This window comes from Spea bombifrons, chromosome 3, assembly GCF_027358695.1.
Source record: "Spea bombifrons isolate aSpeBom1 chromosome 3, aSpeBom1.2.pri, whole genome shotgun sequence".
Taxonomy (NCBI): domain Eukaryota; kingdom Metazoa; phylum Chordata; class Amphibia; order Anura; family Pelobatidae; genus Spea; species Spea bombifrons.
In genome coordinates, this window is record NC_071089.1 from 77,185,118 (window position 1) to 77,329,296 (window position 144,179).

General features: G+C 38.9%; 2 protein-coding genes across 2 annotated transcripts; both read right to left on the reverse strand.

The window, feature by feature from the left end:
- Nucleotides 1-10,336: 10,336 nt before the first annotated feature.
- Nucleotides 10,337-68,136, reverse strand: LRRC1 (leucine rich repeat containing 1). Its single transcript, XM_053458813.1, has 14 exons — nt 67,790-68,136; nt 43,824-43,941; nt 41,232-41,310; nt 39,557-39,646; nt 31,183-31,239; nt 30,250-30,313; nt 27,559-27,633; nt 24,065-24,209; nt 21,860-21,978; nt 19,782-19,865; nt 17,389-17,504; nt 15,801-15,973; nt 14,158-14,291; nt 10,337-11,903 (listed from the first exon to the last, which is right to left on the reverse strand). The coding sequence occupies exons 1-14, from the start codon at nt 67,946-67,948 to the stop codon at nt 11,745-11,747; spliced, it is 1,572 nt and encodes a 523-aa protein (XP_053314788.1). The 5' UTR covers nt 67,949-68,136; the 3' UTR covers nt 10,337-11,744.
- A 54,216-nt stretch (nt 68,137-122,352) lies between these two features.
- LOC128484266 (elongin-A-like) lies at nt 122,353-141,370 on the reverse strand. The gene is made up of 11 exons (XM_053460597.1): nt 141,287-141,370; nt 134,358-134,414; nt 133,103-133,221; nt 131,875-132,544; nt 130,629-130,731; nt 129,468-129,635; nt 128,755-128,852; nt 128,462-128,642; nt 126,077-126,200; nt 123,197-123,327; nt 122,353-122,563 (listed from the first exon to the last, which is right to left on the reverse strand). Exons 1-11 carry the CDS (start codon nt 141,359-141,361, stop codon nt 122,502-122,504), a joined length of 1,788 nt encoding a protein of 595 aa, XP_053316572.1. The 5' UTR covers nt 141,362-141,370; the 3' UTR covers nt 122,353-122,501.
- Nucleotides 141,371-144,179: the final 2,809 nt, after the last annotated feature.

Sequence of the window (144,179 nt, forward strand, 5' to 3'; positions counted from 1 at the left end):
GAGATAATTAATGAGTTTGTGAGAATGCATTAATGAATGTGTAAATTTATGTGAATGAGAGACAGAATAAATGATTGTGTGAATTATGTGAATGAAAGTGTGAATTAGTGAGTGACTGTTAAAGTGTTTGTGTGTATGATAGATGTATAATTGATGTAGAGCAGGATGTTTGAGACTTGAGGACAAACAGGCAGGGTGTTTATGGGACAAAGATGGCACAGGCCAGGCTGTTTGGGGACAAAGATGGTAAATCCTATGTGTGTAATCTGGGGTCAGGTTCTGTGTGGGCAGTGTGGATGCCAGAACTGGCTTTGGGTTGTGCAACCTATCATCTATGCCTGTAGTTTTATCTCTTGCTATGTTTCCATACATTATTATTGTATACCTGCAAATACGGGATTTGTATGTCTGATTCTATGCCTCTAGTGCTGAGATCACATGTGAACAATAATAATAACATTATATATATATATATGTATATATATATATACATATTGTGACAAAAGGTCTGGTAAGGTGGTAGATGGCAGGTATATTAGACCAGCCTTGGTCAATAGTAGCCTGCTTTAAAATATGTCCCAGGGAGATATGTTGTTTGTTTACAAACTGCACTACTGGCAGTTTGCAAAACATGGTAAGGGTCCCTGGGGCGGAGCACCTGGAAGAGCAGGGTGGGCCAGTGCTCCAACAGCACTAATTGCTGTTTTGATCCAGTCCAGAGCCTGCATTCTGGACAGGAGCTCCACAGGTGTGGGCTAAGTAACAGCTCACCTGTGGCTGATTAATTAGCAGGCAAAAGGTTAAAGGGTTTGAGCCTGATTCAGAGAGGAAGCCACTGTTATGCCAGCTAGGAGAGCTGATAAACTGAGGGGTGGTTTCTCTCTGCAAAGCCATATTGATGGTAAATTGTGACCTGTTTTGTTCTAAGCGAAGACTGTTATTCTGCTTACAACTGCTGCTGTTTGTTCCTTGAAAATAAACATTGAAGCTGAGCTGGATGTGTCCTGGACTTCATTTACCCTAGAAGACTGTGGTTACAGCCAAGATCCTTGACAAAAGTCCCAAGGAAAAGGGAGGCTTGTCACATATGGTGGAGAATGCGGGCATCCACGTAAGTCTGTGGGTAGAAGTCAGTTACAGCTCAACATGGAGGATATTATCAAGGCGTTGATCCAATCCACCACTGTGCAACAGGAGGCTAACAGGAGAGCTACAGAAAACAGTGCAGTTCTGCAGCAATTGGTACTGACCCAGGCGGAGAATGCTAAACTCCTGGCCAAAGCACAAATAGAAAGCACTGAATCCTTAGTGCAACAGATTGCAGTGGCACAACTTGAGGCATTTAAAGTAACCCGTGAAGAGCAGCAAAATGCTACCCGTGTGCTACAGCAGGAGATCCAAGCTATTTCTGAAAAGCTGGACTTGGACCCTGAGGCGAGATCCCCAGGACCAAAGGTGATTCGGGCAAGCCACTACCTCCAAAAGATGACTGCATCAGATGATGTTGAGGCCTACCTTCTGGCATTTGAACGCACAGCAGAGAGAGAGAAATGGCCGGCTACCGAGTGGGCAAGCATACTGGCACCGTTCCTGAGTGGAGAGCCGCAGAAGGCGTACTATGACCTAGAGCCTGCAGAAGCAAGCGACTACAGAAAATTGAAAGCTGAGATCCTGGCACGTCTAGGGGTAACCTCTGCGGTACGTGCCCAAAGATTCCACTCATGGGCATTTTCCCAGGACAAAGCTGCAAGATCCCAAATGTTTGACCTCATACATCTGGCCCGGAAATGGTTACAACCTGAAGTCAATTCACCTAGCCACATTGTGGAAATCCTAGTGATGGATTGATTTTTGCGTGGTTTACCAGCAGCCCTGCGTCGGTGGGTCAGCCAGAGTGATCCACATACAGCAGACCAGCTAATTGCCTTGGTGGAAAGATATGTGGCTGCAGGAGAACTGTTGAGCCCTACTTCACCAGATAAACCCCGCAGTTCTAAGCTCAAGGATTCTGCAAGACTTGGTAAGACTGTTCTGGGTTTAAGGGGGGCTGAAGAACCACAACTATATTCACAGCACACCAGGGACAATACTCCAGGACTCAGAGGGTTAATCAGACGTAATAGGCCTGGGAGAGGAACTAATTGGGGGTCAGACTATGTTGTGAAGTGCTTTAGATGCAATGAGGCTGGTCATATGGCTAAGGAATGCCCCTTGAAGGATGAACCTATGGAGTGCAATATGGGTGAAAATGGGGGAATGCATTCATTTTTGTTTAATTGTGTTGCGTCTATTAACAATGACTATGATAATAACCCTTATTGGTGCTATGTGAATGTGAATGGAAAAATGTCTAAAGCATTACTTGATTCAGGAAGTATGGTCACATTAATAGCAGAATCTGTAATACCCTATGTGAAGTCTGATCATGTACAAAAGGTGGGAATTATCTGTGTTCATGGGGATAAGAGAGAGTATCCCACAGCAGAAGTAAATATTGGAACCCCGTATGGTTCTCTAAAATACAGAGTGGGTGTAGTACCCAGACTATCCCAGCAGGTGGTAATAGGTAGAGATTTTCCCCATTTTCTAGAATTATGGGCCTCTGCAGAAAAGAAAGGCCAAAGCTCATCGGAATTTAACCAAGCTGATGAGGATTATGTGTTTCCTTTTGCCAATACCGAATTGGATTTTGACCAACGGGAGAGACACCAGGGCAAACCTTACTACCCTAAACCAGTACTAGTGGGGGATAACCCAGTACAAACTAGTGAGGAGCCGGCTAATACTGCAGAGAATGATGAATTATTAGACATAGGGATCAGTCCTGGTAACTTTAAAAGCGCCCAGTGGGAAGATCCCACTTTAGTTGCAGCCCGAAACAATATAAGGGTTGTAAATGGGGTTGCTGCTCAGCCAGGAGAAGCACTGTCATTCCCTTATTTTGAAACGTTAAATGACCTAATCTACCGTGTAGAAAAGAAAGCTGCAGATACTATTAAGCAGCTGTTGGTTCCACAGGCTTTCCGTAATATAGTATTGAAGTTGGCTCACAGCCACATACTAGGAGGACACCTTGGAGTTGAGAAAACCAGAGAGAGAGTCCTTAAACGTTTTTACTGGCCTGGAGTGCTTGCTGCTATAGCAAACTATTGCTCTTCATGCCCTGAATGCCAGCACAGGGCCCCGTTCAAGGCTTTTCGTAGTCCACTAGTTCCCCTACCTATCATAGATGTGCCCTTTGAAAGGATCGCTATGGACTTAGTAGGGCCACTGATAAAATCCGCTAGAGGGCATCAGTATATACTAGTCGTTCTGGACTATGCAACGCGATACCCTGAAGCCATACCCTTACGTAATTCTTCTGCAAAGTCAATAGCAAAGGAGCTAATGCTGATGTTTAGCAGAGTGGGTATCCCCAAAGAAATCCTGACGGACCAGGGGACCCCTTTTATGTCCAGGGTCACCAAAGAGCTATGCAGATTCCTGCAGGTTAAACACCTTAAGACCTCAGTTTATCACCCACAGACTGATGGTTTAGTAGAAAGGTTTAATAAAACCCTTAAGCGTATGTTACGTAAAGTAATTGACACTGACGGGAAAAACTGGGACTTTTTATTGCCATATCTAATGTTCTCCATTAGGGAAGTTCCGCAGGCCTCTCCTTTTGAATTGTTGTATGGGAGGCATCCCCGTGGAATGCTGGATATAGCTAAAGAGACCTGGGAGCAGGAGAGCACACCCCACCGGAGTGTAATTGAGCACATAGCTCAAATGCAGGATAGAATGGCTACTATTCTACCTATTGTCAGGGAACACATGCAGAAAGCTCAGCAGGCTCAGAAAAACAGTTATAATCGTAATGCTCGAATCAGAGTGTTTCAGCCTGGAGACTGGGTAAAGCACGGTATCTGACAACTCTAGACCTGACAAAAGGTTACTGGCAAGTCCCTCTCACGGACCGGGCCAAAGAAATAACAGCCTTTTCAACACCCAGTGGCCTGTTTCAGTACACTGTATTGCCATTTGGGTTACATGGTGCGCCTGCCACATTCCAACGAATGATGGACAGAATTCTTAAACCTCATACTCGCTATGCCGCTGCTTATTTGGATGATGTTGTCATCCACAGTACAGACTGGGAATCCCATCTTCCCAAAGTTCAAGCAGTGCTTGATTCTATCCGCTCGGCAGGTTTAACTGCCAATCCTTCCAAATGTACTATTGGTTTAGAAGAGGCTAAGTACTTAGGATATTCAATTGGGAGGGGATTGGTTAAACCGCAAACTGCAAAAGTGGAAGCCATACAAAAATGGCCACAGCCACTTACGAAAAAACAAGTAAGGGCATTTTTGGGTTTGACTGGTTACTATAGGAGGTTTATTCCAGATTTTGCTACCATTGCTGCTCCTCTAACTGACCTTACTAAGGCGAGGTACCCAGTTATGGTTAAGTGGAGCCCTGAAGCAGACAAAGCTTTTAAAAGACTGAAGGAGGCTATCTGTGCCCAGCCAGTCTTAGTAACTCCGGACTTCTCCAGAAGCTTCATAGTTCAGACAGATGCATCTGATGTGGGCTTAGGAGCTGTCCTTTCCCAGGAATATCAGGGTGAAGAACATCCTGTGTTCTTTTTGAGCAGGAAACTAAATCCACAAGAGAAAAACTACTCTCTTGTAGAAAAGGAGTGTCTCGCTATTAAATGGGCATTAGAGTCACTTAAATACTACCTGCTAGGTCGGAAATTCCGGTTGATAACAGATCACGCACCTTTGACTTGGATGTGTCAAAACAAAGAGAAAAACTCCAGAATTACCAGATGGTTTTTAAGTTTGCAATCCTTTAATTTCACAGTGGAACACAGGGCAGGCCTCAAACAGGGAAATGCTGATGGCCTTTCCAGGGTACATGCTCTGATGTCCATGGTCGCTCAACCCCTTAGGTCTGAGCTGGGGGGGAGGATATGTGACAAAAGGTCTGGTAAGGTGGTAGATGGCAGGTATATTAGACCAGCCTTGGTCAATAGTAGCCTGCTTTAAAATATGTCCCAGGGAAATATGTTGTTTGTTTACAAACTGCACTACTGGCAGTTTGCAAAACATGGTAAGGGTCCCTGGGGCGGAGCACCTGGAAGAGCAGGGTGGGCCAGTGCTCCAACAGCACTAATTGCTGTTTTGATCCAGTCCAGAGCCTGCATTCTGGACAGGAGCTCCACAGGTGTGGGCTAAGTAACAGCTCACCTGTGGCTGATTAATTAGCAGGCAAAAGGTTAAAGGGTTTGAGCCTGATTCAGAGAGGAAGCCACTGTTATGCCAGCTAGGAGAGCTGATAAACTGAGGGGTGGTTTCTCTCTGCAAAGCCATATTGATGGTAAATTGTGACCTGTTTTGTTCTAAGCGAAGACTGTTATTCTGCTTACAACTGCTGCTGTTTGTTCCTTGAAAATAAACATTGAAGCTGAGCTGGATGTGTCCTGGACTTCATTTACCCTAGAAGACTGTGGTTACAGCCAAGATCCTTGACAAAAGTCCCAAGGAAAAGGGAGGCTTGTCACAATATATATATACATATATATATATATATATAATTGCTAACAGCAATCATACTCCTATCATGCCAAGTCAGCTAGTACATGTTGGACTCTGCGTATGCCTGGGATCTGGGCATGATAGGAGTGTGATTGCTGTTAACAATCATATATATATTTATATATATATATTATATTAATATTGCTATTGAATTTTTGTTGTCCTATTTTGCTGAGTTACTTACTTTAAATAAAAGTGTGGGATTTTTTTTACGGTGGGGGGGGTCATATTTGGTTTCGGACAGGTAAATGCTGGATCTTCGGTTTCAGTCCAGAATTTTCGTTTCGTTGCATCCCTAAGCCAGACAATGAAGTGGTAGGCCTACACCACATCAATGTTTGGGTGATAGGAGTTATGCTGCACTATTATCAGTGTCTGGGTCAATGTATAGTGATAGGGATTACGCTGTACCACAGTCAATGTCTGCCTCAGTATAAAGTGTTAGGTGTTATGCTGTACCCCCGTCAATGTCGGCATCAGTATATAGTGATAGGTGTTATGCTGTACCACCATCAATGTCCGCCTCGGTATATAGTGATAGGTGTAATGCTGTACCACCGTCAATGTCCGCCTCAGTATGTAACGATAGAAGCTATGCAGTTTTAAAGTGTGTGGGGGGGGTGCCACATACAGGATCCGCCCCAGGTGCAAAATACTCTAGGTACGCCCCTGCCTTCATTAATTCTACCACTAGACTTTGTGGTATTTTTAAAACTTCCCCATTTCTGATTACCTCTCTCTTTTCACATTATTTACTAGAAATAAACCATCTCCACGTTGTCTCCCCCCACCCTCCCTAGCATGCAATTACTCCTTTCATTCCAACACTACAACAAAAAACACAAAATTTCCTCCTTCTGACACTCGCAGGGCAGGGGAGGGGGACAATACTACGCTACTTGCATAGCAAATGAATGGTGCAGGTCCAGCGAGTGACCCAAAAAGGACATTTGAATCATGATCGGGGCTGGCTTTATGTGAACAGGTGTCTTGTGCAGGCCACCCTCATGGTGCCCTCTACCCATCATCGCCCCTAGTCAGTTTGTCTCCTCCTTCACTGCGCCACACCAATTTCCCTTTCTCATATTGGACGCATATGACTTGCCATATTTTTCCCCAAACAACCTGCCTGTGCCATATTTGCACCCTACTTACATATCCACATCCATGCTTTCACACACTTACCCAAACATGCATATTTATTCATTCACCCATTCTCACACTCATATTTATAACAGTAGCTTCCATTATTAAATGTTTTAACTATTTCAAATTGCTTGAGGCTATTTCACTGAGCTCATAGAGTGCCAGCTACATACATCATAAGCAGCAAGCAAAGTAAACCTCCATGACCATCTACATATATTATACATTCCCTGCACTTTCTGCCCTCCCCTTTGTTGCAATAGTTTAATGAAGGCCGCTTTCTTGTTCCAGCATGGCTCTGCCGCCATGCACAAAGCAAAGTACAGAAGACATCGTTTGATAAATTTGGTGTGGAGGAATTTGAGAGGCCTGCACACAGGCCTGACTTCAACAACATTGAAAACTTTTGGATGAATTTTAATACAGATTGTGAGCTATTCTTTTTTTCGTCCCAACATCAGCGCTTGACCTTACAAAATGCTTTTTTGGCTGAATGGGCACCAATTCCCACATACGCATTCTAAAACCTTGTGGATATCCTTTCCAGAAGAGCAGAAGCTGTTACTACTGGGCTTGGCATGGTTTTGGAATGACATTCCATCAAGCTCATATAGGTGTGACGGTCATATAGTGTACCAATGTCTGTAGTTTTGCAATAGTTAACTGTATTTAGGCAATAACCTCATAGAGTGTTATATTTAACCCAGGGAAACCCGACTATTTATTGCCCTACCATATACCACAGCACTGTACAATGGGCAAGGCAAACTGTCTGCCCCAAAGCAATATAAAACTAAATGTAAAAAGTTTTCCTACGTTATTTAGCATACATGGCACATCAATTTTAAAAAAATTGTCTTAAAAGCTTCCAACCTCCCCGATTGTATCCAATCAGCATGGTTGTACATTCATGTTAATTAAAACAGTGCCCATGTAGGTGATAACAATGGCAACAACGTGTCACGGCAGCACACATAAGAAAATGTTGAATTCCATAATTATGCCCAAAAAAAAAGCAACACTTTCTGCACATCTGGTCCACGTGCTTTGAGAACTCCAACCAATTTTGTTGCGTTTAGAATTCGTTTTCTCTTCAAATCTGGACGAATTACGTATATCTTGGGGTTCTTGAGACGATAAGGTTAAACGCTATTGCAATAAATAATCCTTAAATGTTTATGTTGGAAATTCCGTAATTTTAACACTCATTTTTTTTCTTTATAATTGTTGTGATTTGCTGTTCTTTTATATATATTGAATATTCTTGTCTTTTTTGACATGTATTATATGTATGTTGCCAACTCCCCCGTTCCCTGTTTTCCCTCCCCTTTAATTTTGTTTTATTCAGACTAAGCTGTTAAATTCAAATATGCTTTTGTATTTACTATGTATAAGTTCGTATTATGTTCCAAAAATGTTTTTTGAAAAAACTTCAATAAAAATATTTGAAAAGAATTTGTTTTAGCATAAACCAGAAAAGCTGGCGTTTAGGTTTTTTTTGGAGTCTAACCATGCATCCATTTTAACCACGCAATGTGATGCAATGCATACTTTGGTTTATCAATCGTTTACCTTGCCATAATAAACATATGTATTTTATGATGTGTGACTGAAACACACATACACTCACTGGCCACTTTATTAGTTACACCTGTTCAATTGCTTATTACAAATAGCTAATCAGTCACTCACATAGCTGCAACTCGATGCATTTAGGCATGTAGACATGGTCAAGATAACTTGCTGAACCGAGCATCAGAAAGGGGATTTAAGTGACTTTGAACGTGGCATGGTTATTGGTGGTTATTGGTCTGAGTATTTCAGAAACTGCTGATCTACTGGAATTTTCATATGGACCAAAATGGAATGTTTCCAGCACTTTGTAGAAAGTATGCCACGAAGAATGAAGGCAGTTCTCAAGGTAAAAGGTGGTCCAACCCGGTACTAGCAAGGTGTGCCTAAAAAAGTGGCCAGTGAGTGTATACAGTTGTGCTCAAAAGTTTGCATACCAATGAAATGTTGGCACTGATTTTAAAAATATGACTGATCATGCAAATACAGTCTTATTTAAGGACAGTGATCATATGAAGCCACTTATCACATAGTTGTTTGGCTCCTTTTTTAAATCATAACAGATATTCCCCCAAATGGCTCTGATCAAAAGTTTACATACCCTTGAATGCTTGGCCTTGTTACAGACACAAAAGGTGGCACATGTTAAAATGGCAGTTTCCCATATCTGTGCACTGAGAAGGCTAGATACTGAGTCGGCTAGATACCGAGTCATAGGGACCAGAAAAAGATTTGAGCCACAATTCCCTGAATTGTTCATGATAAAAAGAAAAACCCACAGGCAACCTCAGGAGAAATACAGGCTGCTCTAGAAAAAGATGGTGTGGCTGTTTCAAGGAGCAGAATAAGACGATACAAAAATCCCAGTTACAATATGCCCGATAACACCTTGACAACTATAAGCGCTATGTTTGGAGATGAGTCAACAAGGCCTATAGCAAAGGGAATACCATGCCCAATGTGAAGCATGGTGGTGGCTCACCGATGTTTTGGGGGGATTTGAGCTCTAAAGGCACAGAGAATCTTGTGAAAATCGATGGCAAGCTGGCATGTTATCAGAAAATACTGGCAATTTGCATTGTTTGCACGAAAGCTGCGCATGGAATGCTCTTGGACTCCAGCATGACAATGACCCTAAGCGCAAGGCCAAGTTGTTCCTCCAGTGGTTATAGCAGAAAAAGGTGAAGATTCTGGAGTGGCCATCAGTCTCCTGACTTTAATATCATCGAGCCACTCTGGGAACATCTCAAAACATGCAGTTCATGCAAGACAACCAAAGACTTTGCATGACCTGGAGGCATTTTGTTGTGGCGAATGGGCAGCTATACCACCTGCAAGAATTTGGGGCCTCAGACAACCATTACAAAAGACTGCACGCTGTGATTAGTGGTAAAGGGGGCAATATACAGCATTAAGAACTAATTTTATGCAGACTTTTGAACAGGGGTCATTTCATTTTTTTGTTACCATATTTTGTTTAATCATTGTACCATTCTGTTATAACCTACAGTTTAATATGAATTCCATAGCCAATTGTAAAAATGTGTTTTGTCTGCTCACTCATGTTTATATATATTACAAATTCTCCAAGGGTATGCAACTGTATATGTATTTCTTTAGGTATGTTTATAAGGTGGTCATCTACATACAACGGTAGGAAAAAAAAATGAAAACTGGCCTCCAATGATTGGTTACTGTGCCCAAACCACAGCACCCAAAGGGTCAAATCTACTGGACAGTTATGCTGTCAAATCAATAATATGTTATAAAATAGATTATTCACCTATACCCAATGCCAGAGCAAAGCAGTTTGCTAAAGTCATTATTAGCTGCAGCATATGAATAAATATCAGCCCATTCAATAGTGCAAGAGTAGAATAAGTACTGGTTTGCCTCGATATATTTTGTACTGTTGCACTAATCAGGAGTAATAAATGAAAAAAAAAATCTTGTAAGGAATTAAATGTACTTGATTTTAAAGACTTATAATTAAAAAAAAATCCATCAAGTAATCCATACCAACTTTGGAAACAAAACAATGTTGCCTACTGAGGATTTTTATTATTATTTTAGGTCACAAAACCTCCTTTGTTAATCTTTATTTTATGTGAAAGATCAAGTTATTGTGTGAAAATATTTGCTGGGTCCATTTATACACAGTACATTTCACATTACAAAGCAAACAATAGTCATTGAAATCATTATTGCACTAGAGGGTATGTGCTTCCTATTAATTAACAGGAGTTCAAAACAGGCAATGATGATGTTTGGTCTCATAGAGCTAGAACAGAAAAGCATCATAACATTGTTCAACTTCTCAGATCTACCTCTCATCTCATTTACTAGAAAGGCACCAGAAGGTTCCAAAATAAAGAGGCCCAGTTCAGTAAAACTTGACACTGTGCTATGGATAAACATATATAATTACCTCTTCTATGCAAGCGGTGTAACAGGAAGGTCTCATCTCTGGCTAAGCATGATCCTGAATTGTGCTCACACTACAACCTTTGTAGCACAAGCATAATTTTCCTCTACTGAGCAACACATTTGTTATCAAGTGCATAGATCATTTGGTGTCCTATTTATGCAATGTTCTTGCATGACAGTAGTCATTTAAGGCTGTTAAAGATGAAGAAACAAAGCTAAGACAAGGCAAAATATTAATGCCATCACACCAAAATATGTTGCATCATATTACTGAAAATGTTTACATATTTGACAATCCCAGGCTACATTATAAATCAACTCACAACTTGTACAAGAGCAGCATTTAGATGAACAACTAAGATGCGTGAGCCATAGAATTATTCCTTATCAATGGTTCTCCCAAAAAACTCCATTCATGAATTGCCTTGATATGAAGCCCATAAGGCACTACTGAGTGATTTTTTTTTTTTAACAAAAGAAAAACAAAAGTAATTTTGATTTCAACTGAAATTCTCTACTTGACAATTATTAACATATGTACCACATTTTAGATTCCATTTAATGAATCATACCATATTTCAAAGTTCCTATACAATATTTTTTTCAGAAAATGTACACCAGTTAAGCTGCCAAATAAGTAAAAATAAGTAAAATTTTCACATAAAAACTATATCCTTTATCCCCAGTATATTGAAAAATAACCAGTCTTAAAATACCACAGCATTTAAAAAAAGTTCTCCCAACAAAAAGAAAAACAAATACACATTAGTGTGTAAAAAAATAAAAGTAAAAAAAGATTGGTCAAATATAAAATTATCCCATTAATTTAGAGGTAAGGGTGCAAGTATCTGGTTGAAATAAGGCACATTCTTCCAGTGAACAGCACCCGAATAAAAAGCAATACAGGATAGGTGATTTATGTTCTGGTAAAAACAAAAGGCTGGATGTGGTCCTGGAAGCAGGGGAGACATCAACGGTAAGGGAAGACACAGGAGGTAAGATGTGGTGGATGAAACTCTACACAGACGTGGTCACTCTGTCAATGGCATTATTGACCTCGTTTTTGTTAGAATCCAGTCCTTTAGCAGCAATCATATGGGTACGCAAGTTCTCCACAGTCTTTTTCATATTCTTTAACTCTCCAGGGTGAGGAGTTGCCCGTCTCAGAAAGGTTGCCTGAAAAACCAAGATTGAAGACATTGAGACATTGAGAACCAGAGTATTTACAAAATGAACATTGTTTATTACAAACACATTCTCAGGATCACTACCACGGAAGTCCTCTTGCAATTGTTGGATGAACAAGGATGTAAATGATTAACATCTTTTTTGACTTCATATTGAAAAGAACGTTTGAAGGAAGCTAAAAACGTACAGACATAAGAACCAATGGCAGACTAGATGGGTTCTTATTTTCTATTTTGGAAATTACACACTTAAAGGCAATTACATTTTTAACTGAGCAATTTGTTTTTCAATGAGTCTAGGCCATCAGAACGACATGATTTTCAGTTATTTAAAAATACACACACGTACACACATTTAAGGGACAATTAAATGCATGCATTTCTGATAAAAGTCAGCAATGACCGAAAAGTTGAGTTGACTTTGTTTGAATAAAGAAAAGTTGTTAACTTGAAGACCTGGAGTGCTGACCATCCTTTGAGAGTGCTTTGTATGGAAACTGCTGGTTACTAGCGCCAGGCTTGGAATATTTGGAATGGTGTGCAATGGACTTTGTGAGTAAATACACATGATTACTTACCATGGTTCACTAACCGGGTGAGCATAAACAGCCTGCTTAATTACTTTTTGTTAAGACTATTAAGGTTACTGCCCTTGTAAACCACTGTCTTGTTTACACAAGCTATACAAGCAACATGGTATATGCTAGAACCTGGAAGTATCCTTTACTCCCTAGTGTAAAAATAGTTGCCAGCAAAAAATTGAATGTCCATAGCAAACTAAACAAGACATATAAGAAAGGCATTCTGACACGAATACGAACATATGCTTCATATAGGTTGTGATAGGCATATGGAATTTTCATTACTTTATTTGTTGAAACAAATTAACTCCGTAGACATAATTGATTGTTTCTAAGGTCACTGTCATTCAATAGAGTTCAATCTAGTGGTTACAGAGGGAACAGACCAATAGCAGATAACATGACTCAGGGAAAATAACAGAGCTACTCAAAATCAATGTTTAATTGCATATTTTTAAGATAATAGTCGTCTCTATCACTGTCATCCCCTACACACGCCATCACCATGATTTGGACTAACTTATTAACTTACTCTTACAGTCTCTAGCACTGACAAAACTATCACATCTCTACCATCTTTCTTGGTATTTTTGTACATTGCTGTCTACACATTTAAAAACTGACGGATCTGTAGTGTTAAGTTTCATTCCATCTCACTATTAAGTATAATTTAATAATAAGGAGGTTTGCCCTAACAACAAAATATACCCATGCTAGGTTGTTACATTTTTCTCATGGGCTACGGTATCCTTATCACCTCATCTTTTTCCTACAAAATTTCACTCCTTCTGCCCCATACTTCTGGAACCTGCTCCCACCCTCGCTCTCTATACTTCAGAAAACCTCAAAAACCACTTCTTCAATCTTTGCAGCTAGAATTTATCTGCAACTAATACAACTCCCACTTCCACCTATGGCACACTCTATCCCTGTTTCTCTACACCCCATTCCCTCTAGAGCAGTGGTTCTCAACCTGTGGGTCGCGACCCCTTTGGGGTCGCCTAAGACCATCGGAAAACACATATTTCACAATATATAATTGCATAATTTTATGGTTGGGGGGGTCACCACACCATGAGGAACTGTATTAAAGGGTAGCGGCATTAGGAAGACTGAGAACCACCGCTCTAGAGTGTTAGATTCCCACTATTTCTGTTAAATATTCCACACAGGAATTCTAAGCCCCTATCTTGTAAGGCATCTGATTCTGACATAGCAGATTATTCTAGCCAAGGGCAACAAGGCCTAGGGTGGCAGGTCATGGGGGGAAGGGTGGCAGCCGCACAGCAGCAAAACCAGGGGCAGATGAAGACACTGTCCAGTTACGAAGGAGGTCTCTGATCTCAACTGGCCCACTACGGATGGTGCCAAGCCAGCAGAGCCTCCATAGTATGGAGGGCTGTATGCATTTAAAAGATGGTGCACTGGGATATGACATCATATCTCGGCATTCAAAGAAAGGACAACAGCTGTGGAGGGGAAAGTTGCCCAAGGGCTGTTTAACAAAAATACTATAAAATGTACAAGGAAAGTCCTTTGGCAACCAGAAAACATGAAATTAGTGACAAAAGTCCTGATTTACTAAGAAATCTGCCAGCTTATATAATGTACATTAAACAGCAAGAAAAATATAATGGGAATTCCAATAAATAAAATATGTACCGTTTCATCTTCCTCTTCTTTCTCATCATCCAAAAACCGTATGGCACTAATTCTATTCATGGCTTTCTCGTTCCAAGTTTCATCTGACATATCATTAACGAGGCTCTCAAAGGCCCCACACCTTGGTAAATTGTCTGCGGAAAACAAATAACAGTTACACGTTTAAGCAATGAGGAAGCACAGTATTACTAAGCACAATAACACAAGTTATTTAACCTTTGTACAGATGCCGTTCCACACACTTTGCGATTGCTTAACATCATTAGGTACGCCAGTGAAAGATATCACTATATTACTTTTGCACGACCAAACTCTCCCCTCATTTGTATTTCCTTGGGAGCTGTTAAAGTCTAGCCTTAGATCATTTGACGAAAGGACAGGGGTCGCACATTGAAGAATAAAACTATTGCTTCAAGACAAGACTCAAAAAATGAAATGCATATCTTAAAATCATTGGGGTGGAAAAGCTTCTTTAAAAAATATTTGATCTGAACCTTGTATGCTATTGATACAATTTTAAACATAAAAAATCTAATTACATTTGGTTCCTTTCAAACAACAGGTAGCACTGTCACATGCTATTTTATGTTATTTCACGTTAAGAGAGTATAACATTTCTTAGCCTCTGGTGTGACAATACAGGCAGCTGCCTTTTAAAGGGTTTAATTGATATAACTTCCTTAGGGTGTATTTTTCATGTATAACAACTAAGCAAGCATTGATATTGCTGAAGAAGATCGAGCTCCATTATTAACAAGCAATAGGGGTAATAGAAAAACATTGGAAGATGTAATGGGAAACATAACAAAATGATTACAGGAGCAATGCACTTTTAAAAAAGATCGCTCATTTTATGTTATTGGTTCTACAAGTTTTTCTTTTATAAATAAGCGACTAAATAGATAATTAGGGAAAATTTTAAAGTTATGATTTGTCATAACTGGTAAACGTTAATTATCCTAAGTAAACTAATAAATGCACCAGGATCACAGACAGTTTCAGACAAGTAGCATTTTATCTATACATCGTGCTAGGAGAAGCATTAAAAATGTATAGATAAAATGATAGCTTTTACCTAGACAGGTGCCTTTGTTAGCTTTTTTCCTGTGCAAAATGATATCCCCTGCACACTGATCTACCTGGGCATTAATAGACCATTTACCAGAATTTGTTACATGAAGGCTTTGGCTAATGGTACAGTATGCATATTTATTTCCTTAAATGGTTTACATTTTAATCTTTCTGCATACATAAAGTATGACATGGACAATGTAATCCCAGTTAAACTACTAATAGCTAGAACCAATTGCAATTTAGCTTTTAGGGACAACCTGTAAAGAACACAAAATAAGATCAGTGAAGAAACCAGCTGTTAATGATGGTGCCAAGTTTGGGGATTTCTTAAAAACATGACTGATCACTGGTGCATAATGCCATGTAGTTCACATGTGGGTGTTGCTACATGATGCATATTCCTCTAATCCTTTAATAGCTAAATATGTCCCTTAAATCACAGTGCCTCACAAAAATAAACATTCTACGAATCAGCAAACAAATATTATTCATTATAACAGTCATGGCATGACTGCCCCAATACTTTTACTATGGTAAACATACATTTGTGTCACAGAAAATCTACTTACCTTGGCCGCTAGGCTCAGAAGGCATCTGTGGAAGTAATACGCATGTCAAGACCTTCTCGCCACTCTCTGGATCGATGTCTGTCTGGAAGCTAAGCAGAGGCTGTGATTGGTTATCAGACAACCATACTGCCTTTAACTTCAGAGAGGTCAATGATAATGGTAAATGTGACAACCTAAAAAAGAAAAAAAAGAAAGTAACTATGATTAGTGCTGAGTGAAAATAACATAAAAAAAAGGCATGCTGTTTGGTACATTTGAGACATCCCACATTTTTTAACTTTGCTAACATATTCAATTCACCCTGGAGCAGAACAGTTTCGACAAAAGTTGGAAAAAAGAACCTGTATTGCTACTCTCTGGTGTCTAGTTAAATAGTTTCACTATTTATACATAGTTTAACCTCCAGGGTTACTACTGCAGAAATAATCCTGAGTTTTGTTGGTTTTAAACAGGAATAAGGTATAATTCCTAGATTGCTCAGTAGTGCAGCAGGAAGTCAAGTCTTCCAATAATTCTCTGGAAAAAGGCGACAGAACAGATACAGTATTATTGCATATGGTAAGAGTAAGAGCATGTCAGGAGGACAAATCTAATTGTAAATACTCACTGGACTCATTGGTCTTTTTTAAATGAACTACAAACCCACCATCATTACATTCTCACAAACTTTTAGGCAACCTTTTTCGCTCATGTCAAACCATCTGTGTTGATCAGTTAAAGTTATCTGGTACCACATTAATGCCGATTTGAGTCATTATATATACACATACATTTATATACCCATAAATGTGTACACTCCCACAAAAAACACTTTGTTAGAAACCGAGATTAGGTGCTAGATGTTAGATAAAGATACTGTTCTACATTCTGAATCTCGTAGCAAGCCAAAAAAAAAAACAGCCCTAAAGAAATAATAAATAAATAATAAAATAAGTCAACTGTCTATATATATTAACAGGGTGTACTTAGTTTTCCCCTTTAGGGGAACTAACGCATCTTTTCATCACACCTAGTTTTTGCATAACATTATGTTTTCAGGAAACTGGATATTATCAATTTGCATAATCAACTAGACAAACACTTTGACTCCTTATCATACTGCCTGTGGTAAACGATAGAATGCCTCAGCCCTTATAAGCCAGCAGGACATCACGGTTGAAGAAAGTCTACCACGATAAAACATTAGCTCGGTGTGGTGTTTGAACAGGGAAAGTCACCCAAAGTATTACAAAGACTGACAACACTGGCAGCTTCCTGGTCTGCAGACAAAGGACAGTTATTGGAACATAACGTCCATTACTATACATAGCACTGTACTCTATGCTCAAGGACAATAATATTGTTGCCATGGGAATTCCTCTTTAAGAGGCAGAATGACTGACAGAATGCGGGGGAGAGTTTCATACATAGAGTGCAGCACTATCGAAGAAAATGCAAAACCGTAATAACCAAGGAGGAACTGGATTAACCAGGAATAGAGAAATGGAGAAAGCACAGTAATAATTGTACATGCGAGAAAAGATTTTTACAGGTTGCCAAGCTGAAATCCATTTTTGCTTGTTTCGTTGTAAAGGAGGAACAGCATTACCGGTTTCCAGCAACATCAAGAACATGAAGTTCAGTAGCTTGAGCAATTTCTGAGGGAATCCGTGGTAATCGGTTTTCTCGGACGCAAAAAACATTAAGACTGCAGCATCCACCAATCTACGGAAAGTAGGTGGAAAGAAAAACCAAAAAGAAAGAAATAATTTATATTCGTTGAACAGCCTAAACAAATTACATTGAATAAGAAATTTAAATACACATTAAAAGTGATGTACAGGTACATAGAGAAAATATACTTGAGAACAGCCATAAAATTACCTTGAAATTATTAATTTTCAGATCACAAGGATTATTTTAATTTTAACGACAGATCTTTGTGTTATTTTGTTAGTAGGGTGTTTTAAAACATCTGTGTGCCTAATCCTTTATATTTCCTTCTGTTCTGGGCACATATATTGTACCTGAATCAAGCATTTTTTAAAGCTATTTTTAAAAAAAGGACCCATGATGGATTTGCCCTTTAGCACATTTTTGCTGTAGTTATCTTTTATCATTAAAGAATAGCAGGTTCCCATGTTTTGGAATGAAAGTCAATTTCAACGTTCCCCTGGAGGAGGTTCTTCAAAGCTGCTTTGTCTTTTTATGAACAGTTTTCTGACAGATGGCATAATAATGGAAAAGTGGCACTGCCTGCTAACGGCTCAAGAAATTTGTGACACACTTTGTCCGTATGTGATTGCCCTAAATCCCTTCAATCCTAAGGAGTATTGCCAGTGACTACACTTCTGAAAAAGGGGAAAGTAGTAAGCAATTCTGATACTAAGGCTGAGATTTGGCCAAAGTCCACCACCCACACGCCTCAGATGACTGGCTTATTGATGGACGGAGACATGTCAGGTTATGTGCAGCTTCAAGTGATTCCCTTTCTTTGTAGAAACTGTCAATTAGTATTAGCATGGCTTTGTTACTTTGGGAAATGTTAATCCTAGCAAGCAACCCATTACAACATTTAATTTAAAAAAAGAGTGAAAACCAATGTGAAAACAGAGTTGACAATGCGACACCAACATTGATTAATGCTTACATATATTTTAAACGTATGGTTTTCTTTAGAAATAGGACATAAATTAACCAAAGAGTTTTGCATCTTTGTGAAAAAATAAGGAACTTATTTATTTAGTTCACCTATAACATACACAATAGAGCTTATTTCCAGTATGGTTTACCAAATTTTTTGACTTAATAGGATTTTAACTTTTAAGCCCTTTAATAAAACAATCAATATGGTCATATATTAATCGCATGAGACTCTGCCAACTACTTTGTAAATCAATGTATCACATTTGTTGGTACTGACAGAAACCATTAAAATAATTCAGTGCCCTAACAGTACTGAGCATATACATTTCAGCGAAAAAAGCAAAAGCCCCAGTCTAATTTGCTACAGTAAGTTTGGAGAGATCATTTTGCCGGAGACCGGAAAAACAAATGACACAAACCTTGCTGCATGTTTTATTTGCTTGATGTGTTTAGTAATCAAATACGCAATTGTCAGGTCTGAAAAAGGTATTGGGATCAGGTTGTGGTAACTTGTCTTGTCCCCATAAACAAAGGATAAATACCTTTTAATGTAGACGAACCTTTGTGAGATATATTTTTATATTTGGTTTAAACACCACACAGGTGTTAAAGGACAAACACTAAGAACCTCATACCAATGATCAAGAATGGTGGGGGGAGGGTTATGGTTTAGAGATGGGCTGCTGCATCAGGACCTGGACAGGTTGGCATCACTTAAGAAGCATGAGTTTTTTTGGAAATTTTACATGAGAATGTTAGGCCATCAAGCTATCAGCTGTAACTGAAGAAAGACTGGGTTGTATGGTAAGACAATATTCCAGAACACACAAGCAAGCGAGTGGATGAAAAACAAATTCACTAAAAGTTTTGGAATGACCTATTAATTCCATGCATATTAAAATATCTTTTTCTCTCAAGTTGCCCTTTATGTAATATACGTTTTTGATGCTGAGCTCTGGTGCAAAATATATGAAACAATGCAGAAAATCAGACGATAAGCAAACACTTTTTCACGCAACTACAAGAACTGTTTTATGCTATGCTATAATAGAAGTATTTTGCCTGTGCCTTATGCGAACTGCACGCCCACATTATTTACCGTTATAATGAATACTGTCTACAACCAGAGAAGTCATTATTGTGCCTAGTGGGTGTTCGATATTAGTCAGACTGCTGTAAATGGCACCTGTAACCTAACATCCAGTTCTCAGAGCAAACATCACACAAGACAAAACAGAAACATTGAATTGTTTTTAAAACCGTGTGTGTGGCCTCCATGACCCCTTTTTACTTACCTGCTTACCACTGATTTTAGACATGCAGCTAAGGGATTGCGGGGATTTGTTTTTAACTTACCTCTTTTGGCAAAGACATTAACTTGTTCCTATCGACATTCAAATTGCAGAGTTTCTTTAATTTCCCAATGCTTCTTGGTAAAACCTGAAGATGTAAATGAAAATAGTTTGAATATAAATTAGGACCGTATTAAATACCATTCTTTTGACAGAGGCATTTTGGAGATAAACAGGCAGATCATTTAGATGTCTTTTTCTGTGTCTAGAGTCACAGGCACCATTTCGGCTATCTCGAACAGGAGTGGGACGGGGGGGGCAAAATACTTTTCTGCCTGCATCGGATATATATACGATTACACTGGTACTTATAACTTCTAGGGTGTCCTCTATGAATCTACTGTATTACAGTTGTTGAAAAAATTTCCCCATGACTTGCTGTGCTGAGATAGAAGCAGATATGGAAATGTATCAGAGAAAGGACAGGTTTCCGAGATACACAATCCTGCTAATAAAACTTGAATATGGGAACATTTCTACTATTGAGCATCCTTAACAACAATCTCCAAAGCTAATATCAGATTTTTATGGATGCTATAGCTTTACAGGGCTACTAAAAACTTTCAAATTTATTTTTAAAGGTGCACTAGAAATCTTAAGGCAGCACCTTGTACTTTACCCACAGCTTCATCTAGGTGACCACAGTCTTGAGTTGAGACAATGTTCGGATCAGCAACAATCACTAACACATTAAGCAGCGCTGCATGCTTTCACCCAAAAGTCAGTAGAGCAGGATTTAACCCAATCATGTCTACTGGTCTGATGAGCAGAGAGAGAATATCACTTTTGCCGGAACTGCTCTGTCTAGCTAAAAGTTCACCCGCAGCCGGTTAAGTTATAAAAGTGTTACTTTTAATAGGGTAGGTGGGACAGCACCTTTTATACTGTATAGAAATCTGTGAGCTCTGTTGAGAAATGTAGGCAAGTCTTATTAACCAACCTTGACTGAAGACTGTAATTATTTTCTATTAGTAATAAGCCACAGCACATTTAGGACAGCTCAGTAACGGGAATGCCCTTAAAAAACAGTAGCTGGCCTGCTCTCATTTAAAAGTAGGAACAGATTTCTGTCAGTGCAAATTACTCTCTGCTTCCAACAAAAGAGCAGCAACGCCAGATGAAATGGCTTGCAAGTTTAGGCAGCGCTGCAGAAGAAATGTACAGGGCTTTTCCTATCTGACAAACATTTTGGCTTCATTTCTTTATCAATATACCCAACTATTTAATGCTGATGTGCTTTGAAAGGACAAAAAACAAAAGACAAACTGAATGTTTGCTCTTTTTCTGTTGTGATTTAGCTGCGAGTCATGGCCATTTATTCATTAATCAGGTGGCCGTATGTGCATAGTTGCAGGGAGCCCCTTGAATCGTATTAGTTTTTCACCGGAGGTTAGAGAGGAGTACAACAGGATTCTTCTCTCTTGAATTTCATAATCCAGCTCGTGTATAAATTTGGTAGCTAGCGTTGACTTTAGTTACATGGGGGTTTATTCATTTTCTCCTGAATTGTTTCAGTATGATTATAGTCCTATAGGACAACATTTCTTTACACCTATCAATTCTTACTTGAAAGCAGCTTCCTTTTATATGCGTCTCATATTTCCCTACACGCTGGACCTTTCTGCACTCTGGAGCTTTGCTTCAAAGCTACTCCAAAAATCTCCTTACCATTTATTACAATCTTCCAACTAAACCAAAACCCGTATTCAGCGGGGTTTTTTTTGTTGTTGTTTGTTTTTGCTTTCATGTCTTTTTCATAATCTCATATCATAAAAAAAAAAAAAAAAAAAAAAGGTCAACGGTTCTGTTTAATCGACAAGATAGTTTAACTGTGCTGAATTGACAGTTATCTTTCCACAATAACTAGGACAATGAATCAGAGAAGGACTGACCTATTATTCATTAGTGCCCTGAAAGGACAATGTGGGAGTCGAACATTGCTTTTAGCAAGCACTAGATTTCTGTCACAGTAAATTACAGAGCCATCGCAAACGAACACAAGCCAAATGGCCGAGCACACCCTGTATACTACTATGAATACCAACACCAGGAGGGTAGCATTCCAGCACTTGATGTACTTACCAGAAGTTGGTTTTCTGTAAGAATTAGTTCAGTAAGGCTCTCACATTCTCCAATGCACTCAGTCAAATGCACAAGCCGATTCTGATCAACTTTCAGTATAGACAACTTCTTCAGTTTTCCTATGGGGGGAAAAAACAGCATGGGTCAAATGAGTTAACAATTGTATTATTAAAGTGGAAGGTTTTCTTTAGTGGCTTCCTGGGAAAAGAAGGGGAGAATCCTTTGTCTGCTTGCTTTTCCGCTGCAAAGGAGAAATTCTTGATTGGGAGATTAAGGAGGGAGTTTTATATCTACTGCTGGCCGTAAAATAATCTTTGAAACTGAATGACATGTATTTATTTACTTTAATTATTCAAAGATACAGACTAATACAGACTACATTAATTTGAACAAGTATAAACCTCAAAGGCATTCTAGTTTTGGCTTTGACTTCTTGTACTTCTAGTTAGAATACATACATATATACCGTATTTGCTTGATGATAAGACGACGCCCCAAAATCTGAATATTAATTTAGGAAAAAAGAAAAAGCCTGAATATAAGACGACCTTATAGGAAAAAAGTGTTACCAGTAAATGTTAATTCATGTAAACTATGTGAACTATTTTTTTTTTTAAATAAAAGCTATGACTGAGAAAAATATTCTGGTTTTATTTCCTATTTTCCAACCTGCCCCCCAGTTATGCACATCTGCCCCCAGGCTTGCCACTCTGCCCCAGAAATGCATTATACCCCCATATGCCACTGTGCCCATGATATGCCTTTTAACCCTCTAAATACCACTGTGCCCCATGATATGCCTTTTGACCCCCTATGTGCCACTCTGCCTCCAGAAATGCCTTATACCCTATATGCCACTCTGGCATTTAGGGGATTAAAAGGCATATTATGGGGCAGAGTGGCATATAGGGTGGTATAAGGCATTTCAGGAGGCAGAATGGCATATAGAGGGTTAAAAGGCATTTCTGGAGGCAGAGTGGCATTAAGGGGGTTAAAAGGCATTTCATAGAGCACTCTGCCTACAGAAATGCCTTATGCCCCCCATTTAACCCCCCCCCAAACTTACTGGTGCTTCTGATTCCCCGGTGTGTAGTCTGGGTAGCAGGTAGACGTCTACGCGAATTCACGTAGACAACTTCCGCTGCAACCGGAAGGAGGTGTGGTGAGGAGAGTTCCCCGCACCGGCTGTCAGTGAGGAGAGTTCTCCGCACCGGTGCAGGGAATTCTCTCTGACAGACGGGGAAGGTCTGCGCGATGGACGCAGACAACCCCCGCTACTAACCGCACCTCCTTCCGGCTGCAGCGGAAGTTGCCTATGCGAATCGCGTAGAAGTCTACACGCTGCCCCAGCTACACAACGGGGAGTCAGAAGCACCGGTAAGTTGGGGGGGGGCTAAAACAGGAGGCACTTCTAATAAAGATTAGATCATCCAGATTTGAGGTTTTGATCTTGCAATAATAGTGTTCGATTGTCTAAAATCAAAAAGTACAAAAAGGTTTGTGTGCACGCAAGCAATCACATAGTTAAATGCAAACACAAGGTTTGTAAGATCTTTGTCAATCTAATTCCATTCTTCTTTATATTGGGTTATAAAACCCAAATGAAAAGATCATTAGGTGGTTATTATTTACTTACAATGCTCATTATTTAGATAATCAGCCAGCTGGGAAATTCAGTTCATACCCTTGTTCTATTTAAAAATAGTAGGAAATTATGATAATTTCATAAACTTAATTAACTGGCCAGATACCACTTAGCACTTGAATAGATGTATTACAGGAAGGAAACCAACTATTAAAACCATAAAATGCATTCAATAAAAACAATTAGTCACACTTAAAGGTCATTAGAGGAAAAAAAAAAACATGCAGATACTTCTGAACAAATATGCAATTTTTTATACATATTGGTGGAAACTGAAAAATATCAGTACAAGTACGGACACATCTTCCAACCACATAATCGACCAGCCACCTGATATTGTTTTAGTGACATCTCAATATGATGTATGAAACAGAAAATATTGAAATTTTCATAATTCATTGGATCTTCTTTATGTTGAATCAAACATTTTTTTTTACCGACAATGGAATTACTACAAAACAATATATTACAGAAAAGCTTGCGTTTTAAAAGGAAGCTATGTTTATCTTTAAAAGGGGAAATAATGCATTAAAAACAATGTAAATGTAAGTGAACCTCACCAATGCCATCAGGTAAAACTTCAATTAAATTCTGGGATACAAGCAGATCTGTCAACGAAGTCAGTCCGCTGATCTCTTCGGGAAGTCTTTCCATCTTGTTCTCCGACACATCCAAACAGAGCAGGTTTTTCAGGTTTCCAATTTCCTGCACCACAATGAGCAAAACAAAACATGTCTAGACAAGCACATTGGGCATAGATCCACCGTAGACAATACATACTCCAAGACCAATACAGGGCTTTTGAAAAACACAAACCAATAATTAAAAATTACGTTTAAGTACATACAACAGTGGGATCTCAAAAAAAAAAAAAAAAAAAAAAAAAAAAAAAAAAAACGCGGATAGAGGTCATACGGAAACCCTGCGTATGATGCAGCATCCTTACTGTTGGATCAGAATTCATCCAGTGCAAGATAATCATCTTGCACTGGATGAATTCTGATCCAACAGTAAGGATGCTGCATCGTCAACCCCACTTTATTAACTTTAGTGTCGGTACACGTTTCCTCTTGTCTCACAGGATATGAATAACCTATGCTCGTGTGAGGAAATTTGAAATCTACCTATGACCGTTTCTCAGCATGAGCCCTAATGCACAACATTCTTAAGAGTACGTATTCATAAAAGAATTCATGGAATCCTAATAGCATTAGCGACAAGTGGCATGTATTTCCACACAATAACATGCCTGCATAAATACATTTATCTGGTAGAAAGTGAGTCTGCATTTTTTATACAACTTATTATTCTCCTGTTTTTGCCAGTTTCGTTATAACTCAAAGCACAAACATGTCTTCTATACACACACACACACACTTTACTTCAACAGTGATAAATGGTGTCACAAATGGTGTCACAAGTGTTGATTATCTCAACTCATACATACAAACGTACAAGTTCATGGCATATAAGAACCATTCGGCTCATCTTGTCTACCCATCTTAATCAGTCCTGTGTCTGGTCTTAGATTGAGGATAGCTTTATGCCTTCCCCATTTATGTATAAACTCTCTTTCTGTATTAGCACTTCTGATGGGAATCTGTACACTTGCCTCCCAGCCTCTCAGTGGGAAGTAACACGGAGTCTAAGACGAATCTGCCAACTAACTGGCACCACAAACTTTTGTTTAACAACATCAGTACAGCAAACTAAACTGAAAGGTAGGAGTGCCATGTTAATATTGTGTGGGCACAGAATCTCCAGCAAACATTCCATTCATGATGTGTCAGACTCACATTTTCATCCAAGCATGAAAAGGCAATTACAGAAAAATAACAAAACAAAAAAACAAACAAAAGAAAGTGAGAAACAAGAGGTTCCGATTGCCAATCAGAAATCAAAATATACGTTTATGCTTCTTCCAAATGTGACTACAAAGGAATGGATGTGGAAACTGAATACATGGGGACAGTCTCTCAAAAGATGAATTATAGCAGAGAATATACTAGGGCTGTACAACTCTAGGCAACGAGGGCCACAACAGGCCACACTTTTTTTGGTTCCCAGCTTGAGCACAGGCACCTTAATTAAGAAACGATTGAATTGACTTCAATGATTTACAAAACATGTGATCTGTGTGTGTCTCGAGGACTAGAGTTATGCAGCCCTGGAATAGACCAGGCTTAATAATGGTCTTAAACAATGCTAATTTGTATAAATATTTTCTCTGCAAATCCAGTTTCAAGTTTTGTATGGGTCAGTACCTTATGCTCTTGAAAAGGGGGGGGGTGCTGTGTACATATCCCAATACCTGCCTCCTCCCCCTTCTTTAGTTATTTTGCACCCTTGTTCCTTATTTCAGATAAATGTCTATCCTTATTTTATGACTATGACTATTATTATAAGACTAGGAACCAGGTATGCCTCAGTGTTAATCACTTGTGCACAGTAAGTGGAATTATCCACAGGAAGCACTTAAAAACAGCCATTTGGGATTATTCCACCTGTTTTGAGGTTAATCATCACAAATCTACCTAGCTGTTGTGTTTGACCTTTAGCACAGAACTCCAGAATGGAATACATTATAAAGAGACAGCAGTGGCAAAGAGTTTGGTAATTAGATTGTGTGCTACTGGTTTGAAAATAATCAATGAGAGCAGAGTGAATTACGTCCTCCTTTCAATGATATTAGGATGCAGGTTTATGAGAACACAGCCCATCATGATTAGGTGCATCTTATTCTATTTCAAGGTCTGTTATCCATGGAAAGATGAATTACAGCACACGTGAAGAACCACAAAAACAGTAGTGATACAGGAATTACAATGTGTTAGATAAAACACTTTATGCTCTTCAATCCCAGACAAATGCAGAATTGAATCAAGAACAAAATGCTAGAATCTTTATTACATTGCTCACATGGATAACAAAGTGGCCTTTTGAGCAACCTTAAAATGTTTTTTCCCCCCCTAAAGGTTACGCCGATATATAAATTGCCGGAATTGAAAGGTCAGGAACTTTGCAGCTAGCTTCCACAAAACAAACAAAGGCGATATTGAGCTTTTTAATACTAGATTCCCTAGATATAGAAGGAAAATATTTGACAATAATATTTACTCATAGTAAGTAGTATGGATATAATTATTCAAAGTGAATGCTTTTAAAGTCAAATATATAACAGCCAGATGCACAGGTAAATAATGAGATTCAAATTATTTTTATCTTAAAAAATAAAAAATATAAAAAAAAAGCCTGGACAGTTACCATTTTAAAATTAGGGAATATAATGTGGTTTCAGATATCCCCACTTTTGGTTTTACCTAGGGGAGTAATCCTAAAGACTACCAGCACCACGTTGTGTAAACAAAATCACAATCCTTTCCATTCGCACGTACATTTTCTGTATCTTTTTTGTACTCCGCTTTCCTCTTCAAACATACTCTCACTGGCTGGGCATCTGCGATGCGTCATGATTCAGGAAGGATACCAAACACACTGCACAGTATATTGCTGATTCCCCAGACACCTTCTCATAACCTTGCATGGCCTTTTGTTCCTCCTCATTTTTAATGTTATCCCTAACTAACGCTAACGCCCTCTTGTAATGGGAACATGTTTTATCGCCTATTTGCTTTGTAATGCAAGGAAATTTAGATTTTTTGTTCTTTTATTGTTCACACCTACAAAGAAAACAATATCAATGGCCTGGGCATACTCAAGCCCCATATATTAAATGGGTTATAATGTTTATTACCAAATTGTATGATTATGGATTACAAAACTTTAAAACCTTGCTTGTTTAATTATACAAAACCATAAGACAAACGGTCTAGAGAATGCATATGCATATTAATTACATACACACTGCCGATCCTTTGAACATGTTGCTAAATCAATATATTTTCAGAATGCTAGCTAACAAACTGGTGCCCGATGCAAACAGTTTAATTACTCATTATCCTGAAAATAATATTTAAACAACAGAGCAAGATCACGCATCCAATTATCATATCCACAGACACACAGTAAATGCGTTCACAGTGTTGTTACATACCAGAGGTAGATCTGCAAGTTGATTCCCATCTAACCAGAGGTCCTTCAGCTTATGCAATGACCCGACCGATTCTGGCTGTAACAAAAATGAAATTGTTCATGGATACATTTTACAGATGAATAGTTGCACAAACTTTTAGATAGTTGTATCAGAATAACAGCAGGCTGCTGCCATCCCACTGGATTTAGGGGGGAAAAATGAAAGGCTCAGTTCAAGTATTCAAGTTTATCTCCCAGCATTTTCCACAAGGAAATTATTTTGTGAACTTTGTTTCTGTAGAGTACATCTCAACCAAAGGTATCTAGTTTTGTTGTGGGGATAAAAATATATATTTGTTGGAGGTAGCACACACTAAAATAAAGCAATCAAATCATACTGCATGCTTTAAGAAGGGAATTAAAATTACTTATGTATATAACTGAGTGGAGAAGAACTCTTATACTTTATTAGTCATACCTCAATGATGTGCAGGCTCTTTAACAATGCCAGAGGTTTCCATTCTGGTGTGCAAACTTAGTGACCTCTTAGTCAGAAATATTATCTCACCATTGAAAGTCAAAGGCTCTTCCATTGACGCGTCAAACCTGTTAATTTGACTTAGGTTGACGGTAAAAAGGCATGCTTAGTCTTAATAAATATTAAATAAATCTTAAATAATGACATGTATTAGTGCAGTGTCCATTTTCTTACTTTCATTTCATCACAATGGATTATCCCAAACTCTTGCACTTGTTTATATGGGAGGAGGAACATAAGGCATGTGTGAGTTTTGAAGAAGACGCCTACGTTAAAGTAAGCACTTTATACTTTGTATTTTGTTTAAATGTTGTATGAACCTATCCCAGGGTGTGTTGCACAGCAAAGTTAACAAGTATGCTTTTGATAACACCTATGATTCAGGCACCTTCACAAGGAACTTATCAAGTCAGGCCGGTCAATAATAGAATTACAGGTTAACACCCCTAAGCACGAAAGTACGAGCATTAGTAAGCAAGTTATATGTCCTATATGTAGTTTAAAAATCTCTCCAAGTGATACTGCTTAAGGCCTGAATGAGAGCCTTGTAAAAATACTACTGTTTTTTTATCACATTATGACTAGTAAGCTCATAAAGTCATTATTCTGAACTTGGTTCTCCGAGAACCCTATGCACATTGCAAAGTAAAATTATTTCTCCTTTCCGAGTGGATCCCAAACCATCTGTGGTATTGGGCCACAGTTATATCTTGCAGCATAAGGGGTCCACATAATGTAGTTAGTTTTGAATTGATATCCTTGCACTCAGACTCTCTACATTTAAGCGGACTGAGGAGGGGGTAAGGATGAGAGGAATCCCTACTGTTGGAGGCAGGTGTAGAAGCCAAATGTAACTGTGGACCTAACCGCAGCTTGGAAACTGTAGTCACCCTAGGGCTTCTAGAATGTCATTTTATTTGGATCATGTGTTTTGACCGCTATTAACCAGGCCCAAATCTGACAAACTATTGCCCTAGGAAATCAGGCTGGTTTGGGATTATAGGTATTCCACAAAGTAGGTGCAGAGTAAAAATGCTACATAGCTTCATGACCAGGAAGTTAACAAAAAATATTCTCCTTGTAAAAATAAACCTAGCAAGTGTATAGATCATGCAAATAGCTTCCAGATTCCCCAAATAAACTAACAAAGACATTAAACACGGTAAAAGTCACTGGTGTCATTTAAGATATCTTTAGTGGAAACAATATTATAGTTTGGTATGGCTTTGTAAATCTTTGACAAATTGACTTCCAAGGCATTTAAGAATAAATGAACAAAAACATTTAAATGAGATAGATGTATCCTGTTCAGTTTGCGTGGCCATTGCATAATGTGATAAACAGGCTTTGTACTTTAAAAACACATCTGCCTGCATTAAAATTATGCAATAAAACAAGGAGTAGATAGCTAAAAGACATTTTTGAACCGACTACTGAGAGCAAAAACGTTAATCTGTTTAATACGTTCATTTGAGTAGCCTGAAGTATGTTACAAATTAAACTGTACCTGCTAGAAGGAATAAGTACAGTAATTTTTGATAGAAAAAAAAAAAAAAACAATTCAGACAATGAAAAAAAAAGAAAAAATGGTTCAGCACGCAACTCCCAGGAAGCTGAGTGCTAACAGGAAAAAGGGATAGCATAAACCCTCTTGAAGTGTACAAACACAGAAAAGAATCCTAGCTTGACAAAGGCCCTGTTTGGCCGAAACGTTGCTTTTTTTTTTTGTTTTGCTTTCTCTGAATAAAGTAACCTAAGGATTGGAAGCCGTTTGGAGTGCTGGGATTCTTTTCTGTGTTCGTAAACAGCAGATGTAAAACACTGTCGTTAATTTAAAAACAATGTGATGTAACAGCAGGCAATGCCATATTATACTACATAAATCCGATAACACACACAGTCCTTGCAATATCGAGGATGGCAGCAGAGAAATAGATATGTCGCCTAGGCACGTCAGGATATGGAATCTCATTCAATTTCTGTCAAGCCATGCATTTAATTGCAGAATAAATATTAGAGAGCCAAAAAGATACTGTTTGCAGTATTACAGGACTGCTGTAGTCTGAAAGAACAGAGAGCACTTGGCATACAAAAAGTGCTTAGCCTGGTGAGTGCAAGAGAGGTGATCAAGGGCCTTTGTCTCCTTAACTCTCAAGAGAGTTAATGTTTTCTTACCAAGTTATAAATCTCGTTGTTTCCTAAATCAAGCTCTTCTAGCCTATGTAGCTGTGCAAGCGATCTGTCAATCAAGAACAAGGTGTTAGAGTTATGGTCAGTGTCTTACAAGCAGTTGCAAACATCTAGAATGACATTAAAGAGATGTCTGAGAAACGCAGATTTATGCCTTCTTCGTGTGAGAACATCACGGCGCAAACAATTTTCCTTAAGCACGCCATAGTTAAATGCCAGAATCTTTCATTGTAGATAGAGCGTACCCTGTCTTTGATCATATCTCATTTGTACTTTAAGATTTAGGCAGACGGATCAAGCCAACAAAGTTTACAACTTGGACATCTTGGTTATTTTGTTAAAATGCTCTGGTCGTCGTAAAATAAATTAAGCATCTGTAAAACTATCAAAAGAGGTATTTTAAGTTAAATCTTTACTTTAATGGTTCAAAATGCATAGCCAATATCTGTCATAACCCAGTCCGGTATACGTGTGACTAATTTCATCAATCAGTCTAAGTAATCCTCTGAAAACCTGACACACACACAGCTAAACCCATATTAGCTAGTGATGGCACAGAAAGCAGCAGCATTTAAGAGACAATTAGCTGTAATGTATTTTATGGCTTGTACGGACTACACATTGCGCTTAAGGATGCTTCCTACTGCATTAGGAGAGTTGTACTGCTTAGAAGAATTTATCAACTCATAAATCATTTAACAGTGACACGAACACTAACTACTTAATGCATGGTAACACACTTTTTATTAATAAGCCTTGATGGAATGTTAACTGTATTACAGAATAAAGTGACTCTTCCAATTCCCATTAAGGTAACAGCAATTTATTTCAGAAATTCCATCCAGCCATAAGTCTCCTCACCGAGGTTAGAACCAGAAAGCATTTACCCCCCCAACATCTGTACAATCAGTAACTCACTCTGGCAAATACGTCAATAAATTTTCTCGTAACTCCAGGGAAACCAGGTTTGTTAAGCTGAAAAATAAGAAATACAAAAACGGTAAGCAACTTGAGTGTTTTCTACATTTTAGTCAAGGCAAGCAACCTGCGTTAAACAAACGTTTTTAAAACTATAACCAACACTTAATTTAAGCAAAGCCAGTTATTCATTTTGATGTACTACAAAAGCCTGCAAAACAAATTCAGTTTCATGGCTTTTACTTTCTACTTGGTACACTAAAAAATACATTTTCAAAAGCAAATTTCAGAACATGGATTTACCACTGGCATACTCAAATCTATTCATTGTTTCCAAGTTGACTGCCGTCCATGATTTAATTAGGCATTCTGAAGGGCCAACTTAGTCCTTCTTGTGGAGACATAATAGACTTGGCTCTTCATAGTAAATAGCAAATTAACGAGTTAAAATGTATTATCCCATAGAAAAAAAGCATCTTTGTTAATACATATCTCTGCTTGCAAAATGTTCCAGATGTTTGTGAAGTGGGTTGCAAAATGTTTTGTCCTAGTTCAATAAGCTGCCACAGATGAAATGTTTACAACAAATATCCTTTAGTCCTTACGGCGCAGGGTAGGGGACTCCAACACATAGCCATAGATGGTTTTATTGGATGGAACACCTATCCTCTTTACCAGAGAGCTCCTGGGTAGATTGAGGTTGTTTGTGGGGGCGAGCAGATACCCTTGTGTTCCCTATACATGAACAGGACACAGAGATGGAAACAAGCAGGTAGAGGTTTCACAACCTCAGGATATATTCTAGCAGATTAGGCTCAGATTACTTTTCAGTTTAGTTCTTTTTATTTCCTTTCTTTGACTCTGATTTCAAATTTGATTCTTGGTTCTTGTGGAAGGTACTACAATTACAAGCCCTAGACCAGAGCATGCACTGCAATAAAGAAGAAGATTAGAATTTGGAGACACAGAATTATATTCTCCCCTTGAGACTCAACAGGTACAGGTGTAAACATAATGTATTAACTTCATGTAGTTACATAATTGGACATTACTGGGGGACAATAAAGGTCAATTAGCTGAATGCTTGGGATAAAAGAAGAGTTGTATTTTTTTTTCCTTTCTTTCTGTAGATGGGGCCCCTCTGACTCAATGTGGCTGAATATTCCAGAATGAAGGAGCAGCGTGGCAGAATGTGTTTGAGCCTGATCGTGTGCACACTCTGGGGACTGAAAGAAGATAGATGTGTAGATTGAAGGGGGCAAATTGGGATGTAGTGGGATAAAAGCTTTTTTTTTTGGTAACAGAGGCCCTGGTCCTTTAGGGCTTTAAAGGGCTCCTTAGATGAAAGAAGGCAGATTTTGTCACAAAAGAAATATGTTTAAGTGAGAAACCACTGTCAAGCAAAACTTCAAGATCTCACACTTCACTTGATCTGGATAGCTCTGAAGCACAAAGTTTAACGTTGGGTGGGATGGCGATTAATAGGATTAAGTGAGTCTTTTTCCTCTGATCAATGTGAGTTGTCGGTGTTTACCTTTAACCAGCGTGCTTCTATCCATTGTAGATAGATCTGCAAAGCATCTGTTCATTTGAGCTGTTGGAGTCTTAGTTCCAGGTGCGAAGCAAAGAAAGTTGCGTATCATCTGCATAGTAGCGATATCTTAGGCCATGACGACTGATTATGTCCCACATTGGTGGCAAGTACATGGCAAATAGAGTGGGAGATAGAACAGATCCCTGTGGTACTCGACATGTTAGTATTCTGGGAGCTGAAGAGCATATTCCTGACGATACTCTCTGATCTGCGTGTAAGGAATGATTTAATTAGATTACATGAAATCATTCCTTGTTACATAAGAACTGTACCTCCCATACCACATAGGTCTTGAAATCAATCAGTTAGATCAATGGTGTCAAATGCAGCTGATCGATCTAGAATAAGTAGTATTGAGTAATCACCCTCGTCTTTTGCCACCAAGAGATCATTTAGAACACGAACCAGGGCTGTTTCAGTGCTGTGACATTTTCTGAAGCCTGAATGGAAAGTATCAAAGGTGTTAATTCAACTTGAGGCCCATCTCTCAAGAAATAACACACATTATTTTCAATTATTTTCCCAGAAAAGGGAGGCTGGAGACAGGCCTAAAGCTCAATATACAGTCTAAGGAATGCTTTTTTTTTTTTTTTTTTTTTGAAGAGGTCTCACCCACTGCTTCTTTCAAAATTCCAGATTGCAAAGAACACTGGACTATTTTTGTAATGACTGGGCCAGTTGTATCTGTGCATGTTGAAACAAGATGTGTAGGTGCAGGATCTAAGTCACAGGTAGTTGGCTTCAGGCTTTGTGTAATTGAGATGATTTCTTCCATGCCTAAGATGTCAAAACCCGTCCACAACGCAGGGTAATTTAGACACCTGCTCCTGAGTCTTCTTGACTGTCTTCTTATCAGAGAAGACGGCTGCAAAATACTCACATTTAGACTGTGAAAGGTTTGTGGGGGTATGCAACCAAGATGGCTTGCAGAGCCTTTCCACTGTGCGAAGTAGCGGGACCTGTCTGCTGTATGCAAGGTTGATTTCACAAGAGAGGAATGCTGATTTTTTTTCTTAATTATTGTGAGTTGGTAATTGATGATGTGCTTGATTAAGGTAAGTTTGTCATCCAAATTATTAGTTTTTTATGCGATTTTCTTTCAATCTTACCACTAATGGGCAATTACGTTTTATTGTCTCTTATGAAATATATCAGGATGCAAATCTGCCACACAGCTACAGCGGACAAAGACAGCTGTAAGCGCTACTAAATATTTTCAGTACTTTCCTGTTATCTGGAGCCAATACATTTCTTTGAATATGTAATTTTTTTTTTTGACACAGGTACTGTGTCAAAATGGTCTTAAAATGAAGCTCTACTTTGGCTCGAGTATTTTCTTGGATTGTAGAAAGTCTACTTGTTGGAAGAAGGTCAACATCCGCACCGGAAATTAGTTCACACATAGTCGTCTACCCTTTGTGACAGCCATTCGTTTATTCTATTGTTGGGCCAAGTAACTGATGTCAAGTGGTGAGAGGATGAATTGGGCATGAATAAGAACACAACCGTCGACTGGAACAACTACAAGCGAGACATCTGCGCCAACTACCTCATCCAACTACCAAAACAGAAGATTGGAGGGGAAGGATTGTCAAAATAGACGAGAGCTTGTTCACTTTGCGTAAGAAAAATGCTGGCCCAGTGTTTTCTCAGCAGTGGGTATTTGTCGCAAGTGCTTCTTGGTCGAAGCAGCCAATCCCAGTGCAGGGACCATACTTTAATGACAGTAATTCTTTAAAATACTGAAACGGACTATATAATTTACTTTATTATTATTATCTTTTATTTATATAGCGCCAACAATTTACGCAGCACTTTTTGGATAGTTGGTGTGCCAACAAGACTTTATCCATCCACACACTAGCATCCACACGCAGGGATTGGCTAAATGGCGCAACAAAGAACACAGAGGAAGCGCACGTCTTAATTTGGAGTCATATTTGGCCAAATTCATTTGGAGGCAGCACATGGTACAGGAGGATGTATTTGAGTTACTGCTGTAAGAAATGAAAGTTGTTGGGCCTCCGAAATCCCAATTATAATTGTTATAGTGTGTCTATTGTTACATACATAATAGGAAAGTAACAATTTCATGTCTTGCTGTATAAAGATTATACAAAATGTTGGGACTTGTTCTATGCTCTAGACTAGTCACCAATACCTTGCCATAAATTTGAGCATATTTTTTTAAAGATACAACACAATTCCTTCTCTTTCGGCATATAGACAAGTCAAGCATCAACACCATTCCTTTTACTGCAGTTCATTTATTGAAAGACTTCTACAACAAACTACAGTAAGAGGAATTATGTTCCCCATGTATAAAGGCAGCGTGTACTCTGCACACAGCACGACAGAGCAGCAAATCTGCAATGTCTCTCTAAACGCACTAAATTAAGGTCTACCTCCTGCAGTAGGAATGATTAGGCACATATTGCTGCCCTATATCTACCAGTTTATGTTAAACTGAGGTTTATTTGTAGCTTTTCTACTAAGCAGATACACCATTTACTCCATTTTGTATTTATTTTGCACAGCAAAGGACAAAATTGCCAGGCTACAAAGTTTAGCAAGATTCTAGTTGGATGGTGACAACTAGAATCTAATGTTCTGATAATATTATGGGTATAGTAGCCTACATAAGCCTTTATATCATTATATTTAATAGTCATAAGTCATAAGTCATAAGATATACGATTATTAAATATATTTTATATATATATATATTAAAAAGCTTTTTTAAATGCATCCAAAATTAAGGGTGTAGCTTGTAATCAGAGCCAATCTATATCTACACAAATATATAATCAAATGTGTACTTTCCAGATAATTCATTCTAATACCTATATACTTCTTTTTGTTCATGTTACTAGTTTAGAAGACCGTATATTCCAGATTAATGCACCTTAGCTTTATTTCTCAGACCTTTGCCTAAAGTTTTCTGTCCTCTTATTGCATATTTTGACTAGAGATGCCACATTTAATTTGAAATTGAAGTGTTATCCAAAGACATTCCTGATTACCACTCCCCTTCTCATCTCATTCATAATGAATACAGGAATGAAAGGTACCGAAGCATATAGAAAATAGCATTTGATATCATATAAGAACCAGTTGGTCCCTGATGTAAAGACTCCGGTCATAATCAGTCCTTGGTCTGGGGTCTTAGACTCAGGATAGCCATATGTCTATTCCACGAATGTCTAAACCCCCTTGCAGTATTAGCTTCTACCAATTCTGCTAGAGGCTACCCGAGTGTTACGTGCAGCTCAAACCCCCTGCACCCCTGTAGCAAACAGGGAATACCGATGCTTTAAATCCTTCTAAACAACTATTCAACACAAACTATAGCTGCCTTTTTTCTTAATAAATAAACTTTGGAGACATTACATCGCCAGGCAAAAGAAGTATTGCCATGATTTTTTTATCCTTAATTTAAAACTGAAGATAGAAAAAATGTATTACTGTGACAGTCTCCCATGAGAAGATAACATGGCATTTTGCCTAGAATAGCAACACGATGGTGACAGCTACACAATTGACTGTCCAGCCATTACAACACTGTTTGAAGGCTAGGTCAGGTTTTGTGGTTTATATCTCATGTGATATCAGACAGTAATTTGAAAAACATAGCTGTCTGACAAACTGTATTGCAACCATATGGGGTGAATTTAATACAAATAAAATGTATTTGTATGTACAAAATAATGTCATTCTTAATTATCTATTGTATGCTTACGAAAGTTCTACTGAAAAAGTATACCAGTTTGCAATATGAGAAGTACACTTGAATCAAAACTCGTTAAACTAAAAAGTCATCGTGCCCCTTAATCTCTGCAAGAAACACTACCATCATGCCACAAAACCCCTTCCTCGTTTGTGGCATTTGTACCCAGATGATTTCATGTGGGAGAATCGTTATTTATGGCAAATAAGTAGCAGAAGGCATTAGAAGTGGTGGTGATATCCAGTGGCTGATGGTTCCTCAATCCAAAACAAGCATACTTGGTTCACTTCAGTTCACCACTAAAAGTTCAAATCATTTATTAGGAACAGACTCTGACCTACCACAGGGGTCTATACTCCGGTGCTACATACCCAATATAATTTGTCGCTGTATGATAATCCTATAAAATACCTTTTCAAAATATATCATTATAAAAAATAGTGCTATGTAAACTAATGATTTTTCTTTGTCATTAAAGAAAAAAAGGTTAACAATATTCCCATATGTTTTTATGGACCCTAAATAAAATTTCTGCAAGTAAATAACAGCTAGGTAGACATTTCTACAGTGAAGTATTGAGAACATTTGATAACCTTGCATATTTGTGTTTTCAATGACACATCATAAAATGGGAAGTAATAAAATGCAGAATTATAGTAAGATTTTGCATATCGGAATTGCCAACTACAGCATACTAGCTATCAGATGACCGTAAGCCTCTAAGCCTGTCTGTTACTTTGTATGCTAAGCTTTTATCAACGTCACCATAGTAACAGTCAGATTTTACAGGGCTTTATTTATGACTAAATGGAGCACAAAAGAGTCGGACATTATCCCAAAGGTATAATCTGTTTTAATCTTCTGAAACACCACATTTTAGGACAAACTAGAAACACTGTGAATCTATATATTTATATCTATATCTACACACACACCACACACACAGCAGTCCTTTAAAAGGTTAACTTGCCCTTTAAACAGCAATAAAGAACACCGCCAAGCATAAAAGCTGTGTAAATTTAGATTTAACAACATGCCGGCTATATTGAAACTTTATTTCAATTTTTTAACCATTCTTTTTTCCTTGTGGGTGGTAAAGCTGCGTCTGTCAGACTCGAAGGTAATGCAGCATTCTGGCAGATGTCTCTTTTTGCAAAGTCCTTTATATTCTACCACTGAGTGCCTCAATCATCTATCACATGTAAAAAACAATATTTCAAAAATAAATGTTCATTGCTCTTCAGTCTGTTCCAGTGTATATTCTAACTAGTTCATGTGTAGTTATATTATAGTAGCCATTTATCATATTTAATTGGAAAAGTATCCTCTCTCAACTGAAGAACATAATTATGCCACTTAGCTGTACTTGGTAGCCAGGTCAATGGGTGTCAGCCCTCCCTTGACAGCCAACTTGTCACCTTATTCTTCTGTTTAGTATTCCTTTGGATTTTATAAACTGCACTGAGCTTATTCATCAAAATAATGAACCTGGTTAATTAATCAAATTACTTTGTTTAGGGTACGTACTTAATCATCAAATTGCCTACTGGGTATCAGTCATGGTCTTACCACTTACCAAACAATTCTTCTGGCACCAAACAATAAAAAGTAATATGGCAGAGGTAAAACAGCCCCAAAACATTAAGAAATGGAATGAAAACTCCAGCATGGTTTTACATTAGATGTAACAATTATCTTGGGCAGGTTCACAGTACTGTCCAACAATGGCCTGCAGACATGACTTTTTACCAGCAAAACCACTAAAAACAGAGTTTTTAAACATTGTAAGCAAACATACCGTACTCCTCTCCTTTTGACATTTGGTAATTTGATGTTAATTAACCTCTGGCATACAGGTGGGGATCAGTATAAGGCACCTTTGTATCTAGAACCTTCTAAACACAGCACATCTAACTGTGAACATTAGCATATATTCAGTGCTAAGCGGAACATGAGTTACCCTTGTTCAGATTATCAAAGCAAGAAAGTTGGATTGGCTTTAGAAAGTCTTAGTTTTACTCTTGCTTCTAAAAACTGCCATCATATTTCTTTGTAGGACGCAACATTGATTCTACTGCCCACTGGTTTCATTTTGCAAACTCAATGGCTGAACCTTGGAATACAAAACAATCAGCATTAACAGATTTTTCTGCCAGGAGTTCTTACAAGTTCTGGATCCTTTGTTCATTTTTAATTTATAGACCAATAATATGGGATGCATTTAACCCCTTCAGGACCGGCATTCTTGTACTGCGTCTTCACTTGAAGACCGCCGTTTTATTTAAATATTTAAATTCCGTGCTCGTGAGTCACTTCGAAGCGATCACGTGCACGTGACACCCAGCGGTCAATAGCAGCCGCCCCTAGCGATCCCAGCGTCCATAGTGACGTTGGACCGCGCATTATCGATGACGTATCTGGTACGTCCCGGTCTGTGGGCGACAACCAACCAGGAAGTACCAGGTACGTCATCTGATACGGAAGGGGTTAACAAACAACTTCAGCAATTGTGTGTCATCTGCAAATGCTTGATATTGTGCAGCATATTTGTTCTTTTAACTGGGATTTTACAACATCAAGATAGTAGGTACAGATACTAGAATTCACAACCAATAAAAAAAAAGTTACATGTTTACCTAGTAATAACAAGAGTGAAACCTTTTGTGTGAGTCTATGTATATATGGGCACCAAGCACCCAATATTACCGTATTTCCCCATGTATAAGACGCACCTTTTTTTTTTTTGAAGAATTTGGGGACTAAAAACTGGGTGCGTCTTATACAGCGGGTGTAGATTGCATTTATACTGTGGAATCCAAGCCACTCTGTTCCCATGGCTGATTTAACTAAGACAAACTGGACTATATTAGCTTTAGTTTAGCAAAGTTTGCGTTTAAAATAATGTAACGGCATATTACACATAGGAAGCCTACACAATGTACAACGTCTGGGAAAAACTGTTTGTTGTCCATGCGATTTACATCTCAATGTATCAGTCTTCTGCACATATCTGCGATACAAATAGTTATGTGACAGGGGTTTGGCATACTTACTTCCCAATATTTTCAGGGAGCGCTTGGAGTGAGATGTCATTAATGGAAAGGCAAGTGAGACTCTCTAAGTCTGGAAAGCTTTCTGGCAACCTGGAGAAATAAAAAGCATTTGTTTGGTAAGAACAGAATGTTTTATAATAAACAGTAGACAGTAGCTGCCGAGTCCCCATTTTGTCTCAATCAGATGCTGAGCTCCAGATCCAATCTGGACCAGAGTGGCCAGTACAAGCTTTACTTTTTTTATAATTAATTCATACATATCATGCAAACTATCCATGTGTTATATTTTCTTAGCCCTCTAATATGTCTCTAGCATTAAGAGTCAGAAATTAAATCTATCAGGTCCCTGTTAAGCGCTAGTAAGCCTTCTAGTGATCTGTGTATCAATTAATCAATCGTCTCCTTTCAGTTACCCCTTAAAATGTTCCATTTATATTGCATGGAATCTGCAACATAATACAATTTCTAGCTTGGGTGTTATTTCAGGAAATATTATGGTGTGTACTGCTTGTGAAATGGGTGGGTAATGGAAATTATTTGACCAAGTGGAACTTCTCATGTGGAAAAAAAAAAAAGTTTCAATATGTTCTTTTTGAGAGAAAATGAGAAACACAAAACAGTTATACAAGGGCAATCATTTCACAGCCTCGCACTTAAATGCCTATTTTATGTGATATTGACATTTTTCATGTAATAGCATAACTGAACTACTGCAACAAGTTTTCGTGAACATGATGCATTGCAAGTATAAGCTTTGTTGACAGATACCACTTGACAGCATCTAATCGACTAACACAGATTCTACTGTAAGCCTAGCAAAGTACAAGCCTATTAAAGGCTCTGCTACACCGTTTTAATACCGTATACAGTAAGAACGATATAAGAACAGAGATTCTTTGCACATGTCTAAGGCAGATGTGCTAAAATACAGTGCCACTTAATGAAATAAACTAAGACAGCCACGATTAATGATTCTTTTGGCAAATCTAAGTGCACAGTAGTTGATGCACAACTCATTTGTTTCATGGAAACATGTTTACGTGTTCTGTCAGGTTTATATTAAATTTTATTCGGAATGTCTAAACCTACCGTCATTAAGAAGCGAGATGTGACGTGAAGACTAATGCCGACCTCCTAACTACACTCATATAGCATGTCATCAGGCCTCCATAAACTGTCTTTTTTTCTTTTAGGCTCATCTTTTTGTATTTTATTTTACATGCATTGTAATATTATTAGGGTGAGACATAAGGATAGGTTTCATGAACTAGTACTTGGCAGTGGAGAATTTCTTACTTTTTTTTTTTTTTATTTGTTCACATATTGAGCTTGTCATAGTCACTAATTAAATATGTGAATTGTCATTTATCAACTTTGGCTCGTGTGTGATTATTAATACATATGCACATGCTATATTGCTTTGGAGCGCTCCAATTACGTGCATTGGATTGTAGTTTGACATATCTGCTATAAAAGGGACAGATATAGTAGGTAGCATCCATAGTGTTGGCTGTTTATTATAACAAACCTATTGCTAGGTCACTTTGTTTCTGACATTGTCAAGTGGCACAGTGAATGAAGTGACCTTTGGGATACAACACTCTTACCAAACCCACATACAAAAGTTTGAGAACTAGAAAATACTGGACAGCTTTGTATATCTTATAGACACTACCTTGTTAGTGGATTTCCACTGAAGTCAGCAACTTGGAGTGCTTTGCAAAATGAGATGCTTTCTGGAATTTCAGGAATATCTGCAAAAATATAATACAGTGTTGATATACTATCTTTACTCGCAAAAAAATACGAATTGCCCCTTTTTACTATCCAATGTTTTAGTATTGCGATCTAGTCTTGTCCCATTCTACCGATGCATAAGCTAAGGTGGAAAGTTACCTCTAAACTAAGAATATTCAGTCAAAAGACTAGAAAATGCTATTCTGCATTTATATGGATACAATCACACACTGAAAGAGTACTCTGCAAGTAGTCTAATATGCATTATTTAAAAATCAAAATATATATATATTAAAGCTACAGCTACCCTCCTCCACTGTTGTGCATCCAACCAATGGCAGGTTTGTCCCCATTGAAACCAACTGTGGCACTTTCCAAGCGTGCGCATATGGGGTCAGAATAGACCCCTGCCCATAGAATTAATCAAGCCAGCGCTAGAGCTGACTAGCAGTAATTATAGCACGTGCAAGGAGACGGTTGGCTGAACATCTCTTGTACACAGAAAATAGCTGGGGAAGGGGCAAATGCATATGGTGAGGATTCTGCAGAACCCCCCTTGCATTTGCAAAGGGTACATCATGTTATAGTAATATGGTTGTGCAATCAAATGGATAGTATAAAATGTTTTACATTTGTGTTGCAGCCAAATATATATTGAATGAAATATAGGTAAGGTCTCATAAAAAGGAAATGTATGGTATTGTGATGGATAAGTCATTCATTCAGCCTGCTCTAAAGCATGAACTCATGATGTCATTTGTAGCAGAGATCATGCATACTCACATCCCAGGATTAGTTAAAGAAATCTTACTACAACATAATTTTCAATTACATTTAGAACCAACCCATGAACTTTTTGAATGTGTTTTATTTTTATTTTTTTAGATGCTTTTATTATTTTGCAGGAAAACTTACAGATGAGCACTTGTGTAACTATGATTCAATACTGATGTATTTTTCCTGATGGAGGTCAACATTTTTTTTTAATGGCAACTAGAAGGGTTAGTTCATTTTCTATTGCTGACCCTGTACCTTTAATTAAAAATATCTAATACTTAAGGAGAGGAATACAACAATATTTCTTCTGTAAAACCCGCCTCACCCACAAAACAAATGAGCATTCTGGACAATGTCATATTTTGACACACTGCTGTAAGAACAGAAGGAGCTGGTTTTATTTAGCCCAGATGTTCTATGGCATATGCGGTCTAAATATACACACGACCAGAGAGGTAAAACCTAATCCCAACTGCGTCACTATATAAACACAACAAAGGCCAAAAAAAAACACACACAAACATGCCAGGCTAAGCATAATCCCATCTAGAAACAGCAATGATTAGTTTTGTAAACAGTTTCCATATTTTCCTTTCTAAGTTGAGCAATTTTTTTAAAATCATACATAAAAACTTTTTATATACACCCCAAGCTTGACACTTCTCACGTACATTAAATGAAAAAGTACCTTTCATTTTACTCAATATAAAATGACATAGGGGTCGACAAATTAGCTTTGAATCTAGTAGCCAGCCAAAAACGTTAGGAAGCCAGCTTTTTTCTTCTTCTCCAATTATGTTTTTGTTTTCATATATTACCCAACCTGATCCCCGAGGTTTGTCGAGTTTTGCCATACATTAACATACATTTACACACCATAGAGTAACAGACACACGCTAACATCTCACGCTCACAAACGCTAAACATACTGCAATAACACACGCTAACAAGCACACACCATACATAACCTAACATAAAATGCTGACAAATATATCCGTGATAATGCTATACTGTAATATAAACACCATACATGCTAGCACCACGCTCTTATACATGCACTGGCTAACACTATACCTATATAAATATACATACACTAGCACTATGGACACATACACACTGAGTCTGGCACAATACAGAAGAGACACTCACTCTAACACTATACATATAGCACACATACACTGTGATACTACAGTACACATACACACACTCTGACTCCAGCACACTCACACACACTATTCCCCTCTCACCTGCTACGCCACTGCCATCTCGAATACAGCCCACTATGCTTTCCTGCGTGTGCACGGTGACGCGTGTGACATGAGGCACCCAGTGGGTCACGTAGCGTGCATTATGTGACCATGCTCAGCGCTTCACGGCACTGGCTACTTGCAAAACCCAGCGCCAGGAAGTGGTTTCTAGTTGCCATAGCAACCTGGCACCCAGGGTTTGTCAAGCCCTTGGATGCCATATGTGTTTATTTTTATTATCCATGCCTTGAACTTATAAGCGACAGACAAATGGAAACAACACAGTCACAGGTGTGGTGAAATTGGCGAATAAGTGCATGGGTGTATATGGTGATCTGTGTTTTTATCTATGTAATCTGATAGAATTTCTCAGTTGATCAGATTTGTGTCATTAAAGGGAAATCTAGTATTGATTTTTTTTTTTTTAAGTTCAGAAAATAGGTGATTTACAGAGTTATTTTTTTTATGAATATAATTATATATGCATTAAACCTCTGTAGACTCACCATTTCGAGAAACATCAAGTTCTACCAGCTGCATGAAGTTTGCAATTTCTGGGGGGAGCCGTTGAATTTCATTGTCACTAAGACCCAATTTTCTTAACTTCACAAGTTGAAAAAATTGCTGAAAAAAACATAAAAAGTGAAGGTTAACAAATTTATATCTACATAAATATGAAGGATTTTAATACACCCTATTTCACATGGGACAAACTAGTCCCTTCGCCTTAAAATTGTCTGAAACAAATACTCTTGGACTTTTTCTACAAGGTTCAGTAATGATGCATATGAAAAACAATTTGCTTCTATTTAAACTGCTTATTAATATTTATCATGTTTATTAATATTTCAACATGCTGCATGAGGAAAAATATTCCATTATTTTAATACAATAAAATAGCAGAAATAAAAAAAAAAAAAAAAGAAAATCAATACCATACTAGAGACCCCATTTCTACAACACATGACTTCACCAAGAAGTGAATAAGTGAAATATCACTGCAGCAATTAAAAAGTTAATACAGAGAGAGGGTATCAACTTGCACAGTATAGGAATACCTGAACTAGTCTAAGCATAAGAAAAGGACATGGACCACCAAGTATGGCACGAGGCCTAACAGCAAGTACTAAAATGAGCAAATTTCCCGGACCAAGGGGTTCTTATATTGCAAGCTCATGTATAGGAGTAACTAAACTTTGCTGTATAAGTCACCCAAGGTGACTTGACACAGTCGTGAATATAAAAACAAGTAAATCCTGTTTGCAGCATGTTTTGGTCTATTCAGGAACACGCACTGTTTACCCTACACATTCTCTCATTTAATAATGTACCTCAGCCGTATCCTCCCCAGCTCAGTAAATATTTCAGCTATGGAAGGAACAATTGTAGAGATCCATGTATTGGAGATGACATGTAGATTGTAAGCCCGCATGAGCGGATTATGATGGTGCTATATAAATACAAAACAATTATATATGAAGATTCCACTTCTGGTGATGCAAAGTCGTGCTTGGGGTAAATAGGATTTAGGTCTCCAAAATCAAAGGAAATATCTCTCACACAAGGTAATGCATGTGATATGCTCAATTTATTCATCTCATTCAGCCAACTAAAGTTATTTATTTTTAGCAGCTCCCATTCCACAATACTAAAATCGTCACAATTCCAAAAGGTTATATTATCTTTTAATATGTAGTATGGATTTTATTTGAATCAAACATGGGGTTCAGTTATTTCATCGGAAGCCATAAGTGTTACACCAAAAGCAGAAAGTGTAAATGAGTGGTAGACATGCTTCAACCACAGCACTTGCACGTCTGAATGTCGTCGTCTGGTGGTATTGCAGCTCCGGTTTGGTAAGCAGTACCAGGTGAGGAAATTAAGAATAAGAACCAGATCAGTGTCTGCTCCAATTGCTGATCCATCCTAGGTAACAGGCCCCTCATTGTATCTTAAGAACCTCCATCGATATACTATATTTAAAGTCACTTTGGGTGTGGGTAAATGTAACAATCATTTATATTAACCCACCCTCCCAAAAAAAAAAAACTATTGTACAGAAGTTGGGGCTTTAAGTGGTACTCAAAATCATCTTAAGACATGCAGGAAAATATTACCAAAGTCATATGCTGCAGAAGATCAGAACACATGCTCTACCTGAAATTGCAAATTATTTAGAAGGTAGGCTGTAAACATTTTCATTCTGGATCTCGTAATCCAGAATGTATTTAAAACAAAAAAATAGATGACCAATGGCAAGCATGTGTTTTTGAAGAAAAAATTTTGTCCTGACTGTACATGTTTTGCCCAACACCTGATATGTATGGCTTTGATCATACAAGATCAAGGAAAGTACCTCAGGTCCAAGATCTATCATCCGAATTTAAAATGTTATTCTGTTTGGCCTGTTACAAAAAGAATAGTTACAGCAGGGTGTAAGGAACTTAAATTATGTGCACAGGTTAGAAAAGAATAAGCAGGTTGACTATATGGCCCAACAGGGGTGTGCATAAGAGATCCATGGCAGCAAAGATTTTACTGTAGCCATGCAGTACATTATCAGTAAGAATCCACTTTGAGGGCAGAGAGTCTCTCTCGTTCTTGCATGTAGTAATAGTTGAACACAATATTTAAGTGTCGGAAAAGTGCCAGTGCTTTCTGTACAAATCTGCTATGCCACTTGTGTGTGAGAGATTTTATATATATTATAGAAGTCTCTGTTGATGTAATGGTCAGGTGTCCCAATACTTTTGTCAATATAGTGTGTGTGTGCGCGCGATATATATCACACACACACACACATATATTTCCTTTTATTTGCCAACCTGCCCCCAGTTATGCACATTTATATGCCACCCTGCCTCCCTGATATGCCTCATACCCCCCTAAATGCCACTCTGTCTCCCTGATATGCCTTATAACCCCCTATATGCCACTCTGGCATTTAGGGGTTAAGAGGCATATCATGAGACAGAGTGGCATATAAGGGGGTATAAGTGCTTCTGACTCCCTGGTCTCTGGTGGGGGCAACGGGTGTTCTGCCGGAACTTCTATGAGCACCGGACAGTCATGTGTTAGACCTCATTTGAGGTCTGATTAGAAGACGACCTCGGTTATAAGACGAGGGGTATTTTTCAGAGCAAATACGGTATTTGTGAGGTCAGGCACTGATGTTGGAGAAGGCCTGGCTCACAATCTCTGTTCCAGTTCATCCCAAACGAGTTTGATGGGGTTGAGGTCAGGGCTCAGTACGGGTAAGTCAAGTTCTTCCACACTAAAACTCATCCAACCATGTCTTTATGGCTCTTGCTTTGTGTACTGGGGTACAGTCATGCTGAAATAGAAAAGGGACTTCTCCCAAACTGTTCCCACAAAATTGGAAGCATAGCATTGTCAAAAACATCTTGGTATGCTGAAGGGGACATACCAAAACATTTTGGACAACGCTATGCTGTCAACAGTATTAGTAATGTGAACATGTCTGAACACAATGATTTCATGCAGCTGTTTATAGAGAGAACTGTAAAACCACCAGATATAACAAAGCAACAATAATCTCCAGTTTAAAAAAAATGCTACATACATGGAAATTTGTGACTGAAATGGCATGATGGGAGTGGGAGCATTTGTGAGGATGTCCTTGGGTTTGGCATCAGGAGGACACATACAATACAGGTTAACCCCTTAAGGACCGGGCTCATTTTTCGTTTTCTACCCTGTGGGACCGAGGCTGTTTTGACACTTTTGTGGTGCTTGTGTTCAGGTGTAATTTTCTCCTCACCCATTTAGTGTACCCACATAAGTTATATATTGTTTTTTTCAGGACAAGATGGGCTTTCTTCAGATACCATTATTTTGATCGTATCATCTTATTTACTATAAAAAAAATAAAAAAAACATGGTGAAAAATTGAAAAAAAAGACATTTTATGACTTTTATTTGAAAAATCTTTTACTCACCTAAAAAAGCAAGTAAAAAAACTAGCTAAATAGATTCTACTACTTGTCCTGAGTTTAGAGATACCCAATGTTTTTATGTTTTTTTGCTGTTTTTTGTACGTTATAGGGCAATAAGTACAAGCAGCGTTTTATGATTTCCAAATCTTTTTTAACAAATCTGGTCAGTCTGCCTACATCTCCTCTTTGGAACATCTTTGAAGCCGGTTAACTCAATTTAACCCATTAAAACCATATATTTTTGAAAACTAGACACCCCAGGGTATTCCAAATGCTGTTATTTTAACCCTTTCCATGCACCAATTATACAACTACACTTTGTCAAACTTTGTAATAGTAATTTTTTTTATTTTTTTTCCACACAAATTGTACTTTAGTTATAGATATACAGGTTCTGGTATATGTCACTATCAAACAACACCCCAATGTGTGTTCAGGAACATCTCCTGAGTACAGCGATACCCCACATGCATGGGTTTGTCAGATTGTTTGGCTGGTAAAAGGCTACTTTTGGGGCATGCGTAATTCAGGTGGTCATTTGGTCATTCTGCCTCCATCTCCTCTTTGGAATATCTTTGAAGCCGGTTAACTCAATTTAACCCATTCAAACCATATATTTTGGAAAACTAGACACCCCAGGGTATTCAGAATGCTGTTATTTTAACCCTTTCCATGCACCAATTATACAACTACACTTTGTCAAACTTTGTAATAGTAATTTTTTTTTCCACACAAATTGTACTTTAGTTACAGATATACAGGTTCTGGTATATGTCACTGTCAAACAACCCCCCAATATGTGTTCAGGAACATCTCCTGAGTGCAGTGATACCCGACATGCATGGGTTTGTCGGGTTGTTTCAGATTTAAAATGCCACATTTGGGAAGTGCGCTTTTTTTCTCCATTTTGGTCAGTCTGTACCTATGCCCTATCTGTGAGCTAGGCCACTCCAATTTACCCCATCAGCCATTTTTTTATATATTAGACACCCCTTGGGTATTTGAAGTGCTTTTATTTTAACTCTTTGAGATTTTTGAGAAATTTTAGCACTTGCTCAAAATAATAAACTTTATTTTTTAATTTTTTTTATTTTTTTAATACTTTTTTTATATTTTTTTTACACATTTTGCTGGTACTGGATGGTTCATCTAGTGACATCACTGCATAATTATTTTTAAATGTTAGCACATTTTTTTTTTTTTATTTTTTTTTTGAATATTTTACTAATCACATAGTGATTAGAAAGCTGGGCTCCATTGACTTGCATGGTTGAATGCAGTACCTGTATTCAACCAGCAAGTGGAGCCAGTTCTCTAGAGGGTCTGGAGACCATCTAGCAAACTTTTTCTTGTTTGTTTTTTCTACAGAGCGGCGGCCATCTTACTTGATGGCGAAGATCACCGGCAGCTGCGGCTGTGACCGCTCTCCGGAGCGGTCACAGCCCACCTAAAGGTAAGTGTTTGGTGTCGCTGGATGCCTCCTGATCGAGGCATTCCAGCGACACCATTTAAGTTTAGGAGGCGATCGCTGATCGCCTCCTAAACGCTTTTAAAACGGGCGTCCGCCGCCATACAATGTATGGCGGCTGTTGACGCCCCGGGGAGGGGCCAGAGATGGCCCCCGATGCCGATCTCGGCCTTGCTGAATGCCTCGACATCGAGGCATTGCAGCAAGGCCGTTTAAGCGAAGAAAGTGATCCTTGATCACTTTCTAAGCTTATTTAACTTTTTGACGGTTCAGGACCGTCAAAGGTCATTTAGTGACCTTCTCGTCATGACGGTCCTGAACCGGCAAAGGTCGCGAAGGGGTTAAGACAAGCTGCGTTTTCTAATTCACCAAGTGTAATAGGAAACCAGCTACGTCTTGGTGAGATACAAAGCCTCACAAATTTCACTACTTGATAGAGGGAAAGCTGGTAACAATCACTTTATTCACTGAGAAGCAGAATCTATACCCTAGTCTGGTGTACCAGTGATAAAAGTAATCCCTGGGATGCTTGGACATCATTAAACCACACCTGAAACCCCTAATTAGTACTTACAAGTAACATAACTAAATATTTTTACCTCTGATAAGTAATGGTCTGCATAAGAGCACAACTCACTATTTTTTTAGTTTTTTCTCTGTACTTTTGTGAAAGAGGAGGCACATTGATTCTCGGTGCAGCTGGTGATGGGCAAAGCGCAGGTATTTATATACAAAAGGAAAGAGTGGGCCGATTTGTTCTGAACTGCCATTGATTTGTTTCTACATATTCATCAGCATGTACCGTATTTGCTCGATTATAAGATGACCCTGATTATAAGACGACCCCCCAAAATCTGAATATTAACTTAGGAAAAAAAGAAAAAGCCTGAATATAAGACAACCCAAAAGGAAAAAAGTTTTACCAGTAAATGTTAATTCATGTAAACTATTTTTTTTTAATAAAAGCTATGATTGAGAAAAATATTTTTTTTGTTTTTATTTCTTGTATTTTCCAACCTGTCCCCCAGTTACGCACATCTGCCCCCAGGCTTGCCACTCCAATATGGCACTGTGGCCCATGATATGCCTTTTAACCCTCTATATGCCACTGTGCCCCATGGTATGCCTTTTGACCCCCTATGTGCCACTCTGCCTCCAGAAATGCCTTATACCCCTATATCCCATTCTGGCATTTAGGGGGTTAAAATGCATATTATGGGGCAGAGTGGCATATAGGGAGGTATAAGGCATTTCAGGAGGCAGAGTGGCATTAAGGGAGTTAAAAGGCATTGTATCGAGCACTGCCTCCAGAAATGCTTTATACTCCTATATGCCACTCTGGCATTTAGGGGGTTAAAAGGCATATTATGGGGCAGAGTGCCATTATAGGGAGGTATAAGGCATTTCAGGAGGCAGAGTGCTCTATTAAATGCCCCCTTAACGCCACTCCAGAAATGCCCTATGCCCCCATCTAACACACACACACCCTATACCCCCATTTAACTAACACACACACACTCTCTCTCTCTCCCCTCTCTTACCGGTGCTTCCAGCCGGGGCAGCGGGTTGACGTCGCCTTCCGCTGCAGCCAGAAGGAGGTGGAGTTGGCAGCGGGGGTTTGTATGCGTCCGTCGCGTATACTTTCCCCGGCTGACAGTCGGGGAAGGTCTACGCGACGGACGCAGACAACCCCCATGCTAGCCACACCTCCTTCCGGCTGCAGCGGACGTTGTCTACGCGAATCACGTAGACGTCAACCCGCTGCCCCGGCAACACAGCAGGAAGCACCGGTAAGTGTGTGTATGATGGGGGGGGTGAGACAGGAGGATCCAGGTCCCCTGCAGCGGTGCAGGGGATCTGGATCTTAGTCTCCCAATCAGACCTCTATTTGAGGTCTGATTAGAAGACGACCCCGATTAGAAGACGAGGGGTATTTTTCAGAGCATTTGCTCTGAAAAAAACCTTGTCTTATAATCGAGCAAATACGGTATATATCAGTACAAGTTCCAAAATCTGAAACTTAAAGGGCAATATAGTATGCTTTTTGATTTCCAAAGTGAAGTTGTTTTAGGGGTACTTGAGTTTAATATTAGGCATAACTAAAATCAATAAAGCAAAAACTTATTGTGAAAGCATAAATTGTCTGCTGGATTGTATACAAGGTAGTTGTCTAACAGATTGTGTTTGGAGCCTTAAACTGAAGTCAATTCTTTTCATTGGACCAATATACAAAAAAAGTTATACACGCTTTCAGGACCTCAAAGGTAAGGTGGATTTTGAACAAGCGACCACTGATGCCCTGAACACTTATGTAAGGTTACATCTTTTTCCATGTTGGTCCAATGAAAAGGTATCAACTTTATTTAAAGATTTTATTTTCTCTAAGGCTAGTACTACTAAATAATTTTATCTTATCTGAATGTAATAATTATAGACTTGGGCAAATGGGCAATTTTTTTGTTTCATTTTTGGCCCGTTTGTTTCCTAGATAATGAAGATAGCGTTTCACTTTCTTTGCGAATCTGTCTTCATTATTCTGGCCTCCAGGAGTATTTCCACCAAAAGGAGTGGAGTCACAGAGAGCAAGAGCGAAAAAAGTGAGGGTAAAAACCCCAACAAAAACGCAAACAAAATTGCGTATCTCACTGCTTCGTTTACATTTGTTTTGTTGGACATTTGTAAGAATTAAGAAAATTGGAAAATTTTGTTAGACTTGAACATTCAGATTTGTCCAGATTTTAATACACTACATAGATTAATTGAGTGCACTGCACTATAACCTATAATATATAATATAATATATACATAGGACATAGGAGTTGGAAATCTTAAGCAGAAGCTTGTCCTGTGTCTCGTTTACACTATTGTTTTCTCAAGAAGGCATGAGTGTACAAGCATTCTCCCTTTCAGTTCATATTGTTATCTAACTTGTTATCATTATCATAATGGGACCTATTCACTTAATGGGAGGTTTTGCAGACGAGTTGAACATTTTCACTTCCTGATGGCATTATGCATATCAAGGGGAAACCACAGATCTTCTTCTATGGGAAGGGCACTTAAGTGAATAGACCCCAATGGCTGTAATGTTTATACCTTTCACATTATAATGCAAAATTCCTCAATTCATCCGCATCACTTCCCTTAACAGATGAAGAGTGCCCAGCTGTCATGGTTCTATTAGCATAAAGAAATACTACTATACATTATAGTACATTTGTAGTCTGTTAAATTCTATTGCCTTGTCTCTCCAACCAAAATACTAAATTGACTACTATATTTGCCTGTCTGACTGTTACATTATACAAACATATATCAATTCTTACTTTAAAAGAGTTAATGAACCAAGACCTAGCCAGGGAAATGAAAACACTAAAGCTAAGTGCTTCTATACACTCGCTTTTGTGATTCTTGAAAACTAAAAGTTTGATGTCAAGTGCAAATCACACAGAAAATACTTAAAAAAAATGTATTTTTGGCAAAAAAAGCTTAGTGCCATTGAAAATGTATGCAAGCTACCATTCAAACATTTGGGGTCACTTAGCAGTTTTCATAGACAACAAGGACATATCTAATTGTGTAACATAACATAACAAAAAAGTAGTTTCTAATGATTAGCCTTGTAAACTTAAACTTGCACTAGTGAACACAACGTACCATTGGAACACAGGCAGTAGTGTATCTAGCACCAGGTGCCACCATGCCGGCACCCCTCCAGAGAATGACAATAATGTCTAGACCTGAAACAACGAATCGATAAAATCGATAATAATCGATAACGGGAATCGTTGTCGACGATTTCCGTTATCGATTAGTCGGTGTAGCGCTCGGCTTTCACTTACCTCTGCCAGCGTTCCCCCGTTTCTGCTGCAGAGCTCTGTAGTGTCCGTCTGCTTGAAGTTACGTAATGACGGATGTGACGCGCTGTGAACGATGAAGATTTGAATAAAGTTTTGCGGTTGAACGTTGTAAGTGGAACGATAGAGAGAGAGAGAGAGAGAGAGAGAGAGAGAGAGAGAGAGAGAGAGAGAGAGAGAGAGAGAGAGAGAGAGAGAGAGAGAGAGAGAGAGAGAGAGAGAGAGAGAGAGAGAGAGAGAGAGAGAGAGAGAGAGAGAGAGAGAGAGAGAGAGAGAGAGAGAGAGAGAGAGAGAATATGATTGCCGGGTGGGAAGAGTGTGGGTGGGTGCAGGGCATTTCATTAAATTATTAAATATTTTTTTATCCGATTAATCGAAAAAATAATCGGCCGATTAATCGATTATTAAAATAATCGTTAGTTGCAGCCCTAATAATGTCTACTGCGCTCACTGCACCGGAAGGACAGGACACAGAAGAAGAAGAGCCAAGAGGAAGAACGAAAAGGAGGGGGAAAAGGAGCTGTAGCAGGGAAAGTGACAGTGACAGGAAAGATAGGAAGACATTTAGCGAGAGTGAATGTTTGTGAATGAGTGTGTGTGATAGCATGGATGTGTAAGTGTGTGGGGGGACAGCATGGGATAGGGAGGCTGTAAACTCACTTCTACCATGCCCAGGTTCCAGCATGTACTGGCTGCCTGGGCATGATAGGAGTGTGATTGCTGTTAGCAATTAATATATATATATATATATATATATATATATATATATATATATAGGGTTTTTTTCCCCAATTTTGGTTAACCACACCTAATAAAAGTAACACCAGAATCGGACAGAAAAATTAAACAATATTAATAGAAAAATCTTAATGCTTTAGCATACCAAGACATTTTGGACAATGCTATGCTTCAGCACAGAGAGCTGACCTCCACCTCATTGAACACCATTGCGATAATCTGAAAAAGAGATGGCAAGCAACGTCTTCTAGGTAGGCTACTCGGGTACAATTCAATTAAGGCATACCGCTATATCAAGCCCCATATGCCAAACGTGCACAATACACTTAATCACAGGCGTATGGTTAAGCGCACATTATACATGAAACAAGTCAGGGAGTTGGAAGTGCTTTGAAATATTTGGGAATTAAATTCCTCAATGACTCAGCTTTCACATAAATCAAATATTTAAGGAAATTATACATCAAATATACATTTAATTATGATACTGTTTGAGAGGTTCTCAAGGGTGCTTTATAATCAAGGCACAAAGCATTCTATATTTTAAAAAAGTTACCTAGGCTGTCTGCATTGATGTAGTTACCATGGTAACTAAAAGAGAAAAATACTGATAATTGTGAACCAAAGTCACACATCGAATTCTAAAGGAGCACTTTTGCTGAGTGTATGGGTGTTTATCAGTTCTACCAAGCAACATGATAAAAATACAGTACTATGCAATGTAAAAAAAAAAAAAAAAAGCGGACACGACAGGAGATGGGCATCGTCACAATATGCATTTAGGTATTCAAATGAATCCACCAGTTTCCGTATTCCATGACTATCCCAAAACATGCTTCCAATCTCATTTGGTTGAAATGGCTGCACAGTGATAAGAGAATGTTCTTAGAGACCATTTAATGAAAGTAAGCAGAAAGCAATTAACTGACCTAGAGGTTGCAGCAGCTCCACTCCTTCATGGTCTGAAATTCTGTGCCAATGATTGGCTGCTTAAAGCAACCAGTGTCAGAAAATCACTTCTATTGAAATCAATGCGAGTGCTTGTGAAACATGAAAATAAGAGCATCACAACACGCAGGGAGATCTCCTGCACCCAACTAGCTGGGCTAGTAAGTTAATTTTCTGGATAGGGCATTTTTCCCTAGTGAGGGATGAAAAAACAAATGTGAAATGTGTGTCAAGAAATAAAGATGGATGCCCCCACAAGCAGAAATATCTAGAATAAATATATCAGTCTGTAAATACAATTGTATGGGTTTACTTAAATAACTTAACTATAAAGGGTTTGGCAATTAACAGGCGTTTAAATGTAATGTTACCATCGTCACAAATAAGACACCTCGGCTGGACTTTTCAGGATCAAATAATCAGGACATTAGAGCTGCCAATAAGCTATTACACAATATATGATCAATGCACTACGGTAAGGCGAGCGCCTTACTCCTGTGGTCTCTAGGACAGGCAAGAACTATGTACACATTTCGCTTCCACGGCTTCTTGGCCATTAGCCAACTCCTATGACATGCTCCCATTACACTTCAGGTTACAATCCAGACACAGGCTTGGAAAAGAAAGGTCATATAAAACAATTATATTTATTTTCTCTTCAAATGCAACTAGGACTTTGGTTCGGTGGCAAAGCAAGCACAAATGACACAGAACAGCACATTTAATTGAAAGCCATCTAGTTAGCTACAGTACACAGCCATTAGGCTCCGTGACAGCTGGATATAGCATTGTAATAATGTTTAAATGAGCCAAACACCATAAAGGATCATCAGTTCTTCTGCGCAGGAGATGGTAGTTCCTTCCTTATTACTTAAACTAGATGACAAAGCACAAATTAGCATTTTCTATTGTAATGTTGCCTTGTTTACTGCCTCCAGGTGACCGAAAAGATACTCATGCATCTTAATGTTAGACAAATGATCCGTGAATATGTTTATATTGTAAATTGCTACTATGAAAGGTATGTAAAATTTGGATTTATGCCTAGTTTCACATTAGTGAAAGAAAATTAAACTACAAAAAAAGGAATCCAAGCTACACAGACTCTAGATTTAAGAAATAGAGTACATTGGAAAAAAAATAGAATGGGAAGAATAGGAATGGAAAAAGAGGGTGCCATCTTCAATACCTGTGGCTTCCCTAAGCCAAGGCTGCCCAAAAAATCCAGACTAAAAGCAGTCCACTAGGTGGCTCAATTAGAACAAAAGTAATCTGGTCTTCTTGAGCCAGGAGGTTCTAGCAGAGGGTTCCTTCAATCTCAACTCTGGTGCTCTACCACAAATTAATTTTCAAAGAACACTGGTTTGCAGGTTATTGCCCACAAGGAGAGATTTCTATACCATGCAGGGTGTAATAAATAATAAAAAATGGAAAAAAAAAATAAAAAAAAAGTGCGCTAACATTTAAAAATAATTATGCAGTGATGTCACTAGATGAACCATCCAGTACCAGCAAAATGTCTAAAAAAAATATAAAAAAGTATTAAAAAAATAAAATAAAAAAATAAAGTTTATTATTTTGAGCAAGTGCTAAAATTTCTCAAAAATCTTAACAAAGAGTTAAAATAAAAGCACTTCAAATACCCAAGGGGTGTCTAATATATAAAAAAAAAAATGGCTGATGGGGTAAATTGGAGTGGCCGAGCTCAAAGATAGGGCATAGGTACAGACTGACCAAAATGGAGGAAAAAAAGCGCACTTCCCAAATGTGGCATTTTAAATCTGAAACAACACGACAAATCCATGCATGTCGGGTATCACTGCACTCAGGAGATGTTCCTGAACACATATTGGGGTGTTGTTTGACAGTGACATATACCAGAACCTGTATATCTATAACTAAAGTACAATTTGTGTGAAAAAAAAAATAAAAAAAATTACTATTACAAAGTTTGACAAAGTGTAGTTCTATAATTGGTGCATGGAAAGGGTTAAAATAACAGCATTTGGAATACCCTGGGGTGTCTAGTTTTCAAAAATATATGGTTTGAATGGGTTAAATTGAGTTAACCCACTTCAAAGATATTCCAAAGAGGAGATGGAGGCAGAATAACCAAATAACCACCTGGATTACGCATGCCCCAAAAGTAGCCTTTTACCAGCCAAACAATCTGACAAACCCATGCATGTCGGGTATCGCTGTACTCAGGAGATGTTCCTGAACACATATTGGGGTGTTGTTGGACAGTGACATATACCAGGACCTGTATATCTATAACTAAAGTACAATTTGTGTGAAAAAAAAATAAAAAAAATTACTATTACTATAAGGCTAGGTTTCCACTTGGGTTTTTGTCCGGCGTTTTTTTCTTGATGAAAAACGCCAGGAAAACTGCCAAGAAAACTGCCACTGCATTTACCTGCGTTTTGGCGTTTTTTCTGCAGTTTTTTCTGGCGTTTTAGCCTTTCTGTGGAAATTGCTTTTTTTGACCTTATTCAGTTTTTCCAGCCTTTACAAGTTAGAAGTTTCACCCAGCTAAAAGGGATTAGGATAAATGGCAGGTATCTGCCCTCTCCTGATGTCATTTACTTGGTAGACCCTTTTGTCTCTTTTCTGTGGTTTGTAAGGCATGCTTTATTTCGAATGTCTGCTCCTCTGGGAAGATTGGCCCCAAATGATGGTGCAAATTGTTTGCTGTTGCTTTTGGCACGCAGGATCCAGTTGATGCGTCGGGTATGTTTGTTTGTAATGGCATGTTTGTTCCAAATGGTGTAAAATTCAATATGAACCAGTCCAGGACTTTGTTTTGTGTGAAACTGTTTGTTTTCAGCCTATTTCTCGTAGGACACACAGATACTGGGTCCATCCTCTGCATTGTAACTGTGGAAAAAACGCCATAAAAAACGCCAAGGCAATAAACCCACATGGCTTTTTCATGGCGATTTTTCTCTCCCATAGACTTCTATTGGAGAAAAACGCCAAGATTTCTTGCAAAAAACGCCAGAGTGTCAACATGCTGCGATTTTGAAAAACTGCCACAGAGCCCAAAAAAGCAGAAAAACGCCAAAGAGGACTGAAAAAACGCCGAACAGAAAAACGTCAAGTGTAAATGGCATTTTGCGATTTCCTATTGAAGAACAGCTAACATCTGGCTGCAGGCGTTTTTCACTAAAAAAACGCCAGGTGGCGCTATTGGCGTTTTTATGGGCGTTTTTAGCAAAAAAAAACCAAGTGGAAATCTAGCCTAATTGGTGCATGGAAAGGGTTAAAATAACAGCATTTGGAATACCCTGGGGTGTCTAGTTTTCAAAAATATATGGTTTGAATGGGTTAAATTGAGTTAACCGGCTTCAAAGATATTCCAAAGAGGAGATGGAGGCAGACTGACCAGATTTGTTAAAAAAGATTTGGAAATCATAAAACGCTGCTTGTACTTATTGCCCTATAACTTACAAAAAACAGCAAAAAAACATAAAAACATTGGGTATTTCTAAACTCAGGACAAGTAGTAGAATCTATTTAGCTAGTTTTTTTACTTGCTTTTTTAGGTGAGTAAAAGATTTTTCAAATAAAAGTCATAAAATGTGTTTTTTTTTCAATTTTTCACCATTTTTTTTAATTTTTTTTATAGTAAATAAGATGATACGATCAAAATAATGGTATCTGAAGAAAGCCCTGAAAAAAAACAATATATAACTTATGTGGGTACACTAAATGGGTGAGGAGAAAATTACAGCTGAACACAAGCACCACAAAAGTGTCAAAACAGCTTCGGTCCCACAGGGTACAAAACGAAATATGAGCCCGGTCCTTAAGGGGTTAAAGCATATGTAATATGCCGAGGGGTAGCAAAAAAATACAAAATAAAAAAAAGCCCAACCCTGCCGTTGCCCAACAGTAAAACATGTTTATTTTCAAGAGGGAAGAACCAGCAACTGGAAAAGGTAGATAAGTGTTTGGCACTCACATTTAAAAACAAAAAAATAGAACATTTGTGAATCACTATAGCCCATCAAACATCCTGTGTCTATTCTCACTGAAAAATATGCAGTCATTGGGGTCATCATCTAGTGAGCACAGGGATATACAAACACGTCTGTAGATTGTAAGCTTGCGAGCAGGGCCCTCCTTACCTAATGTAAGGCTGATTTTTTATGGAATATCTTCATAGGCATACTAAGGCTCTTCATCAGCAACCATCACTCCTATGTGCTGATCCAGGTTTAAAGAGCTAATTGCTCGTTAGAAACCCCTTTTTTTAAATTATGCTAGCAGTCAGCTGCTTTCATGGAAAATAAAATATCTATGTGACCCAAATCTTAGCTAGTAGTTTATATTCACCCACAAAAACAAACCTCCATAAAAGGACCAGAGAATTTTACTTTTTCCTGTTGCCATGAATCTTTTAGGCCTATTTGGTGTAAATAATTGGCCTATCATCTCAGCTGCATCGTCAGCTATTTTTCTCCTACTCTACACCATTATTCAGCTTGTAATTTTAAAACACTAACGGTTTCCAGAATCTAGAAATTTGCTTTATTTTGCAAAGAATAAGTAAATTGTATGTGGAGCAATCCAGTAATTAAACAATTTTTATGTTAAAATTCAGACTTTTAGCAATTATATGATCAACGAGAGTACAATTATTTGCACTGCAAAAAAAACAGTAAATTCAGTCTAGCATCTGCACCGGCTTTTGACATGCGTTTCCAAATGTATGTCTGCGCCATAACTCACTTTCTTACGAACATACAATATTTATGAACAAACATCAACAAAATACCTGAAAATACCCTTTTCCCCACTATTTAGTTGCAAAAAAAAAAGAAAACGAAACAAAAAAGGCAGGGAGGGCAGGGCAGCATTCTCATACAGATTAAAGGAACAGTCATGTTTCGTTTTGAAGCTCAAGGTACGTGCTTCGTGTGTAAAGAAATCCGAAGGTGTGGTCTTCCGTCAAACACCTGTTCAAAAACATCACGCAGCTCCCAATCGTAAGAGTCTCACCTTAGTGGAGCTTTAATCGATTCCCCCTCTCACTCACAACAGCCAAGTCAGGTGTAGATTTTCCCGACATCACATTTGCGTCTACTAAATCTGTTAGCGAAGTTAAGTGTAAATGTCCCTGTCCAAAAATCTTACTGCCCAAGAACGTTTAAGTCTAATAGAACAGCCAGCCATAGCATACCGGTGACCTAGACAGTTTACCGCCTGCAGGCTGGCCTGTGTTAAAAAGCACGTTTCATATCAAAATGCCATATCAATTTATAAAGTTGCATGGGCTCTTTGGATAGACAGATGGGACTTTTCACTTAAGGGAGTTCAAAAGAGAAACAGTTCTCATTAGGAGTAAAGTGCTTATGATGGCTGAAGTGTGCCTTTAATCATACCCAAGGTCTGCACATCATATTTGCTTAGCTATGTCAGAGAAGACATTAGGGATCCCAAATTCAGACATTAAAAACCTAAGCTGCCAGGAAGACCATGTTAACCACTGGTCTACCAATTAAGGCTTTTGTGGTCACCACTAGTAGCGTTGTACGCTTGGGAGTGGGGCCTCTTTACCTAATGCATGGGTTTGTATCCTTAAAATACATTGGAATCTAAATTCAGTTTTTAGTCATGCCCGTATGGATTCAAGTGGATTCAAGTGAATTTTGTAATGAGATTTTGTGTGTATATATCATACACACACCTAGATGGATACAAAGATTGAGAAGAGATCCGTTAATCTCTGATCACTTCTATTACTTCTATCTACGCTTCACCACAGCAGCGGAGAAGGAAACGTGATTTGATCTATCTAGGGCAGCTAAGCTGTAATCAATTTAACAGAGCTTCCATCCAGGAGCACATCATTCTGATTGAGGGTCATGTATACAAAGATTTTGAGCAATCTTGGGGGTCAAAGTGCATCCACTTCTTCTTGCACAAGCACAACTCTGAAACCCTTGATTAAGTTTAATCAAAGCTACATTTTATACATCAAAGTTTCTGAAATGCGTACACGGGATGACGAGTAAAAGTTTGTTCGGTCTGCCAAGGAGATTTTATTTACATTTTTGAATTTTAGACACAAAAACTTCCTGTTTTCAGCCAGAATGAGCTGGAGTGTTTACTTCAACTCCAAGAAGAAAAAACAAAACAAAAACCCCATCATCTTAAGAGTCACAATGAGCATGACATCACTGACATGCACGGATAGTGTTTTAGCTTCATTAATGCCTGGGGAAGGGAGCCAACAACTTGGTCTTGAAAGCTTGCAATTGAACTCTGTTAGCCAATAAATTGTATCATTTTAATTATACTTTTCTCATGCACGGATAATGACAGTAAAAAAGGACATTGGTTTTACGAGTTGGATGAGACAGCCCTGTCACAGATGTTACAATGATTGGATTTATGGATGTAGTACTGAAACGGTGCGTGTCATCTCCATTATATTACATGCCTGCGTTGGCAGCGGTTTATCTTTAGGCACACAAAATGAACGAGAAGTGGCCACACAGACGAACTGTAAATGCTTACAATTTACCTTTTAGACATCCTTCACTAAAAAGCCAGGGGAATGATGTTTATTGTTTACAGAGGAATAGCATATATAATAGTACAGAAAGGCTGGGGGAGGCAGCTGCCCTTATTTAAAACGCCATGAAGCCATTACATAATTGATTTGAGAAACTGTGCAGCTGCTTCGCAGACAAGTCTGCTCCAAAGTAATGAGCCGACTGTTTAGATTAAATGAAGACTGTCACATTCCCCAGTCCTCATTTTGTTGTTTTCACCTGCGGATTAGTTTAAATCCAACCGTTGTTGTTGTTTCCGGTTTATAGGTGGGAGCTGCCATATCGCATTTTAAGTTGCTGACTCGCCCCAAGATATTCAGATTGGCAACCCAGTTATGAAACATTATACAGTGCTGCAGAATATGAAGACGCTATATAATAATAATAATAATAATAATGCTGATGACGCTCTAGGATTCATGGGGGGCAGCAGTGCATGGAGTTCCACAGCTCTAACATCCACCGGATTGTGAGCCTGCATAACCAAAGTAACCTACGAACAGGACATTAAAGTCAGTGGTTTTTAATGCTGAATACTGTGTTTGTTTGCTTTTTACATCATGACAAATAGGCAGCCTGGTTGGCCCTATATAATTCATAGTGATTTCTCACTGATTGAGACCATGCATTAGGACGATGCATGGGCAGCTCACTTCTTGCACATGATATTTTTCAGGGTTGGTCCTCTTCTTTTACTAAACATAACCCTTCTTTCTTACATTTGGGCACATCAGAGCTGCAGCAACCCTTCCAATGTTTTGTGTAGGAAGCATTCTCACTTTTTGGTCACCTTTTGGGTAACCCACTGTTTCAATATGGTACATTTAGGTTGTCTGCCACAACATATATATACCATAATTAACAGTACAGAAGTACTTCTATAACGAATTATGTCAGTTACCTCTGTTAACATTTCTGCTAATCTTAAATACAGCAGTCAGATTACTCTGAATTCTATTTTCCCTTACAATTTTAATTGCCGTAAGCTACCAGAAATGGCTGATTTAGACGTCCAGAAAAGTTGTGAAGGAAGAACGCACATTTTACTTTCAGAAGCAAACTTTTGGAGCTGCCTGTATGCACTGCTACCGTTATTTGACTAATTTTACCTCTTTCAATAAATCAGAAAGGTCATGTTTCTCTAAGCCTGTCAGCTCCTACAGCGCTGGCTCCTTACAGAAAAAAATAAAACATAATAAGCCTCGCTTTGCTGTAATGAACTGGGAGTATGCTGGATGCACTTCATCTCTGCGGTGCCTTAATAGCTCCAAATGCTTGACACTCTATAACGCAACATGACAGAAGACATAATAGCATCGTTTGTTCTCTTCAGCTGTCAGTTCTATTATCAAATTCAATTAATTTTACTCAAAATTTTTTTTAAAAAAAACATTTGTTTCCTGCGTGGACACGAACACTAAGCAGCATGTTTTTTGGCATTCTAGAATTAACGATTGCGCATCCTCCTCGTTAATTTATATTGAAGTATCAGAGGAATAAAATGTATGTACATATATATATTTTACACGCAACAGTACTAGAGCAAACAAAAGGTAACAGCATCAACAACCAACCTCATGTTCTGTGTAATAGAAGGTTTACAGATCACAGTCAATATATGCGTTTTAAAAAACATCTTTACTTATATAACAGTGGAACAGCCATATTAACTTCCAGTTTCTTTAGATCTGCACAATTATTCCTCCCTAACAAATTATTGATGCCCAGGTATTAAATTGCTGATTGTTGGAAGGAGGGCAAGGAAAAGGGAGGCACTATGCTAGTCTGGCCACGTTATGCCACATATCTCCGATTACTTGAGGTACACCAACTTTGGAGTGTGTAAATATATATAATTTAGTAATGAGAGAAAAAAAAAAAAAAGGAGGGAGAAAGATACGTAAGCTGTGCATTATACACCCACTGTATATTATAAATTACATTACTATGTTTATATAATGCAATGTATACTGTAACACTAAGTGCTTCAAAGATCTTAATAACCAAGACATATCACTGACACTTGCATGTTAAAAATTAAATTTGAACCTACGCATCACATCAACTATCCTGCTACAAAAAAACCCATGGGTAAAACAATGCTACTACAATATCATTTTTTTCCAACTTACTGCCTCCCACAATCCCCTTAACTTGAAAATGTACAATACACAAAAAATACATCAAATAAATATATACATTTAACAACATCACTAGCTTCCTACGAAAAAATTAAAATAATTGTTTTAATGCATTTTGTGTTTGTTTTATTATTAAGGAACAAAAAACAAGAAACTAGTTCTCCATCGTGCTAGGCAAAAAAAAAAAAAAAAAGCCTCAGTAATAATGTTATATTTATGTTTTAACACATAAATAGCAATCATTTTTTTTTTTTTTATTACGAACAGCATTTTGTGCTCACTTGTGTGTCACGTGAACATTAAGCATTCCTGAGAAGACATGTATATGAAAAGGACACAAGGCTGGAGACTACACTGCCACACCACCAACTACCAGTCTCCCTACGCAAGGGACAGCAACGCACTCACATTTTGTAGTATGCGCTTGAATTGTAGCATCATCTGAAAACTGTTTCTACTATTATTACTATATTTCTGATTACGGCACAGAAAACAGATTTTGGGGACTAGACTGTTTGTTTACATTTCAGAGAACGCACCTCTTGTCTAAACACCAATCATGCATATGTGATTTCAATTCCCAGGACCAATGCAATGCATTGACATAACATCAAACTACTACCTAGTGCATAGTAAATTACAGCTTGGCACAATCCTGGAGCCAGTTTTTAAATATTACTAGTGGGGCATTGTGTCTTTGATCATAATGAACAATTCCAAGAATTAAAAGTATCCTATGATTGGATTCCTAGAGAGGGTACATTATCTTCATTAGGAGACCAACCAACCACTCAAGGTTTTAACTTTTTTCTCATACTAGACCAGAGGCCGCTCCAGTGTTTGGGAAGCCATGGCTCATACTACCAAACATTATGTGCATATGTTAGAATACCTTCATGCGCCATAAGACAAAAAAAGTAAGACTAGTCTATGCGTTATTGATGCTACAATAACCACCTAAACGGTTTGGGAGCTTTACTGGTGGGAGCCAGGAAGAACCACATTAGGTTATTTGGCACATTAACAAAGCATGCGACTTACTGAAGGAAGGTATACTTTAAAGTCCATGTACCCTGCATGGAAACAAGTAATTCTAGTCCATTTTGTCTGGAATTAATTACAAACGGAATAGGTACTGTTCTTGTTTTTCCTTTCAAGTCACAGAAGCTACTTGAAATTTTCCATAATTACTTACGTCCCTGTAAAGGAAAGTTTCCAAGAACTGACTGGATCTGTGTAACTAATGAGGAGTGTTCTGCAAAACTATTTACACAGCGTGAAGTGGGTAATCCTTGTGCCACTCAAAAAGAAGAAAAAAACATGTGATTGACAAATCCTAGAAGCCAAGGGTCCCAGATTTTTGAATCATTTTATATTGATCTCTATGGGTAGCTCTTTCAGACTAAAAAAAAAAAAAAAAAAAAAAAAAAAAGCATGACTGTTTTTGGCTCCTACTTCTACTGATCTAAAGGAATGATTTAGGATTATGAATAATTTATTACAATATTATGTACTTTAGGTGTCAGAGATCTTATTCACCATTATAGAATATTGTTGAAGTTATAGCTCAGAGGCTATGGCTCCAGCGAGTCAATGGTTTGTTTTTTTTCCCGTTGGTAAATAATTTATTGTGATCTCTTAATTACTTTCAGCGAACTCTGTAAGCTACATAAAATCTGGTTCTCAGCCGACACAAACAAAGCAAGTTTTGTTCATCAGACTTTCTCAGCCACAAAACGGGTCCTTTAAAATGGATATTCACTAACTTTCCATCACTTAGCTTAATGAAGTATTTCTTTAAGGCTTGTGAACTATATCTGTCTCTTATCACATGGTTTAGTGGTACTGCCCTCAATGCTATATATTGAGTAAACAATAGCGCTGGCCACAAAAAATAGTTAAGCAAAGGTAGTTCCATGCTAGCCGTGGGGGGAAAAATGATAGAACTTACTGGCAGAGTAGCAAACCCCACTGTACAATGTAAACACACCTAATGTTTCCAGGAACATCTGTCAAAAAACAGCCATAAACAACATAACCTGTAAGTCTGTTGGGGTTATAGGTAACTGGGATGGGTCAAGCTTAACGGGAATTAAGCAGTTAGTCAATGCATAGATTACTGCGAAGGCCAGATGTTCTGAACAGCAAGGTTCAAAGAGCTTAACAGACGCATTACTTTTCCAGCAACAGGCATAACTATTAACCCACTCTTAATGCTTACAGAAAGGCATTCACCCCAAGACGTCAGCAGTTTATACTTGCTCCTTGCGCTTTTCACATATCAAAAAGATACCGACATTTGAACATAACTTTGTAATGTTACTCCAAGGTGTCTAAGGAAAATTTGCAGAATCATAGAGCTTAGTGAATTTTCATACACAGAATACAAAAGATGTACAGAGAAAATTAATGGTTTGCCCCCTATTACACAAATAAAAACTGACTATACAGCGTTCGCTATTAAAAAGTTCATCCCATTCAGTTTACTTGGCACAGTGCTTAAAATTGCACAGATCTCCAACGTAACACACAACTGTGCAATCACTAAAACGAGCTGTATGAATTTGGCACTTTTATTACCAATCATAACATTAGAACAGGACCAGAACTTCTGCGGGAGAAGAAGCGCAGTCGTCCCAGGTGCAGGGCACACTTGAGAAGCTCAGAGGCAACGTACGTACCTCCATCTATTTGTGGAAGCCGGTGTAACGCCAGCACGGGGTCGGAACTCTGACCCTGCACTAAGAGCCCTAGTTACAACTCTGCATTAGATGCATCATGCCTAGCATCGTCAAATGTCCAAACCCCTAAACGGTTTTGTGACCCAGATGCAGGCACTGTTAATAAAATGTTCAAAAGGAAAGAATAAGATGACAACAGTGCATGAGCTACCCATGTCCATACCGTGCAGTCCAATCCTCAGCACAGAATAGATAGGCCGAATACTTCTTATCTGCCGTCACTTTCTATGTTTCTATCACTGCGGATCCAATGGCGCTTTATGGACATAGCAAAGTCCAAAGTGAGCACTGGAGGCACGATATGGGGGGGGGGTCCTTTTTGCTGAACTGTTACAAAAAAAGTACTAAACATGTTTACGAGGCCACACCTGTGTAATGCACTACCACAAATAAACCAGGGTGTTATGCATAGATTGCAATAAACACAATTTGATGAGACTGAAAATGTACAACATCCATTTGATCTACCATGTAATTTGAGAAACTAAAACAGCAACCTGAGATTTTCCGAGGGAAAAAAACAGGTAGTTTGAGAACAACTGAATCCTTTAAGCACCAGAGAAAAGAAAGGGGAACTGTGTGAATGTGAGCTGGCAGGAGTGGGGCCTTCTGTACCACTTATTTGGGTTATAATCAGACGCCTAGATTCCTTAAAGCATACCATCCCTTGTAGCACAATGCTGAAAATGTGTTTCATTATAAACAAATTAAAAGCAACGTCAACTTTCCAGGGCTCAGGAATGAACATCCAAAAGTCTGATCAAACTCAACTTTTTTTTCTCTCCCCCACATTCTTTAAGGAAGATAAACAAGACATGCCTTTTAGACACACGCATTTCGATGTAGTGCTGATCTCAAGCTGTTAAAACAAAGTGACATATGACATGTACAAGCACACAAGAGGCAGGGTAACAATTATTTTACACGGAAGGCTTCAAGGTCACAAACAATCGTTATTCATTAAACCGACTTGTGCTACCTGGACTTTAGCAGCAGGCCCTGAGAAACCAAATCGATATATGGGCGAGCTGAAGGACAACAGTCACCAGGAAGGAAACTGTAAATATATATTACAAGAATACCCCTCATTCAGGAACATCACCACAAGACAGGAGACAACACATGCCGAGCTCCAGACTAACACTTCCTTGTTATCTATCAAAGTGAGAAACCTCAGGCTCCATCTATGAAACCCAATGACGTGATGGCACCTGTTTATGTAGGAATTAAGGCTCAGCTTTATTATTTAAACAACAGCTAGGGATTTACCAATAGAGATCTATGTAAAACGACACACATGCCAGCTGATCTTTATCAGACTTTTGGAAAACACCTGAAAATTGCCCCGTCCTGACAATGGAGTCCATAGCAACTTTCACATTAATTTACTACGACGTGGAGCTTTAAGCGAGCGGCATCTCATTACATATAAAGAACCATTTTGGCCCTTGTGACATGGGGAAACATCTTACTGGAATAGATCCCTAATTTTTCCTTTTTTTTTAAAAATCAGTGTTGACTTAAAGAAATCAGATCTTTTAATTGAAGTTATTACCCTCTAAGGGGGAGGATAACAGTCTTGTGGCAGTATCTAAGTAATTTGCAATCTATACAATTCTAATTAAAAATGTAATTACTATTCAGATTTATTTAATATTAATATTGACGGGGAGAGGGTATACTTTTAAAACTTGGGTCTCAAAATAACAAAAGAATACCAAGAAAAAAAAGAATGCTTTGGAGCTGATGGAGAACTTCAGAGTTAAATGGCCGTGTTTACAACACAATGGCTACATTAGCAGTTGGTTTGTGGCCTATAACACAATCTAGCCCTTTCTATTAAGAGGCCAAGACCCAGAGGAATACATTGCATGAAAACTTCTAGGTAATGTGCATGTGGTGATGAAGGAAAGTTATCTGATCCATGCAGTAATTAACACATAATTATGTAATGAGAGACAGCGTCATACATGTAAGCTTTGGATAGCTTGATTGAGAAGTGGCTAAACTCACGGTTTGGGGACCAGCTGTTCCCCCATAGGGTCCCCAATGCTCACCTTAGGCAGCTCCCTCAGTTGGTTAGCATCCAGCAGCAGTTCCTCCAGACTCCGGCTGTACCTGTAGATCTCCTCCGGGACAGCGAGTAAGGAGCAGTGCCTCTTATCCATAAACTCCACATGACGGTTACACCGCCACAGGGGGATGCAATGAAACATCCCCGGAAACAGTGCAAACAGCTTGGACCCCACCGTGGCTGTCGGCAGACCTGCCCCAGGTCACTCCCCAAGCGGGTCACCAGATCCCCGGGAAGTCCAGGAAGCTCCCCTAAGCAGGTAACCGAGTTCTCCCAACTCGTCCCGGACTCTCACATGTGGCACAGGTTCCGGGCTCACCTCGTCCCAGCGGGCTCACCTCGTCCCAGCGGGCTCCCGGCACCTTCCCGTAAGGGTCCCAATGGGGGGAGCGAACAGGTCAGAAAGTGAGCTGAGCACGCAGGGCACAACAGTAACCCAACTCCCCTGGTGGACACAATGGACCCAATACAGCTCACGGTCTAGGTCAAGTGACCCACAAGCGCCCCCTCTACTGCGCGTTCAGTGACCCTCTGACTCCGGGTCACAGCCACTCTTCTGCCGCCCACACAACTAAAAGCCAGACCTCGCCGCCTCGGGGGTGTCACCTACTGTCCCGGGAACATGCATGGAAAGCGCCTCGCACTGGCTCACTTGATCCGCTGGTGTCCCCCCCGCCGCCTGGCCGGTAATTAGAAAGGGGTGAATCGTCACTCAGCGGCTCACGCCTCTCACTGATGTATGACACGCCCCTTTCCCTAGTGTGGCCTGTACACATGTTTCGCTGTGTTTGCCTCCGCCTGCACTCCTCCCCCGCTCCATTATCGCTCCTGTACATCTCCGCGCCCTCTCTCCCTCCTAGTGTGGCTGACGTCGGCTGGCACCTTCCTCCCGGCCCTCCCCGGTATCAGCGCCCCAGGCTCCAACGCCCCCGGTCTCCTGCCGGGCAGTTTAGGACAGGGAGGAGGGAACTTCCAATCACTGCCGCACAGCCTCGGTTACAACACGCACAAGGAGCAGGCCGCAGCAGCAGTAACTTGAGGGCAATGCTACTCACCAACACTTGTTAGCCTACAACTCCCATCACCAGCAGCCAACAGCATCTGACTGAGAGCCGCGAGAGTGGACTTTGCTGATGCGTCAGTTCCAAATCTGACTAACAATTACCAGAATACACAGTGTCCCAGAAACAGGCTATGATGGCAGATAAGAGCCATTCGGACCATCTAGTCTGCCCATTTTTCCTGATGTAAGACTCAGACCTTAATCAGTTCTTGGTCCGGCCTTAGGTTAAGCAGAACCTAGTTATGTATACTGTCCTCTCTGTATTAGCCTCTACCACTTCTGCTGGGAGGGTGTTCCTCATATCTACCACCCTCTCGGTAAAGAAAAACGTCCTTATGTTACATCTAAACTTCTGACCTTCTAGTTTTAAATTGTGACTATCATTTCTCCTCTTTTGAAATAAACTTTTCTCTTGTACTTTTATGTCTACGTGAAAATCCAAGGGCCACCGGCTACTACGGCAGAAAATGACTCCTACTCCATGTAGATGGGTGGCTTGGATTTTGCTATGTTGTAATTTTATTGATATGGTTCCAGATATGCCAGCAGATGTTTGATATAATACAACAAGACAAATACAGGATCTAATCCAGTTTAAGAAGAGACACAGCCCGGGGGTGTTTATTATCTCAGTCCCTGGCCAACGATAATGATCTCAGCCTTTCCGCTAGTGTGTGTGTTTTAATCGAGCTATCCACTAAACCCAACTAAGATTACCTATATAGAAAGATGCGTGTGTGAATAGGCATGTTTTCTAAGAGGCTATATTCTTGGGACGCATGTAAAGTGCTGTGAAAAAGGATTTGCCCCCTTCCTGATTTCTTCTATTTTAGCTTATGTGTTATCTTTAAATGTTTCAGATCACCCAACTAATTTTATTATAAGGTGAAGACAACAGGAGTAAGCACAAAACGAAAAAAAATAATTGCCCCCCCCTAAACCTAATAACTGGCTGTGCCACCCTTGGCAGCAACTACTGCAATCAGTCATTTGCGTTTACCAGCAGTGAGCGTTTTACATCGCTGTGGAGGCATTTTGACCCACTCTTCTTGGAAGAATTGTTTTAATTCAGCCATGTTGGAGAGTTTTTTAACATGAAGTGACTTCTTAAGGCCGTGTCGCATAATCTCAATCTAATTGGAGTTAGGACTTTGACTAGGCCACTCCAAAACCTTCATTTTCTTTTCTCTAGCCATTGAGAGGTGAACTTGCTTGTGTGCCTCGGATGATTGCCCTGCTGCATATCCCAACTGCGCTCGAGATTTAGGTCACAAACTGATAGCCGGACATTCTGTTTCGGGATTTTCTGGTAGAGAGCTGAATTCATGGTTCCATCAATTATGACAAGTCACCCATGACCTGAAGCATAAAGCACCTGCTGAATACCACATTACCACCACCATGTTTGACCGTTGGTAGGATGTTCTTATTGTGGAATGCTGTGTTAGCTTTATGCTGATGTAACAGGACTCAGAATATTATCTCAAAAGTCTTGGTGGTCATCCAGATATATTTTGGCAAATGTGAGACCAGCCTTTGTGTTGTTTTTGGTCAGCATTGGTGTTCACCTTATAAATCTGCAATGGATGACATTTTGCACAGTCTCTTTCTTAGCCAAGGCACTCGAGGCCTGCAATTCTTTACATGTTAGTCTGGGTTCTTTTGTGACCTCCTGGATGAGTATAGTGGAATTGAACCCAATTATCAATAAAATTTGGTTAATTGGTTAATTTAGTAACTAAGTGCACCATTGTGGAGGGTGACAATCCTCTACCCCAATTGGAGGAATGAAAGAGAGGCTCTCCCGGTGGCTCCACCACTTTGCAGAACTAGTCAAAGAGGCCAGAATAATGCAGACAGATTTGCGTTTCTGTACCTTTGTTTCCCCATAAATCTGTCTGCATTATTCTGACCTCTCCCCCGTTCTTCCAAGGCAGAGGTCTCTTATCCCATGGGGAAGGTTTCACTCCAGAAGTGGAAGACTGGGGACAAAGGCATACAATCACCTCCTTGGTGTTTACCAGTGGAAGCAAATCATGATAAAGGCAGAAAAGTAAGACAATTAGAGGGATTCTATTTATATTCAAATGTACATGTTATTATGTAAAGTGTAGATATGTTAGAATATTTTATTGATTTCTTTTAGGTTTAGTCCTTCATGCTTTGCATTTATGTTTACCTATTGTACAGTATACAGGTAAAGTACAAAAGAATGTGTGCATTTCACACTGCATGCGTTGCACGCTATAGAACGCATAATGTATAAATGAATCCATTAACAAATACATGGCATTTGTTGAGACAGATAAATCTAATAAGCACCTACAATTACTATAGATGATTTGCACACAAAATCAATAATGTTTACTTATTATACACACGCTGTTCCACGCGGTCACCCCCTTGCTTCTTGATGTCTAGACTAGAGCACCAGAAATGCTAGGACCAGCCTTACTAAAGAGACGTACTAAATTGGGAGTTATTAAATAACGAGGCATAGGAATAAAGGCATAGCCAGATTAAAGTGCTACTGAACCAAATGCATATGTGCAATTTAATACAAATGAATATTCAATTCCACCCATCTCTTAGATATATTAAAGGGTTAGTCATGCTTATTTTGTTTCATTTTTTGTAAGAAAAGAACTGAACTCCCATATACCAAGTACAACCTTTTATAACTCTACCCTCACACTTTAGCCGTTAGATCAAGTCTCGAAACTGGCTTCTACATAAGCTATTCATTATCTGCCACCCATCCTTACATTACACCTAAGCTTCTTCTCCTTTGAAACAAACTGCCCTCCGGTACTTTGTTAAATCCCTTGTTAGATGAAAGTGTCTATACCCCTTACTCCCTCTCTCTTCTCTCCCTTGACTCCCTTAGTCTTTACTGATCATTTTTATCCTATAATTTATTCACCATTTTAGTTGTCCACTGAAATTTCTCTAAAATGTCTGTATATTTCTGGAGATGGAGTCTCCAAAACTGTGCTCAATACAAATTCAATAGGCAATGTTTTGTTTCTTTTCTGCTGTTAAAGCTGGTTAAAATTGATTACATATTCTCATCTTTTTACGAAAAAAACCCAGATTACCATAGAAAATAATAGAGTTGTAAGTGCTGACTAATTAAATTCACAGCTTTTTTTACCATACCTTGTTTGAATTTACATATTGATTGGAAAAATAAAAAATGCACTTTTAACACAAAATTATAGCCAGAAAACAAATACATAAATACAGATGGGATGCAGTCTGGCTCTGAATGGTTTTCTTCAGCATTAAAGGCAGCATTGAAACATAATTCCAATTGTATGACCATTTGGGATTTTTGTTTCACAAGTTCCTTGAGCGTGTTATAGATTTGTTTTATGTTATAAATAGGAAAGGTTGCCACCTGATTGTGTGGTAGATTTGGAACGTTTGAATATATGCAAATTTATTTTATTGTGCAAACCCTGGTTATTTATTAAACTAAATGTCTGGGAGTTCAGCCAAGTTTAGAGGTTTTTCATAGATATTGAAACACAGTGGGGTCCATTCCAAGCAATTTACGGTATTATAGGAACTATGAATTCAAATCAAATTACATTTAGTTCTTTATTTGTACTTATTTTCTAATTTGTTCAAAATTCCAGTTTCAGCTTTATGTTTGGGGGTTGATGTCTTTATTCACTTTTACCTTGGATTTTTCTGCTACTTTTCTGCTGCATCCTAGCTTGTATGGTTCTAGCTGTGGCATAACCTATTTAAATGATCTTGCTCAATCACACCATAAAGCATGTAGAATCACCACTTATTTTCACCATCTATTTTTCTGGCCGTTGCCTCCTGACTTCAGTGAGGCAACGCCGCCTGTCCTCTCCATGTGCATGCCAAGGAGCATTGGGTGCTGGTGTTCATGTTCTTATACCACTTGCACCATCAAAGTGTAGTTTCTTGCAAAATCTCTTTTATGGTTGATTCCTTAGGAAACTAAGGTTAAGCAACATCCCTGGCCAAAATTATATTTAAATCCCAACGCAAAACAATCAAAGAAAAGCCAAGCTCCCATTTTAGGTGGCTGCAATATTCTTTGTAGTCCTGCTAGTCTTGGCTGAGTAGCCTGAATTCCCACACTTTACTCCCAAAACCATCTAAGCCACACTCTGGAAAAACTTCTCACAGACTCCCTTTCCAGGCTCAGGTGTCCAATGCCTGCCTAACCATTTACAGGACATCGTTTTGCACTGGGAGCACAGAAGGTTCTTTCTCTTTCCTTGTATTGTATTCTTTGATTCCCAAAATCCAAGAATAGATTTGTAAATACTGGCAATGAGATCCAAGTTGTTCCAAAGCAATTTTTTTTCATTATTGGCATTAGAGGTCCATTAAGGTATAAGGTAACAAGACTTACAGCTACATTTCTAGAGGGGTGGTAGGCCACCAGCATGTGCTCAATGTGATACGCCTCCACAAAAATGTAAACAAGACATCTCCGTGAAACCATATCACATTTTGTAGAGAGGAGTCATATTACATCACACTGCAGTTGTTCATCAAAATAAGTAATTTAAAGCTTTTTTAACATATTAGATCCGATTCCCTTATTAAATACCTGGTTTTATGTAGTTAGGGTGTTGTTTAATGTTATGTGCTTTGCTGTCCCTGTTTTTGATGTTAAACCTTGAGCAGATTGTAGTTTTGCAGTTATGATCACAACTATAGGGTGTATCCCTTCGTCAAGCCATAGTAATTATAAATTCTATTATAGATCAAACATTCTTCTGAAGGTATGTTCTGGCTAAATAGCTGCTGTGGTTTGTGGTTTTGTGACCTGGCATAAATACTAAGAACTTAAGCATAATAAATTAAAGTGGTACATCTTTTTTCTGTTATGGTTGTAGGTTTCTTTTCATCATTGTTCTGTATCCTTGCCATATTATATCATTGTTATTATTACAGGTTTATAGAACAGTTCAGCATATGGCAGGTTAGCGGTTTACAAAATCTGTCTCCAGAAGGAATATGCAGCTCTTGGTTTGTTCCAGAATATTGCTTTAATAAAATACAGCCAAATTGACCCAGAAGCCTTGTACGTTATGCAACCCCACCATTTACTATATTAAAGGCAAGTTTGTGAGTACTATTGTACGGTGCTGGCCATTGGTGCACTGCAGACCCAGTTAGGGAAATCAGGAATCTCCCTCTAACCAGCCCAACATTAAGGGAGCGCGTGGTCCGTCATTTCAGACCTTCCATACTCCCTAGCACTATGCGCCATCGGTTGATGCTGGACGCCGGAATATAAAGGGGGGAGAGGGGTGCTGTGAGAGCAAGTGTAAGCCAGTATATTGTGTGTATGAGCAAGTGTTAATGTGTATGTATGTTTAAATATATATATATATATATATATATATATATATACCGTATTTGCTCGATTATAAGACAAGGTTTTTTTCAGAGCAAATGCTCTGAAAAATACCCCTCGTCTTCTAATCGGGGTCGTCTTCTAATCAGACCTTAAATAGAGGTCTGATTAGGAGACTAAGATCCAGATCCCCCGCACCGCTGCAGGGGACCTGGATCCTCCTGTCTCACCCGACACCCCCCCATACACACACTTACCGGTGCTTCCTGCTGTGTTGCCGGGGCAGCGGGTTGACGTCTACGCGATCCGCGTAGACAACGTCCGCTGCAGCTGGAAGGAGGTGTGGCTAGCAGCGGGGGTTGTCTGCGTCCGTCACATAGACCTTCCCCGACTGTCGGAGATCAGAGTTCCCCGCACCGGTGCCGGGAACTCTGATCTCTGACAGCCGGGGAAAGTATACGCGACGGACGCATACAAACCCCCGCTGCTAGCCACACCTCCTTCCGGCTGCAGCAGAAGGCGACGTCAACCCGCTGCCCCAGCTGGTAGCACCGGTAAGAGAGGGGAGTGAGTGAGTGAGTGAGTGTGTGTGTGTGTGTGTTAGTTAAATGGGGGTATAGGGTGTGTGTGTGTGTGTTAAACGGGGGGCATAGGGCATTTCTGGAGTGGCGTTAAGGGGGCATTTAATAGAGCACTCTGCCTCCTGAAATGCCTTATACCTCCCTATATGCCACTCTGCCCCATAATATGCCTTTTAACCCCCTAAATGGCAGAGTGACATATAGGGGTATAAGGCATTTCTGGAGGCAGAGTGCTCTATACAATGCCTTTTAACTCCCTTAATGCCACTCTGCCTCCTGAAATGCCTTATACCTCCCTATATGCCACTCTGCCCCATAATATGCATTTTAACCCCCTAAATGCCAGAATGGGATATAGGGGTATAAGGCATTTCTGGAGGCAGAGTGGCACATAGGGGGTCAAAAGGCATACCATGGGGCACAGTGGCATATAGAGGGTTAAAAGGCATATCATGGGCCACAGTGCCATATTGGAGTGGCAAGCCTGGGGGCAGATGTGCGTAACTGGGGGACAGGTTGGAAAATACAAGAAATAAAAACAAAAAAAATCTTTTTCTCAATCATAGCTTTTATTTAAAAAAATAGTTTACATGAATTAACATTTACTGGTAAAACTTTTTTCCTTTGGGGTCGTCTTATATTCAGTCTTTTTCTTTTTTTCCTAAGTTAATATTCAGATTTTGGGGGGTCGTCTTATAATCAGGGTCGTCTTACAATCGAGCAAATACGGTATATATATATAAATACCGTATTTTCTGGCACATAAGACGACTGGGCGTATAAGACGACCCCCAACTTTTCCAGTTAAAATATAGAGTTTGGGCTATACTCGCCGTATAAGACTACCCCTCTACCCAGTATACAACAACCAGCCAATCACGGCAAGCGATGTACCTTACTGGTGATTGGCTGGTTGTTGTATACAAAGCCTGCTTGGATTGGGTGGGTCAGCTCTCCCTAACATATGCCTGTCCACACACACATGTATAGACATACACTGCCCTCACACAACCCTTCCTTTACACACATATACACGTACACACCAGCTTACAAACACACAAATACACATACACTGTCCATACACAGACCTGTCCATACACATACACTGCCCATACAGACATATACATACATACACTGCCTTTACACACACACACACATATATATATATATATCTACAGATACTATCATACGCCTGTCCATACATACACATTTATACACTGCCCTCACCACACACCCCTGCCTTTACACACACTGCCACTTTGTGTGTCCCCCTCAAGATATGCTGCCACTCTGTGTCCCCCCCCGAGATATGCTGCCACTCTGTGTCCCCCCCGAGATATGCTGCCACTCTATGTCCCCCCCGAGATGTGCCCCCCTCCCCTAGACTTACCAGTGCAGACTCCCGAAGTCCCGGGTGTCTTGCGGGGTCGACAGGGGACATCTATTCTACGCAGAACGGTATACGGTTCCGTTCTGCACTGGTAAGGAGGATTGCTAAAGCTTACCGCGCAGACGTTCACCGGCGAGCGTAAACAACCTCCGCTGCCGGCACGTCTGCACGTCTTCCCCCCGTGGGAATTCCCGGCAAGGGAGATTGTTAAAGCACACCGAGCACACGTGCCGGCAGCGAGGGTTTACGCGCATCGGTGCTGCCGGTGGGGAGGCTGTCTTTGCGTATCGGAGAGTAGGATGCAGGTCCCCTGCACCGCTGCGGGGATCTATATCCTAACCCTGCCAGAGCTCCCTAATGTTGGGCTAGTTAGAGGGAGATCAGGGCTGATCAGGTCTAGTTGGGGAGATCACGATCTTGCACCTACCTCGGCACGACCCTGAAGACCAGCCCAGGGGAGGCGGCTTCTCCGCTCGCCCCTCCCCTAGAGATTTGTGATTCTCCAGTCCGGCTCGGTAAGTCTCAGTACCCGGCGTATAAGACGACCCCCGACTTTTGATTAGATTTTCACGGGTTAAAAAGTCGTCTTATACGCCGGAAAATACGCTATATATATACATATATATATATATATATATATATATATATATATATATATATATGAACTGTAAATGTGTGTGTGTAAGGTCAGTGTATATGTGTGTATGGGCAGGTGTGTGTAAGGGCAGTGCATATGTATCAAGACCGGCCATCTGAATGTACGTGCGGCTGCACCATGGGCGCCATAAAATAGATCTGTGCATATGTTACTCAGTTGATCTCTATGTTTCTATGTGGTTCTCATTTGATCTATACACACAATGCAGGTTTTTCACGTGTTAAAATAATTATTGGTTAACAAATGTTTTGCACATGTTTACCTATAAAGAATAATTTTCACTGTTTTGCAGACTGTTTAGCAAATTATTTTGCACATTTTTAGCTAGTTTTTTTAGTTCATGTGCCTGTTTATCATCTACTGTAAAGAGGATTTTTGTGTTATAAAGAACTTTATTTTTCAGTAATTTAGTTAAGTAAACTAGAAAATGCTTTATTTCCTACTTAAAACTGTGTTTTATATGCCTTTTTATGACTAATTTGTTCTTCAAATATACTTTATAAATGCATGGTTCCTTCCTATTCTGAACAAAAGAAAATTTGGTCCAGCACCCCACACATGTGCTGTATGCCCAATAATGGCATCATGAAATATGGGTCTGGTATTCATTTATTTCCAGGGCTGGTTTTTATTCCCTGTCCGGGCCTGTGGCATATGGTAAACAACAGAATGGCTCAGTCTTAATTTCCCAGTGGGACACCTTCACTATGGAAGTCTATAGAGGAATTAACTTCATTAACAGTGTTATACTAATTAAGTATGGTGGCTGAGCAGAGAAATTCAACCAAATTATCAACTGACAACAATGGCAGCCTCTAGGTCTGCAAATAAATTAAGTTTATTGAAAACAATTAAATAAACCAGATTTTTGTCTGTTAGCCTACATTACTTTACACTGTTTTTTATAATCTAGGAGAAAAATATTTTTTCACATAGGACTTCCCTTTTAAATGGTCTCACATGTCCTCTTTTTCATTGTAATCACTACATAGATTACTATAACTGCCTAAAAATATTTTAAATCAGGGACAAGTCCAATGCAAGGATCAGCCTAGAAGAACCCATTTCTAGCCCAGATTAGAAGATTAACATTAACGACTAAGCAACATTAGAAAATAACAAACATTGCATAAGTATTATACTTTTTTGTTTGAGACCATTTTAGATTAATAGAAAAATGGTTTTCTCAAATTGAATGGCAACAACTGCCTACTTGTCTGCTCTGATGTTTCTTATACCCAGCAACGGGATTGTCACATGTTTAGAAGTCACAATTAAGGCAACCCGAATGAAAAGCATACTTACATGTCTAGGACTTAAACTTGCTCCGTTCCTCAACACATTTGTCCCTGCAGCACAGAACAACTGTTTTAGATGAAGCTGGGCTAGTAGGTTTACATAAATAGGCTTTGTGTTCGACAGGGAGATTTGTTTTTTAAGTTTTCAATATTCAGTCATGGCTGTGTGTTCAACATCATTGAGTGATGATCTAGCATCTTCATCATTGCTATTCAGTTTTATTGATAAAAGCAAATTTGCGAGGTGTTGCCTCCAACACTAGCCCTTTTGTTTAATGTTCAGTTTAATATTACTAGTTATTGTGGAATGAGATGTACTTCTGGCAGTGACATTACCTCCATTGTTAACACAACTGTGCCACTGAAGGCAACAAGGTGCAGCAAAGACACAACAACAGCTATCGTCCAAATGTTATCCTTATTAGAACCGTTAATTGTTGGAGCAGCTGTAGCAGCATCCACAGTAGGACCAGGTAAAGACTGTTGTCATCATAACCAACAACTATAACTACAGCACTAGTGGTAGACGTAGACAGAGAATTAATAGGAGGAGTGTGAAGGATAGCTTGAGCACTCGTGGAACACCTGCTACGGCTGGGAGTTGCTGAGTCCACTTTTTCTTTCTAATGGAATACAGATATTCCAAGTGGCTTAAACCTGGGTGACTACACCAGCATCTAGAAGTTTAAGGTTTTTGAAATGTGTGTCTAAGACAGCTGATGCTACCAAATAATTTAATATAATATTTATCATGTTCTGCCAACAATATTTATACAACAGTAAGAGGAAAAACACTTTCAGAGGTGCAAGGTTACTTGATTCAGTTTGAATAGCTCAGATTAGCTCTTTGACCAGGTATGCCACTGTGCATACTGTGACATATTTTTTCATAATTTGAATAGACTGTGTCACATACAACAGAGTCCACTAATGAGAGTGAAGATCTTTATCCTCTTGTTACATCAGTATTTATCGGTCATCTCTGCTTCAGCAACCTCTGAATCACAAATAATGTATTTTGATAGCACTGTGGGTAAATCTGGAACCTTGTAAAAACTGGCAAAAGAGAGGAATTAAAGGAGGGAGTTAAAACACTGGAAAGAAGAGAAAGTATATATTGTACTAGTAATTTGTCTTGTAACTCCTGTGGCAGCATGTTGAGAAATGCCACTCTGTGTGCATATTCTACCTGCATGTTCTAGAGCAGATGCCCCAGGGGCCATGTTTTTGTGACAAGTGTAAGCAAGTTGCCTGCTTGGAATTTAAGATGCTGGATGCAAGGGGATAGCTGGCAACTTACATGTATTGACAACATGGAGAGGAGCTTAACAATTAATGAGAAGGCACTCACTAAGGTAGCTGTCGATGAGAGTAGAACTAGGGTGAAGGAGGTATCTAGAATGTCACCGGAAGCCCTGCCATTTTTCCCTAAGGTAAACTTTGCGGCAATTTGGGTGGTTTCCTCTCCCCATTGCAGGATTGGGCGAGAGGACATCACAAGACGTGTCGCCATTTTGTCGGAAGTTCACGCCAGGTTATGTCCATAGAGATTCAGACGGCGCTAGATAAAAGAAGATAAACAAGAAGATGCGGAAGTGGTCGGCAGAGAATAGGGAAACATTTAGAGAGCTTAAAAGACAGTGAACAAGAATGAGAGTGTGAGTGAAAGGACAGACAAACTGTATAAGTCCCCACAGACTTGCATAGAGATCAATATCTGTGATCTCTATGCATAGAGAGCAGTGTCAGTGATCTGTGCCTCATCAGAGCGATCGGATATCCCAGCAGGGTCTGCCGCTGCAAGAAGGTCAGGACTTACCGGTACATCCATAGGGGTTTTCTTTAGATGCGTTTTATGGACGTGCCGGTCTATAGGGGACTGAAGGAGTTAAAATATAAAATTCATAATAGGTTAGTGACAATCAGGAGAACGCAGAAGTATCAATCATTTTCTCTCTGTTTGTAGCAATGAACAGGCAGACCAGATAGGAATATTTATGACATACAACATAAAGCCATCAAAAGGGGGCTATATAGAATAGGGGTCCCATGATAGGATTACAGTGGACATAGTCTACACTATACACACCCCTGTTAAATTACCAGTTTCTTGTGATGTTAAAGAATGAGACAAAGATAAATCGTGTTAGAACTTTTTTCACCTTTAATGTGACCTATAACATGAACAATTCAATTCCTATCCAGTAACATATATTGGGGTCCATGCAAAACAGACACCAACAGATATTGAAACAAAAAAATAAAATTTTGGGGACTAGACTGTTTATTTAAAGGGACACATCAGTCATCGTATGTCTTTTAATGTATATGATAGCTCAGTGTCCACTTTAAATCATCAATCATTAGCGGGACCTTAGAGGACACTAGTGTATCCCTTTGGGAGAGCACTTCCCAGTTTCGCTTACGCTTAGAATATTTTTATTTAACAATCACGCATCCATATCAAATAATTCCACATGGTAATAATGAGAGAATAATGTCTGATTTATTGTGACCACACTTTAAACCTGGGCTTACATTATTTACATTAAACTATTGAGCAGACAACTTTATTGCCAATATTTCATCTCTGTGGTATGCAATGGATCATCCTGAAAGTGAATACACCAAGAACACAAGCCTCTAAAAATGGAAATCCAATCTCTCTACAAAGATTGATTGCTTTGATAACTCATTCCCTTGATCGTGAAAAATGAATCTAGTGAAGGAATATCTCTTGATGTGATTGAAGATGTTTTGATAGGCTTACCCCCTTTACTCACAATTCAACCCCATCCTGCCTTGTTAACATAATAATTGTATTTATTGGCAGGGTGTTTTTTTGTGATCCATTACATAATGTCATGTGCTAACAATATCTCACATAATAACATTATTTTAAAAATGATCCTGCTCTGAATAAAAAAAGGCGCCCATTTACTTTTTGCATATGCATCCTTCTTTATACAGGGTTGAGATTGCATGACCCTGAGAAGTCTACCTGCGTAACTATCTACATACTTATATACAGTTGTTTTGATCTTGTTAGATCTCCACTTTATAGGACAGGAACATCTCTGACCCGTGTATGTGAATATGAGAATGTCAGCAAGCGAAAAAATAAAATACTCCTAGTAGACGTAAGTCTACTGACTAAATACATAAGACCACACGCTACACTCTTACACTTGCACGGAGTACATCTGTGTGTCTGAAACATGCAGACATACATTAACCCCTTAATGACAAAATACATTGTTTTCAATGGGTTTAGGGACCGCCCATTGTCCTTAAGGGGTTAACATACCAGATCTGCCGTGCAAGCACAGCAAAGGGAAGAGATCCGCACCATCCACACCGGGCATTCGCCAAGTTTGCCAGATGGCCAGTCTGGTAGGAAAATTAATATACAATTAAGTGGAAGTATCCAAAAACAATCCTGTACCGAATTCACAAACGTTTCCAAAGCACTCCAGGAATTCTAGGTGGACACATGCTGATAAAGACACAGGTCAGAGGAGTAACACGAAATCCCATTCCCTCCTAAAGCTGTGTTGTGGGGCCCCTCCTCGTGTATATATCCTGTTTTGGATGAAAATGCCTGCATATTGAGACATATTATTAAACATGTGAAATTAGTGCTCACTTATGTGCACTAAAATTATGGAGAAAATACATGCCATATTCCTGAAAAATAAGCCAGTAGTATGTTAACAAGTACCTTGTGAATTTTTAGTAATAAAATAAAAAAAAGAGTCGGTTCGGGACAGTTTCAAATGGCCTGGTACTGCATTAAGAAGTCTTAAGCCCCCGCCGTAAAATATGTAGGCTCCTGTGCCCTTGCAGAAGGTATATAACCTTTTGATTACTTAGCCATATTTGTCAAAAACGAAATATGAGTTTTTTATTTATAGTTACACAACATAGTACCTAAGGTTGAGAAATGTCAATTAACTCACCAGGTTCAGCCTTTTACCAATCCACCTATGTTTTAGCCGATTTCCCACGCTATATACGTGTTGACTGACAGGTGATGAAAGCTCTTAGTATGAGCTAGCTATGACCACAAATGTATCCATTTTTTCTCCTGTTCAATGTATCATGGATCATTTTACATTGTTAGGATACTTAGTGAATGGCTGAATGCTTATTCACCTGCATTATAGTTTCTTATTTAAGTATCTATAATTCATAGACACTGCAGATTTACAAGGATTATTTTTGCACAAATATCTGCAGATTCTGAAGATATTTGGCACACAAAAGGATTATTAACATTAAAGGTATTTTACATCTCTGGATTTAATATCACATTTTGTCTGAAACATACTGTATATAATATACTAGACTTGTCCAAGGTCCAAAATCATAATTTTTCATTAAGTTTTGTACTAATTTGTTTTCGGGCAACTAATTTCATTTCCTGACCAAATTCAGGACAACATTCTGGGGCTTTCTTAAATTGTGAAATTAAATTCTTGGGACAAAAACATGTCTCTCTCTGTCCGCCAGTCCTGTCCGTACCCCCCCCCCCCACACACACACACACACACCTGCTCACTTGCCTTCTCCAGCTTTCTTATGTCCTTTTTTGTTTCTTATCACTACTTATTTCTTGGAGATGCAACATGCAGAGACCATACTCACAGGGGGGTGTCAGTATGTGAGACAGTGTCCTGCAGCTTGGAAAAAAATTTAGTGCACATACACATTGCCTGCAATAGATGCTGCTCTAAATTATAATATAATTCTTGCTCGTCTGTAGAGGAAAATTAATGTAATTATGCTCCTCTTGAGATTTTTACTTTTATTTAATGTAATAAAGTTTTACTTAATAAGGAAGACTTACTTTAATGAGAACGTGATGGATATTTGGAACAGCATCCCAGCAGAAGAACCTTAAAGTCAACAGGACCTCTGAGATTTGTACTTATATTTAACGTAATGAAGACTTAATGTACGGAAGATGTACTTGTCTGTGGGGATGGCAGTCACCCCAGTAAACGCCCCTAAGGGTGTAGAAGTTGGTCTGGTACGTGAATGGTGCAACTGAAGTGTCCACATGTGTGGGGGACGCGAACAATAGATGTGTGTCTACACTGGTATGGAGTGTGTGGGAGCAACAAAAGGCTTCCTACCGACCTGCCCTGATTATTAGTATGTATTAAACCTGTCTTTCCTTCAGGAAACCTTTAGACCAGGGGTGTCCAAGTTTTTTCTGCAGTGGGCCACTTCATCAGAATTGTATACGTGCGCGGGCCGCACTCATTTGTCACTGTGAGAAAATATGGCCTTTAATAAAATATGCAGATTAAAATAAAGTAAATGACGCAAAACCTTTACCCTCACTGATTTCTGGGCCTAGAAAGTGCTGTGACTACAAATTAAGGATAATTAAAAATGAAATAGTTCTATTTATTCTAGGGATGCACCAAAATGAAACTTCTGGACCAAAACATTCACTTAGCCAAAACCGAAAATGACCCCCCACCTTTAAAAATAATAAAAAAAACTCACATTTTTAATAAAAGTAGGTAACACACCACAATTGGACAAAAAAAATTAACAAATGACTTGGCATGATAGGAGTGTGATTGTTAACAGCAATCACACTCCTATCATACCCAGGCAACGAGAAAGTGCTGGTACCTAAGCATTATGGGACTGTGCTTGCTGTTAGCAATCACACTCCTATCATGCCAAGTCAGCCAGTACATGCTGGTACAGGGTGGCTGTAAGTGATGTGCAGACCCCATACTGCTGGCAGAATCAATACACAAGGGGGCAGCTAGCTAGGTTTCAGCATGTACTTTCTGACTTGGCATGATAGGAGTGTGATTGCTAACAGCAATCACAGTCCCATCATGCCTAGGTTCCAGCACTTACACATCCATGCTATCACACACACTCATTCATTCATATACTCATTCATTCACAGATTCATTCCCTCAATCATACTGATTCAAACACCCTCCCCACCCCCTTACCTGCACTGCAGCTCCTCGATGCCGCTCACAGACTTCAGCAGGGGGCGAGGCCTCCCTCTGCGTTCTCTGGTACTGCACAGAGGAAGCAGGACTGAAGCAGAGTCATGTGATGTCACATGAACTCTGCTGGTTTCCGCTTCCTCTTTGCAGTACAAAAGACCCTCCCACTGGTAAGTAGCAGGGCTCTTGTTGTAGCAGGGCTCGAGGTACGGCCCGCGTAAGATCGGTTACCCTGGCTGCCGATCTTACGCGGGCCGCACCTCGAGGTCTCGTGGGCCGCATTTGGCCCGCGGGCCGCATGTTGGACGCCCCTGCTTTAGACGTTGTCTGCCAGCACCCTACACCAAATCTAACCGCTAATAAGACATTATCTGAGCCCTGGTGCTGCTCTGTGGGGTTTCTCTGTTGCGTGTTTGCACCTGATTAGTGTCTCTGCTGGTGCACTGCGGGGGTCTCTAACAACTGGTGCAAGTTGGTGGTAATTGTCCAAGTCTTTAAGCCTGTATGACCCCAGATAAAGCAACATTTTGTAACTACTGGCAACTCCCAGAAAATGTGAGAGGGAGAGATGACTCATCTATCGCAGGCAAACAAATGAACAAATTTAACAAGATTTTGTCGGAGGATTGCCTTCATTTTTGGAGATTCATATGAATGTACGAAACAGTCAATTTGCATTGAAAAAAAGATCTTTGTATTAATTAGAATGCACAATTATATTATATAGAGTGCTTTAAGGATACCAATAATCTGTTTTAAAAGGATATTACAGTACTGTGTTTTCCTCAATAGAACCTATCCAATGGCCTCTTTGAAACCTTATATTTGTATGTATATCTTTTATTAAATAGATACTCCATCCATCATGGGTACAATTTACATGTGATCTCAATTGCAAATGCAATCTGAAGAATCCCCCATAAGCATTTGCCCACCCACACTATTATGATTGCAGGAGAGTGCTGCCGAGCACGTCTACTATTATGTGCTGATACTCGCCACTGATACTGATACTGCAAGGGTCCAGAGGGTGGGGGTCTAATGAGCAGAAAGTGGACCTATTTATTTACTTTATTGAAGTACTTTAATATGCATTTTTTGTTCGAGATGCTGCCTGGGACAATGGAGTGTCCCTTTAGTAATATTAGTGAACTGTAGAAAAGTAAGCAGACGGCGTTAAAAGAACAGTCCCTGACACACTATGTCAGACGCACTTGCAAAATGGACCTCACAAAAATATAATACAAAAAAGTTCAAAAGAAAATGTATGAAATTCCCCGTAAACACCAAAAATGTATACATTTTTAAGTGGCAATGCTAATGCTATGTACATTATTTGTGTTCAGTAGCACACATAAATGCCGGTGGAGGTGACTGTGATTGGTACAAGAGAGCATTGGTATGTTATCTGCCTAGGCACTGGCAGTCAAGTGCAGAAAAAAAGTTTGTACTCTCCAAATACAGAATAGCAGATAGTGTTAAATGATTTAAGGCTTGGCTGTAATCCAGCATTCAGCAAACCCATAAGGATTTTTCCTGTGCTGCCTTATCTTCAATTCAAGAGGAAATTCAATCAGAAATTGAGAGTAACCATTAAAGTTTGATTATTGAGGCTTCAGATAAAAAAGGGGATATATACAATATATATATATATATATATTTAAAAAATAGAAATGAATTAAGCTAGGCGATTGTGTATGTATGTTTAAATGTATGCTGTTTGAGTTTGGGTGTAGTGTTAGAATGTGTTAGTGTATGGTGTGAGTGTATGTTACGGTTTGCCATTGCAGTGTGCATGTGTTAGTGTATGGTATTTGAAAATATGTGAGTGTATGGTTTTAGCATGTGTGTAAATGTTACTGCATGGTGTGTTATTGTATGGCGTTAGCATTAGTGTTTGTTAATATTTCATGTCAGTGGATGTTAGTGTATGGTGTTAGCATTAGTGTGTGTCAGCATATGGTGCTGTATGTATGTGTACTTACACATAAATGCAAACACTATCCCTTTTTCTCCTCTGTCTCAGACCACTAACCCTAGACTCACCCCTGCCGGCGTAACATCATACGCTAACATCTGGTAAGTTTGCGTGTATTTTAGTTAAGAGAGGGTGCCAAATACTGTACCCAGTCACCACAAACCCTAGGCTCAGCCCAGGTAACGGCAGTTCATTGATAAACTGATATGACAGATATGACATGTAGTAGGGCTGCAACTAACGATTATTTTAATAATCGATTAGTTGGCCGATTATTTTTTCGATTAATCGATTAATCGGATAAAAAAAATGAATGTAAATTTTTCATTTATTTAAAATAATTTACTAAACAAATGATGTTAAATACAAACAGCAGAATAAAAAAACTTTGATAATACATTTCTTGTCTTTATTTCCCAACCAGCCCCCCAATAAATGCACATTTGAGCCCAGGCTTGCTACGCTGCCTCCCAGACATGCCATGCTGCCCCCCCACATATGCCACGCTGCCTCCCACAGCACTCCACGCTGCCTCCCACATATACCATTCCACGCTGCCTCCCACATCTGCCACTCCACGCTGCCTCCCACATCTGCCACTCCACGCTGCCTCCCACATCTGCCACGCCACGCTGCCTCCCACATCTGCCACGCCACGCTGCCTCCCACATCTGCCACGCCACGCTGCCTCCCACATCTGCCACTCCACTCTACCCCCCACATGCCACTGTGCCTGATACGCCTTATACCCCCTGAAACACCACTCCATCCTCCCCAGACATGCCACCCTGCCCTCCCCACATATGCCACGCCATGCTGCCTCCCACATCTGCCACGCTGCCTCCCACATCTGCCACTCCACGCTGCCTCCCACATCTGCCACTGTGCCTGATACGCCTTATATCCCCTGATACCCCACTCCATCCTCCCCAGACATGCCACCCTGCCTCCCAGACATGCCACTTCTCTACCCCCAGATATGCCACTCTACCCCCAGATATGCCTTATACACCCTGATACACCACTCCGTCCTCCCCAGACATGCCACACTGCCCTCCCCACATATGCCTTATATACTGTATATGCCTTATACCCCCAGGATTTAGATTCCCCTAAATTAACCCTAAACTCCCCATTAACCATAACTGCCCCTAAATTAACCCTTAACACCCCCTTAACCACAGCATCCCCTAAATTAACCCTAAAGACCCCATCAACCACAGCATCCCCTAAATTAACCCTAAACACACCATTAACCACAACTGCCTCAAATTAACCCCAAACACCCCATTAACCACAGCTGCTCCTAAATTAACCCTAAACACCCTATTAACATAACTGCCCCTAAATGAACCCTAAACACCCAATTAACCATAACTGCCCCTAAATTAACCCTAAACACCCCACTAACCATAACTGCCCCTAAATTAACCCCCACCTCCCCTAACTTTCAGTAGCCCAAATATATATATATATATATATATATATATATATACACACACATTACATTATATATACATATATACACACACATATATATATATATATATATATATATATATATACACATATACTTACAGTTAGATGAGTGTCACAGCCATGTGGTTCTGGCCTGGAGAAGGAAGGGGCGGGGCCAGTTGTCACAGTGATTACAGGGAGGGGGAGTTAGTAGGAGCTGCTGCTGTGAGACGGTGAGTCAGACTAAACGGATTATATAATGAGGGGGATTTTTCAGAGCGTTTGCTCTGAAAAAACCCTCATTTTATAATCGATAATAATCGATTCAACTAATCGATAATGAAATTCGTTGCCAACGAATTTCATTATCGATTATTATCGATTTTATCGATTAGTTGTTGCAGCCCTAACATGTAGCCTGTTTTGTGTTGCCTTTTCCTTAAATATTAATGGTATAAGACATACACTATTGGAAAGCAAACAAGAAATATCTTATCCAGACCACAGATGCTTTCTGCTGGGCAGAAGTTATTAAACTAATATAACCGGTAATAAGTCTCTGAATGGCCCTCAGCTTTGCAATTACCCTAAACCTCTAGATTTCAGATCACTAAACCTAATTCCTTTCACGTTAATCTTGATCACTCTTACTCTGAAGATGTTGCACTGCTTGTGGCATATTGCACATCATATCTGTACCCAACCCATGTAGTACATCAAGTTAACCTGTATGCGATCATGAATTGTGACCTTGACTCTATTACTTGCCCTGGCCTAATTTCTGTCTCATCAACTACACACAATGTTGCAAGTAGTAAAGTTATAATCCAACATGGCAATTTAGTCTGTATCCAGTCATAGAACTGGACAGGGATTAACCCATTTAACTCAGCTGCTACGTATTTTGGCATTCACAGCCTTGGTGGTTTACTGCTTGTTTATTTTTAATATATTTTCCTGGTTTTTTTTTCTATTTACTTTTCCTGTGATATTCCAGAACATTATGTTTTAATTTTTGGTGTCTTCTTGCACAGCTGTGACGCTGGCAGTAGGGTGTTGTTAGCAGCAATTCACTGTGAAGAGGTGTGTGCATTGCTTGGCAATTGCCAAGTAATTTCGATTGGATACACACCATTCTCAGATTTCATATGGGTATAGTTGTATACAACACATCCTCTCAATGACACACAAGCCAAATGTTTTCTTGGCATGAATAATCTGTTTTGGAGAAGCAGTGCCAAGTTGGATATTGAAGAAAATATAATCAGGTTTTGGCTTAACACATGACATATACTATGACCGAACATCCATATGTATAGATTTCCTTATGATGTGTTACTTTATCACTGCATTCATCCAAAATGGGCATACAGACAATTGACAAGTGGAATCAGAGTAGTCCATAAGTGGAGCCCACTTGCAATACACTGAGAATGCAACATGCACTCCACACTCATCATAATGTTATTGTTTCTGAAAACGCCCCATTTTTACCCATTAATGAGGGAAAGAAAGATATACAATATCCCTGCCACTGCTATTTCTAGTCCCATTCCTTCCCTTTTTCACCTTACTCAAATGTTTACATGCAGTGTTTTTGTGTACTGAACATGGAACAACATAACCTCTACACTGCCATAGAAAATATAACAAGTGTGCCATTTGTGTATATTGTGAAGAAAGTGAAAAATAACAAAACTAAGATCATGTTCTCCCCATCTCCAAAAAACGAAACAGTCCACTTGCTCTAAACAACGACACAAATAGTTTTGCAAATAAAACTTTCTGACTCAATGCACCATGCTAAGCATCAATAGGCATGATCTGAATTGTAGTAGAACAAACAATTATCTCCCTGTTGGTAACATATGCTTCAGTACACCAGGCCCAGGCAATGATACGAATTTTTTTTTTCTATTAGTTATGAAATACTTAGGGAATACTTAGAACATTCAGTCTTTTACTGTGGTACACATAGAATTTCATGAAGATTTGGACTACTGCTTGGAGTCTAGACTATGACACTGAGTGTCTCATTAAAATTAATATAATGGCATAGGACAAAATGTATTTAATATCTGTAATGGATAATTCAAGCATTAAACTTTAACATTCCAGAAGTTGCATGTAAAGAGATTTGCTGCATAAATGGTATATCCAGATATAAAGTAATGTATCAGATAACAGGTGACCAAGGTACGCCATTAAGCAGATATGTTAATTATTAAAAGTGATTAATCCCCTTGTGACCAATGACATACCAGGTACATTATAAAAAGATGGTCCTACTAGACCTATTGCTTACAGCAATAGTCAGAAGACTGGGGCAATACTTAAAAACACTGCCTTTGTCTCTTCCTTTCTCACTGTGATCACGAGCTGGAGACAGAAAGAGACCAATAGGAAATTTAAAGAAATTCAACCTAAATTCTTATCATAATAGGGTATTATGTAGACTTGTGCATTCGTACTTGGGCAAACATGAAAACGAACACGAAGGGTGCGTTTTCGTTGTTCAGCCTGAATAACAAACATGGCGCCGGCAAAACGTATACGAAGACGTATAACACGAAGAATCTTCATCTTCGTTTACTAATATCCCTGGTCCCTTTCCCATCTTGCCTACCTTATCTAAGCAGCATCGCAGGGGTTAACAGGAGCGGAAATCCGTAGGTTCACCGTCAGGAGTTAAAGGGCCATGAGAGCGACTCTATTGGTCGCCTGCAGGTGCCTCTTCTGGCATCAACCAATCGGGGAGGGGAGCGGGGAGGCCAGGATTTTAAAACTCTGTACGAGTGACTCTATTGGTTGCTGACAGGAGGCTCGTCTGCCATCAACCAAAACAGCAAAAAACTAAGAAAAAACGAACACGAATCATGTACACGAATATTTGCAAAATCAATTTCTTGTTTTTATTTCCTCTTATTTACCAACCTGCCCCCCGTTATGCACATCTGCCCCCAGATATGCCTTATGCCCTCCTATATGACACTGTGCCTCCCAGATATGCCTTATACCCCCTATTTGCCACTCTGCCTCCCTGATATGCCTTAAACCCCGCTATATGCAGCTCTGCCTCCCCCCAGACTTACCAATGCATCCCAGACTTGTCCCCCGTGCTTTAGCCTCCCTGGTGTCTACTGGGGGCAGCCGGTGAGTGTCTGCGTGATGGTTCTATGACTGAGCCCCATCGGAAGTGCTGGGCAGCAGCATAGGTTGTCTGTGTGCAACGCGCGGACGTTCAGTGGCTGCCACAAAGGAGGATCCAGGTGCTGCTGGGGATCTGGATCTTAGTCTTGTAGTCAGAGCTCTGTTTGAGGTCTGATTATAAGACAAGGGGTATTTTTCAGAGCATTTGCTCTGCCAGGGAGGATCCAGGTGAAAAAAAATAAAGGTAGAACCCTACCCGCACCCCCTTTATGAATCCTTAAAACCCTGAAACAATGTTGCAGGCACTAATCACTAAACTGCTGGCATCCTTTAAACCGTCCCAGGCAAGCAGTCATATTCCCCTACTGTCCAAGGGGCCCTTTCCTGTGTCTCCCCAGAGCAGTGAGAACATATTCAATAATGGAAGTTTATCTGTTGGTCGATTATGTATCAGCTGAGATTGTTAGGAAATCTATGGCTGACAAGGATTACTAAATCAAACTTCTAAATGTTTATTAGGTAACAGACAGAGATAAAATTGCAGGTTCAACTATATTATTTGTGCCAGCTACACTATGATCAGCAATCTTGTCTCCATAGGGAGCGAATATGCTAGCATCTTTTAACTGCAATATCTAAATGGTTTGTGGGATTTGTTATTCAAAAATGGTATTAAAATATAATCAATTTTATTTCTGTACTTCAAACAGCTTCAAACTATATTTATTTCATTTTATAAATATAAACAGGGTTTAGCATGATATATATATATAGTAAGATATTTGTTAACTTTTAAAATAATTGGTTTAGTGAAAATACTGTCTTGTCTAATATGCTCTAGAAAAAATACTTCTATTTCCCTTGATGCTTGTGCTTTTATTTGTTATTTAATGAAATATGGGAGGAAAATAAATCCATTCAATATATTTGAGAAATTGCATCTCGTGTGGATATAAGTGACTTAATCCCAGTATTTTACATTCATATGGGATACTTATCCCAAGTGTGGGATACATATTTGACAAGGTGGCCCACTCAAAGGTTTAAAGAGACTGTGCCATTAAAAATGAAGTCTTACCATTAATTTGATGTGGCTTTATTATGTGTTATTATTTCACTATTTAATAAAATACTTTAACATAATGAATAGTCCTCCATGCTGCAATTTTAGGATATCTAGGGACATTAACTGCTGATCACCCCAAAAAGGACAGCACAACACCCCCACATTAATTTTACTTAAACAGATCTTCATTTTGCCATTTTTGGAATATTGATGGTCATCAGCTGTCCTCCCCCCCCAAAAAAAAACATTGAGCAGGGCCCTCCTCACCTGTTGTTTCTGGAAGTCACATTGTTATGCTATATACTACTTGTTATGTCCTGTCTACCCATTGTACAGTCCTATGGAATATGATCCCGATATATAAAACAATAATAATACTATTACTAATAATAACGACTTCCTCCTCATTTACAAACTGAATAATAGAGGTGATAGAATAATAATAGAGGTGATAAGAATTTAGCAGCTGTGGGTATATTTTTTACATCTTGTTCTCAGGCAGATAGCTAGAGGGAATAAACATCCGAGTTTATTTGTTATATATTTTAAAACACTTAGGTAAATATGCATATTCATTTTCATATAAAATTAAAACAGATTCCCAGTTCCCAGTTCCTTGCATCAGACTGGTGTGGGATAAAGCTACTGGCTTATATCTACACTTGCGTAATGCTATGTTTAGCTTATTTCCTTGTGTAGTGTTTAAGGGTTAAAGGCAAGGTAAAACAGACATGGAGTTTAATGATGCATAGAGATAATGGAAGAAGTGTAATGGCTGCTGTTGAGACACACACATTCTTCATACAGTTCATTCTGAGAAGAATATTAATTTTTTATATGGTTCACTTATTTCTGAATTATAAAAGTAAATATGGTTTTCTTAAGGAAATAGCTGTCAGCATGGAATAGAAACATTAAATTAAATGATTGCTATATGTGAGCGTTTATGTAGATTACAAGTTTTAAGTCCAAAACTTACAAAAAAGTTATGTTATTACACGTAAGAAGGATAGACAAGCAAAAAGGTTTGATTTACTAATACCCAGGGCCGGCCTTAGGGGTGTGCGACCTGTGCGGCCGCACAGGGCGCCATGGCAACAGGGGCGCCTGCCCAGGACTTAAATTAAAACATCAGGGTTTTTTTTAACCTCCTCTTTATTTAACATCCTCCATGTGGCTGAACAGCTGCTTATAAATCTCAGTGGTTGAAACAGCTAGTTATAAATCTCAGTTTTTCCCATAAATTAATGGACTTTCCATAATGTGAGTTGCCCTTGTCATCTTTCACCATCAAAAGTCTCCAACCTGGAGTGGTAAGGAATCTAAGATTTGCTTCAATGGGGAAGATACAGTGGATATAAAAAGTCTACACACCCCTGTTAAAATGCCAGTTTCTTGTGATTTTAAAGAATGAGACAAATATAAACCATGTCAGAACTTTTTCCACCTTTAACCCCTTAAGGACAATGGGCAGTCCCTAAACCCATTGAAAACAATGCATTTTGAGCCCATACATGTACAGGCTTTGTCATTAAGGGGTTAATGTGACCTATAACATGAACAATTCAATTGTAAAACAAACTGAAATCTGCGAGGGGGAGAAAAAAAAACAAAACCTTACAATAAACTGGTTGCATAAGTGTGCACACCCTGTTATAACTGGGGTTGTGGCTGTGTTTAGAATTAACCAATCACATTCAAACTCATGTTAAAGTGACTCTGATTAATCACAAATAAAGTTCAGCTGTTCTAGTGGGATTTACCTGACATTTGCTTAGTTGCATCTCAGAGCAAAAGCAATGGTCCACAGAGAGCTTCCAAAGCATCAGAGGGATCTCATTGTTGAAAGGTATCAGTCAGGAGACGGGTACAAATGAATTTCCAAAGCATTAGATATACCATGGAACATCATCAAGTAGAGACAATATAGCACAACAAGAAGATTAACGTTTTAGAATGGCCCATCCAGAGTCCAGACCTGAATCCAATTAAACATCTGTGGGGTGATGTGAAGAGGGCTGTGCACAGGAGATGTGCTCACAATCTGACAGATTTGGAGCGCTTTTGCAAAGAAGAGTGGGCATATATTGCCACGTCAAGATGTGCCATGCTAATAGACTCCTACCCAAAAAGACTGATTGCTGCAATAAAATCAAAAAGTTGCTTCAACAAAGTATTAGTTTAAGGGTGTGCTCGAAGATTTCAGTTTGTTTTGCAATCAAATTGTTCACGTTATAGGTCACATTAAAGGCAGAAAAAGTTCTTACATGATTTATCTTTGTCTCATTCTTTAAAATCACAAGAACCTGGTAATTTAACAGGGGTGTGTAGACTTTTTATATCCACTGTGTATGTATATATATATATATATATATATATATATATATATATATATATATATATATATCAGTTAGTCAAAGTGGTTAATATAAGTCTGGAAAAAGTATGCACTGGTGCTTTTTAGATTAGTGATTGAGATTTTTTTTATGTGACAAATGCTATTAATAAAACATTTAAAGAGCCACTAAACATTTTTTTTTAAAAAATCTACTTTGAAAACTGCATGTACATCAAGAAACAATTGACTCAAATTGGTATATGCCGTTTTCACCTTTTTTCAAAAAGTATGTATATTTTTTTACAAATCTATGATACCTCTTTTGATGTTTTATAAATTGCATTTGTCACATAAAAAAATCTCAATCAATAAGCTAAAAAGCACCAGTGCATACTTTGAATTACCATTAATGAATTAATTAATATTAACTACCATTTTACCGTATTGGCCTGATTATAGGCTGCACCCTTATAGTTCGGGCCTATTTTAAAGAAAAAAATATTTTTAAAGAAAAAACACACCTTAGTGGAATGGTGAAACATAGATATGCCCCTCTGCCCCCCTAGATATGCTTTATGCCCCCCCCAGATATGACACTCTGTCTCCTGATATGCTTTATGCCCCCCCCAGTCAATACACTTCGGAGCATCCATACCTAGAGACAGTGGAGTCCTTAACTGAAGTGAATACCTTTTATTGGGCCAATTCAAGAAAAAGATGTAAAGCTACGTATTCGTCTGGGACCTCTGAAGTTAATAAGTTGAATCAGAAAACAGTTGAATTAACAAAGCCTGGATGCTTGATATGAAAGCTGTGTTTAGGGCATTTCTGTGACCTTCCATACCACTTTGGAGGAAATAACAAAAAACTTTAATAATATCTACCGGTATTTGTTTTTTTGCTTGCAACTGCCATTGTGAATGACAGGAAAAGATTATTAAAACGGATTGTGAAATAAAAGAATTCTATGATGTTATTACACCAACGTGTAATGTTGCTGCATGATGAGTTTTGGATAAGTATGGAATTTCATGTCAGTAGCTTGAAGGTGAAAGTGGTAGCCTTCTCGAGTATTGTGCATAGGAAATTCCGTAGGTTCATTCTGCCTCTAGGAAACACAATTCCCTTTTCAATATAGTAACATGAGCTGAAACAGCAGAAAAACAACTCATTTATGAAACTTGGTAGGGTGAAGTCATAGTACATTGTTTACAGGGAATACTGCCTTTACATATGTAAATGTCAAAGAACATGGTAAAAAATGCAATGGACACCACAATTTGGTTTCAGTAAATAAGACCACTGGTCTTTTCCCCGAAATGACGTTGGTAAGCGGTACCGATAATGTTGGTGGGCGGTCCCGCTGACGTCGGGGAAGTTCCCGCTGACCCCCATTTCAAGGAAAAACTGGGTGGGGAGCGGGGCTTGTCAAGACCCCGCTCCCGCGACCCGGAGGATTCGGGTCGTGACCTGGAGAACCGGAGGAGCTGAGCTCACCCGGCAATCTCCGGGTCAAACCCAGAGAGTTCCCAGGTATGTGTATGACCCTGTGGTAGTAGCATGACTACTCATACTGTGTGTTGTCCTTGGGACAAAACAAGGGTTCACAAGATGTGTGTGTCTGGGTATTTCAGTGTATGTGTCTCTGGGTATGTTAGTGTAAGTGTGTGTGGGTATGTTAGTCTAAGAGTGCAAGTCTGAGCATGTTAGTGTTTGGACATGTTAGTGTGAGTGACTGGGTGTTTTAGTTTGAGTGTACAGGTGTTTGTATTAGTGTGTAGGTGTAAATCTGGATGTTAGTATGATTGGTAGCGGGCACACAGACATCTGCGCTAATTTCCATTATAAAAATAGAGATGTACATTTCTATCACTCCTTCAGATATTCATTGTAGTACACTAAAGTTAATGGAACTTAAAGCAATGGCTCTTTTTGATACATTTCTCTTTTTAACCTATCTATCCCTTTAAAGCTCTTTAAACATATTGATAAATTAATAACATGGAAATCAAATCAAAATCAAAACACAACTGACATTTTCACTCATAAATACTTATGATGCTATCTGGGAAATAAAATACAGAACAGTGATTACTTTTAAGATTTATTTCCAGTACAAGATGTTACAGATCAGTTAGGCTAGGTTTCCACTTGTTTTTTTTTTTGCTAAAAACGCCCATAAAAATGCCAATTCAGCCACATGGCGTTTTTTAGTGAAAAAACGCTGCAGCCAGATGTTAGCTGTTCTTCAATAGGAAATCGCAGAATGCCATATCCACTTGGCGTTTTTTTGTTTGGCGTTTTTTCAGTCCTCTTTGGCGTTTTTTTGCTTTTTTTGGGCTCTGTGGCAGTTTTTCAAAATCGCAGCATGTTGACACTCTTTTTGCAAGGAAATCAAGTCAATGGGAGAGAAAAAACGCCATGAAAAAGCCATGTGGGTTTTTTGCCTTGGTGTTTTTTATGGCGTTTTTTTCCACAGTTACAATGCAGAGGATGGACCCAGTATCTGTGTGTCCTACGAGAAATAGGCTGGAAACAAACAGTTTCACACAAAACAAAGTTCATATTGAATTTTACACCATTGGGACCAAACATGCGATTACAAACAAACATACCCGACGCATCAACTGGATCCTGTGTGCTAAAAGCAACAGCAAACAATTTGCACCATCATTTGGGTGCAAATCTTCCTAGAGGAGCAAACATTCGGAATAAAGCATGCCTTACAAACCACAGAAAAGAGACAAAAGGGTCCGCCGGGGCGTTTAAGTAGAACACTACCAAGTAAAGGACATCAGGAGGGGGCAGATACTTGCCATTTATCCTAATCCCTTTTAGCTGGGTGAAACTTCTAACGTGTAAAGGCTGGAAAAACTGCCTAAGGTCAAAAAAGCAATTTCCACAGAAAGGCTAAACCACCAGAAAAAACTCCAGAAAAAACGCCAAAACGCAGGTAAATGCAGTGGCAGTTTTTCAAGAAAAAAACGCGGGACAAAAACCCAAGTGGAAACCTAGCCTAACAGATAAGTTAGCCTAAAATCTAAAATATAGTTGTTTAGTTGTTGATATAAAGCTATATAAAGGCCTATTTTGCCCAAGAAGACATCATTAATTTTGTTTGTTTCAAATTTATCATCATGGTAGTTCCCATTACCCCTTTTCCACAGCTGGTCCTGAACTGAATTACTGATTCAAACAGTTTAAAACAGGGAAAATGCCAGCATAAAATAAATAAAAAGATTAAATAACTGACATCCAGAGAGACATAACAGGTTCATTCCCGCATTGATTTTTTTACTTAGAGTTAAAATACACCCACGAGAAATAATTAGAGATTATCAACATATTTAAAAACAGCTGTGCTTACTATCTCTGTAACTTCTTGCTGGTGCATAATCTATTTTATGGCCATATATGCTTAACTGGGACCAGTCCAAATTTCTAAAAAATATTATTTTGCTTTGGCCAATGTGGCATGAAATTGATTCGGTTCGGTGTTCTATAATTATTTAGAACATTTAAGAGATAGGTGACAGATTTTGCATTCCTTATAGCGAATATTAAAGCTACGATGTGGAAAATCGCCATGACAAAAAATATTGCTAAAAATGTATAAAACAACCTTCAGACAGCATTGGCATTAAAACACCATATCTACGGTAAGAATAGCTTGTCAATTCTAACATCGCGTGTAACCATGGGGTTTTTTTTCACTCTCAAATAAGAAGATATAGAGACAATTCAGTCAAAGAAAAAAAGCAATTTTGTCAACCAGAATCGTTGGCTGTAAAAGATACAACCAGCAATCAGCACATTTAGTCCTTTATAAGTGTTTTCTATTCATCTGTCATAATCTAGCTGTCAGACAGCAAATTGTCTAGATAGATATATATACTCTCTGAATGGCTGGACAACTTTAAACGTTACCAAAACTAAATGATCAGTAAATTATAAAGGTAGAAAATATAAGCCTTAAAACCATAGGCTATCAGCTCTTACTACTTTGAAGCAACGAGACGTGCATTTTATAACCTATTAAGTATACTCAAGCATTGCAAATGAACGAATGTCGGGGAATTTATATAGACATTTGAAAACATTAAAAACTAAAGTCTAGCTCCTAAAATCATCCTGTCCTGATTTTATATGATGTATACTTCATTTGGGAAGAATATTGTAGAATATCAGAGTCTAAAAATAAGCCCATTTAGATATTTGCTACTATTGTATAACACAAACATGGCTAATTTGCTAAACGTTGATAGGTATTTTTTTTTTTTAATGAGTCCACCTAAAACCACAACCCAGCCCTGCTTCTAACAACTTCCTCATATAACGTTGTCCCACTTCGGCCACCTAAAATGTTTAGGTCTATGCCGATGTAGTAGGGGTAGTAGTCTGTATATTTATAAGCAGGCCTTTAGTTGAAGTTGAGTTGATGTGAAGTTGCATAAGCTATTATTATTATTATATTATTATTATATTGAGGGGTGTAACTAGAAACCACGGGGCCCTGGTGTGAAAATAATAATAATGATAATAATACAAATAATAATAATGAACAGGAGAGAAAGTTTGTATATGAGATTTGTATATGTTACTTTAGTGAGGACCTCCAAATAGACATATTTTCCTTTTTAGCAAAGGAGTATACAAATGTAATTCAAACCATATCAATTATTTGATACCTTTTTTGCAGCTGATGATATCCTACAGGATAGGTGTCAAATCCTGGTTGAATTATGCCACAGTAATTCACTCCTTTTCTGAGACTCAGGAGCTTTCTATGGTAGACCCTGCACATGCACAGCACTCATGTTCATGGTAATCGAGGTGTACAGCATGGTCATGTAACTTTATTTACTTGACCCAGTAATAGCAGTGACATATTCTGCAGACTAGGCCTAGACTAGGCAGACTAGGCCTAGGGTGGCAGGTCCAGGGGGGTGGCAGTCCCCCTGCTGCCTCCTGGGCGATCAGGCCCTCCAAGTATCCAGCTGCTTAATGGGCCAGTTACAGGGCAGATCTTTAAACTCCTCAACCAGCCCATTTACACTATGGAGGCTGTGCTGACTCAGTACAGTCCCCATAGTCTGTCTTTGACACATGGAGTACCTCTTGATGGTGAGATTCATGGTATAAAAATTGTAGCTGGATGTGTCAGTATCTGGCTATGAACTAATTCATGAACCGGAGTGAGACAGAATGCAAGACAAAGCCATGTCATCGTAATGTCTTCCTCTTACCATTTTTCCTCTTAAGTATTTTGCTATGTTGCGAGTGACTCAAGCTTGGGTTGCATGTGGTCTAACAAGCTGAACTTCGAGTCATGCTCAGCCTATGCTAATGGGGCACACCCTCAATGACAAATTATGCATCCTATTGTTCAAACATCTCATGCATGTTTACACCCACAGATATTGCTTACAAAATGCACTTTTGGATACAAATAGAGCTCCCGATCTCCCAGTAAAGCCCTGATACGCCAGATTCTTCAGGTCTTCACTCGCTGTAGCAATCGTATACACAGCCGCCACCTTAGACAGAATGAAATATCACGGGCAAACTCAAATATATGTTTGCATATGTTTGATGACAAGAAGGATAACCATAGTTAATAAATAAAACTGAACAGTATCCTGAAAAACAACAACCTTTCATTTACACACCCACAATTTTCTGTTCTCTTTTGCTTTTGTATTTTTTTTTGGTTTAATATTCTTTCTTGTGTGAGAAAATCCAATTTGCAGTGTAGATGGAGTAATTCCTTTCATCTCTAATATAAATCATGAATTAAATGTCGTTTATTTATTTTCATACAGCAAGAAGAAATTACCTACTTGAAACCATTGTATTCTCTGCGGTTACTGCATTCATTTCATTAATTGGAGACACGCAACTCTGAGATTTTTTTTAACACAAACAATGATGATTAAGACTATATGAATAATTTATTTTGTAGATTATAGTACCTTGATAATCCTTATGCAATGTTATGCTAGAATTGTTTGAATCTTACTTTAAAGAGCTTACCTGCGATTCAGCCAATAATTACCATGTACAATTTTGCTTTTGCACCCATTTATAAATCGGATGCCTTTCTGATGTAATATTCAAGTCTTCAATTACATAGTTAAGTGTTATAATTTCTTCTTGTTCACAAATAAACTCACAAGGTCCTGTGATCAGTAAGACATGTTAATAATTAAGTACCTCCTAGTATAGAACCACATCAGCAGCAGGTTCTGATGTATGTATACTCATTAATTTCTTTAAATAAATGATAGATTTGGTAAATTATATCATTGGAAAACCATGAAGTTCCTGCATGTTGTATAATTGAGCATGACCTTTATTTCACAGTGAATGTTTTTGTCAACACTCAACGGGGATTTTATTATGTATATTAAAGGTCTCCTTTTCTTTATATAGGATTGTTGTGTCTGAACTTGTGAACACCAGACATGCATTTTATTACTTTAGGATTCTCTGAAAGGTGACCTGATCACATCGGTATTATATAAACCATGCTGAATACTGCATAGCTGGAAAGTTTCTGTGCAAAATTTAAGGCTTGCTATTTTGCTTAATTCTTTTTAGCAGACATTTTTTACTTTCTTGGGTAATTTTATTCCGGTTATGAAAAAGATGAACACTAGAGATATTAATAGAAACACTTATACGGCCACACTGGAAACTAAATACCGTATTTGCTCGATTATAAGACGACCCTGATTATAAGTCGACCCCCCCAAATCTTAATATTAATTTAGGAAAAAAACAAAAAGCCTGAATATAAGACGACCCTATAGGAAAAAAAGTTTTACTAGTAAATATTAATTCATGTAAACAATATTTTCATATTTAATAAAAGCTATGATTGAGAAAAATATATATTTTTTTATTTCCTTTTATTTGCCAACCTGCCCCCCCAGTTATGCACATCTGCCCCCAGGGTTGCCACTCCGCCCCCAGAAATGGCTTATACCCCCTATTTGCCACTCTGCCCCATGATGTGCCTTTTAATCCCCTATATGCCAGAGTGCATGTACAGAATGCATATAGGGGGTTAAAAGGCATTTCTGGAGGTGTGTGTGCTAACAACCTCCCTATGCCATGCTACCACCCCCACTCCCCTTACACATCCATGCTATCACACACACACACTCATTCACAAACATTTAAATACTCATTCATTCCATTAATCACACATACTTCACACATTAATCACAAAAACCCTCCCCCACCCCCTTACCTGAACTGCAGATCTCTCACTCCAAGACTTCTGCAGGGGTCCGGCTGTGCGAGCAACTTCTCTGGCTCCGCCCCCAGAGGAAGGAGGGGGGAGGCAGAGTTATGTGACACTCTTCTAGCTTCCTGTTCTCCTGCTGCTCGCGACCGAAGCCCGGTAAGCAGCATGGCCCCAGCAGACATTTTGAGGTCTTATTAGAAGATGACCTCGATTATAAGAAGAGGGGTATTTTTCAGAGCATTTGCTCTGAAAAAAACCTCGTCTTATAATCGAGCAAATACGGTATAATCAGGTCCATGCTTTCAGTTACATATGATTAAAAAATGACTTAAGAACTTGCAGGTATATGTGTTTATATTTGATTTGGGGATTTATGTTTATGTACACGCTCATTGACAAGGTTTCCTACAATACATTTGTGATGGTTCTACAATGTACATGTGTTCTGAGAGTGTATTATCTACTTACTGGTGTTTTAGAGACGTGGCTGCGTCCAGAATACAGGGAGTGTGCAATGCACATGGGACCACCAGGTGGGATGCAGTTCGCAGGCAGGGGCATATACATTCACCGCTGCTTCCTAGGATCGTTGCTCTGGACTGTAACCCTTCCAATGAATGAGATATTCTAGTCAGCCCCTATGCCTTTGTGAATCGAGAATCTTTTGTACAACGTATTCAGGTTCCCCATCCACTAGAACAAGATCACAAGGAGAGGGTTCAAGGCCAGGAAATTGATTGGCCAGCCAAGGCTTGAAATACCGGGTGCTGTCTACAAGAGACCGGAAGACTAAGTTGGACAGTAATAGGATTAAATATCTTCAGAATACAATATGGACCAATATATTCAATATATTATAGCCCAAGATTCTTTGAAGCACAGGGGAGTCTTAGATGAGCAGTGGAAAGCCACACCTTATCTCCTGAATGGTACTTGAGTGGTATTGAGCAGTGTTTATCTGATATCGTTCAGAAACCCCTTGGACACTCCTGTCCTTTGGAAGGCCAGCTAGGCCAGATAAGGTGGCAGGATGGTATCCATAATTCCCATAAAAGGGAGACATTTGAATCGCACTTTGCCTTTGGTTGTTGTATATAAATTCTGTGGTGGGTAATAACTGGAGCCAATAGTCCTGTAGGTAAGTGGTATTAGCCGTGGTTTAGTTGGTCCATTCGACTTGGGATAAATACGTTTCATACAAGGGTGATGACAAAAGGCTCACCAGAAGCAAGAAGTAAGCATGCAGAGAAAAAAAGCGGAAGTACTGTTTGGAGCCTATTTAATCTCTTTTTCGGTATTAATCTTTGAATACCACATGTCTCAGAGACTGCATTATTTTGTCGCAATGTTTTCCCAGCATGATAAACTAACAAGTTTTAGCTACATTGTACTGCTTAAAAGTCATATGATTGGCGTTCCACTGTCTCGACTCTCTCCTCTACAGTCTGTCCTAAATGCCGCTGCTAGGCTTATCTTCCTTGCACGTCGCTCATCTTCTGCTTCCCCACTTTGTTAAACCCTCCACTGGCTCCCAAATACCTTTAGAATCAAATTTAAAATCCTGGTACTGACATATAAGGCCATCCATAATACTGCTCCTCCATACATTTCTGCCCTCATAAGCAAATACTCTCCTACTCAATCCCTACGTTCTTCCCGTAGGCTAAGGCTCTCCTCCTCACTTATCACCTCTTCCTTTTCCCGTCTACAAGATTTCACTCGAGCTGCCATATATCTCTGGAATCTACTCCCAAGGAACCTTCAGCTTTCGCCCTCCCTCCCAACATTCAAGAAACATCTCAAAACTCGCTTCTTCAGAGAAGCATAGCATCTTAACTGCTAGACTTTTATTGTCATTGATACAACCACCACACTACCCCTCACCCTTTCTCTATGCCTTATGTTTGTCACCCCATTCCCTCAAGATTGTAAACTTACGAGCAGGGCTCTTTCCACCTAATGTATCGGTTTGTCTTAGTCTGTCAATTCCTGTCTTGTCATACCCCTTGAATTTATGTATTGTATTAAGCGCTGCGTAAACTGTTGGCGCTATATAAATAAAAGATAATAATTATAATAATGTTGTTGAATTGAGTATTATGCAATGTAAATGTTTCCATATTATCTGTCATGTTCAAGCAGCCTGTAATGATTTGTGAAAGGCAAACTGCATTGTTGAAAGGATTTCTATAACCTTCAAACAGCATTTCATGGGAGAATTGAGAAGACGCATAAAATATGACTAGCTTAACACAAGGGAACAGACGTAGCACACTTTGGAGAATGCCTATCGCATTAAAAATTGTCTGAAAGTGTAATGAAAGGAAAGAGTCCTGATCAGAAATGACACACTGATCCTGTTTTAAGCTACATGGTGTATTTTTACATTTTAATCATGTAACTTCTTGTCTTTTCACTGTGGAGTCTTGCAGAGTACGTTGATTCTCTAAAAATGCTAACTGATGATACTAAAAGGTAGCAAAGGTTTTGATAGTAGACCTTATAATATGCTGAAAAGTATCTATTACCTTATAGTACCTAGTAGTTTGGATATATGTGATTTACCACAAACTGTGTTTCTGGTCAGATTCCAAAGCATGATACTAAGTATAACTTGCAAAACATATCAAGGGCACAGTTTAATGACCAGAGTAAATCAACACATTTTTCTTTTAACATATTACATATTTTAAACTTTTACTTGACCAGTGTGTCTTTCAACTCACAGGGTATTTTGTTATGCAGGGGTGAAATGTATGTGCAAGCAGGTAGTGCATTTGAATATCTGCACAGTATTCCTAAATGGTTATCAGGTTGCCTTATTTACAGATGAAAAAACAATTATTTGATATATGCTGATGTGATTATATGACACATGTTGATAGTAATGGGTTTCTACTCCAAATCCTTCCAGTTCCTGTGCACTTTCCAGCACTGTGTTTGATCCCTGTTACACACTCACTGCCCACTGTATTAGGTACACCTGTTCAATTGCTTGTTTACACAAATAGATAAGCAACCAATCACATTACAGCAACTCGATGCAGACGTAGTCAAAACGACCATTAGAATGAGGAAGAAAGGGGATTTAAGGAACGTGGCATGGTTGTTGGTGCCAGACCGTCTAGTCTGAATATTTCAGAAACTGCTGATATACTGGGATTTTCACGCACAACCATCTCTCGGGTATACAGAGAACGGTCCGTAAAACAGAAAACATCCAGTGAGCGGCAGTTGTGTGGACAAAAATGCCTTGTTGATGTCAAAGGAGAATGGGCAGACTGGTTTAAGATGACAGAGAGGCAACAGTAACTCAAAAAAACACTCGTTACAATGAAAGTATGCAGAATACCATCTCTGAACGCAAAACACGTCAAACCTTGAAGCAGATGGACTACAGCAGCAGAAGCTCACATAGGGTGCCACTCCTGTTTAAGAACAGGAAACTGAGGCTACAATTCACACAGGATCACCAAAAATGGACAATGGAAGACTGGAAGAATGTTGCCTGGTCTGATGAGTCTTGATTTCAGCAGCGACCTTCAGATGGCAGGGTCAGACATTGGCATAAACAGCATGAAAGCATGGATCCATCCTGCCTTGTATCAACGGTTTAGACTGGTGGTGGTGGTGTAATGGTGTGGGGGACATTTTCCCCTTAGTACCAATTGAGCATTGTTTAAATGCGACAGCCTACCTGAGTATTGTAGCTGACTGTGTCCATCCATTTATGAACAGTGTACCCATCTTCTGATGGCTACTTCCAGCAGGATAATGTATAATGTCACAAAGCACACATCATCTCTAACTGGTTTCTTGAACATGAAAATGAGTTCACTGTACTCCAATGGCCTCAACAGTCACAAGATCTCAATCCAATGGAGCACCTTTGGGATGTGGTGCAATGGGAGATTCGCATCATGCATGTGCAGCCGACAAATCTACAGCAACTGCGTGATGCCATCATGTCCATATGGACCAAAAGCTCTGAGGAATGTTTCCAGCACCTTGTAGAAAGTATGCCACGAAGAATGAAGGCAGTTCTGAAGGCAAAAGGGGGTCCAGCCCGGTACTAGCAAAGTGTACCTAATAAAGTGGCCAATGAGTGTATACTGCAGAGAAATCAGAAAATCAGTAAGTAAATATGAAAATATTTTATGGTACTTGGTAGATTTGTTTTTAAGGCTTTAAAGATCCTTTTTTACACTTGTCAAAAAGAAATTCCACATCATTCAAACGCACAAAATGATAAATTTATCGTGAAAAAAAAAAGTACTTTTGTAAAACAATTACCATTCCCTGGATATACTGTGAGTTCTTGCACATTCGTGTATTGTATACTGCCACCTAGTGGATAATTCTTGCATTACTCCATTATAGCTGACAAAGTCTTATGCAAGTATTGATTAAATATTTCCATATTATGCATACTTAATTTACACATCACATGCAGATGAATGCTATTTATTCTAGCGTAATAAGGACACTGCATTTCTATTTCTGTAGACACTTAGGAGATAGCTTGTGGGTTTTTTAATGACAATTTACATTAACGTGTATTTCAACACTGCTCTGGTGGTTTGGATAGTAAGTGGCATCTTTTCCCAGTAGGTGCGAAGCCTGTCTCAGAGTCCCACCAGAAAGCAAGTGTATGTTTCCACTTTGTATGCCTGCAGCTGCAGATACATATTCATCATGTAAATAGATATTTTGTTTTAGGAAAAGAATATCAACTTAAATTTGTGTTGACAATGTAAAATGAAGACAAAATTTGAACTAGTTAAAAATGTATCTGTTATGCAATAATGAACTACCAAGGATAGTACTCAGAAAGAAAATAAATATTTAATCAAAACATTAATTTCAAAATTTTAAAACAAACTTTTATGCCTACAATCAGGGCCGGCCCAAGGCAAAATGCCGCCTGGGGCGAATTTTAAAATGCCGCCCCCCCTTATCTACCCTTCCTCTCCCTCCGTCCCTGCCGCCCCCCTGTACTTACCTTTCAGCAGTCCTGCGGCGAGTCTTCTTCCGGCACTCAGCATTACAAGCCGGCACCGAGACCGAACAGGGAGACTCGCCGCAGAGGAGAGAGAGAGAGGGGGGCGCCGAGCGGGTACTGACCACTCGGCGCCCCTTTCTCTCTCTTTCGCTTAAAAAAAAGTGCCGCCTGGAGCGGTTGCCCCACTCGGCTCCATTGTCGGGCCGGCCCTGCCTACAATAAATTTTCTTTGTCCTCATTTTATACAGGACATTTAATTGAATGTTCAACTGACATTCTATGACAATTGTAATGTTCAGGTTTGTGTAAAAAGATATATGCTCTCCAATTCATATCTACACATCTTTGTTTAGTACAGTGTATAAAGGTTACTCTACCATAAATGGATACTAGTTAACCCACAGTGTACTAGGGTGCCTAAATAATTCTGATACGGTTCATATAAGTCAATAAGTTGTATTCTTTAGTCACCGCACGTCAAACCCTTATATTTTGGTTGTTTGGAAGGATGACTGTCAGGGTGCTTATCATATGGTGTTCTCTATGTAACTCATAATTTAATGCTTACTGTGGGAGAAACATCTAGGAGCCATCCTATTATCCTGTCTGTGACAGTAATTAAGCGGTCAGGTAACTGATACTGAAACTACTGACATTTTAAATTTGTTAATATGTTGTTCAAGCAGTCTCTGTGTAAAGTACCGTGTATCCCTCTAGAATTCCTTGGGCATGAATTAACCACTTTCAGGGAATTGAAATGCATGTCAATAATGCTATGTCAAATGGCCTTGCTCAACAAGCTTATATGTCTCCACCCACAAAGATTAGCATGGAAATGTATTAATATGTAATGAGATGCAAGACCCACTGTTACTTTATTGATACTGTTATTTTCAATAGTCCAATAGTATAGTAAGTACAATGAAAGCAACATGTACCACTGTAGCTGAAACACAAGCGAATCAATTTGACCTCTAAGATGAAACAAGATACAGATAAAAAGAGACTATATTGAATTATATGGATCTTTGTTTAGCATTTACAGAATGTATCTCTAGCATGTCTTTGGAGCTTCCTTATTTGCCTATTATAAAAGACTGCTATGTGCGCCATTGCAAAGTGGTCCACTTGTCTTAAAATGTATTAATCTAAAAAAAAAGTAGAATTTCAATGGCATAATGTCTCCCTCAAACAATTGTATAGTGTGCTTTTGAGATACACCAGATGTGTCTTGTTTGGATCTATTTTTGAATAGTTCAGTGATTTAGTTGTCCTTTCCACTATGAAAAAGAGTGTACGTCATGCCTGGGAACTAGCCCCAATATACGCAAAAGTGGGAAGGAGTAGGCAGAGAGTAGATGGAGTCAAACATCATTACCTTCAACAAGAGAGATCAAATACTCTGGAGCCTTCCATGGGGAAAACCATTAATTTTGCAGGTATGGTTGTGGCTTAATAGCTAAAGTATAATGTATACATATGGATGACAACATCCCAGGGTGATAACACAGGCCCCTGCATGCCCCGTGGTCCCCAGATTGCTGCAGGGGCAGGTAATCACCCAGGCAGGATCAACCAATATCACCTAAGGGTTGAGCCCCAAGGATCAAATGGGAGACAGTGAGAGAAAACCAGAAGAAGCATCCAAATGGTTAATTCATAAGCCAGGTCCAAAATACAAAGCCAAAAGGTCAGGAAAGCCAGAGGAGAACAAGCACAGGTTTGGTACATGGAAAGGTCACAGAAGAAATACATGCCAAGTAAGTTATCAGAAAGACCAGCTAACAGCTAAACATAGCAGAATCTTAGCAGCTGTCCTTCATTTCTTAACATTGCGCCCTCTGATAACGTCACTCCTGCACGCCTAGGCCTTATGACAAGTTGGCATCAGCTGTGCAGGGGAATCGGGACGTGTTGCCATGGTAATCATATTTCATTGCCAGAGAGAGGGAAGACATGCAGCGGAGGACGGGCTGCAGCATTGAATATGACATTAATGATGCCATGGTGTTTGTTAGTATGGCTCAAATGTTCAGCATAATTGCATTAGTTTGCTCCACAGCATAAGGGCAGGTAAGAGAGCACTAATTTCTCACAGTTAACTTAATAATATGTTCGATGTAAAACAGGAGATTTACCTGGGAGGGTCCCCTCACAATACCTTAAAGAGGTGGAGGTGGCTGGAGGATGTTGTGTTTTGCCCTTGTTGACACATCCTTTCTGAATGAAGACAAATGGAAGTTTGACATTACACTTGACATATTACTGCTACCAAAGTCAGAAGAGCAATTTGCACAGTGTCTCAATTCTAGTATCTGTTGAAACATATTTAATATGTTGTCAAGAGATATGCCAATGTCAAACCTTGCTCCTACATTACAGCCACAGCATATAATAACAACTGCAAGGATATTTGTAACTGACATTATCAGAGTAACTAGAAGCACACATAGTAGTCTTTTTAGGCCCTGCAATTAGGGAATATTAAGTTACCTACGGATGCTTTGAACACATCAACGCATCCCTAAATTCATATCTAAACTGTAATATTGGAACATCTGTGGTACCAGAATACACTAAAGCATAAAAGTAGCAATTATACAAAAAGATGGTTAACAATGACAAATCTGTCAACTTCTTAACAGCAAGAGAAAGACTGCATCTGGATTTTCTAACATGCCTTAAAATAACAACCAGTTCCATTAAATAGTATTGTGATAATTATTATACAACTTTAAATAATAAAGCTCCAATATGTTCTATACATCTAAGCATAGAACAAATTGATATTATCTATTTAGAGGAAAGAGGCATGTGTTTAAAAAAAAATAAAATAAAAAAAAAAAGGTCCACTGGTGATATACCGGTAATAGGCAAAACATCCAGCATTTTAAATCCAAATAAATTTAAAACCCGTGTCTTGTATCGGACACATAATCTCAGCGTGCTTGGTCCCACTATGACTGACTGGTATGAAGCAGATATCATACATGAGTCACCACAAAAAGTTCTCATGCTTCACACACTATGGGCCTAAGATAGTTAATTCATGATTCTACATGTTTCATGTCTTCTTAACTTTCAAGATCCTCTCCATGTGGCTATTTAGCACACGGAGCTCATTTGTTCCAGATATTCCTCAACGGGGTTTTGATATCAGATTGCATTTTTGGATTCCTCTCCATCTACTAAGTCATCTACTGATTTTTTGTTCACACCTAAAGACTCACTAATTAAATCCTGTACCAAGCTTACCTAAAAGGCAAGGGCTCATCCTAAAGTATGCCTTCTCCTGAATCTGTTAGAAAGGTGGCAAATATTTTTCATAATAGTTCCCATAAAAGCATGATTTTTATGCTTTTTCAGCTAAGCAAATTTTTTAATGTATACTTTCTTGTATTGAGTTCCATCATGGCATATATGAAAGAGTCATTCAGATGCAAAATTTAAAATGCAGTACTATCACAGCCGATAGTTGGCTAATATTATACATCAGTGCTATATATTCAATGTGCTGACATCTGGAGTGTGTATATGTACATTAAGCAGTCAGGCCTCCCAGTGTGCCACTGCTTGATGACACGGTTAAAAAGGATATTTCTAATTTCCACAACTGGCCCATCTACACTATGCCATAGTAGGCAGTAAAAAGCTGCTTGCCGTTAAAATACGGAGTGTTGGGATATGACATCATATAATTAGCAGTGAGGACGGCAGCCACAGAGTGGGTGATACGCTAGGTATGAGCAGCTCTCAAGGTAAACACCCCCACTGCTGGTAAAAAGCCTAATTAAATATACATGTCAGGCCATAGCTTAGCTATTGGCAACCCGCATTTTGATAACCTGGAGAAACTGTGCTTTGTGAAACTGCTTTGTCTGGTTAGATATGTTCCTACTTGCAAACCTTTTTCTTAACAATGATTCTAGGCATATGACAATAAATACAACCTTTTTAAAAACTTGACAGATTTCTATGTCTTTAAAGTTGGAGCACTCATATTGATTTGCCACATTCATTTGCTTTTTGTATAGAATATTTACACCAGACAATAAATGTTAACACTTTGCTGCTGTAGGCTATGAACTTACAATACACTATTTCATTAAAACTAATAAGGATTATCAATCATTTTCCAACACAGTGTGAAGACATAAATTATAGTGTTTTTGTTTTCTGAATTATAGTGATTCAGTATAATAAAAGAAATGATTCTGACTCGTTTCCATATTATACATTTTCTGTTCTTATGTCTTATTCAACTCAGTTGGAATATTACAAATTACTATATATATATACACACACACACACATATATATAATACGCATATTTAATATAAGAATAATAGAAGAGAGTAATACTATTGAATTATGAAAATGTGGGTGTGTGGACTATGCCCTCATAATAGCTGCAACCCCCCTCTGGTACCTCAACCAGCAGAAAACACAATATATGAAAAAAATAAATGGGTTGTGTGCCATATAATATATCATATAGAATATAATTTATTATAATAACAAAAAAAGGGCACCTTAATATTCAGGTTCACAAAGACGCTCCAGGTAAAACATGAAAATATGATTAGGGATTATTATATATATATATATATATATATATATATATATATATATAAAGTCCAAAATTAACAATTGCACTCCAAATGCCAAATTTCTGCCTGGTGCCAAATAACTGCAGCAGTAAATAATATAAAGTCCAAAAATAGTTACCGTTTCAGTCTTGTTTATTACAGACTTTCATCATGTCCTGATGAAAGTCTGTAATAAACAAGACTGAAACGTTGACTTAAAAACCGAAGTTGTTTGTGTGGTCATTTGCAAAGTCCCTGGAGTGCCGGTAACTATTTTTGGACTTATATATATATATATATATACATATATATATATATATATATACATACATACACACACACACACTGGCCACTTTATTAGGTACACCTGTTCAATTGCTTGTTAACACAAATCACAAATCAACCAATCACATTGCAGCAACTCAATGCGTTTAGGCATGTAGCCGTGGTCAAGACGCCTTGCTGAAGTTCAAACCGAGCATCAGAATGGGGAAGAAAGGGGATTTAAGCGACTTTGAATGATTTTCACACACAACCATCTCTAAGCTTTACAGAGAATAGTCTGAAAAAGAGTTGGGTGGACAAAAATGCATTGTTTATGTCAGAGGAGAATGCGCAGACTGGTTTGAGATGACAGAGAGGCAACTGTAACTCAAATAACCACTCCTTACAACCAAATATGCAGAATACCATCTCTGAACCCAGCACACGTCGAACCTTGAAGCAGATAGACTACAGCAGCAGAGGACCACACCAGGTGCCACTCCTGTCATCAAAGAACAGGAAACTGATGCTACAATTCACACAGGCTCACCAAAATTGGACAATGGAAGACTGGAAGAACGTTGCCTGGTCTGATGAGTCTTGATTCTAGCTGCAACATTCAGATGGTAGAGTCAGACTTTGAAAGCATGGATCCATCCTGCCTTGTATCAATGGTTCAGGCTGCTGGTGGTGTAATCGTATGGGGGACATTTTCTTGGCACACTTTGGGCCCCTTAGTACCAACTGATAATTAATTAAACGTGACAGCCTACCTGAATATTGTTGCTGACCATGTCCATCCCTTTTTGACCACAGTGTACCCATCTTCTGATGGCTACTTCCAGCAGGATAATGCACCATGTCACAAAGCTCACATCATCTCAAACTGGTTTCTTGAACATGACAATAACTTCACTGTACTCCAATGGCCTCCACAGTCACATATCACAATCCAATATAGCACCTTTGGGATGTGGTTTAATGGGAGATTCAAATAATGGATGTGTAACCGACAAATTTGCAGGAACTGTGTGATGCCATAATGTCCACATGGACCAAAATCTCTAAGGAATGTTTCCAGTAGAAAGTATGCCAGTAAGGCAGTTCTGAAGGCAAAAGGGGGTGCAACCTGGTACTAGCAAGGTTTACCTAAAAAAGTGGCCAGTGAGTGTATTTATTGCCATAAGTCTATAAATATTAACACTATAGGCACTCAAGAAAATAAGAAGCACTGGCAATAAAAATAAGTTTTATTCTATAAAACCAATACAGCATCAAGCTTATATTGAAGGTTAAAAAAAAAGTAAGTAAAAAAGACCCCATGGAAGTCCCCAAATTTGTGCCAGGTTCATTTCTCTTCACAATGCTTTTTACCTGTCACTGCTCTGTTATAGTTTATTAATCCTCCATAACCATAATTCTGCTTCCGATGACATCATGCAAGAACAAACACTCTCTATCTACAGTATCTCTTCCAATATTGATATTCTCTCAGTATACCTCTTACAAGAACTCTACAGGAAACAACTATAAATTGACAGGTCCTCTATACCAATGCTCCTCAACCCTCTCCTCAAGGCACACCTAACAGTCCAAGATTTAGGTATTACTTAGGTGTGTATAAGGTCCTGCAAATGTAAAAATCAAAAACACCTTAGACACACCGGAGAAATACTTGGACTGCTAGGTGTGCCTTGAGGAGAGGGTTGAGGAGCACTAATAACATTCCATGTTATTAGTATAACCCTTAGTGCTTGTTGGGTCGCAATGGTAAATTAGGGCAACGAAAAAGAACGTATTTATACATAAACATGTAAAAAAACACAAAAACACACTAAATAAAAAGCCTATTAAAAATAACATTATGTTGATTTGAGCAGTGCATTGTAACAGCAGGTGACTCCCAGTGTTGATTGCAACAAATGTTTAAAAAAAAAAATTCAAATAAAATATATCTTTTTATTCTAACTATATTAGACCAGATCAGAAGTAAAGCACACCTCTAAATATATTATCAGCTGAAATATTTAAAATGTTCCCGGTAACAGTGATAGATTTGTAGATTGTCCCTTGAAAACCGCAGCCATATGATTATCCTACTATTAGATCCTTTTGACAGGCACCATCGTTGAACTGTGGTCATTATAACAACTGTATCATTACGTGGTATACAGTAGAGACACTGGCAAACTCAAAATGGCTGTACTCATTTAACACTAGAGTGTACACTCCATAATGACTGGGGATCACTTGCTAGACAATAATGAACCCTGAGTTATAATTAGCCTCACATCTGATTCAGTAAAACCATCTCACCAAAGTTCTTTGGTAATAACATCTCACCATGTCTGTCAACATAACGCCTTTGTTTATCTATGTATGTAAAATATCAGCTGAAATTCTCGGCCACGTGCTACAACTATTAGTATCAGCTTCAGACCTACGCAATATCTTCCACAATATAAATGCATTAATCAAATTATATTAAAACGTCCGGGGCTTAGTGAGGACATTTTTCTCACTTTGTATAACTGACCGACATTTATAGAGCTTATAATTAAGACATTTGTTTTGACGCACTCAGAACACAGGGAATTCTTATTTTGTTGGTAAAATGTCATTATGCGTACTGTTAAAAGCTTTCATGTACTTGGGAGTTAAACATATAATTTTTGTAGTAGTTTCACTGAAATGTGATAAATTGGCTATCCCAAGGTCACCCAAGGCTGGCAAATAGGAAGGAGATTCAACAGCTTCATCAATGTGACAGTATTTACGGTCGGTTTAAGGCACAATGGAAGCTGTACTTACGGCAGTGATAATTTGATGAATGTCAGAACAGTCTGCCTAACATTCAGACCTGACAATGTAGGCAATTTGTTTTGACATATAGTGGGTACAAATAAGATCGTTTCCCTCTTTTGTTCTTTAAATCATTGTAAGCAGGTGTTTTGTTCGGGATAGGTCCTGACTTAGGAAAAGAATTACATCGTAACCTGTCTGTTTGGCATATCAATAAGACATAATACCATTTCAGGAAGGACATTGCAAAACATACAAGTTATAGCCAAAACCCCCCATCTAATCAGTGATTATGATGTGATATCATGTTTAACATGTTTGCGCTTATCCTTAACTATAAAGTAAAATTCAAGACTGGACTACTATAATATTGGTTCATTGTTTTGTGTATTTATTTTTAGATCACTCGATATTACCAAACAATTTAAATTCTGTCCTACTGAATGACTTTGTGAGCTTCCTATTTACATATTAATACTGCCACCTAGTGTTTAATAGATGCTGTAATCTCCTTTCCCGCTTGCAGTTTTCTCAATCTGCTAGACTACAATATAAAATAAGAAATACAAATTATCTGTATGTTTTGGTAGCATTAACAAGCAAATTGTATAGCTCAGATCTTAATACATCACAGCATTTTCCATGGGCAAAGAGAGTACCAGATTCAACCCCCTCCCAATGTTTCAGGTGCCCAAAGTGGTGCAGGTCTTGAAAAGCTCATCTGCACTTAAACTGTTTTCTATTTTAGCACATTATTTTTAGGCTCTTAGGCAGTATAACAATAGAGCAGTGGTCACATTGTATGTTACACATTTTTGCGGACCACAGAAAAAAAAATCAGTATTAATTAATTAATGAATACGCTCTGCTCCGTGCTAATGCGACCGACGGGAAGAGGGAGTGCGTGTACGCTGCTGATGATCAAATGAGAACCACATGGAAACAGAAATCAACTGAGTAACACATGCAAATCCCCCACTGCAGGTGTAAATCAACTGGAGTTTACAGATTAACAGAAATACCTATAACATTCTTTTAATAAATATCTTAAGATCTGCCATTTTTTAAAAATGTATGCATGTGTAAGTGTATGGCATTGGAGTGGCTGTGTGTGTTTGTGTATGTATGTGTAAGGTCTTACATTGTGTACGTGCATCCATGTATTTGTGTGTGCATATGTATCTGTATAAGTGTGGAGCTTCCTCTGACCATCACACAGATTACATAATTCATATCATGTGCCCAACCATTCATACCCCAATATTCATTCCCATCAGGGCCGGCCTTAGGGGTGTGCAAGCTGTGCAGCCGCACAGGGCGCCATGCAGCCGTCCCATCACCAAGGCCAGGGCCCGCACAGAGGCGGCAGGGAGAGGAGCGCCAAAGGTCGCACATGAAAAAGTTTTTAGCAACCGCTCGGCCCCCTTTGTCTCTTCTGCTCCCTACCACTGCCCTGACTGCGGTGGTGGGAGCTTGAGGCCTTGGTCGTGGTGCGGCTCTTCATGATAAGCGCCGGAATATGACATCATATCCCGACGCTCAGTGGTGAAGCTGCGCCAGCCGCGGCAGGACAGCGAGACTGAGACATCGTGCTCCCACCACAGGACTTCACCGGGGTAAGTGAACTGCAAAGGGGGGGGGGGTAGATAGTATGAAGAGGTAAGGGAGTAGATAGTATGAAGAGGGGGTAGATAGTAAGAAGGGGGAGGGGTTAGATAGTGAGAAGGGGTAGATAGTGAGTTGAGGGGGTAGATAGTCAGTAGGGGAGAGGGAGTAGATCATGAGAAGGGTAGTAGAGGGGTAGCCAGTGAGTAGGGGGGAGTGGGTGAAAGAATAAATGAATTAATGTGTGGATGAATTGTGGGAATGCGTGAGATAATGAATGAATTAATGTGTGGATGAATTGCGTGAATGAGTGAGAGTATAAATTAATGCATGGATAAATTGTGTGAATGAGAGAGAATGAATTAATGTGTGGATAAATTGTGTGAATGCATTAATGAATGTGTGTAAATGATTTGTGTGAATGAGTGAGAGAATGAATACTTGTGTGAAGGAATTGTGTAAATGACAGAGTGAATAAGTGAGTGACTGTATAAGTGTTTTGTGTGTATCATAGATGTATAAGTGATTTGGGGAAAGGCAAAGATAGCACACGCAGGGTGTTTGATCTTTGGGGACAAAGATGGCACAGGACGGGCTGTTTGAGGACAAAGATGTCTTATGCTGGGCTGTTTGGGGACAAAGATGGCTCAGGCTGGGCTGTAATTTGTGTGTCTAATCTGGGTGCTGGTCGAGTTCTATGTGGACACCAGGGCTGTGATCTATGCCTGTAATTTAGGTTTTTTTTTTATCTATCCTTTAATGCTGAGTTTATATGTGATTTCCAGTTGATCTATACCTGCAAAGCCTGATTTGTTTGTTATTCTGTGGATCTATATCTGATATGCTATACATGCAGTGCTGTTTCCATGTGTTTATTTGATCTATACCTTCAGTGCTGAGTTTATATGTGATCCCCAGTTGATCTATACCTGCAAAGCTGGGTTTGTGTGTTATTCTGTTGGATTATACCTGCAATGCTATACACGCAAGTGTTGTTTACATGTGTTGTTTATTTGATCTATACCTGAACTATGAGGAAGGAGAAGAGGTGTGGCTTCGTAAATGAGGGGACAAAGGGACTCTGGGGATGTTTACAGGGGAGAGGACCTTTCAAAGTCATGATAGGGTCAGAAGGAGGGAAGACTGCACTGATTCTCACAGTCTTCACCTAATCTGCAGTCAGTGTGGCAAATATTTTTGTTTTGGTGTGGGAGCGGAGAGAGTGATTGCATGCTAGGGTGCTTAGAGGGGGTGCAAAAGAAATAATTATCTAAGGTCCAATTTTTTTCAATATTTAAAGGAAAATGTTTTTGTTACAAAGATTGCACTGTTAGCTGTTTTTTTCCTATATTTAATGTATTTAAGGTACATTATTGTTACCAGTATTTCCAGTTATATTTGATTGTACTTTTTGCACTTGCACATAAATAATCTCTGATTAAAACTAGATTTTTTTCCCTTTCTTTTTTGTCGAGGGGGCGGCAGAGAGGTTGTCCACACAGGACGCCTGAACACCTTAGGCCGACCCTGATTCCCATACCCGATCATATCTGGGAACCCTTCCGGGTTTGACCCGGAGATTGCCAGGTGAGCACTGCTTCTCCGGTTCAAGACCTGAATCCTCTTGACACGCCCCTTCCCCGCCCATTTGTTCTTTAAATTGGGGTGGTGCCGCTGCCGCCAGCGTGAACTCCCCCGACGTCACCGGGAACCCCCATTAACGTCAGCGGGACTGCCCGCCGACGTCAATGTGCAGTCCTGGCCACGTTCCGCAAGGGAAGGCTCCGGGTAGCCAGAGCCCAGAAGTTCCCAGGTATGCCTATGATTACTTATTGTGACAAACCCTGTAGCATGAGGGCCATAAATGTCACAGTTAGGGGTCTTAATCACAGTCCTCTATGGCAATCAGGCTCATGAACACCAACCTACAGCAAAGGTGTTTTATTTTTAACTGTTCAAACAAAATAGCCCAAAACCAAATCATAAAAGAAACAACCTGGCTCCCAATTGGAGCCTCTCTAACTACACTTTAGTTTATGTTACCATGGCAATCAATATTTTTGCAACTGTAAAGCAGATAGTGTCATAAGAACAAATACACAAATTATTTCCGCAGAGATCCCTTTTCAGGCATTTGTTTTATTTGGAATTTAAGCATTTAGTTTGGCTTTCACTCTACACTTGTCTCTTATTAGCCTTATTTAAATGCTGGCATGGGAGTGGGAGTGGGAGCAGGAGGCCTGTCGGCATCTTGTTAAAGTTAAGCAGCGTTCTACAATTTGTTTTCTCCATAACCCAGCGCAGTAGTATCACATGCACTCACCATCCGATTTGTGTGCTTATAGGGGAAGGTGGGTAACATACTGAGGAAGCCCAGCCGAGAGGCCCAGTGATATAGTGAATCCTGTAACACATTTAGGACACAGTAGTCAGAGGAATCGGATTCTTATTTATATTCATTAGCTCTTTAATTCTTTATACAGTGAGAGCAGAGTGATAACACTGGGGCAATTCAGTATTAGGTCCCAATCCTAAATTTGAAGAATCCCCTTTAGTTGGTTTTCATGATATGGCAATGGAATTTGCCATGAAAACACCATCATCTAAATGATTTTCACAGAACTGTGAACGCGTAGCCTACTAACACATTGCTCTGTTTCAACTTTGTTGCGACCATCTGTTGCTTGATATTTTAGTATTTATTTGGTCTTTCAGTGTCCATGTGCTCCAGTGTGTGGCTGAAAAAACAGTACATACAGACCACTGTATGGCTCCCCTCAACAAGGAGAGGCAGCATTTAAAGGAAAAGACTGAAAAAGTGGATTTGAAATAAGCAATGAGTTATATTGCAAACAATGTTTCAAAAACAGCACCAACATTTTGTTTGCAGAACAAAATGCATGCAAGCCAGAAAAAAAAAAAAAAGTAAATGCTCCCTGGGAGATTTTAGAGAAATCCTTATGGATTTAAACTTATAGAGAATTAAAACTGGGGCTAGAAGCACCAACGCAACCTGAGAATGAGAACAACCTAAATCCATGCATACACAACATGTGCACCAGTGGAAAAAGTAAAATAAAAATGCATTTTACTACAATGTTTATTAATTTGTATTTATATTGTCTGACTGCTATTTTATTGTTGTAGTAGGCAAAGATAAAATTAAGACATTTACAGTAAGTGTGGATATCTTTGCCCTGGTAAGTAGATATGTCTGGTTGTACTATCGGAACAGCTCTAGCATGCTGTGTTTTCAGTATAATGCTAACAATGTGTAAAGCAGTCTGCCAGAATGAATGAACTAAAGTATTTCACCAAGAATATTTTTAGCAACCTTATCAGCGGGAAATTGCAAAATCTGCACGTTAGCTGCATCAGCTCAAAGTCTACAATATCTTCAGCTGTCTAATTCAAATATTGCAGTGCCCCCTCTATATTGTCTCCAAGAGAGCCAGCTTAGTTACAGGATCCTAAAACCTGCAAGTATGTGGGTTTTTTGTGCGTTCATACAAGTCTCTGATAACAAGAAGGGTCCCGGACAAAACCACTCTAAGACAAATATCTAATACCCATTTTGGCGCTCTTTGATGGGACCGTGTGTAGGAGGGTACATATCAGTAACTGAAGGTAGAAGTGGCCAAAAAACCAGGGGAAGGGTGTCTCTATGGTCACAGCTGTGATTGATGGTTCCAACAACCTGTGGGGAATTTTCCTTACTTTTTCACTCTGGCCAGCCAGCGTTTACAAAGGGAAGGGACAGGCATTAGATACAGTATGTTCTGAGCCTTTTTATCTTGTTAGTAGCAGTTAGACTAATTGGAGTTGGAGTGCGAGACAGTCAGTAACAGTTAATTACAGTGTTGAGAAGCTAAAATTGATGGCCATACTGCAAGTCAATTCAGTAGTTTAGCGCTGAAAGCTTGTGTGAGGTGGATTGGAGAAGCTATAGTCAATTATTGATATACATGGACTACAGCAAACATTTTTCAAAGTTATTATAGGGCTGATTTTTCTCTATAAAAATACATCTATTTTTTGGACAACACAAAACAATAATGCATTAAAAGTTAGGCATTTGATTAAGCTTGCACACAAAGTGTTTGAGTCGTTAAAGTACTGTTCCCGAGTTTAGTTGATTAAGACTGTTGCCCATTTATGCTACCAGCCTCTAATTTGTGCACAACACAAAAAGCAATTTTATAAATTAATATTGGTGACAGAGTTAGGCATTGGACTATACGAAATGCCAGAGTAGGATTATTTATTTATATTTTTATATATATATATATATATATATATATATATATATATATATATATATATATATATATATATATATAATTTTTTTTTTTTTTTTACCTGTAGGTACAAAAACATTTGGAAAGGTCTGTGAGGAGTGATTCCAGTTTTTTTGTGTGTGTTGGGCAGAGCTGGCGGCAGGCATGTCTGATGGTATACCTGTCCCAAGTAGTTGAATTACCAAAAGCTGCATGCAGCAGCTGAACCTAAAATGCTTGCTCTGGCAGTGCTAAAGTCTTGTCCATCCCATCTCCATATAGAAAAACCAAATGGTAAAAATAGCAATCTAAATTTTCTTAAAAGCCCCTTTACCCTTAGTGGTTCATGCATAAAGACCGCAAATGAACTCACAAAAAGTGACCACAGGGTAAGCATGCACAAGAAAGGGATAAATACTATTATGTTAAAGGATCAAAATGTAGGCACTTCCAGAAGTATGCTAACCTCTTTGCACCCATTTCATATTTCACAAATAAAATTGATTTACATTCATGTATTTACTTATACTTTATTGGGGGAGTTTTTTTTTTGTGGAGGCTGCCTGTGATGTCAACATTAGTGATCCCTGTGTTTTAGCAGGGAGAAGTCATTTTTACAGCATTCTATCTCACAATAAATAGGTTGATAGCCAGCTTAATTTTTTTATACTGTATATATATTACCATGACAGCAAGAAGCCAAATTCAGCTGCTTGCTCCTTGAACGGGATTATTCTTTTACTTTATATTTACCGTTTGTCTATGATCAATCGTTACTGCATCACAAGAAAAGACTATGCGTTTAACACTAAAGACAAGAGTTAACATGTTTAACAAGCATAACTTCCAAGGGGGAGGGAGGAATACGTCTAGTTATGAGCTCAGGGCTTGATCAGCCGCTCCACTACAGAAAGGGTTGACAGGGCAAGTTTCACCTTTATAGTATTTTCATCACATTTATTAAAAAAAAATTACCTATAAAAATTGGGTTAAATATATTTTTTTACAGTAGTTTTTGTAGATTTCTTTATTTTGATATTCTCTCTTTTAGGGATAAATAGAAAATAAGGGACCATTTTGTCTCCAGGAAGCCGATGTGACAAAACTAGTGGCAGAACTAGTATATGTTTCCTGTTGTCTACTTTCACCTGACCCTGGCACAGGTATCCTGAACAAATGCCACCAAAGAAGAGAGGATCAACAAAGAAGAGGATCAACAATGCAGATCTTGAATGCACATATGGTGGGCCTAATCTCTAATCATACAGTATAAAGAGATGTCAATTAATTGCAGTTAAACCAAGTTGTACACTTGTTGCACTAAAATCGGATGATGTCCCACAGCTACATGTTTTTGTGAGCGGAAGAACAATATGGTAAAGGGGCAGAGTACATTAAGGTGGTGGATTAAAGGGAATGTCCATTGTAGAAACTTTGCAGGGTAAATGACAGTAGGGAGGTGTAGCAGTGGCTGGACCAAAAGCCTATATTATAAGAGAAGTGTTGCAGACAACAAAACTGGGTATGTGTCCCCATCAACAGGACTGGACTAGGCATGACTAAGCGATGCTGGTGTTTTAAGGCATGTAGCAGCCAGATGACATACGGACAGCAACATGTTACGTTTTAATACTTTCCCAGCAGGCAGATTCACCCAGTGTGGTGCAGCGGTATCGGAAGTATGGGGCATATTAGCCACCAACCCACCAGGCATTTATCTGGTGTGCAGCTGGCCAGTCTATTCAGTACAAAAATAGACTAAGGAACAGGTTGAATTCCAGGCATGATTGGAGAACAGCCATCCTACATACTGTCACAGAGTGACTGGAGTCATATGCCATTTGTTTCCCCTCTGCAGTGTGTGCAGGGTATTTGTTTATTTTTATTTTATTAGAATTTCTCCTTTTTGTGTGTCCAACAGAAGGAGCCTGAAACAGTACATTGTCAGCTGTTCAGTTTGCATTCGAAGACAGCAGCCCAGAGGTAAACCTTTGACAGCTGAGTTAATAAGGAAATGTAGTAAGGGATGGAGAAAGGGAGAGAGAAACATCTCATCTATACAGATAAGCCATTTGTATTACAGAAGTGAGAGTGGCAGAATAATATGCAGGATCTGTTACAAATGGTTTATAAATTAAAATAGAAGTTCCCTCTTTTACTTTGTAGACATTCTGGTAAAGCTGAGTGATCTGTGATCCGAGTGTTGTGTACGAAGCAATAGCGACACATCAGAATAAGGGGTTGGTAAACTGGAGGAGGGGTCCTTTTACTTTATCACACACGTAGTTGCACCTTACGGGATTTAGATATCAAGTCTACCTGCATCAGACACTTAATTGTGACCGCACGTGATGTAGTAAGTCAGTTGAACTAGATAACTATATTGTGAGGTTTCTGCATTATATTCAGCTCCATTATTGCTAAAACAATTTTAGGTCTTCGATACTTTATTAATTGTATAAATTATTGTATACACAGATTACCGAAGCACTGAATTGATAGATAAGCTTGGTATGAAAGAAAAAGAAAAAAAACAAAGAAAAAGCAACTGAAATATTTGATTTTGAAACTAGATTTTCAGACATTTATCTTGGTCCCACTCTGTTTCGGAAAGCCCGCATAGTTTTTGCCATCATTGGTGCAATTCCTAAAGAGGAAAGTGAAATTATATTACATTTGTTCTCTACATCAATAAAGGTCAATATTCACATTATTTTTTTTTATTATTAAAAATGTGCACATTCATATTTGTCTGCAGGTGGTATAATGCATGCTTTGCAGCTTAGAAAAATTCCACTTGGGTTAAACATTTGCCTGGATGAGAAGGCTTTGCAGGGCAACAGGCACAAAGGGCCCTGATTTTGCCAAAGCAATAAAACATCAGGATAATTGAAGAGACAGTTTTTTTTGTGTACTGATGCATCAGGACCAAATCATGGTTTCAGAATGAGGACAGAGTAAATTTTTGTTCAACACTGTAGCATGCCATGTAGAATTTCTAATTTAAGAGAACAAACCTATCACTCATTACATACACATACATATATATATACATATATATATATATATATATATATATATATATATATATATATATATATATATATATATATACACACACACATATATATACACATACATACATATATACACACACACACACATATATATACACAGATACATACATACATACACACACATCTAATATTCTAAACAACCCTATAGATTTTCCATTGTGGGTTTTTTTTGTTTTTTTTTTTATATATATACACATACTTACTCTTTACAGTTTTTTTTGGGTCTTGACTTGGTCCACTCGAATGGCCATTATTAATAGGCAGTCCACTGTTTGTAGATGTGCTTTGATTGGTTGGGGGGATGGACTTGTCCCTGTGTTCAAATTTTTGCAGTCTGATTGTGAATGAAAAATAGAACATGCTTTTGACTATGAATTATAAAGTGCGAATCCACAATAATTCTTTCTGCCAGAAGATTAGTTTAATCTCAACTCACTGCTTAGTTAATTTGGGTAAAGAAAGTATTTTCACACCACAGATTAAACCCTTTCTCTATCATGAGAATTAGGCAATATCCAATTCTCTACATGGCCATGTAAACCTAGTATAGAACAAGAAAAGAATGAGATTGAATCACTTGAATCATGCCCATTCTTTATCTAGAAAACAACTTCTTTACCCTTCTCCTTTGTATAACATAACAGTAAGTAAGTGCCTGCTGAAGTAATCGTAGGTACAGTATCAAGTATCAGGTTCTGGATTACCAAAGCCTTATTGTATTCCTTGATAAATAAATATTACTGGGTGCAATAGTTGTGACTCAAAAGGTATTTATACATTAGGTTATTAAGACTATCCTACATATAAATATACATGTTCTCATCCATTACAACCCCATACCACCTAAAACTTATCATTAAAACAACTAGAAACGTTACTACATGTTTCCGTGACACCTAAAATACCTTCACTGTTAGTCATATGCACATACTGAAAGGTAAATTATTCCAATATATTGGATTCAAGTTAGAACAGGGTTGACCAGGAGTCTCTTAAATCATAAAAAAACATTCCCCCAGGGGCTGTTCTTATGCACGCATCCTGCATAACAACACAGATACACAGCATCAGGAGCACAGCGTCTCAACTTTGTAGCCCCGAATGAAGGGTGCATACATGCATGGGGACAAAGGGGAGAGATAAAGAGAAATGGAAGATAGGAAATAAAAATAGTGGAGATATGAGAACGGGTGATCAAACAAAAGATAGAGTGATAAAAGAAAAAGTGTAAGGTAGGGGGAAAAAATGGAGAGAAACAGGAGGAGAGATCTACAGAAAGAGACCGGGGGGGGGGAAGGTAAGATAAAGAGAAAGGAGGAGCGATAATAAGAAAGATGCTAAAGAGAAAGTTGGAAATAATGAGAAGGAATCGAAGAGAAAGCGGAGAGATAAAGAGAAGTGCTAAACATTAAATGGAGAGCTGATTAAAAAAAAAAAAAAAAAAAAAAGGGAAGATAATGGGAGGTGGGGGGGGTCAAGAGAAAAACCACTGTGAGTGTGGGGTAAGTCATGTAGATGCAATCTGGATGCTAGGACAAATCCTTATGTACATATTATAGAGTTAAAACTGGCTAAAGCAGATATACTCTGTTGTCTATATCAGAGGTTGTTGGAAATTAAGAAAATGGGAATTGTTAATTTAGGAATGTTTTGCAAATATTTGTTTAAATACGTTATATGTGCAGTGTGCCCAGTGACTACTCCCAAAGTGGACTCCACCACTATCCAATATGCTGTGGGCTCCAACACCGGATCTTTTGGAGACCTAGCAATGCCCCTGTACAGCACTATTTACCCATTGTTGTCATCTTTGTGGGTCAGAACAAAAGCCCAGTACAGAAACACATAGTAATTGTTTGATTTCCACAAGGTGAATGGAGTTTATACATGATCGAAAACAAACATTAAAGTGCGTCACAAGAACATGCGAGCTTGACTGACAGCAGCAGGCAGCTCATATATTCACTGGCATTGCAGGCTTAGGTTTCATACTTCAGTTACACAACTAAAATAGTTTATGGTTAAATACTGCTAGGTATCCTAAAACAGCATTCACTTATCCCTCCCAACCTTTACAACGTTCTGAAACACACCCATAACAGCAAACAAAATTGACATGCTTATGAATACGTATTTCTGTAGCACACATTTCCTGGGGTCATAATTAGTGTGCTAAACGTGGTAGAGGGAGTGAAATAAAAAAAGATCCCGCAGGACTTAAACAACATCCTCTCAAGTGATTAAGATTTAAGGAGTTTCATCTTAAAGAAACTTACGGTGCCCATTTCTTTTACCAAGGTATTGACATCCCCATTGTTTCCATGTATTGTATAGCTGAGGGGTGAGGACACTTATCTCCATATCCATGTGCTACCCAAGAATGCTGCCCCTTTCTCATTTTATTCCATAGTAGACCTGTGAGGACACAGACTACATAATGTTTCAGGTGTTCAAATCGAGACACCTGTATTTGGGGGTGTAGCCAAAAGACAGTAGGCGGACCCAGAGGCTTACTCAAAGCTTCACAGCACTGCAAGGTGGCTACGTGGGAGCTCTAGTGGATATCTATGCTGCAACGGGATGGACATCCATTTTACTGCTTGGCTGAGGATCTCCTCAAATGGCCCATGATGTCCACGAGAGTGGGACAGCTACACATATTCCAGTGCTCAACAGTGGGCGCAAAGACATGGCGGCAGTAAGGGCTGCACTTTAAATACAACCCTGCATATAATGAGGTGTTCTTAGGTTAAAAAGGACAGGGTCATTCCTTCAAACTAAAACAGTTAGAACTATACCATCTACTACCCACTGAAGTAGTTCATTCTCTTATCAGGAAACGGTCTGCAAACGTGTCAGTTAACACTAGGTCTCTACATACGCATTTATTCAAGGCAATTGAGAGCTTGCCCATGTACAAGGGGGAAAAAGGTTCACTTAATCCAACAACGTTTGTTCTCTCAGCCACCTTATTTCTTACAGATCATTTCTTTGGAAATTTGAAATTTAAAATACTTTATTTTTTTTAAACACAAAAACCCTGTGGACAGTCATAGCAAACCACTGTTGAATTTTAGACTCACTTGTATTTATCTGGAGGATGAGGTGGTAGAATAAGTCCAGCTGTTCCATGGATCTCTTGCTTTCGACGAATGTAATGAGGAGGTTTTGCTACACCGTGTATATAAGCCAGTTTTACTTGGCGACCTACAGGGTACAATGTAAAGTTAATGCTAATGTTTATTTTAAACGTAAAATTATATCACAAAAGTAGGAATTCAAGAAAAAAGAAAAAAGAAAAAAAAAAAGCCAGATGCAAGAGAAACCGCCCCTTTTAAGTTAGAGTATCTTACCTTTGTACAAGGAATTAATGTCACGATTTGCCCCATCATCATGGGGTTACCTACTAAGGCAGTATGGTACAAATGGAATCAACAGAATCAAAACAAACTACTGCATCCAGGTGCCGTTAGGCTCTGAATTTATTTCCCAGAATTGATCTAGATTTATATATAATAAGTTATCAGTAAACCTAATAGCATTCACAAAGTCAGAAGTTGAAAATAACTCCAGACATGAGGGTGGAGCTTACATTACCCAATAGGAAGTCTCTTTGCTGCATTATTCTGCTCTTGCATTTTCTTGTTCACATGTCACCATGGACAACTGGGACATGGCCTCTCTGAACTTCTACAAAAGGGTGGAGCCCCCCCGATTGGCAGAACGGGGAGAGGCTATCCCATATGTATGTCATTTTGCAGAAGTCCACAGAGAGGCCAGAAGAATACAGATAATTTCACGGAGAAAGGGATGTGCAGAAATGCATTTCTTTTTCAGCAAATTTGTCATTATTCTGGCCTCCTGGTGAACTGTGGCAGAAGGGCGGAGGCTCATCACATACCCTCTTCCTCTGCCCTTTTGTGGAAGTTGTATCTGCTGCATTGTGCAATATTTAAGTGTCACTGCATGGCAATGTGGTGCTTGGCCTGATATACTGTACATAATATGACTCAAGAGACTGCTTGTGATAAAAACACTTTCATAGATGTCCATGCAGCCTGTGATGAAAACACATCAGAACTTATTCTACAGTTAACTGACGCCATCAATGACACTGCATTGACTGCATAATTAAAAAAGAAAACAATCTTTCATCCAATTCTCTGTGTGTTTTCAGTGAATTTTGTTTTTTTTTAGTAAGGGTTTATCACTGTGGATTTTGCCAGTTTACCGTGAGACCCTTATGTTGGACTTTCAGAGTAACGATACTACAACCCATCAACTGCTGATTGATGCCGTTTAAATGCTATAGTGCGTCTGGTGACTTTTACATCCATTGAATCTAAGTGTTCTACTGTCTGTCGTATTGCATGATCTTTAAGTGTCAATTACTAAAACGCTCTTAAATCATTCATACGATTTAAACTACTGGGAGCGGTTTTGTGTAATGGTGCGGTGTAGCCTGGGCCTGATAGTACTGTACATATTAACAGAACACTTAGATTCAATGGATGTAAAAGTCACTAGGTAACAGCCTGTAGGGAGGGAACAATTTAGAGAGTGTGAGAGTGAATGAGGGCAAGCAAAGAAACCATCAACATTTAAACTATGATTCAGAGCTGTTCCTTGGGGGGTCCCCTCCTTGTTTTCAGAGATTTGTACAAACTGACATAATTGGTAGATTTTGTTAAAATTGTAATTCATACGAATGCAGAAGTCTATATAATATCTATATTACTTGAAATAACAGACCATAAAATAGTAACTCTCTCTAACCAAGAGAAACTGTCAATAGTATTATTCCACTGCTATTTACAAAAACTCTCTTGTATATTGTCATCAGCATGGCCACTGGGTAACATGTTATTGCCTGACTCCACCTAACTTACTCCAAGCAGCATTATGGTATTACAATCCATCCATGATTACTGCCTTTTGGAGACAGGAAGTTCAAGGTAGGGAAGTAAATACTGCAGGTTTTGCCGACTGCTTGTTATGCAAGCAGTGGTATATTCTAGCTTTAAACCAGTTAGACATAAGGTGGCAATTCCTGGAAAGCGGTGTATTTAGAATGCAATATCAAAGTCCCTGTAGGTATAATGGTCAGGTGTCCCAATAGTTTTGTCCGTATAATGTGTGTGTGCGAGTGCAATTTAAAAAAATAAATCACAAAGTATGGTCTTAAACAGTACTGAGCATACACAAAAAAAAAAAAAAAAAATGTATCACAGTAGTGCTCTTGTGGTACACATTAACTAGGAAAGCAGATCAGGTGAATATATTCAGCGTGTAATCTCAGATCAATGGGGTAATTCGAGATCCGGCAAAAAAGAAAAAAAAAAAAAAAAAAATCTTCCCCACATACCATAATAAATATGCATTTTTCTTTGTTCCTACTGATATGTACTACTAAGACAAAAAGGCACTATGCAAACTACAGCATATACACATGAATAACATTTGAATACCTTTTGGTTTTCCAGAATGAGCAGAACTGATGTTTTGAGTTATCATCCTTAACTTTTCCTCTCTCTCTGTGAAAAGTCTTATGTACATCTCACGCCATGACTCATATTCAAGAAGCTTTTGGCCTCTGAAGTCCCTTTCACAGTGCTTTTTCCATAAGTCCCCAGAGTCTTCAATGAAGGCCTTGCAAGGATAACAAATAAAAGAAGCATTTGTGATCTTTATTTCCAGGCTTAAGTGTGCTATACCACACATTGTGTACACAGCGTGGTATATTGGGACAAAGGACACATACCGAATTGCATTCTTCAATCCGGCTTAGCTGTTCTGGAGTACAGCGCTCAAGAACAGGCATTAGGATTTCAAATGGTACTCCACCAACCTCTTGGATGGCTATAAAAGTAAATTACGTTTTTAAAATCATAAACGTTGTTTGTAAAACATTACAAAATAACTGCATTCAAGTGGACAAGTTGGTGCCAATGCAACCCATTTAAAATGTAATAACAGAGTCTGTTTACCCCTGAACAGGTCTGTAAGCGGTGACTGTGTCTATTTCAAATTTTACTTTTAGTACCAAACGTGGCTCTGCAGGCAAGCGTAAATTGCCAAGGTGATGGGATGAATAAATGTGGCCTTCATGGAACAGGCAAGCTTCTATGAAGTCCATCTTCAAATACAGAGGGGGATTTCTTAATTAACACAAACAGCTGTTCTTGCTACAGGGATAAAGTGTAGCATGTAAAGCTCCAGAAGCAGGCAATCTTTGAAGTCAAACATACTTCTAGTTGTACAACAATCTACAGAACGAAGGTATTCCTTTTAGTACATTATTTTTCAATTTAAGATACTCAATGGCAACTAGTCATCTACTGAAATCACACATACGATTCTAATGAACTCTAACATGATAGCTATTGTAATTCCTGCTTAAGCAAAGTTACACCTCAATTTTCCATTAATATGAATAATAATGCACAGAACGTAGAATGTATGTCAAGTACTCACAGTCAACATTATTTTGAAGAACACGTATACATTGTTCATATAATGTAAGCATCTTTGGAAGGTAAATGGTCTTTGATCCGGAGTACACCAACATTTTAGTGTTTAATCTGCGTCCAGTAAAGCCATTTGATTCACATCCAGTGTTGGCCAAAGCATCTGGAACATAGGCTAAAGAGAAAATAGAGAATTTTCCAAGTAACTCAGTTAACAGCCAGTAACGTTATAGTTGCTGGGTTATATTGCATTGAGGAACACATATGGGCCAGTATGGTTTGTGTCTTTTGTGTAGTGTTTGAAAAGATGTCCTTTTAAAGTTACTTAATATTAGATATAGGGAAATAGGAGCATGCAAATATTCTAAAACTGGATTATATTCTAGAAGATTGAGAAAATGTCTATACGTTAGCATGATAAACTGCTAAATAAAACTGTAAATAACCCTTTATTAACACATCTGCACACCATATGCAGGTTTTGTCAAGCTATGCTCATCACGCCACAGGTCTATTATACGTTTATTCTTTCATTTAGGCAAATAAATGTTAAAGCTGTAATTGTATTATTTCCTCTACAGCTTTAATCACATATAAGACTCATCAGTTGCTCTGGCAACAATCAGTACCTGCTTGTGTCAAAATGAATTTTCAACAAAACAATCTGACATTTTAGAAACAAAAAAATTATTTCTGGCAATGATGTTTCTAATGCTGTATTTCATTACAAATTCCATTCAGCAGAGCATTTAGTAGTATATTTCTATTTTCAAACCATCACTATAGTTGGTTACTGTAACTAGGGAACATTGGTACGATACATGTATTACAAGTGTGAATGCGTGGATATTTCATGTTAGTTTTAGACAGTTTATAGGGAGATCATGTCCTGCTAAGGGCACGAGGCAGACTGTAAAACCTAGTATGCAGGCCAATCTTGCATTTAAAGCCAAGACCCTCTAATTGGGTAGACAATTACCATAAAAGATATGCTAGCTGCAGAATATTATATTATCAGTTCGGTTTCAGTGTGAAGAGAATATACAGGATTGATGAATAGAGTTCAGCTGCACTGTATTCATTAGGCGACCATTTAAGACTGCCACTCATTTTGCAAGCACATACATTTCAGATTTGTATAACCTAAAAGTTATTACATTTATCTTACGTTTATTATCAGCGGTGTGAGGTGGTGAAGAAAGTACAGAATAATCTGGCAATACTTTAGGAAGTGGAAGATTGAGTAAATCTGCCAATGAGTTTGTCTTGAGCTGAAAACAAAACAAAAAGTTATGAACATGTACCTAGCTACAACATCTAGCGACAACTTGCACCTCCTCAAAATATTTAGAGTTAGAACAAAGGCATGCTAAGGACTTCAAGGGATATATAGTATCAATGAGATGACATTGCGGCATCAATGAGATGACATTGAGGTGCTAATTAGAATGGGGGTATGTGTAATATTCAACTAATATACTAAAACATCCAATTTTGAGAGGGTACTAGGTATCAACAAGAGGCATCACCAAGGCCTGGGGCACTAATACAAGGGGGCCCCATTTTTCTTTTGGCCAACAATTTTTCCTTTAACACAAATAAAGCATTCTTAATATAAAATTAAAAAAAAAGCTTATTGAAGATTCCTCTACTTTCCTTCAAGATACTACACACTGTTCATATTAAGCATTGGCATCACATTGGCATCTAAAGCCTAGCCACAGAACATCTGTAAAATAGGCACTGAATGTGCAACTAAAGAGGATTGTTAGCAAGTGGCACTTAAACTACTGATCAAGACGGTCCCATTTCAGGACAGCTGACAAAAGATTAGAATTTGGGGCACAACATAATATTACATATACCTCACAACACAGAGGTGAAAAAAACTAGGCACTTCTAAATTGGTTGTTGAAATCAGCCATTGAACTTGGATGCTTCTTGTTGTCTGGGGCCCTTCAGTCCTCTCACCAGCAGGATACAAGCTCCTGCACAGCCTGTTACTGGGGACACAAGCTGATGTAACAGAGAGAAAAGACAGGGAGGACAACAAAATAAGGGAAGAAGATTGAATCTTACCACAGTCATGTAAAGCCCTCTCACACTTCCTGCCTGGATGCAGGTGGACACTGGGAGAGAGGTGCTGGATCTGGATTAATCAGGTAATATACAAACCCGCTGTAGAGCCTGCTCTCCACTGGTAGTGTCTGACAGTACCTCGTATTAATCCAGACCTCACAAGCAGCACAGTTTATGACAGCAGTGGACCTACTACAAATCCAACAAAATGGGAGTTTCAAGGCCCCCTACTGCTCCAGGACCCTGGAGCAATTGCTCATTGTGGCCCTTGGTTAATCCAGCCCTAAACATCACAGAAAGCCATTAGGTACCGAACATGGAAGTACAAGGCTCACCTCCTTCACAGGAGCATCATCGGTTTCTAACTTGACTTCTATGCTTACAGGGTTGGCAGAGGCAGGTGGAGTTTCCACCACTGATAACTGCACATTGCAATACTGCTTACAAATTTGGATTTTTCTAGGTGGCTCGCTTGAGGAACATTGTTTCTTTTTCCTTTTATTTGAAACTTGATCATAATTAAGGTAAGATTCAAAGGACATTGTAGGGACACCAGAGTCATCTTCATCAGAATTTTTTCCATCTTTATTCTTCTCTAAGCTTTGTTTGAAATGGTTGTCTAGAACTTTGCTCTTTTGATTCTGACTGTTTTTGTCACATTGTTTGCCTTCCTCTTTTGGGGAAGGTTTCTTTTCCTTCTCCATGGGGGTTGAGGAAGAATGCTTTTCTGACCTTTTCTTTTCACCATCCAAATTTCTTGAATCCTTGTCTTTAGAGCTAGAATGACTCTTTGATTTATCAGGGGGTTTTCCTTCTACCTTAATTGTTTTCTCAGACTTCGCTTTATGTTGGTGTGTCTTTTTTTGTGTGCTGCTTTCTTCTGACTTAGATGACTTAGTTTGATTGCTAGCTTTTGATACACCTTCATTCTTCTCTCTGGACATAGAATGGGCTACCTTCTTGTCTTCTGTAATCTTTTTATCATGCTTTTCCAGTTTCTGGTCACTGAAATTAAGACAGGTTTATAATTAATCTTATAATAAAAAAATAATAAGTGTAAAAGCATAATGTATAATACATACAGTATAGCATCTTTGGGACCAAAGTCAAATAAATAGTTTGAATATGTGCCAACACTTGTAAGACTTACATCCACCCAATCCATTGCTACTTCCTTGGTGTACTGGCATCCTCTAAAATAATACCGTATTTGTTGCAGGTTGGGATATCACTCCATTCAGGAGCAACATATAGTTAAGAATCGCCACCGGTAAGAAACAAAAAAACAAAAAAAAAAAAAACAGGACAAGAAACCTGCATTTAGGCTGACCTGATAAATTGTTTTATAAGGGTCCCCATTTAATTACACACTTCCTATTGGGTACTTAAGAGCTATCTTGTTGCCCTACCCTTTCATACCACTTATCGCAGACCTATACTATGGAGAATTTTTTTTTTTTTTTTTTTTTTAGCGGATGAAAGTTTTCCACCCTTATCTAAATTAACAATAAGATCTAAGTGACAGAGAAGGTACATTAAATAATGCAGCATTGCAGTATTTACACTTGAGGTTCTTTAATTTCAGGAACCAGCTTCTTCCATTGAAGAACAATTGATCTTGCAACATCTCCCACGTCGTAGTGTTTCCGAAAACTGTTCACAGTTTTCCCAATCCCAGTTTCCTGCAGAGGTGGCAGGGAAAAGGTCTTTAAAAGCTTAATCCATACCGTCCTAACAAAGACATGTTCTACAAAGAGTTCAGTTTTTTCACCTTCTATTGATAATGTCTGCCAGCATTACATTTCCAGCAGAGCCATGCCCTGAACACAATATAAATCCAAGCAGCCTTTTAATATATGGGTGGTTTGGGCAGGAAATGCCACAGCTAGTGGAAACCTGATCCATTTTCCAAAACCAAACCAACATCTGTGATATACTTTACTCACAGTGATTAGCCAGCAAGCAATTACATTTTATAACCACCAATTGTATTTCTTTAAACAGTGGAGGATTACCCTTTTAAAGTACTGTGGAACAACTACCAAGAAAAATGTAAAAGTAAAAAATAAATTGCTATCAAATCCTAGAGGTTATGTCTAAAGATCCAATTTTAGTGCAAAGACTTAAAGGTAGAACAGTCATCATGGGCAGTCCACTGGTTGCCATAGTCACTATTTCAAAGGGACAGTAATGTCCGACACCCCTAGTATAATATTAATTCTTCCAAAATGACAGACACTTACCTGACACAGGAGTTCGAGCCATGCTGCAAAATCGGCTTTCTTTCTCCACGATCTGAAATTTCTTGACAATGAATGGCTCCCTAAAATCTCAATCAGTGGCAGTAGAGTATTTCCAATGCAATCAATGGGAGTATGTTTCCATCGCTGATTGACAGCTTAAGTGGCCAATAAGTGGCAGGAAGATACTCCCACTGAAATCAGTGGGAAGACAATTACACGTGCGCTGATGCCTAAACAGAGCCCTGCATGCAGTGTTCACCAGAGACAGCCCGTGCAGGGAGAGGCATTTGGCCAAGGACATCTCCTAGAGAGCATTTAGCTGGGGAGAGGAATGCAGAATCCCCCATGCATTTGCAAAATGGGCCCACACACCTATCATATGCATTAGAGTGTAAAAAGAGCTTTACAAAATACAAAGTTATAGAAACTACTCATAGTTTCATACTTGTACTTTGTACATAACATGTGCAACACCCTAAAAAGTCATCTATAGTTATAATGCAGTTTTCCAATTAAAGAGAACACAACTAAGTTTTTAAGCCAAAACATTCTGCAAGTAGTTGTAAGCCACCTACCACAAGGATTTCCAGAGAGATGTCAAGCTCTTGCAAGCTTCTTAGGGCTTTGGAAATCTACGGGGAAGCAAAATGCAAGCCGACAAATTATGTCACAAGGTTTCATCTTTCAGGTAAATCAGTACATCAAGCACACCTTCTCAATGGCATATATGCGAGACTCTGCTCTGGAGAGCTTCCAATCTTTTGTATCGCAGCCCATCAGCAGAGAATTATGGGGCCGTTTCACCAACCACAGCATTAGAAACGGCGTTTCTTGCATAGGCTACTGTTTAATCGCTCAAACATTGTACGTTCTATAAAGAAACAACCTGTGCACCAACATGTTTTATAGAAACATCTTTATAGAACTTAACATTCATTAGCATACAGAACCAGTTCAGTGTGTTGTCTGGGCTGAAAAAGCTGTCCAAAATATTACATAATTAACAACGTCAGCCTCTAGAACTGGAGATAAAGGACATTTATTGGAACAATATTAAATAAAAACATTTTTTGTCAAAGATAGGGGCAGTTATGTGTGTGTATTAGGATTACATTTACGGTAATATCCATGCATGATACTCTACATTAAAAAGGTGCTGGTTTCACTTACTCAAATTAGGAGACTTTTTTAAATAGCATTTAGAATATCCATTTTTATTGTCGTATAAATAACACTTTTCAGATCAAATTCTTGGTTCCAGTTATGCAGCTGAATGGGGTATAGACTTAAGTTTTGAAAAACTAGAGTTTGTGTATTCTTAGGTCTTAAATACATACACATTATCACACAAGTATTCAGACACCTTATCAATTTCTTTGGTGTCTAGAGCAAAGAAGGGGTCCTAACAAGGACATGGTCACCTTTGGCCACATTGACCTCCACCTGTGACCCATTGAAGCTTCAAATTTCACAAGAGAAACCTCACTGATCATTGTTCAGGCTGATGATCTGAAGGAAACCGTAAGACCCAAAGAACAGAAATTAAGGCTAAAGTAGTACAACTGCATAAAACAGGAATGTAGTAAAAAAAAAAAATCCAAGTGCTTGGATACACTGGTGAGACAGATAGATCAAATAGGAAGTGGGAGACGAGTCACCGCATTGGACACTGCCAAGAAAAGAATCTCTCAAAACTTTCTCAACACTCAAACAGACCTTGGCCAAGAAGAGGCCAACAACAACAGAGTTCAGTAGCTGTAAGTGAAGTAACCATTTTGGCCATGTGCCATGCAACCATATCAGTTCTAAAAAATAAAAAAAAAGTTACTCAAAAATTTATTTGACCATATCTCTGGTGCTTGTAATAAAGCTTGGTCTGCTTCAGTCCACCAAAACGGGGGGGGGGGGGTTTGATCACCTTTCGGCAGTTTGCTTATCCAAAGCAATACCAAAGGATCACTGCGGCTCAAGAACAAAAAAGGTGCGTGTCCTAGAGTGATTTAGCCAAAGTCCTCAATCCCACTGAGAAACTATGGCACTATTTGAAAAATGCCCTCCACAAGAAATGTCAAAACAACCTGGAGCAAATCTAAAAAGAGTAGACTGAAAATCATTCTGACACTGTGTCCAAACCTGGCACATACTTACCCCAACAATTACTGCAGCAATAGCTGGCCCTGGCAAAATATTGCGTGGGTGTTGAATACTTATATAAGTATTTCATTTCTCTTTACAATCGGTTTTGGGTTTCAGTTTCGAAAACTTCTGTATTTTTTTTTTTTTTTAATTTTAAAGTCTATCCTTTGCAAAATATGCAATGGGTCTGAATACTTTCGCAAGGCACTAATTATATACACACATTGGGTCCGATATATACCTTAAATCTCAAAATACAACCATCTACCTTAAATACATCTATTTCCTACAGCAAACATGAGAATTCTTTTTGAGTAATTGCACCAACTGGAAAGTGAATGTATCCCGTTTCTCCTGGGCATATAAAGTTACGGACATTGTTTTATACTAGTCATGGTAAGCTCATGTAAACCTTATGCAAGCAATCATATGATTATACACCTTCCTTTGTTATATGAAGATTCAGCTAGGAGAATATAGCTTAATATACTGATCTACCGTAACATATGTTTTATTATTAGATGCTGTGTAACATGAAAACAGACATGGCTGAGATGGGTAAAACACTGACAGCCATGTATGGGAAGGGCCTCCTGTTCTCTAGGAATGGCTGAGTGTGCAGTGAGCTCAGAAGCTATGTATGGGAATGCCAGGGGATATAGACTGCTCAGTTTACACTGGGCTATAATTGGGTAGTGCACATGCCATTAGCTCCTTGGGTGAAGCAGGCTGACCTCACAAATCTGGCCTTATATTTTGTGACATGAATTTTCAGAGAGATTTTTAAAGAGTTTAAAAAAAAAAAGTGCATCATACTTTTGGGTCTGATTATGAAAACCATGCCATATTGTGTATGGTGGCACATTTCTTTATAAGATGCACACAATTTTCAATAGGCAGATATAAAATCATATACTGCCTTTTTAACACTGACACTATGATGATTTTTATTCTGCTAGGTACATTTGCAAGGTTCAGGGGCAGAAGGGTATGTGTGTAACCAAGCTTTGTAATTCAAAAAGTAAAAGAAGTAAATCGATTCATACCTTTCGTCTGACCTACTCTGACTATTTTTATTGATGCAAAGATTCAATTCAGCTTTTGGCCCTTCATGAATGTTGAAAGGGTTTGAGCAGCCTCAGTTTCAGGACAGGGTAACAAATGGTGTGCAAGCACCAGACCTAAAGCTGCAGGAGAGGTAAGTAGATGCAGGCAGGAGGTAGGGGGTATGTAGGTTTGTATGCATGCATAGGAGGAGCATGAATGTCTATATCTATACTTGTGTGAGCATGAACGTGCATGTCTTGTGTTTGTGTGTGAGCATGAATGTGTATATATAAGTGGTAATAGAGAGAGTGCATTGCAATGAGAAGTGTATGTTGCAAGGGGCAAAGGAGGCACAGACAAGCTTTTTGGGGACAAAGATTTGGGTTAGTATGGCACTGATTAGCTGCTCAGGGCAAAGGTGGCACATATACTTTAGTGAAGTTGAGGGGCACTGGGATAGTTTTCGCACTGGGGGTCTGTGGTTTCTCGTTACACCCCTGGCATATATAACATTTTATATAACCTTTATCTACGTTTAACTGCTGCCGCTATACTCTCAACCATTCTTCTAATGTACTATAATTATTTGGCTTGTTCCATCCAACGTCTGCAACTGTCTACCCAGTGGCAGACATTTGTATCATCTGCAAGAAGGCATACCCTACATGTAAGAATTTTTAATATTGTTTCAAAATCCAAGCCCAACACATGCACATACAAAACAAGCTCCTAAAGTAGCCCTAATCCGCTACGTTAGGACTTTCTATGTTACAGGAGAGTCTAATTCTGTTCGCCCACATGCATGTGCGAGATAGATAGATATAAGTACACTAATCTACAAAAAGATCATATTTTAACATCTTTATCTCTAACAAGTTCATGGCGCCATTACTGTGTAAACCTTGCTTCTCCCTTTTTTCCTATATTAATCATACTTTGATCAGTAAACAGCACTGCAATCAACCAGGCCGATGAGAGACACACCTCTCCCGAGTCCTTCTAGTGGGTGTCATCATTGACAACTACTGAAAGGGAATGCCTGATGGCATGTTTGGGAAATTATACCAGAGCTCATGCCATGACACTGAAGCAGTCAGCCTGGAGACACAGAAGACTGATCTCCTTGCAGATGCACAAATGTTGGACTGGCATTAAGTGGTTGGCACTACCATGTCATTGGATATTTGTAGTTTATGTATATGCGTTGCTTTGATCACACACACTTGCATAAGTTGAAAGTATTGTACAAGATACTAAACATCTTGAAGCTGTACAACATCTAAAGACTCCTATATACCCTTAATATTTCGCATAACCAAACCTGGGCACCTTTGTTGGCTACACATCACCCCTAGCCACAAAGGGGTTCTCAGCCTCAGAATGCTGAGGAGTGGCCAGGTGAGGGCAGCAAGGGAGGTCAGAACTTTCTCTGCCTGTGAGGGGAGCTCATCTGACTAGGATTCCATGATCCCCACAAGTGGGACAGTGGGTTAGCTTGGTAGGACAGTGCCAAAAAAGGCTACCCCGTAGCATCCAACAGTCCTGTTTTCCAACATATTAGTCTATTTACCAACCAGTAGATGTTACCATGCAACCTAAAGGCGACCCCTAAGTCATGCAACCAGTTCACTTCTGGGTGAATAGACTGCATAATCCTCCATTCAGCTCTCCCATATCCTTTTCCGTGAGTAAAACCCATTGACTTCCCCACACAAGATGTGAAAAGTTATTAATTAATGCACTATGTAGGGCCAACAAACCCCCTTCTTAAAAGAAAAGCAAGTTTCTCCTGCCCTTAATACAATGTTTAAGCAAGAGAACCTTTAAGAAGTCTCATGGAGTTAAATATACATTACACATATTCTACTGAGTTTCTCATAATAAAAGGACATAGTTGTACCTGCATAATGCACGTCGACATGATTTGCCATCTCTGAATCATTACATACAAGTCAATTTTTACACAAATTTGCAGACAGTGGAGATCATGGGCTGGTAAGGGAGATCAAATGTGCCCATCTACATCTGCTTTACCTTTCCTACTTTTCTGCCTGCTGTCGGATGTCTCCACAATACAATGGTGCTATATAAATCAAATAAATAACAGCAGCTTCCATATTATTATGTATCCTGGCTTTTTAGCAATGGGGTTAGACAGGCTAACTACTTGAGGGGTCCTGTCTGTCTGTAAACACACCGTTACCCTGGTGTTGAGTCACTAAAAAGACATTCACGATAAGTTCAGAATAAATATTTTATCTGTATGATTTAATTATGTAACATGATGAGATTGTTTTTTGTTCAAGAATGGTAAATTTAACAGTATAATTTTCACCTTGTAACCCACTGAAGATGAGGTCAAACCATTTGATATTCTTGTTACAGTATTTGCTCAAAAGTTTATTTTTTTATTATAAATAAAAAAAAATTGCAAAATAATCTGGAAAAAAAACAAAAAAGCTTTGTTATAATTCTTAAAACCTCAGATCCTGTCAATCACATCCCCGAACCCAATGCAAATTGGGTGAGGGATGTTCAAAGGATGCCTCTGGATTGAGACAGGCCTGGAACACCCAAGATTTAAAAAAAAAAAAATAAAAAAAAAAAATAAAAGGGGGTGCAGTTGTTGCCTTAAGAGTTATGAAGACCAGGAGGATTTTTTTTAATTATTATTATTATTATTATTATTATTATTTTTATTTAGTTATATGATCGCTATGAAAATCAATCACATGCAATAAATGACAATTCAGTCATCTGTGAATTAAACACCGACACGTTGATCTTGTGTCTGAGAGAAAGAGGAGAAAAAGATATGGTGTCTGAAAATAAAGTAATAAAAGCATAAAAAATATTTTAATTGCATTTTCACAACCTTTATTGCATTTTAAACAGTAAACAGAGTGGAGTCTCCAAAAAAATAGTTTCAAGATAAGTTTTTTTTTTTTTTTTTTTTTTTTTATTACCCCCCACTTCTGCACATCATTTATGAGGGAGTTGCAAAAAAACGTTTCTTCTTCTTCCAATAGGGTTCTTACCTCCAGAACAATTTTTTTAAATTTTTTTATAATGGATTATAAAACAAAATCTTTTGGTACTGGGACGCTTGCATGGGGGAGGGGTAACGCAAAACTGAAATAAATGAAACCAAAGACAGGTGATATACAGTAACACACACACACACACACAATGCCTCTTAAAAGCAGAGCCCTCTATACGCTTTCCCCTATGAAGATTTCTAACTAAGCAAAGATCTAATGTCTCATACTGACGGATCCACCTGTGCCAATTAATCCTCTGATTGCACTCATTTAAAGAGCGTGTGTAAACCTGAACATTTTTGTAGCAACATTCACGTAACTAGCAAGTTTCCATAATAAACGGCATATATTATACATTTGTCACATCAGTGGAACTGCGTTTTAAGTTTCTATCCATAAACCATGGAAATGAATCCATACCAGAGTCCTTTTTTTGGGCCCCAAATGCCTATCGCTTAGAAACAGAAATCGATGGTAAATAAGAACCATTTGGCCCATCTAATCTACATGTTTCCTTAATCAGTCATTGATCTTGTCTTAGATACAGTATAGCCATATGCCTATCCCATGCATGATTACATTCCCTCACTGTATTAGTCTCTACCGCTTCTGCTGGGAGACAGTTTCCATTTAGCTACTACCCTCTCAGGAACATAAAACATCCTTACGTTACATGTAAACCTCTGACCCTCTAATTTTAGGCTTTACACTTTCGTTCTAATATTGCTCCTCTTCTGAAATAAATTCCTATCCTGTACTTTGTTAAACTAATTTAAGTATTTAAATGTTTCTATCACATCTCTCCTCTCTTTCCTCCAAGATATATTTTTTTCTCCCCAGAGGCCCTTCCTAGGTGTTCAGAATGCTTGAGGTGTATATGCGTCACAGCCCTAAAAGTCACAATAATGTATTTATAAACATCAGCATATTCGTTAATAAAGTTCTGAAGACAGTCTTCTAAATACACTGCTCAGATATAACAAACAGTTACAAGACAACATCAAAAGTCTCTGTAAAGCCATGCGGTAGCCAAACCATTTTAAACAAAGTCACATTTTGAAGAGCTGGAAGCAATGATAGATAGATAGCGCAAACAGATCCTTCTGACCCAGTCATCAAGCTCAACACCTGTTCCCTGTCTACAATACCTCTAGCTAGAGTCTCAATGTAAACACTCTAATAATAAGCACAGACCCGTGGATACTCCACAAAATAAGTTATAATTTGGATTTAAGACAGCCCTTTACGCCACAGCTTATGTATGCTCTTTCATACAATACCTTTTTAGGATCCTGAGCATGGCTAAGGCGCTCTTTGAGCTGCTGGACTCTCTGAACTACGCTCTTTGTGTCCATATTCGCAGGCTAGACACACCCTGCTAGGGTCTCCCACCTGTCTGCAAGCATTCATCCAGCCAGGCCCCTGGCCGCTATAACAGTCTTATATAAGTGACCACACAAGAGCTGGAACTGGAATAATTCCAAAGTACTGATTTAACCCCTTGAAGACCAGGAGTGTTTCAATACTTTTACTATATAATCACTTATGTCTCTCATTATTTATTTAGATCATGTTAGAGACACACACATATATATATATATATATCTATATATATATATATTTATATATATATATATAGATATCTATCTATCTATCTATCTATCTATCTATCTATCTATCTATCTATATATATATATATATAGATATCTATATATATATATATATATATATATATTCAGGAATGTATGTAGCACATAATACACATAATAATATCCCTTGAGAAACTACAATAATGGGTCATTTAGAAATATCAATATAATTTTAACTGCCCCTACCTAGGAAATTAATCCTAACCAGAATGTGGAATCTATGATGGTGCCACCATTTATCAGCAGAGTATGTTTAGCTGGGAGATATTATTGTTCACCAGCTATCATTATATGTGAACTTCTCAGGGCAAGGCTATCCAGGTGTACAGGTAGGGCTCACAGTGCATGAGACAGGGCTAACCAGGTGTATAGGCAGGGCTCACAGTGCATGAGACAGGGCTAACCAGGTGTATAGGCAGGGCTCACAGTGCATGAGACAGGGCTAACCAGGTGTATAGGCAGGGCACACAATGCATGGGGCAGGACTAATCAGGTGTATAGGCAGGGCTCACAGAGCATGGGGCAGGGCTAGCCAGGTGTATAGGCAGGGCTCACAGTGCATGCGGCAGGGCTTGCCAGGTGTGTAAGCAGTGCTCACAAAGCATGGGGCAGGAATAACAGGTGTACAGGCAGGGCTCACAGTGCATGAGACAAGGCTAAGCAGGTGTATAGGCAGTGCTCACAAAGCATGGGGTAGGGTTAACCAGGTGAATAGGCAGGGCTCACAGTGCATGAGACAAGGCTAACCAGGTGTATAGGCAGGGCTTACAGTGCATGGGGCAGGGCTATCCCGGTGTATAGGGAGGGCTCATAATGCATTGGGCAGGGCTATCCCGGTGTATAGGCAGTTGTCACAGTGCATGGGGCAGGGCTGTCCCAGACAGTATTGAGTAAGAGGGAATGTAGTTGGGGTGGGTATGGCTAAACACTGCTCCCTCTGCCTGGAAAAAGAGTAAAGTGACCAGGAGGCCCCGGGCAGCAGGGCTTCACCCAGACTGTCTGGGTCAAACTTGGAGAGTTCTCAGGTACACAATTACATGCTGGGACTCAGATCCTAGGGACTTTGATGAACTGGAATGCTACTGTTAAAAGGTGATTCTGTTGCAATGTTTAAACTGGTTTTACCGTGCTAGCAATCAATGTAACATTCCTGTTAACTAGATAATTCAGTTGGTTGCTATGGTAATAAGACCACGTTTCAAACTCTGCACTGCAATCACTTTTTCACATAACCCCCAGAGTTCACTCACATTGCAGTTGGGCAGATAGATGGGAAATCGCATACAGCAAGCAGCAGCCTCTCTAGGATTTCTGAGACTGGATAGCCCTGGCTCAACTTAATAGACAGGGCTGCATGTGGTTGTGGAGATAGGGGTTAAGTAAAGGTCAGGCAGGTTAGGGTCAAAAGTTCAGTATAAAAAAAATAGTGTAGAAGCTTCTGGTTGCGCTCCTGCTACCTAGCGCTTCACAGAATTTTTTTGCCCGCCTTGCGCTCGCAGGTGTCTTGCGCTGCGCAAAAGGCGGGAATTTGCGCATTACCTGAGGCAAACTGTAAGCTGTCTGCACTGACCTTGTTAAAATTTTCTGCTATTGGACCCTATTCTCCTCAGTTTGTGTGGTACCTAGTTTTCTTTGACTCGGATGGCACCCTGACACACATACGTCAGCCTGGTCATTGCAAAAATGCTCAACTTAAGATGGGTCCTTGAGGTTTTTTGCCTTTTTTACCTTACATTAAAGATGAATAGACTAAATATAAAAGACAGGGCAGCATGTGGTTATGGGAATAGGGGTTAAATTAAGGTCAGGTGGTTGCGATTGGGCTACCTAGCGCTGCCTGCGTTCTTTGCCTGCCTAGTGCACGCACAATAAATAATCGTGTTTTTAGGTGCTAGCATATTACCTGAGGTGAACCACGAGCTGTCTGCACTGACCTCGTACAATCATCTGGTGAGCAGCAGCATTGCAGGAGAGCCAAAGGTAGAAGCATGGAGGAGCTTGTTTTCAGGAATCTACCCTCCCACCCAAAGGAATATTGATTTTTAAATTATATTACTTTGTCGTGGCTTTTATTGGAGTTAAAGTTGCCCTCTTGAAAAGGGTGAACTAGTTGTTTTAGTTGGCCTTCTGGCTTTAGGGCAGATGTCTTGGGATTAGTTAAAGTTTGTTTCACTCTGGTTTGGGCCAGCAGTGTTTTTGTTTTATGGATACATTTTGATGAATATGTTCATAAGTAATGTTACCTCTAAATATTATGTAACGCTAAAAAAAAGACCATGGCCTGTTTATCCAAAGTTCAAATTGTTTGTGTTTTTCTTCATTATTCTAATTGTGTATATATGCTTTTGTTTATTATTGTGTGTTTGGTTATTATGGTTATGTAGCTGTCATGAAGAACAGCTGCCTGAAAAAACAAAATAGAATGCACCATCTCTACAGGAGCATCCTGTCTTCAAACACAACCAGTACATTTCATAGAAACCTTTTACCTCACTGAATTGCATAATGAAGGAAGAGCCATTGT

Excerpts from the sequence above, each read along its gene's own strand:
- LRRC1 (XM_053458813.1), bottom strand. The coding sequence starts at position 67,948 with ATGTTTCATTGCATCCCCCTGTGGCGGTGTAACCGTCATGTGGAGTTT. Across the intron at positions 39,647-41,231 it reads AGTGGAAATCCACTAACAAG|GTTGCCAGAAAGCTTTCCAG; the intron begins GTAGTGTCTATA and ends TTATTTCTCCAG. Across the intron at positions 24,210-27,558 it reads AACTTGCAGATCTACCTCTG|GAAATTGGAAACCTGAAAAA; the intron begins GTATGTAACAAC and ends ATTGTGGTGCAG.
- LOC128484266 (XM_053460597.1), bottom strand. The coding sequence starts at position 141,361 with ATGGACACAAAGAGCGTAGTTCAGAGAGTCCAGCAGCTCAAAGAGCGC. Across the intron at positions 134,415-141,286 it reads ATGCTCAGGATCCTAAAAAG|ATTTCCAAAGCCCTAAGAAG; the intron begins GTATTGTATGAA and ends GCTTCCCCGTAG. Across the intron at positions 132,545-133,102 it reads GAAATTAAAGAACCTCAAGT|TGACCAGAAACTGGAAAAGC; the intron begins GTAAATACTGCA and ends TCTTAATTTCAG.